Below are 141,227 nucleotides of genomic sequence, written 5' to 3'. Positions count from 1 at the left end.
CTCTGAGGGAAAACCGTCTTCTGACGTCTCAGCATTAACTGAAGCACCGCTGCTCCCTTGGTTCTACATAGATAGGTCAGAATAAGTGCTGTAATGTGGGCTATACTGGTGCAGAAAATCCTGATCTGCTTCTTGTGAATTTCTGACTTTCAAAGTTTGATTTTCTTTTACAATACCAGAGAATATCATAGTTTAGTACTAAAATGTTTTTTTTTTTTTTCCAATTTTGAACATCTTAAATTTTTCTCCCGTTTAACTCATTTCAACATCAGAGAAAATGCAAATATGTTCCAAAAAAATACTGAATATTATTCTCTGAATTTCTGAGCTTTTTCTGGGATATTTACTACGTTTATTTTTTTATTTTTTTATAAAAAGAAACCTTAGATTTATGGAAGGAACCAGTATCTGCCTCTTACTGACCGATGAGCAAAAAAGCTAATTTAGAGCTCCAGCTTTTGGCATAATTTGTTTCCATTTTCTCAGTTGAAACCAAGAGACAAAACAGTATTTTAGCGTTCTCAGAGATAGTTGTGATGTGATCTACTGAAGCATGCTGGGTCCCTCAGAGCCTTCGCCAGCTTTTCCTCCAGCCTCTGAAAGACTTCAGATTCAGTTTTTATTTGGTAGATAGTTGTTAGTTTTTAGGTTGTCACTTCTTTTGTTCCGCACTTGTTCAATGCAACAAAAACAAGCTGCTGCATACAAAGAAAAGTTGATGGAGATCCCTGTAAAAGGTTACAAGAAATGTGGCTCTTTGGAATCAAAGTCGAAAGAAACGAGGAGTGGTTTAAAACTTTTGCACAGCGCTGTGAGTGTCGGTGGATTTTTAAACTGATAAATGTTGCCGTTTTGGACTATCAAAGATGGTCGGTGCTGTTTTTCAAAGACATCATATTTTTAAGAGATTTTTCTGGAAAATATTTTAATATTTTAAACAGTCTTGTTTTACAAATGACAGAAGATAAAGGAGATTACAGTAATCTGCAGAGTTTTAACACCACTCCTGCTCTCTGAGTGCTTGAGGGGAATAAATCTAACCGGTTGACTCTTTGCTCGGCTCTCCTTCTGGTTTCACCATCTGATAAAGCAGCATGGCTCCTTTAGCTGAGGGACACATCTCCGACCACAGAGGGCTGCTTCTGTTCAGCTGCAACACCTCCTGCAACAGACGAGAAACCAGATAGAAACCGCTTCTGCAATCCGCTCCTTCTAATGCACCCCCCCCCCCCCCTTCGCGCTGAAGCGGGGGGCTTCAAACTGAACTGACCGTTCTGGAGAGGAAGACGACGTCCGTGGACTCGTTGGCCTCTGCTCCTCCTTTCCAGTACAACCTTCTGACTTCATCAGAGGACAGGGAGCAGCTGAGGACACAGAGATAGAAAGCGCCTTCATGTTACGGTTTCAGGCAGCAGCAGTTTTCTCACATCACAGAAAAAAAATGAAGTTTTATCTGGATTTATTTTAGCTGTAAAATTGACAAAACTTCCACATGCAGTGAGTAAGTTCTCCAGATCTTCTCAGTTTTAGGCGGTTATTGTGTTTTATTGTGTGTTTTTCACTTTTAAAAACAGTTTGAAAGTCCAAGCAAACTCAAATGCTGAATCCTGTCCATGCTAAACGGACGGTAATGAGAAAATTATGACCCTTTTAAACCAAGTGTCGCACGTTTAGTCGCAGCAACATAAGGATTCAGAAGATTCTTCCACTAAAGAGTAAGACCGGATACTCTTTCCCATGATGGGTGTTTAAAACAGGAGGCTATTTCTCTAATGGTAGCAACTATAACAAGCTTACACTATGTCAAGTACTTCAGATGAAAATCAAAAAAAAAAAAAAAAAGAATCCTGGTAGACTTATAAAATGCATAGGCTTTGTAAGAAAATACAGGTTGTTTATGGTAACATATTGCTGTAAGTTTCCAAGTAGCGTTTCATGGTTGATAAGGAAACCAGGGCTGCAGTTTGTCTCAAGAACAAAAAACTGTATCATTTTCTTATGTTACCTTCTCTCCTTTGTGATTATAGTTATATTCAACAAATTAGATTACTGAAAAGTTAATTAATTTCAGTAACTTTTCAATTCTTTATTTTTGTTAATTATGAAGATTTTCTGCTTACATTAAATGTAAACATGATATTGAGGATTAGAATATTACATCGGACAAATAAAGAAATACGTATTTTAACACAGGAATGTGGGTTTACTGTGTAAAACCTGCTTGAAGGTTTTAATCTAACAAACGAGCCTCATCGAAACGTATATTTTAATTTACTGAACATGTGTGTCCATAATTTACACTCAGTATAACCTGCGTTCTGATGGCGTTCTTCTAGTTTCTGCTCCCAGAGTCAACAGAACTAAGATAAAAGGCTTATTAAAAAAATATCCACTTATAAAAAGGACTTAAAATCATCCGTTTCGATGCGTTTTTCCATGTTCTTCAAGCTTCTAATGTTTGCTTATCTTTAATTGAGATTTTAATCTGAAGGAGACCTTATTACCAGGATAAAGGACAGTAGACATTACCTGATGTAGAACTCGGCGCTCGGCCGGCCAGCGCTGGTGTTGTTCAGAGCGACGCCCATCAGGACAGGCGCTCCAAGGCTGCTCAAAGGGACGTTTACCTGCAGGCAAATTCATAAGATTAATAAGATATTGTCTCAATTGTCTGATCGAACCCTGGATTAATAAACTACTGTTAAATCTAACTTAAAGACAATCGTTCACGCACAGAAGAGCAACAGACATGTTAATGGAGCTAAAGTTGAAGTGATGCGACTGAGAACAAACCCACACATTGTGACTCAAACATTTCACTCTGAATGAAGTCTTTCAAAAGGACAACCGACATTTATAACACCAATTCTGTCTATGGCTCTCCATGCATGAACTTTGGGCTCACTTCATGGATACGCTGCTACAACCCTTCCCCAGCCAGCACCTTAATAAACCAAAATAACCTTTCTGCAGTCCGTGGCACCTCCAAACCGGTGGAGGACCCGTCATATTGGACCGAACATTAGGGAGATTCAGCAGAAGACCCTACCGAGTCCATCCATGTTCCGTGTGAGTATCACAGGTCTCCTGAGCTGACTGGAAAAGGCTGCAATCTGACTGACAAGTTTTTCAGGTCTGGATAATTATAGAAAAGTGTACAGAATTCATTCTATCTTCCATCAATCCTTCTTTTTGCTCCTGTCCGTCTCTTTGGTTGTCTATCTTTCCATCCCCCTTCCTTTAGTCCATTCATTCCTCTGTTCCTTGGTCTAATCACCTTTCCCTTCATCCATCCACTTTGTGATTTTACCAGGCTCCATCGTTGAGGTCAGATCACTGACGGAATATCTGCCATAAAGCAATTGTGAATGTTTGTATTTCTATTTTAAAAAATCATTTGAAAAGACCCTGAAACCCCAAGAAGTCTGGAAATTTTACATAAATATGTGTAGGATGCCTGCTTCTGTCACACCACCATAAACTAATCATTAAAAAAAAAAGCTGATCCATATTAAAAAAACAAACAGGAAATGCAGTAATTTTGATTTATTCTTAAAACACACTTGAAACGTCAGTTGGTTATAAAAATGTGTAGCACAACTTCTGCTGTGAAAAAAGTATTTCCATTCAGGCTCCTATTTAAGAAAAAAAGATTCTGTTTTGTTTTCATAGTAGGAGCTGCATTCACACGCTCCCTCTGAGATCCACGCGACCGAATCCAACGCTGATGTTCAGATCACCTCCACTGACCTTTATGTGGCCTGGCTTTTAATCTGTGTTCATTTACTAAGTCAGCAGTGAGGGAAACCCACCTCGTCCCTGATCTCCGCGCAGATGGAGGAGAACAGCTCTGAGATGACGGCGTCCGGTCTCTGCTGCATTGTGACCACACCGATGTGCTCCTCGTCCGCCGCCTCGCCCAGACGCTCACACACCGCCTGCAGACGGCAGCACACACGTCAAGAAACAACCCCAGACCCCAACAACTCTACTCATCAAGCGTCACCTTTGGCTCTGGGTGCCCGCCGGGAATGTCCAGCATTCCCCCTGCCTCTGCCACCTTCTGGCTCCGCCTGATGAACACCACCTGACCGTCCCGTGTGCACAACACGCCGCCCACACCGAGCGGCTGAGCCAGCAGGGCCAGAGGGTCGCCGAACTCCTCCTGTCCACGCCGACGGAGCTCCGCCACCTGACGCGACCAGTTTGTTCCCAGGTAGTCCTTGTAGCAGGTGAGGCCCAGCCTCAGGGTGAGGAGGGAGTCGCCTGCGGTCTGAGCTGTACATCCGTTGATCGCGGGCACACAGTCCCGCTCACCCTGCCGGCCTGCACAGTCAGACCGAAAGCGGCGGGGACGTTCCGGAGAGGCCAGGTCGAAGGAATGTAGCCTGAATTTGGCCCCGTTGAAAAGCCACGGCTCCTTGGAAAGCCGTTCTGTCCAGACCTCGTTTATGTGCCGCTCAAGAAGAGGATCGGTCTGCCTGTTGAATCTGCAGGAGGAAGAAGTCAGACTGTAAGGTCATCTCTTAAAACTTTATTCAACAGTTCCTCAGGCTTCCTCTGAAGCTTTTTTTTGGTTTTCACAGGTCCAGCTAAAGAAAACGGAACGACTTGTGTCTGCAGTGACAAAGCTAAATTGAGTGAAAAAAAAGCAGCTGAAGTGCAAAGAAAAACTTCTGACCAGGACCCATTTGCTCAGAAGAACAAAGTAAAAAAAATAAAATAAAACGTGACTTTTTATAAATCAGAGGAGATCCGAGTACCTGTCAGAAAGCTCCACATGTACTCGGTCCTCCAGCAGCCCCCTCCACTGTGCACAGTGCAGCAGAATGGACACTTCAGGGTCCATCTTGTTTTACTGTGGCTGATCACTGGAGTCCTCACTCCGCTCCCTGATCCTGGCGTGGCCCTCTGAAAGCGGGTGAGTACCATATGACATAACGTTACGTAGCCAGGTGACAAGCAGACCTGAAAGAAACAAGTGTACGTCGTTTTAAGTAGGTCAGGGAGAATAGTTTCAGGGTTTTTCCACTCCTCATAAACAAACAGAGACACCAAGAACAAACACAAATCTGAAGCTGGAATAATTCTCATTATTGCTCTGAAACTCCTGTTCCTTTTAGATGAGCGCTACTTATTCGCTGTTCCTATAAATTCTTAACATTTGTCCATATGACACGCTCTCTTGACTCTCTGTATCCCCTTCATTTAACAATCTAATGCAATAAAAGAGGGAGAGATGTGTTCAAAATGCTTGTATTTTTGCATTAGCAATGGTTTCCCCATGTCTGTGCTTTAGATGTAATGGCATTCTTCCTGCAGCTGAAAGAGTTTCCAAGATCATCAAGAACCTCTGAGATGGGATATGCAGTGAAGACGGCTTCAGGGTGTCAGAAAGTATCCAGCAAACAACAGGACAAACGTACCACCAGTGCAGAGTTTGCTCAGTATTGGCAGCGTGAGAATTAGAGCGCATCTTTATCTTTATGCATGGGGAGGCAAAGACTTGCTGATAATGGCCTCATGACAAGAAAAACAAGAAAGACTCCTGAGAAAAGCATTAGGGGAGATTAAAGATTCTACTGGAGGTTGTAAGGCTGGGCTGCAGAAGACTGGCGCAGTTATTTACATCAATGAATCCTCCTTTTAGTTTTTCAAATATCTGAAAAACGATTTGTCGAGAGAGGAAAAAAAGGGAGTACAGTTTCATGAAGCCGTGTGTGGGGTTAATTCACACGCACAGGACCACTGCCATAAAATAAAACAGCTTGAACAACAACTTTTCCAATGATCCAGACACAATTCAGTGATGATCTGTATCATTTCCAGCAAGATCAGCACAAGGTAAAATTGTAAAACCCAAATAAATCCTTTAAAAATCATGATGTTGACATTCTGGAATCTTTAGGCAGGAAACTATACAGATCCTAACCCCATTGAGTCAGAAATAAGAAAAACCATCAAATTGATCAACTTTCTTTTGATAGAAAGTGCAGTATAAATTAAATGTATTATTATTATTATTATTATTATTATTATTAACTCCAGAAACTCACCAGACATGAATGCCTCACCATCCGTCAGGTTTTGGCCCAGGACTTTATTTCAAAAGCATCAACACTGTAAACTTCGACTTTTTGCATTAAAAGCATTTAACATTATTTCATTTTAACGTACTATAGACATAGGTCGTTGTAAGTCTAAATATATAGTAGATGTTTGACTACTAAAAGCTTTTGCTGATGGTCGTACAATCATAGATCACTTCTACAGAAACACGTCATGTTGCCCTTTAACCCGCAGAGCTATAAGGTGAGATTCAATGATGATTCCGCTCTTTTTAAAACCATTACACTTCCCGAAACAAAAGTCTTACAGTCTTATGCTGAGAGACTCCTTTTAGAGATGGTTTAAAGAAGTATTTTATAGTTTTCAGATCGTTTTCCTGTTTCCTGTACTGTTTGGGTTAAAGCAAGAGTTATCCTTAGCAGTACGAATAACATTCATAATGAAACGAAATATCATCAAGTATTGTTATTTAATAAATAAAGCCTGAAAAACATAAATCTGTTAAACGTAGAAGTTGTTTTAATAACAGCCTCTCACCTGCTTGGACCGTAACCTGCGCTCTTCATCCGGACTGAACTGCCTTTCAAAGCGCTGCTCTGGTCGTTTCTTCCTCCTTCCCCATATCTGAGTCAGATGTCAAATATATGTTCATTACTGCCACCAAGTGGATGAATTTTAGAACTGCAGTTCAAGTTTCCTTAATTAGTATGATTCGAAATGTATATTTTTTCTCCAAGTATGTTGCTTTTTTTTGTTGAATTAAATATATGTAATTGCTGGGATATAATTAAAATCATGTATATATATATATATATATATATATATATATATATATATATATATATATATATATATATATATATATATATATATATATATATATATATTTTTTTTTTTTTTTTTTTTTTTTTTTACAAAGTTACCCATCCCGGAAAAAATTGGGGGCATGTTCTTGCTTTGTTTTTAGTCAAGTTACCCACAATCAACACACGATTTCTTGTCATTTTGCAAATAAACACACATTTAACAAAAAGGGCATAAAAATCAAATTATCGCTCTAAAAATGCTAATAATGTAGTTTATTTGATATATGTTCTCTAATGTGAATAGTGGCATGTTGTTGTTGTTCTGTGGCATGTTTTGAAAGACACCAGCTGATCATAGTGCTGTACAAAATATGAAATTAAAAAAGCAAAATAACTATATTAGCAATAAATGAACTGCAGCAAAACAAGGTAGTCAAATAAATCTGAATTAAAACAATTAACTAAAAATCTCTTATTTAACGTTATGGACAAAAAGTCTTAGATGAAAAGGAGAGTTGTCACCTCACAGCAAATTAAAGACAATGTGAAACAATACGTTAATACCTAAGAACACAGTTATATATTTACAGCGTTGTACCTTCGATCCCACCACATCTAACATAAAATTATGACGTTGGGGGGACGTCAGAACTGTCCTCGGTTATTAGCAAAATATTAGTAAATTGTTTTGGACTTTGTAAAAGAAAATCGTCGTGGTAGTGACAGCAAAAGCTTGTAAGACATTTTCAAAACTATCTAAGGTTCATCAGTCTATGGTGTTGAGGATTAATCAGAAGTGTAAAACATTTAAAACACACTCTAATCTTCCCAGGAGTGGCACAACTGTGTAGAAAGGCTGAACTAGCATGTTTTGTTGGTCCCTGGGCCCCTCAGTTGAGAGGCAAATTATTAGTAAATTGTTTTGGACTTTGTAAACGAAAATCGTCGTGGTAGTGACAGCAAATATTTTTTTTGTTTGTTTTTGTTTTTATTTTATTTTATAATCTAATTGTATTATTCTATTGTGTAAACAGCCATGATAGCTAAACACGGGTCGGTCTTTATCGCAGGTAAACTGAGCTTTATTTTGAAAACGAGTCTCGTTTCCGGTTCCGCGTTATGCTAGCAACTTGACGTTTCGGAAAACTGCAGCGTTACGAAACTGAGCCCCTCTGGTATGTCACCTTTTTCTCCTTTACCTTCTGCTTATATATGTTTTTTAACTACATACATTTCGCATCTAACAGAGTAATGGTAACTAGGTTTGACTTTGTTTCTCGCTAACAGCAGCGTCGCTAGACTCTTAAAGCTAACCCGGTTAGCCATAGCAACAGAACTAAGTGTTCTTCCCGTGAACTCAGTTTATATTCGTATTGACGTCTGTCATAATTTCAAATAATGTCTGAGGTAAACGTAGCGGTGTCGTTGGCACTCCTGAAACAGTGGCTGGGCTGGCAGGTTGTGCCTTTCTCTGGCTGTTTTGTTCAACTGGTTGTGTTGTTGTCTGCAGTCAGCTGCTACCGATGTGTTACAGCTGCCCACCTCAACAGCTTCAATGGAAACACAGTGAAAGGTAAGCACAGGTCTCCCTCACTGGAAATCAGTTAAATGCACTGCCATTAAAGCCCATAGATACAGAGATAGTCATTGGAAAAAAGAAAGCACACCAGTTTTAACTGTACAAAAACACACAACAGACCCCATCCTGTCATTGTTTAGTAAAGAAAGTTAAATGCACATGATTAATCCATCATCACTTAGTTTGATCACCCCTATAAAGATGGAGTTTGGCTGTTTGCTGGTCAGGAGCCTATACGTGTGTATTAACACATCGGTGATGTTGAGGCCATTTAATCTGGAAAAAACTTGTAAGACATTTTCAAAACTATCTAAGGTTCATCAGTCTATGATGTTGAGGATTAATCAAAAGTGTAAAACATTTAAAACAGACTCTAATCTTCCCAGGAGTGACACAACTGTGTAGAAAGGCTGACCTAGCATGTTTTGTTGGCCCCTGGGCCCCTCAGTTAAGAGGTTTTCTGGGCCTTTCCCACTGGGAAAACCCACAACCTGTTGGAGGGACAATATATCCCATCTGGCCTGGGAACGCTTTGGGATCCCCCAGAATGAGCCGGTGGATGTGGCTTAGGGGGAGTGATGTGTTATAACATTACAAAAAAAAAAAGGAAACAAGATGAAACACAATTCTATAAACCTCAGCAGTATATGAACAACAGAATCAAAACATAGAATACAACTATTATCCATATACATACTGTATATACATGTACATTATACACATGTAAATATGTATTTACATGTGAATAAATCTGCATAAATGTGCATACATACGCACGTATACTTATACACTCTGCATACAAGTACATACATACATAAATAGATATATACATTTACATAGCAGGATAAGCTTTTATAATTTTACATTTTAAAGCTCTTTTAAACTTCACCAAAGAGGCACTTAGTTTAATTCGTTCCCTAATTTCACACCAATAACTGAAACACATCTAGATTTTATGTTACTTTTCTCTTTAGCATATTCAAAAGTTAGCGGACCTCTTAAATTATATTTACTCTCTCTTAACTTAAATCATTTGTGTATTCCAGAAGGAAGGCTTTTGTTCGTTGCTTTATACATTATTGCCATTATTTTTCTATGTACAGTATGTTTAAAATTTTAAAGAATTGGTTTCAAGGAAAATGTATTTGTTGGTTCACGATATGCAGCTTTAGTGATGAGCCTAATAGCTCGTTTTTGTAACCTAACCAATATATGAATATTTGTTTTATTTGCATTTCTCCATACTGTACTTCTGAACATACGGCATAACCAAAGAGGAGAATATAGCATGCAAGCCTTTTACAGTTAACACATTTTTTATTTTAAACAATATTCCTATAGATTTGTCCATTTTGTTTGCCATGTTTGGTTTGCAAAGTGATGTACAAAAGAGCGGCTGAACAAGAAGGGAATCAATGCGTTCCAATTGGCCACTCCCAAGTCCAGACCTCATCCTGATTGGAGGGCTGGCGTAGGACCTTAAAAGAGCTGTGCAGAAACAATTTTCTTCAAACCTCCAGGAATTGAAGCAATGCTGTGAACAAGTGGTCTCAAACTGTCCTGCAACTTGTGTCTCTGCTTCAAGATACCAGAGCAATACGAGCTCGTTAGCAGAGCTATGCAGAGCCTGACTGCATGCCAGTGAGGCTGTTTAGCAGTTTGATTCAGGTGGGCAGGGAACATGCCTAAAACTGGGCCATATGTGGGAAATTGAAAATTTTACAGAAAACAACCACTGAGAGTTGTTCCTGTTTAATTATGGGGTGTTCTCGTTCTGTCTGGACTTGACCTTTCCACATTAGTTATGTCTTTATGAAGTCAATAATTATCAAGTTGGTTTCTATTGTACATGTGTGATTTAAACAAGTATAGAATCTTTGTCCAGATAACATTTTTTAAATTTTACTTGATGCATCTCAATAAATCCAGAGTTTACTCCAACCTCCACCTTCTCGGATTTGCAAGCAAGTCCACTTGCTTCATCGAGATCTTCATCTGTGTTTATGATATAGGATGCTTTTTGGCCACAAACCTTTCAAATTAAACAAACAAGACTGTTAATTTTTTTTCTCTCCACTCTAACTTTGATTAAAAAAAAAAAAATTCTCCACACAGTGTAAACAAGTTGATGTGCTGCAAGGTTTTGGTGTTTCTTTCTTATTATTCTGTTTTCAAATATCTTTGAGCTTCTCATGTCAACCCTTAAATGTAAAAAAGGACAACATGTTACAAGATGGTCATTACACTGCATGTGATCAACAAACTGAAAATAAAGTAAAAGACAGTAGCAATAAAACATTAAGAACAGGAGCAGCCATGGAAGGGTGCGGTCGCCACTGTCATTAGAATATGTTTAAAACCCACCTGTTGGATCAAGCTGCACACAAGGTCCTGTTGAAGGAAGGAAGGAAGAAAGAGAAAGAAAGAAAGAAAGAAAGGCGTTTTCCCCAAGTTCTAGTCAGAACAGACTGAAGGAACGCTCATAAAAGCCTGCGAGTGGAGGCTGTAGTTGCTTTGTTTCCGATACATCTGGGAAGTTAGATACTCTGGTACGTAGTAAGCAAACCGCTGATTTAGAAATGAAAACATGCCAATGCAACAATCTGCATGTGGACAGTGAAAACCTGTAAACCAAGAGATTATAAAGCATGAGGTTTACACCCTGTGATAAATCTGTGCTCCTTGATAAACAGCATCCATCAAGAGAGAAAGCCGTTTATCTATACAAAAAAAAAAAAACAATATATAAGCAAGATATAAGAAGACTCAACTTAAATCCTTCTGTCTTTAGAGATTTCTGACTTGATTAATCCAGATATAAGTACATTTTATATATCAGATTTTTTTTTCGTCTGTCCTCACTACAGGTCAGAGTTGAACATTTTTCGTCATGCAGCTGGAAGCTAAGCTGCGACTATGCCAAAGTTGCATTTGGTGCTGCAGGAGTGGACTGCGGATGCTGTCCCACAGCCATGCACAGAGGTAGGTGCACGTATACTGTGTGTGTGTGCTCAGGTTGTATCCAGGACTAATTTATTTTATTGTCTTTATCATCGCAGAAAAGCCGTCAGCTACTATGACCTACTGGGAGTCAAATCGGACGCCTCCGTGGACGAAATAAAGAACGCTTTTTTTGATAAATCCAAAAAGGTACTTTGCTAACAAAACTCTGCTTTCAATCAGCCACCAGAGGGCGGCGTTTTCCAAGTTAAGCCGTGCTGTTGGCTTCCTGAGTGTAGGAGTCTCTTGAGCAATCAAGGGTAAACATTTGTTTTTATGATGCGCTTCTGTTGTAATTTAGAGGTTTAGGCATCTTCACTCTAGAAGTCAAACAAATTCCAGTCGGGATTTTAAATTGAGCATGCACGTGTGACGATCTAGCGCCACATCCCGCTGACTCTGGCTCGCTCGTCCTGCAGCTGCACCCGGACAGCGACCTGTCCAACCCGGCGCTGCACAGCCAGTTTGTGGAGCTGAACGAAGCCTACAGAGTGCTGAGCAAAGAGCTGAGCAGGAAGGAGTACGACCTCAGGCTCCAGCGTCCGTACCAAGGGGACCAGGCCTTCAGATCAACCTCAAGTTACACCGTGCACAGAAGGTGAGAACGCAGAAACTCTGCTGCATGACAGATCGGTGTAAATGTACTGTCCCATACATTTACCGGCTGGTGAAGATGTTTAAAAAGCCTAAAATCAAACCCCATCTGTTGTTGATTTTAAATGATATCAACAATCCCTCCAACATGGATGTATCATTTACATAATTTGGATCCAAACCTGTCTAAAGCAGATAAATATCTTCTTAAATTTTTAATTTACAGGGGCGATGGCTTACCACAGACCCCCCAAATATAAACCAGTGGCTTACCATAGTGAAAAGCATTCAGTCCATGGAGCGCTTGACCTTTTTACTAAGGCTTTATAAACAGAAGGGTGATGCCCTCTGGGAGAAATGGACCACCTACCCCATGTTAAGGGATGATATTTGATAAAAGGCAATTTTGTGGCGCTCGTCCCTGTTAATTCTTATTGCATATAGAGTTTTTACATTTTATTGTACATTTGATAACTCTTTTATACCCCAGTTTGTTCTCTGTTTTTGTTTTTCAATTGCCATCATTTGTATTATTGTCTGTTACTTATTCAGCTGTTAAAAGCTTTTGAACAACAAATCAAGTATAAAAAAAAAAAAATCCCTCCAACAAATCTAACAAAAGCATTTTAATTACTTCTACCTTGATTTCTTAATTTCAGCCGTTTTTAATTGGAGATTCTAATTAATAATTAGCCCCTCCCTAATAATCTCTAGGGAGGGGCTAATATCAATTTAGATCCTGGTATTTTTTTTGTGTGTGTTTTTTTGCAATTAGGATAAAAGTGATGGTATAAAGTATTTTAGAAAATCAGGAGCCAGAGCCCCTTTAGAGCAAAACATGGACTGATTATCAGAAAGGCTTCTGTTGAACACCGGTGGCACTAAGCAGCACAGCTGAACGGCTCACAATAATAATCCAATCATAATGCAGATATACTGACATTTATTGATGGTCTCGTTAAACATACTGTGGGAAAATAGTTCGAAGAGCAAAAGTAACTATTCAAATAATAAAAAAAAACGTGTTTATTTATTACTGATATCTATAGTTGATTAAATAAATTCCCATCTCTTGTCATTATGAGCCGTCGCAGCCTGTAGAGAGATTGTGTAAAGTTGAACAGTCAAAGATCCGTCTTTCTGTAAAGCTTTTATCGTAGCAGAATAAGTGCTTTCCTATTTAAAACAGTGGTTTAAAATAAATATATTTCCTCACATATTCAGCTTCTAAATTCCTTAAAAGATTCCTAGGGTGTAATTATGCTACTGCAACATAAGCTGAATTAATTTTAAGTCTCGTAACACATTGTTACCCAGTAAGTGTAGTTATTACTGTCTGCATCTCTCCAGATTAGGCGACTCGTCTGAGAGTTAGGTGGCTAAACAAAGGATGAAGCGAGACTCTGTGTAGTTGGTTCTTGTGGGTTCCCCTGAGCTTTGTGAGCAAATATAGAAGGTACGCCTGACCTAAAAAGCCACAACAGTGATCTAGCACAAACGTAGTGCTTCGTTTAAAGCCGACAGTGAAGCATCTGTTCTTCCCCCCCCCCGCTCCGACATTAAAAACAAAACCTGAACATAAACCTTATGCAGATGATGAAAGGATCGGATGTCGTCGTATTTGGGAGAAAACAGAAAGTTCATTTCAGCACCTCCGGGACTAATCACTCCCCTCCGATCGCCTCTGCTCAGCCTGCTTGCTTGCGCCACTGCCGATCGTCACCAAGTCACAATTTCTGTTTGTCCCCGCTCTTCCTCCCAGCGCTGCCGCTAATGATGATGTTCGTTACTGGGAGCAGTTTCAACACGCCCAGTCTCCAGAGGCGACAGCGGAGCAGAGGAAGGAGAAGAGGAAGAGGAACTACAAGCTGGTGATCTACTGTGTCATCACCATGATGCTCAGCGTTGGAGCGCACATGGTCTTCTTTAGGTACCTCCATACCATAGGCTCATCTACTCAGGGCTCTTAAAGAGGCCTTTTATTCAGAAACTATATGAAAACTTTTTGTTTTGCACTTGCAAGGGAAAGTGGGGTGTTTTCCTGCATGCCTGTGTGCCATGTGTTTCTAACACAACCTCCCGACTCATTTCCTCGTATTTGTCCCCACACAATGACTCCGTGCCCCTTGTGTTTGCTGGGATTCACTTCTTTGTGAATCTGAGCAGCTGTTATAACAGCTGAACAAACTCATAAACTCAGAGGGGGGTCCAAGCAAACATGCAGTAGTCAGCGGTTGTTTCTTTCGACTTTTTCAGGAAACTGGAAGAAGTTCACAGCAACTTCATGGACGAGAAAGACCGAGTCATCACGGAAATCTATAACGAAGCCAAAGAGAGAGCCAGGTGAGTACGGCACCTTCTTCCCTCAGATTCACGAGTGTATTTGAGCTGGAAGCTCGATCTGCCGTGTGGTCTTTTTCCAGGGTCAACGGTTTCAAGAAGCAGACAGAACTGCTGCGGCAGAAACACGCCGAGTTTCAGGAGAAATTAAAGCTGAATAAGGGCGGACAGGACAAGTAGCAGCGTCTCCTCCCGCGCTCTCCAGCAGCCCGAGGATGGGGAGGAATTTGCTTTTAGGACTGTAAGAGGTCATTCTTCCAGCTTTCTATGTCCGCCGTTGAACTGGGACGTGATCCTGGTTCAGCAGGATCGTGATCGGTACGGGGGGACGCGCTCCTTTGGTCACATGTGTTGCTGCTACGGCACGCTCAGGTATACAGTGCCTTGCAAATCCACTCATACGCCTTTAAACTTTTTCCCATTTTGTTGCATCACAACCGCAAACTTCAGTGCGTTTTGCTGTGATTTCCCTTTAAGTTTGGCCAACACAAAGTGGTCCGCTACTGTGAAGTGGAAGGAAAAGTGTAGAAATAAAAGGCGAAGAGGTTTTCTATTCAGCCCCAATGAGCTTTGCGCAGCAAGAGAGTAAAATTTTAGTGCTCATACTTCTTCTGCATTGATTTGACTTAGGTCTGGACTTTGACTAGGCCACACTAACACATGAATATGATCTAAACCATTCCAGCGTATCTCTCACTGTTTGTTTAGGTTTGGTTTCCTGCTAGAGGGTGAACCTCCGCCGCCTATAGCAAACTTTTAATAGGACTTCTTGTGGTTTTCTTTTAACCACTTTCTTGTTGCCAATCTTCCAGTAAGCCCAACATCGCAGAGTAAATTATAGTTGTTCTGTTGACAGACTCTCTCACCTTAGCTGTGGATCTCTGCAGCTCTTCCAGAATGACCAATGGCCTTTATGCTGCTTATCTGATTAACATTCTCCTCGTGAGTTTAGATGGATGGCCGTGTTTTGGTAGGTTTGCAGTCGAGCCAAACTCTTTCCATTTTGTCATGATGGATTTTACTTCATAATCTATCCTGCATTAAACGTTTCTACAACTCTCTCCCTGACCTTTCTGCTGCGTTCCTTGGTCTTCATGATGCTGTTTGTTCTCTGATCTTCTATAACAGCGTTCTGAAGCCATCAGAGAACAGCTGGATTTATACTGAGAGTAAATGACGCACATCTGGACTCTATTTACTGAAAGTTTGAACTCTGAAGGCTGTTTGTTGCACTGGATTTAATGTGTGAGTATAAATGAAGAGGGTTGAATACAGATGCATTACATACTTGTCAGATTATTATTATTATTATTCATTTTGTGAATATATTTTAAAACCAGTAATCCTTTTCCTTATGATAAAATGATGCTCTACTTGGTGTTTGTCTGTCACATAAAACCCCAATAAAATGCAGTGAAGTCTGTGGTTGTAATGAGACAAAATGCACAACGGTCAGTGGTGTATGACAGTTTTTTTAAGGCACCGTGCATCACTGGGCTTCCCTGCTGAACTATTTATGGTTTATGAATTATTTGAAGTGGTGTGAGCTGGTAGTTTGCTCACAGACCTCTTCACTGTTCGCACAATAAAATAGGATTTTTTTTTTAATTGTTTTCACCTTGAAATCTGTCGACGGATCAGATTTAAAGAGGATCTCATGCACACCAGGATGTTTCTAAAAGAAGCTGATTGGTTAAGGATGCTTCGGGTTGTTTCCCAGGTTTGCACAGTGCACAGCGAGGGGAACAGGTTCCAGGCTAATCCTAGTTTAGATTTGGACCCTCTGCAGAAAGTTCTGACTTTTTACCCCTTACTCATGTTTCTGTTTTAAACTTGTCTTGGGGGCGACAGTGGCGCTGGAGTTAGGGAGTTCGTCCTGCAGTCGGTGGGTTGCCGGTTTGATCTACTGCTCCGACCGTCTCAGTCGTTGTGTCCTTGGGCAAGACGCTTCTGCCGGTGGTCAGAGGGCCCCGTGGTGCCGATGTATGGCAGCCTCGCCTCTGTCAGTCTGCTCCAGGGCAGCTGTGGCTCCTAACAGCTCACCACCGTCAGGGTGTGAATGTGTGGGTGAATGGGTGAATGGGTGATTGTGGTGTAAAGCGCTTCGGGATGGTCGGACTAGTTGAAGCGCTATACAAGTACAACCGACCAAGATTATGTCTTTTTAGTTTTATTGAATTGTAATAATTGTGACAATGTAAAAGTGTCAATTTTATTGAGATTAGCAACAGAAAACTTAAATACGGATTGTAATACAAACATCCAGAGCCAATATTGACCATTCTGCCTCTCCGGTTTTTATTTTGGATTCATAGAGAGATTGTTTTGTGTTTATCTGTCTTTGGATGGATGCCTTATGTATTTCCCCCTACAGGGAAGCCAGTGGGGGGGGGGACGATTAAAAGATCAACTTATTTCTCACCAGTATTTTCTCTTGTCTGCTTTGTTGAAAAAGACGGCGCTTCGTTGAAATAAAAAAAAAAAAAAAAAACTATCATATTTTCCAGATTATCTTTTTTTACTGATATCCTCCACAGTGAAACTCATTTCCTCCGCCTGGCAGAGATAACAAGCGGCTTTAAACATTAGCCTCTTTATGAGCCACAGCCCGGTAGTTATTGGATAATTATTAATGCGCTCCGCCTCAGAAGTTGAAGGCAGGGCACATTATTGGAAAAACGACTTTAAACTACGTCAGCGGTAAGAAAATCAATTTCTAGACTGAAAAGAAAAATCACATGAAAAAACGATTTTATGTGACTTAATGAAGCAGAAGCAGGGTTTCCCTTTTAAACGGCTGATGAACCAGTCTTGAGCTCTATGGGAAGAAACGGACCCCCCCACCCCCACCCCCCGACCCTGCCCTCTCCTCACAGCGGCCCCCGCCCTCAGACATCAGCGGGAGATAACACAGTGCGTCCCCGCATCGCTCGCAGACACCCTCATGTGGCGTGTGAGTGCGCCGGCATAACCCAAACACACCATAATGACTGAGATTGTGGTGTCAGCTTGCCTGCACACACACACACACACACACACACACACACACACACTCAGATATAAGGCTGAAAGACAAGGCTCATGGGAAAGGAGCCGCTGCAGCTATGAATACACTTTTAATTGACTTTCATGTTTAGTTTAATGAGATGCAGAGGAAACTGCCAGTCAAACTCCAGAAGAATGGGCCCCAACGTGTTCGCTCTCTTGTTTGACAAACAATAGTAAGTAAAGTGGCAATTAAAAGAAAATCTGTTCCTTTTTCATTAGCAAAATGACCATCAGAGTTAACATGCTAGTTCCTTTAAAGTTAGAAGACAAAGGGATGTTCAATAAATAGGATTAGCTAAAGATTTATTTAAAACAAATTACGTTTTCTAACAGTTCCCCTAAAAATATCTAGTCGTAGTGAATATTTATTTTCCTCTTTTTCCTGGATCGGTTTTACCGTCTCTTTGGTGAGAAATTAATGGGACACAAAAGAGACCAATTTGAACTGAACGGTAAAGCCTTTATTGTCATTGCACAGCTGCTATCTAACACAATGATACTATTCAGCTCAATGCGTCAGAAATAGAAATCCACAAGTGACAACAAATAGCTGCAAGATATATATAAAAACTGATTGTCCCGTATTTAGTTCCATCCTTTCCATCAACTCTCACAAGCTTCTCTGTTCCTGTGGAAGAAAAGCAACCCCGCATCATGTTGCTGCCACCACCGTGTTTCACAGTGAGCTTGGTGTGTTCAGGGTGGTGTGCAGTTGTTGGGCCCCTACGCGGTTTATGGCTAACTGGAAACAGGACTACTTCTCGGTTTCTAATTAGATTTATCAAATTAAACAGTGGCGGCGGGGGACACCCTTTTAAAATTCCCTAGACCTCATCAGACCATCAACACGTCTCTGGAGCTGTGTGAGGTTCCCTTGTGGTTTGTATGATCCGCCTTCATCCTGGTCCAAAAGAAACACACCATCATGGGGTTAAATGATTACAGCCCTGGCCCTGACGCCTGTGGTCATGAAATCCTTTGAGCGACTGCTGTTGAAGCATCTGAAGGCGATCACTGGCCCCCTGCTGTTAGCTTACTGGGCAAACCGGTCGGCAGACGTCCACGGACCAACCTGGGAATACACCTCATCCTGCGGTACCTCGACCACCAGGGAACACACACCAGGATCCTTCAGCTCAGTGATGAACACAACATTCAGACTATCCAGATCAATACCATACTAATTAAGCCCAATCCTACCGTGTCTTCCTCTTATGTAAATAATACGTATTGACAAAACATATTTCTATTTCACTTTTTATATATTTTTACTCGTAATGTCTTCATTCGAGCAAATTGGAACTGAAAGGCATGTTCTGACAACCTAATCAACCTATTTTTGGTGTATAGGTACTAGAAAACAAATTACCTACTCTTGGGTTGTTTAAAAGAGAAAAAGGATAAAGATAATTACTATTAACTTTAAAGCTATACATTACAATTTCTCCCATGTTAACGGACCAAAACAAAATTGTTCTGTTAGGGGTTTGTTTATGGCGTGCTTCCCCAAAATTGTTAGTGGCCCACATCTGGCCACGCCCAGCAAAGATTCCCAGAGGCACCCTTGCTTTTTAAAGTCAAAGGTTGATCAATTTAAAAAATTTGTATAATGTGAAATAATAATAATAAAAAAAAAACCTGTTTGCTTGTCGGCAAAACTAATTGATATTAGCCAGTGGAACAAACCTCTTGTTTACTGCTTTAGTGACTAAAGTGAAACAATCTTTATATCTTGATTTGTTCAATTGGATTGTCAGCTTACCAGTAAATCATGAAACTAAAGGGGTTCGAAATGCTGTGCCCCCAACACACACACAAAAAAAAAAAAAATTCGTTTAGGGCCCCATATAATCTTGGACTGGCTCTGAAAGAAATATATTTTGCTTCGAGTTTTACATTTATATCACTCATAAAGTCAGTATTTTCGTTTTAAACGTACCCTATATATATATATATATATATATATATATATATATATATATATATAAACGTAGCCTATATAATGCCCTGATTATTCTATGACATATCAGACTATACATGAGTTCATTTTTCTTTCTGCGTTAATATATGATCCCCGTAAATCTGACCACATGACGCTCAACATGTGCTGGTTTTCAGCCCCTCGGGCAGTTTTAAACGAATACCCCAGAGGCATGACCTCCGTGTCCTCAGAGGGAAGCACGTCCACGCACCCCTTCTCGCACCGCGGGGCCCCCGGAGGCCCCTTCTGATCCCCCCACACTCCGGGACCAATAGAGACGCTGCACCTGTATCCAGTGCGCCTGTCCCGTTTGGAAGAAAGTTGGCAGCGCAATGGTTACGCTGCGTGCGTCTCAAGGGCAAAGGAAAGGAGGAAAGCGACCACAATAACAAACGTGGAGCGCGCTGCACCTTTACGCGGCTCTTTCTGTCTCAACCCCCTGCTGCCGCCGCCGCGCCGCGCCGCTTCAGCCGCAGATGCACTTCCACGTCAGAGGAGGATCAGGATTCTAAAGAGGGGGTTTATTTATAAGGAGGTAATTTAAAAAAAAAAGAAGGTGGGGGGGAAAAAACCAAGCGGAGTGATGAGTCTGGAGAGGAGACGTCACATTTTCATTTGGAGCGTCAGTGTGGTGAAACCGTGACCGAGTCAGAAAGGAGAGGAGAGGGATACGCAGCTCTGTCCCTCTGCACGGCCGATTCGCACCGGATAAAACCTCCTGTTTCCTGGATGCTGCGGGTATATTTATTGTGTGTGAGCGTGTGCTTCTGATAGACACGCCAGGATTTACTGATCGCTCCACGTTTCAGCGGGAATCTGTATAATCCTTCCGTCACGCCACGCCGGCTTGGACACCACCACCCCCTCCACATCATCACCGGCTTCAAGGGATCTGGAGCCAAACGACACTGATTAAAAAAGAAAGAAAGAAACAAAAAAAAAAAACGGGCTTGAATTTAAAGTTCATTCAATTTTGAAGACAAAGGCGCGGGTCTGCCGCTGTGCTTCCCAAGGTTAGACATTTAAAACACACAGAGAGGCGCACTCCGTCTGACCTTAACTTACTTTGGGCTTGCATTCGGACCGGAAACTGATCCTGGGGGCATGTTTCTGCTCTAATTGAAGCCCAAATGCAAGGAAGCAAAGTTGATATTCCGACCCCGATGATGCCACCCTGGGAGCGCTTTCAAGGAAGGGAGACTGGAGAATGAAAGGGGGGGACATCTGCCTCTACAGCCGGCGAAGAAAGACAACAACAAGCCGCCTTCTCGTTTTATTTCCCTTATTTTGGATTGAACCGCAAAAAAATACTTTCTAAAGTGCGCCTTGGGACTCCTTCACGATGGGGATTATGCTTCAAGTTATTCTAGGAATGTTTCAGCTCCTGCTGCTCACCAGAATACCGACCTTTCAAGCCAAGGTATGTTTGGATCATCTGACCCCTGGAGAGAGTATATATGTGTGAAGTGATAATTATACATGGAGCCTCATTTCAGCCTCATTTTGCATGGCTAGGGTCTTCTTCTTCTTTTTTTTTTTTTTAAAAAAAAGCTGCATTTGTGGAAGTTATCCCCTAGGTCAATGACACCTGTCACCTCAGGTCATGTGACTGAAAAACACAGCCCTTCAGGATGTGATAGGGCAGTTAATCAGCAGTCATTTCTGCGCCAGAGACAACAATAAGAGTCTCATCTGCTCTGTTATACCTCAGAGTCTTAACAAAGAGCTCAGAACCCTGGAGCTGCACCACATTTCGTCATCCCAACCATAACCTATCAACATATGGTTTGGGGGGGGGGATTTCATGAGACCAACAGGAAGTAGTGCACAACTCTGAAGTGGATGGAGAATGGCACATGCTTTGATTGACTTTGTTGCAATAAAAATTATTTGTTCTTGCTTTCATATTCTCAATTAACTGAGGTTGTTAACTTCAATGATGCACATGTAATTGGAGTAAATTTAGGTGTTTAGCATTACATATGAGCACAGTTAAGGCTGCACAGTGGTGCAGTTGGTAGTATTGTTGCCTTGCAGCAAGAAAGTCCTTGGTTCAAATCCCAGTCTTTCTGTGTAGAGCTTGTATGTTCCTGTGTGGTTTCTCTCCAGGTACTCTGGTTTCCTCCTACAATCTAAAAACATCACTGGTTTCTAAATTAAGTGTGAGTTTGTGCTGTAGTTTGCCCTGCTTCTTGCCCAATGACAGCTGGAAACGGATACCTGTCTGTCCTTATTTGGCATCACTTCAACCACTAGTTGGTGACTATGGTTTTTCAATGTAATTTTTAGTGTGTGTTTAATATGCATCACCAGGCATTAGTGGTATCAACGTACTTTGTGTTGTGGTATGAGGCGGAATTTCGACGATACTCCACACTGGGATAGAATCTTTTAGAAATAAAACTCTTAAAAGTATGGCTTGCGTTTATTGAAACACCTTCTGAAAACAATTACTCATCCACCAGCTCTTTTGGGGGTAAGTCTCAGCTTGGTGGGTAAAGATACTAAGATTTCCCCCATTATTCTTTGCAAAAGCTCCAGCTCATTCAGACTGAATGGAGCAGTGATGGCACAGATTACCTTCTCCCAGAGCACCTTCTTCTGCATCTTTGCTGTTTCTCCTTCATGGCATATGACAAAATAGAAGCAGAACCTCATATGGCTTTCTTCCTGACTCTCTTCAATAAAGACCAGTATTGTCGAGTGCCTGACTAATAGCTATTCCGCTGACAGATTTCTGCGCCTGGGCATTGGATCTCAGCAGCTCCCCCAGAGTTACCATGGTCCTCTTGGCTGTTTCTCTGATTTATGCTCCTTGCTCAACCTATCAGTTTACGTGCCCAGCCATGTCTTGGTAGGTCTGCCATACTCTAGGGCTAATCACTGTTATAAAAACTTGCCATAAAGTCAATATCAATTATGATAAATCAATCTTTCATCATGCTTCCAAAACTCCAACATAACACTTTAGGAACGTGGGCTCCATGTCAGGTGTGACTATCTACTGTATTGAGTTGCAGTCTGAATTTCTTATTGGCATGCACAGTTTACTTGTTCAATTTCATAGCATCCTTTGCGATATTGATATTGCTTACATGATGATGATGATGACAGTTTGTTTGTGACATACTGTGCAGCCCGACCATACTATATTCAGATGACAGGTGGAACAGAGCTCCATTAAATGTTCAAATCTTGGGATATTCTTCCATAACCTACCCCTTTTTAAACTTCTCCACAGCTTTATCACTGTATGGCTTTGTCTTCATAATGCTATTTGTTCACCAGCTATATATTTATCAGCGAGGTGACATCTGAATGCCATTGGTTGTAATGGATTCTATGTAGGGTCATGAGGGTAGAAAGAGTTGAATATGAAGCCATGCCCCAGTTTGCAAATTCTTACTTTATGTTAAATGCTTAATAATCACCTCTACGCTGCTCAGTGTTGGTCTATTATACAACCCCCCCCCCCCCCCCCCCCCAAAAAAAAAAAAATAATAATTTGATTTATTATTGTGGATTGAACAAAATGTGGTGTGAATACTTTTGCAAGGCACGGCATGCTGTTCCAAACACTTCAGCCCAGCAGTTCTTGCTGGATCAGGTACGAACCATTCATAAGGACAGTTAATGAGTTGCCAGGTTGTGGAAAATCCACCCTCTGGCATTTGCTTAGTTCTTTTTTGTTTATTGCTCTTTTTGAATGTTGAGGCAAAAACAAAAAAAAGCTGCACCGCCTATAATTCATTTCTAAATAATTTAAACCCAAAGTTATGAAAAACATAGTAAATGCGCGCTTTCGCCTTGGTGTTTTCGTTTGGGTATTCGATGAAAAGATTACACTATCTGTTTAGTGTTTCATGGGAACACAGTGAACAGCCAAGACTGCGTTTGGCTCTAAAAGTTACAGATCAGCTGTGCCAGTCTACCACCAAAGCCCCTTTTTTCAGCACTAGTCTGAAAAACTTTTTTCCGTCATTGTCTCCTATCCAAGTTAAAAGCCTAATGGAAAGGGTCTGGCAATGTCACCTTTCAGTAAACAATTTACTAAAGAACTTTTTTAAAGCAAAGTAAAGCTAATTGATTGATTGATTTATCTTATTTACCTGTTTAATACAGAAAATAACACTTGGCTGTTTAGCACCGACGTTAATATTTATTAGTATATGGCCACTCATTAAACATTGTAAAAGTGCTATCAGTGTCTTTTTTTTTTCCTTCTATGATTTGGACAGAGAGTTATTGGTCAAGATAAATGCTTATTGATTGCACCGACGTGGTCCTCCATGTGATTTATGTGCTTATCCTGCAGGACAGTGCTGCACATTCTGCGTTTTGTATTTATGTCAGGAGGCCGGTATCAGGAACAGGCAGTGCTCCGGAGCAGCGGCTCCTTGTTGCTATAATACCGGGAGTTTGAAGTCATTCATCATCCCAGACACTACATGAAACACCAGAGAGCCTCTTCACCTTCACACCCGAGACTCGCTGCTTTTGTGCCGTCTGCCTCCCCCGACGGCGTATTTGTAAAAGCGGGTCATCCTTCTTCTGTCGTTGCAGTGAGCCTCGCTGGTGTCGCTTCATTCAACACATACACACACACGCATGCACGGACACAAGCACACCCAGAGCCCATCTGTACAGTGTGCTCTGGGAGTGGCTGGGAGTTAGATGGGTTAGACTGTTGACAGATAGCGCTGCCAGTGCAGATGGCTCTGGGCTGGCACCCACATATAGTGTGTGTGTGTGTGTTTGTGTGTGTTTGAGGCAGATATGGCTGCCAAAAGGGGTTAATCTTAAGTCTTGTCTCAAAGACTGATACTAAGAGAAGACACATAGTTTAGCTCAATCCAGCCACAAAATGGCTTCAGTCGCAGCTTGACACACTGCCGTTGAATCAATAAGAGCCAAACCTGTGTGTGTGCGTGTGTGTGTGTGTGTGTGTGTGTGTGTGTGTGTGTGTGTGTGAGAGAGAGAGAGTTAACAGGGGGTGGAGCACCCTGAGGGAGGGGGCAACTGGACAAAGTCTACATTCCCTTACAAGTGGCCTTGGTCTTCATGCACACATAGACTCTAACTCTGAGCTGTAAAAATCTATTTTCTCCCTCTGAGTGCTTTCACAGAAAGAAATGCATTTGGGTTGTTTGCATGCGTATGTAAACACCACCGATACCGCAGAGCTTTACCGCTGCTTTGAGCTTGAATCAGATTATGCATTTATTTGCAAATCGTTTCAAACGTGTGAGGTGTTGCAACCTGCTGTGATATTACAATGTGATAGCGAAAATGAACCAGTCACAGTTTTCTACACTCATTCCAGGGACGATGATGATCTCCGATCCCCCGATACTAATTTTAGTCATCATTTGATCTCCTTGTCAAGATGTTCGATTGGACTAAACATTCCTGTTAAATCGCTGAATAATTAGAAAGAAATAGTTACACGTTAACATACGCTAAGACTATTATGACCCTAAACAATCTGGGAAAGTCTGGAAAATAGTGTCACAGCTTTGTAATCTTCTGCTAAGCTAATTCACAAGACCCGATTCAAATAGAGGCACGCCTGTGGATGTATTTTTAGTCGACATCACAAACACACTGTTTCTTTATTTGAAATCACCGAAAATCTAACAAACTCAGCCATGATATCAAGAATAGTGGACTTCCAGAAGTCTGTTTCATCCTTGGGTACAATTTCCAGATGCCAGAAGATCTCATTCTCACTCGTTTAAACACTCACATGAGAGTAAAAGTGGCATAGAAATGTCCAGCAATCATGTCACTGAAGAAGCAAACAGGTTCTCTGTCTTTGAGATGAGTGTTTTTGGTGCAAAACTTCATGATCAACACCAGAACAAAAACAAAAGACCTTGTGAAGATGCTGGATGGAGCTGGTAAGAGAGTGTCCAAAAAAAACAAACATGGAAAGCCAGATAACAGCACTCAGACCTTCATTTTTAATTACATGCTCTGTAATCTGATGAAACAAAATTTTTTAGCATTTGGACAAAACTATTCTAAGTCCGAAGTACGGAGGTGGCAGCATCATGTTAGGGGGTGTTTTACCTGCAGGAAGGAACTGGTGCTCTTCACACAACAGATGGCATCATTAGGAAAGAACATTGGGTGGAAATATTGAATCAACTTCTCACAAGATCAGCCAGAAAGCTTACATACAAATGGATCTTCCAAATGGACAATAATGATAATAATACATCTTATATATAAACGGCTTTCAAACAAAGCAATAAATTAGCAGAATAAAAATGACTCAATAAAACATGATGATGTGATTACTCTTGAACAGATTTTGATGACGTTTTGAGTCTGGATCTGAACAAGGGGAAAGAGTCAATATTTCGAATGTCTGGTGGTACTGCAGGTAAGAACTTGGAAGTCGCATGATGAGATGAAAAGCTGTTTATTAACAAACAAACAATAAAACTTACAGAGTGGCAGGAGGAACAGGGTCCAGGAGGATCCACAACAGAGGATGCGTAACGGAGGACCTGACACTGAGTGTCGCTAAACATGCTGACTAAATAGAGAAGAAACAGAGGGGACAGCAGGTGGAGCAAATAGGCACAGGTGGAAAGTGTGGAGGTAGTTAGGCAATGATCTGACAGAGACAGGAGCGGAGCAGAATCTAACGGGAATAGATGAGGGATGACCAAATAAGATGCAATAACAGGAAGGCAGGAAAGTAGGAATCTACCAAAAATAAACTACTTATATCATAATCAGCAGAAAAACTAACTAATGACAGAAACAGGAATCTATAGATCATAAGCGATCCCAAAGAAGTGCAAAACACAAACAGAATGCACTAATGCAGGATCCCCAGGAACCTTAAAAACTAAGTAATCACAACCCTGGGGATCCTGACACTGGAAGCCAGCGTAAGCTCTGTGAAAACCGGGGTGAAGCGTTGGAAGAGAAGAGGATTTAGCGATGACACGCATGTGGCTGATTTCTTGACCATTCGGAGCTTGTGGAGGGAGACAAAGGAGGACAAAGTTACAACAGTCAGTGAAAAGGCTTTAGGCAAGGCTAGTAGCAGAAGGATGGTTGAGATAGGGATGGAGATGATTAATATTACATAAATAGAAATAATCAGAGCGGGTGATAATGAAATGATAATGTGTCTAGACACTAGACTTTTGATATGAGGTTAGGGGAAAACCTGGGAAGGAAAACGTTTCGGACGTCTCTCTCAGATGTTAAGGAGGTCTTCTTTGAACCAAACCCAGCTGCAGTGAACATGGCGAGCTGTGGGATAAAACATGCACCTTAGCTGTGTTTGCCCTACCTGGCATCATCAGGTTTATGCTGAACACCACAATGGGCTGTACAACCAAAGATGGTCCCATACACCCACCTTCCCATTTTCTCCCGGGGAGACCCACATGAGGATGTCCTTCTGGATGGCTATGACAGGCCGGAAGAGTAAACCCTTAGCATTGGCTGAACAGCTCCCTCTGCTATTGTTACAGGACCACACTCTCATTTACACTTTGTTCTTTATACTTCACACCTCTGTGCTCTCAACACGGGGAACCCGACCCATTTGGTTTATTCTGGACCATTAAACAAAATGTTGTCTTGAACTCAATAAACATAAATAAAATTACAATTTCTTCCACTGAAAACAAACCGTCAATCTGCAGGACCAAACTATCAACATTAGATAATGAGGGTTTAGTTCAAAGAAGAAGGGTTTCTGTGTCATCACTATTACGTTTTAGAAAGTTTGAGATAGGCAGGTAATAAGGGAGAAACCTAGGGAAGAATAATTTGATTATTTTTTTTTAGAAAGAGAAAGCCAGGTGTCATCAGCAGAGCATCTTAAGGACAAGAAAGTACCCGCCGCAAATAGAAATGTTCAAAATAAAATGGAAGGATTTGATATGACCAAATCCAATCAATGGTCAGAAACAGGACAGTATGATCGTTGATAATAATAGTAATAGTAATATTGTTTTTATTGTCATTGAAACATACATTACAACGACACCTAAAAGTCATATCAAGGTATTAGACAGAGATATTTCTACAACTAAACTCAGTTGATAAAGAGTTACCGTATATCTCTTTTTATAAGACAAATTATTGCTTTCTAACATTTTAGCAATTTTTGTTTCCACAACCAAATGCACAAAAGTACATATCAGACAAAATGTATAGATTTCTTTCACAATAACTCTGTATAAAATAAACTGCAGTTGTGTCCCAGGGACTATTTGTAAGAAAAAGGATTTACTGTTAGACGTGTATGATTTTTCATAAATTATTCAGTCATTTTCTGTACAGTGTAATTTAAGCAGCCTTCCTGCTGTGAACTGGCATTAATTATTCACATAAGGAGCTGAGGATTTATTTCTGAGTGTTTGAGGAGCTGCTTTGATGCAGCTTTGCAGTAAGATCGGATTTTAGCGTCTTAGCAAATAACGCGATTGGCACAGTGAAACTGGTTAGCGTTCATGACCAAACTTTAATTTAGAAGACAAAACAAATAAGACAAAACAATTCTAAGTGTATTGTATATAATAATAGGATATTATACAATAAATGAGACATTAGTTTCCCCTTCATAAATGTGTTTTGGACTCACTGTTGTCCTCAGCTGAAGCAGCTATGAGGACTATTGGGGCGCTTTTGGGGGAGTGGTGGCCTATTAGTTAGAGCATTGTGCTTGTGTCCTGGAGGTTATGGGTTCAACTCCCACAGACTGCCACTCTGGCTCCCTGAGCAAGACCCTTAACCCCAGATTGCTCCCTGGGTGCTGCACAGTGGTAGTCCACTGCTCCCCAAGGGGATGGGTTAAATGCAGAGAACAAATTTCATTGGAATGTATGTTGCAATGATAAAAAAAATATTGTTATTATTCACACAACATCCATAAAAATACGCAATTAAAGCAAACTCAAATAGTACAACCATAATCTTAAATATGATGTCAGCAACATATTTATAATAAGCTGAGAGCTAAAAACTGAAAATGTGCTTGGATGTGTCCTAGAAACAAGGCCTGAACTGGGAGAACATCTCACAACTAATTACCTTAATTGGTAACAAGTCTGTCACATCATGTTACAAAAGGTCACCAATCAGTGAAGCCCAGTATGGACAAACTGTTCGCTCACCATTCATACGGTTTGGGGCGAGCAGAATTTCATTAACAATGCAGAGCATAATCGGAGAAAATTAACAGAAATCGCTCTGTGCCGGGACTTAGATAAACATCTGAAAACATATTTATTAATGCATGCATAAATGCAAGTTAGGAGAAAAGAAATTCTCCTTATTGTCTTTTCTTCAGCTTTGGCATCATATGCACAAAATAGGACATGTGAATTTCAAGAAAAGTAAAAATAAAAAAATAAAAATAGGAAAGAACTGAAAAATATTGAAAATAATCGTATTGAAGACTTGTACAGAAATAATACTTTATTTAATAAGACAATTCTTGAAAAAAAATAAGTAAAAGTATAAACCCTGATCTCATGTTAACAATCTGGACTTTATATTTCTTAAAAATCTGTGAAGAATTAAAAAAAAGGGGTATCCTCCTTTTAGAGGTTTGAAAAGTCAAGTAAAGGAGTCGAGTAACGTATTTTAGGAAATTTAACCAGATGTTATAGCTGCCACACTTCTTGGTCATTTCATTCTTGTAATGAATCTCACTAAGTAACAATAACAGCAAAAACTACAATTTAAAAAAAACCAGGCAGTGACTCTGACAGCACAAGGGTGCATTAGTAGCTTATGAACCATGTAAGGGTTTGGATCAATGTTTTCTGACATTCTGATGTCATATTTTTCAGTGAAGACCACATTTATTTTGACAAGAGGATTTTTAACCACCCTATTTGTAATATACAACAGCGTGCGTCTGTATCAGAAGGACTCGGGTCCAAAACTGTTCTGTCAAGAAAATTCAATTATCTATGTAGCTACATCCAGGAAATCTAATATGCATGTAACCTTAATCCTGTGTAGAAAGTTGAACACACTTGTAAATGGATTTATAAAAGAGGAATCCTGCTGAGTAATTCAGTAAGAACCCATATAATACATAGTCACAGGTTGCTATGGCAGTTCCCGCCTTTTTCAGCATGCGAGGGCCACGCACCAGTTTTTTTTTTTTTTTTTTTTTTTTTTTTTTTTTGCTTGGCAGGCAAACAGAAACACTATTAAAGACCAAAACCTCAGAAACTGTTTGAAAAATAAAAGTCACATAAAATATAACCTTAAACTCTGAAGGGCAAATCATTTGGATGGACACATGTATACTTTCTATATCTTACCGTGCAAGGATCCCCAGCAGGACTTTGATTATTCTGTGTTGGGTTCCCAGGGATCCTGCAGTTTTGGTTTATGTTTCCCCACCTTATCTTTAAGTCTGTTAATTTCAGTTTCTGCCACAGTCAGTTTCTGTTCTTCATCGTTTAGGGTTAGACTCCCGAGGATCCCACAGTTCTGTTAGGTTTGGACCTTTTTGTACTGTTACCTGTAAAGTCTTGTTTCTGTCATTAGCTTAGTTTTCTGTTCAGTATTTATGTTTATTGTTGTATCTATTAGTTTTGGTTCCTGTGTTAGTCAGCTTCTATTCGTTATGATTTTAGTAGTTCTGTTAGATCTTTATTTTTTCCCTGCCCATCCTTAGTTTAGGTCAGGTTATTCCATCATTTCTGGCCATTTTTCATGTTTTCTTTAGATACAGTTCTCCCGCTGCCCCTGCCAGTTCACTGCCCTTCCTCTCCTTCTTGCCTTATAGCGCATTTCATTTGTCCTCGGTAGTTGGACTTCTCGGAAGTCAAACATTTCTAAATATGTTTTACTTTCTACTAAAATTAGAGTGCATGACATGGCTAAAACCAAATGAGGTATTGAAATACCAATTCAGATTGGTTAAGTCCAACTTTGCTGTGATTTGTTCAACACTCTTTATGCCTCAATTTTATCATAACCAATAGTTATGACCATTAATCATAACCAAATTTTATTGGTGTAATTGTGTATTATGGGTTCTTCCAGTGCTGCTGAGTTGCAAGCCACAGTTTTGCTTCTATACTATTTCATTTTAATGTGTAACAATAGAATTGTCCAAGTGTTGTGTAAGACCAACAATAAAGTAGTTACGCAGAAAAGATATTTGCATTTTCATGTATAAAGTTTGTAAAAAGTTATTTAGAGATCTGTAGGAAAGTAGAACAGTGTCTGATACTGCAAAATAATACACAATATACACAGCGGACCAATCCCTTGCACTGAAAGACACCCCCGCAGTGAGCCTCTGTAGGTTTTATAAAACCTGTCTGCAGGCTTGAGGGCAAAGGTAGCAGGTGCAACAGGTTCAAACATCGAGCAGCCTCCTCTTCTACATCATCTTGGAGTAGTAATTTGATCATGTACTCTACCATTTTCACTTCAAATGGACCTAGAGACCTCATCTGCGCAGGAAATGTGTCGCATAATGTGCTGCCAAAAATGTGCCTTGATGTTTAAATTAGCTGTTGCACCTGCTCTTACCCTCGGTATCAAAGTTCAGAGGTTTCCAGGTGGGATTTTTTTTATTTTATTTGTTCCTCTTATCTATCAACCAGGCTTTATTGATCTTGTCGGGTTCTGATCCCAGGTGTGAAATATTGTGGTGTTCATTAACAAGAGATACTTTGATCTTTGTATCTGCTCCAGAGAGGTTTCGTAACAGTGTCAAAGCAGAGCTTGCAGACAACAAAACAAGGGGGGAAGGGGTAAAGCAATGTAATGCTTTATTTCAGAAACAAATATGGTTTAGAGGTCAATAACAGCAAATTACATGTCCTGTTTTTAAATCAGATAAAGATGGAAAAACATTGGAGGTAAAATTTACTAGTTGCAGAATTACCTTAACTTCTATTAGATAGATAGATAGATAGATAGATAGATAGATAGATAGATAGATAGATAGACAGACAGACAGACAGACAGACAGACAGACAGACAGACAGACAGACAGACAGACAGACAGACAGACAGACAGACAGACAGACAGATAGATAGATAGATAGATAGATAGATAGATAGATAGATAGATAGATAGATAGATAGATAGATAGATAGATAGATAGATAGATAGATAGATAGAGTATTCACACACATGTGTAAATAACCTATATATGATTTTTTCAAAGGTAAAGTATATGTCGTTTTCAGGTATATAAGTCACATTTTTTTAAATGCATTTAATATTTTTAGATATATGTGTTTCTAAGATCAAAAATACAGATTTCGCATCTTTAAAATTTACATATTGTGTGGTGTTTTCGCATGTTTGCCAGAACTTTTTTAAAGTATTTCCAGGAATCATAACACTTTCATAGAATTTCACATAACATTTCCATTTGTACCCTAACCCTAACCCCTGACAGAAGTTACTAGGAAATGGCATCTACTACACAGTATGCAGATACATTTTTCATATTTAATTTAAAAGAGGTATTCAGGTAATTATACTCTTATAGACTTAATTAAAACAAGCTGTTGACGTTAGTGTTTATCATTTTTTTTATCCCTCCAGCTTGCTCACTGGCGGCCGGCAGACTCGCCCAGATCCAGGGAAGGTCGGGAAGGTATGCCCAAAATAGCTGTCAAAGACTCTCCAAACACTGGGTTGAAAGTGTGAGACAATAACCGGCAACATGTCCGTGTGTCTGTACACCAGTGCGACGGTGGCTTGAGGTGTACTCCCGCAGCGGCTGCGAGCCTCGCGACACTCTGGTGGAGGTTTGGCGGGAGTTGCCGGGGGAGATCCATCATCTCTTCGTCCCGTCCTGCGTTTCCGTGAAGCGATGTGGCGGCTGCTGTGCGGATGAGGCCTTGGAGTGTGTGCCATCGCTTACACACACCCTCACCATGGAGGTACACGCACGCAAACGTGCATCTGTGTGTTCTGGTAACAGATAAGTGTGAAATAATTTTTCTTCTCGGCTCTGCGTGCAGCTGATGAGAACGTCCTTCATGAAACACGAGCTCATTGAGCTGCCCTTCGTAGAGCACAGCCAGTGCGAGTGCAGGTAATAAAAACAGTCATCTCTGTGGAGATTCATGGCATACATGCTGTTCATTGACTCCATTGCAATGTTCTCTTTTTTTTACCTGCACACAGATTGAAAGAACAGTTCCAGCCAACACCCACTGCCAGGTAAGCTTACCCTGGTTTAATTTTTGTCTATCCTTCCTTAAAATTGTATAAGTTTTGATATAATTTAATCTCATAAATACATAACCTTACTAATAAAACCAGATTTTCATGATGAAACCATCACATCTCTGAAAAAGCAAGATATCTGGGTGGATATCTTTGTGTTACCTATTTTGACCATAACTCACCATTGCAGTAATACTAATTCACATATTAGTCAAGTTAGTCCATAAAAATTGGTAAATTTTCAAAACAAAAGCAGAAAAATAGCTGTGATCAGTGCTGATAAGTAGATGCTTGAAAGGGCTAAAATGCTAATTGTATTATATCAAAACTCCATTAAGTTGAGTCCATTTAAAGCATATCTATTTCAGTTATTAAAATCAAATTCAATCCACATCTGTTCCTGGCAAGCCAAGTTTCTTTAGCACATTTTGGTACATGGACAATGCACATGATTAAAAATAAGAAAATAAAAAGAGAATGAAAGCAAGTAAAAAACTGTTGGAATAAAATATAGGAAAATTCAAACAAAATAAAACATAAGAAAATGGAAACTAAAAGGAAATATGAATGATTTTAAAAATAGTTGGACTACAAACTGTAACAAACTGAACCAGAGGACCTAGAATTCAGACAGACAGGACGGGTAGCGTTTAAAGACAGTTTATTTAAGGTTAAACTGCTGCAGGTTGCGGGTGAATCGTCAGCGTCAGGGACAGGAACCACTTCTCACGATCCAGGAACAGGCAGGGAAGGTGAGTGCAGGCTCCGGTTGATGGGAAACGATGCTGGTGATCTCTCAAAGCGATCAGGAGTCCGGTCGGAAAAGCTCTTAGGTAGTCTCTCCTGAGACCTCCTGGCTAGAGCTCAGTTGTCAACAGGCAGGCAATGGGTCAGAACCCTGATGACAAAGGCAGGCAGGATGATCGATGGGATAAACCAGAGTTCGTAGTCCGAGAACCGGTCAAGAGTCAGAGCCAGGTGATCAGAAATCCAATCCAGAGTCAGGGCACAGATACAGGTCAGAAATCCAGACAGTACAATAATCAGGTCCGACGGGCTTGGCAGGCTCAGAAGGTCAGTAGGCAGAAACGGGTCAGGAAACAGGCTAGCAGGCAGACAGGATTCAGGACGCTGGATTAAACTCACGGGTGGCTTGTAATAATCTGGCACTAGTGACTGGTCTGAGGGCTGATTATATAGTCAGTGGTGCAGGTGGATCAGTTGAAGACTGAGAAACGGGGCGGAGCTGTACAGGTGTGTCAGATGGAGAATCAGACCAGCACTAGTGCCAAGATTGTGACACAAACTTAAACTAAGGATGTTTTAGTAAAACAGTTTAACAAGAACAGTCAAAGGCAAACCCAAACACGTGTTTTTAATCTTGATTTAAAAGAACTCAGGCTTTCCGCACTTTTACAGTTTTCTGGAAGTTTGTTCTAGATAAGTGGAGCAAATGAATTTAATGCTGCTTCTCCATGTTTGGTTCTGGTTCTAGGTATATAGTGTAGGCTGGAGTCAGAAGACCTTAGTGGTCTGGAGGGTTGATACACTGATAACAAGTCTGTGATGTATTTAGGTGCTAAGCCATTCAGAGATTTATAGACTAACAGAAGTAAAGTTCATTCTCTGAGATACAGGGAGCCAGTGTAAGGACTTTAGAACTGGGGTGATGTGCTCTACTTTCTTAGTCTTAGTGAGGACGCGGGCAGCAACGTTCTGGATCAGCTGCAGCTATTTGATCCACTTTTTTGGCAGACCTGTAAGGACACCGTTGCAGTAATCAATTTTGCAAAAATAAATGCATGGATGAGATCAAGATCCTGTATTAAAAGACGTTAGTCCTGCATTAAAGGACGTTAGTCCTTTAATCCTGGAAATAGTCTTCAGGTGATAGAAGGCAGACTCCCTTTATGTCCCTCTGAAGGTTTAGGTCTGAGTTCATCATGACACAGAGGTTTTGGCTCTGATGTGCGTTTTCAAGCTGTAGAAACCATAGATCAGTAATCCAGTCAGAATAAGTAAAGCAACTTTTGAAAGCCAGAGGTTTTCCACCTAGAAAAGCTGACATATTATCACAGTAAATGAAAATACTGTAGCATCACTAAAGATCATCAGCTATGTAAGACACTGGTACTGGTTTCTTGTCAAGGTATTGAACGTCTTTATGATTGGCAGACACTCATGGGGTGCGGTGGCTTTTAATGCAGCCACAGGAACAATTAAGCACACCCCATGATTCATTCGCTTGAATAACCACTTTTAGCAGTGATAACATGAATTATGCGTTTCCTGTTTCTCTTTATCAGTCTGCAAAATTGTTTAGGGGGAATTTTGTTCCACCCCTCTTTTTACCGTTGCTTCAGTTCGATGAAGTTTGCACACATTTGTTTATGTAAAGCTTTCTTAAGGTTCCACCCCCCCCTGGACATTGACTGGCCCATTGCAACACCTTGGTTGTTTTCTGTTTAAGCTGTTCTGTTGAAGATTTGCTGCCGTGTTTTGGATCATTGACCCAGTTTGGCTCAAGACTTCTGGACGGAAAACATCACATTTGACTCCGAAATACTTTGGCATGCAGAAGAGTTCATGATTATCTCAACGAATACAAGTTGAACATGTTCCGAGACTGGGCAGCAATTATCACCGTCCACCACCCTGCTTGAAAATTGGCATGATGTGTTTGTGCTGGTGTGCTGTGTTTGCTTCTCTGAACATGGCGGTGTGCATAATGGCTGAACATTTCTACTTTGGTCGGAAATCGAGCGAAAGGAATTCGCTCCAAAAGTGGTGTGGTTCATCTAGCTTTGTAAATCTAAGTTACTTAACGAGAGTTTGCATGGAAAGCCTTTTAAGCGAGCTATACTCATGGACTTTATAGCATGCTAACTGGAGCCTGTGGAGCTTAAATTGTTGCTTTTTGGTTTGTTTGTTTTACTGCAATTTCCCAGATTTTTGCATGGTCTGACCTCTGGGCTGGTTTTCATAGGATGTGCCCATCTGGATAAATTACAGGTACAGGCCTGTGGACCAGCAAATGGTGTATCAAATCATCTGTGTGCGCACTGACCTCTAATAAATCTGCAACGCCACCAGAGGTGGAAATATACCCCAGGGACCATTTTGGCAGCCAGCTGTAAAGTGAATTTAATACACCGACAGAACCTGCTGTTGTAAAGGTGGAATCAGTGCACGGGTTCTTTAGTTACATATTAAGGCTCTGAGAGCACTGGCTCACTATGATGCCTTATGATTATGTAACTTTCTGTTTATTGATAACTCATCTGAGGGTTTGCAGCGTTTATGAGCTGCGGATTCGATGTCAAATGTTTTTATCACTCATTAAACTCTTCTTACTGTAAATCAGCTTGTAGATGGTAAACCTTCCCCATGGAAACCTTGCTCCTCATCTGGATACTGTGAAAGGACAACTTTAATTGGGTCTGTTTGTTTGTGCGCCTCACAGTGCCACGTCCAGCCCGATAATTACATAATTGCATCCTTAATGTCTATGTCCCCCTGCTTCCTGTTTGGACATAGACATAAATATGGGATTCCAACATAGTGTGTGAATTCATCCTGACCACATTCAAAGTGTTTAGTTAAAGACAGAGACCATATGTAGTGTCTGAACTTTGAAATACTTTGTATTTACTGTATACAAACAGGCATTTAAGAGATGTTTTTGAGTTACTGCGTGTGCCACATGACGTTAGCATCTGTGTGACTCTCTCCCCGTGTCCCCTGGGATGGACCGCATCCTGTTGTCACCATAGTGATGATTTTATCTCCCCTCCCAAGTGCTCTCTTCCAGACAGACGGAGCAAAGTCACGCATCCATAATAGTAAATTAGAGCTCCAAGAACAACAACAGCGGCGGGAGGAGCTGTTTATAATGTCAGGCCAAAGCTGGTTAACGCTGTCCTTATATCTGGATAAAGGTTAACAAGGGACATAAACTTGTGAGAACCTGGAAGACAGAAACACAGGCCAAAACAAGAGTTAAGGCCCAGAGGTTGTACTGACAAGCCAGAATTTAGGGAAGGTGACCGAAAAGTTGCCAGAGCCAGCAAAGAGTCTTTGAAGGATTGCCTGGAGGTCACCGAATCCAATGAAGGATCTGTAGAGGCCAACTCCCAGTGCGCAGAGCCAGGGAACAGTCTCTGGATGCTGAGCCAAGTCCAACCCGTAATGAGTGACCAGGAGGTCATCAAATCCATGCAGTATGAGTAGGGCACCCCGTAGATTGCCAGGTTCAGGGAAGCTCTGGATGTCGTGGAGGCAGACAAAGGAAGAAGGCCCAAGGTACACTGGATCAAGCAGGAATCTTGTAAGGCTGAACTGGAGGCCTCAGAGTCTGGTGAGGAGACTCTGGAGGATGGCTTGGAACTCCAGGAGGACTGACAATGGGTCTGAGCATGCTTACTCAGTAGATCACAGAGCACAAGGTATAGTAGGACCGGATCAACCTCGACCCACATGATCCCCTCTGAGAACAACCACTGGGGGATGCCAGTTATCCTTGACAACTTCAAGTATAACTCACTCCGATGTAAACGTATAAACCTGCTCATGTACAAATTCCACTAAAGTGTGTGTGTGTGTGGGGGGGGGGGGTAAGCAGGAAATGGGGGGTGCAGAGGGAGCGGGGCTGTGTTTAGGATGGGGGAAAGCAGCGGCTAGCTTCTTGGTTTGCCATAGTGAATCATGGAGAGTGAGCGGAGTTATGCTGGTAGCTATGCCATGATTCAGTCTTTTGAGGTCGAGGATTTTTCACCCCCTTCTCGTCACTGGAGGTGAGGGAGACTTTGTGGAGCCCAGCGGGCCAGAGCCTTATCAGTTTCAGCCGCTGGCTTAAGGTGCTGACTCAGCAATGCCTGAAGCCGGTGCTGCCGAGGCAGTGGAGGACAGGATCGGCCCAATTATATATTATCATATTTATTTCCCGCTTTGTAATCCAGAGCAGGATCACTGATAGATTTGCACATGCAATATTCATTTGCAGTGTGGAAACAGAGTGTGGTTGATCTTCTCGCTTTGCTCTGACTGCAGACGGGTTTCAGGACGAGGCAGCAGCTGTCTGCCTGTGAGACAGCGCCATGGGAAGCATGAAGGGCTCATGGCAGCTTCGCTGCTGCCTCAGGACAGTAACTGCAGAACAATTGGTGCTTTTAAGTGATTTTGCCAGTAACCTATAAACCCATAGATTTGTTGCTAGTCGCTTTTTAGAAGAAAAATGTCGCTAGAGGGTCTGAAAAGTGCAACAGTGCTTGCTACAGAGGTACCAGACAGAGCTGCATTGTTGTTGTTTTTTTAAGACGAAACTGCTTTTATAGAGCTACTGACGTCAGTTTCTTGAAATTATGTCACAAAAACTTTTGAACCAATAATAATGCAGATTCAACCCGAGGAGGGCACCACACTGACAATTTTAGAAATAAAAGCAGGATTTCAACAAATATGCACTAATTTGTCAAATAATGACCATGATATGTGGACAATACTATACGACAACCATGTTAGTAGTTTATTGGCAAAAATTATTTGATTTGGGGGTGACTTATCCTTTCAGGAAACAGTCACTGTACCCTAACAAGGACTGGTCCACAAAAACAGTCTCTTAAATTAAAATTACGTTTACAGAAACTATTATTATAGATCACTTTGATCACAGAATACATAAACACTAGAAGTGCACATGCACAGCCAGCAAGCAGAAACTAACAAGGAACTAGGTTTTCTACAAGGTTACCATGTAAGAATACTGCTGAAAAACAAAATTTTTATCATGAAGTAAAATAATAAATCATGGTGATGTTAGAAATCTTTTTTTTATGAAAACATAAGGCATGAGGCTGTTACAAAATGAAAGTGGTGGGAATTCTCATATTATTCAAAAATAAAGTTGCCTAAAGCATCCAACCTTGAAACCGTTTAGCCGTTTTAGATGCATAATGATCACATAAGTAATAAATAAGTCTGTTTCACTAGACATGAAGTCTTTAAAAAGTGAATTTTGTCTGTTCTCAGGCCCCATTTGAAGCCAGCAGGGAAAGAGAAGAAAAAAGAGGGGAGGAAATCCAGACAGAGGAAAACCGGATCCATCAGACCTGTGTATGTTCAACCTTCTTTGCACACTTTATACCTTTTAGCTCAGTTAGATGCTTCACCCTGTTTTTTTTCCCCAACTTAAAACAGGTTGGGTTTTCTGGATACTCTCAGGCTTAGTGAGTGTTTTGATTAGAGAAAACTGGGTTATCTTGGCTATGCTTTTACTGAAGGACAATTTGTTTTACAGCCACAGCAACAGTCAAGGTCTTACTCACACACACACTGCTGTAATCCAGATAAACTCCTTAGTCACGGTTATCAACTCGGTGTTTAGCCAGTAGTTGGCCGATATCTGTTGTCTTAGACTGTGAGACACTCTGTTATATAATTCCCAATACAGTTTGGAAACATAATCACCATTAGCTCTTGAAGGATAACAAGTTTAGCGCTCTTTTCCTCTCCGGTGTTTTTCATCTGCTTCCCCTTCACTTTATTGTCAGTCATTTCCGGACCCTTGGGGCCAGAGGTGGCTCCGTTTGGGTGTGTTGTCCCCCAGCACCCATCCATCACTCAGAAAAGGCTTTATTCACACTTTGGCAGGGGTGAAATCTGTGTAATCTGCTCCCAAATGCCACCTCTTCTGTCCATGCCAGCGGCAGGCGTGGTCACCGGGATGCGAACAAAGATGGGTCCTCTCTGCCTCATTAAGTAACTTCATTAAAGTCGCCGGCCTCCCGGGGCCACGGCTGAGGCAGAACTAGCTCCAGTAAACGGATCGACTGACGTGGGCAACTTTCTCAGACTCAGACCTCGGAGAGGGAAAGATCAGGGCATCTAGAGGTGGAACCTGAAGGACTGAAAGGCAACAAGGCAAGCATAGCCATGGTAACAGACAGAGAGACAGACGGACAGACAGAGGAGCTAGTTTGTCAGCCTCTAAAGAAACATTATCTCACATTAGTCACACATCTCCCACTCACTATAATGTGGGGGGGTTTGTCTCAGACGGGCAGAGTGCATGTTCAAACAAGCCCCGCATTTCATTTTTAGCAATGCGTCGCTATTATCCGGACTAAAATATCCCAGTAATGGCTGGACAGATTGTCACACATTTTTGCTTTCCTGGCTTGCAAAACAGCGAGCTCTCCGGTCGGCGCTCATTGATTGTCTTTTAAATGGAGTCTACATATTCTTGTCATGGATATCGACTGCGATCGGCGTGCACCTGTGGTGACACAATAAAACAATAGCAGTCCTGACAGCTTGTCCATATCGACTATCGGCTCAAAGTACACGTTTTGTCCATATGTCGGCAAAGACAACGGGAACGAAAAGACAAAACTGGGTCTTCTATGTTAATTTCTTTTACTTTTTAAAAGTCAGGTATTGTGACATGGTAGTCCAAAACGGATAAAAGCGGCGGTTGAGCCAAAGTGGGGAAGAGTTGTCGTTTTTACACCTGGGAGGAAGTTTGAGTTCACCATCTTTGGTGTTTAACATTTGTGCAAAGAAACGATGATATATATTGTGTCAAAGCATATTACATTGCATTATAGTCGACCATCATATCATACTGTGTATAAAATAATATAGTAATCATATGTAACATGTCATATTGTGTACTGTATGACAGTGTATCAAGTTTTGTCCTGTCACATCCTGCTGTGTCTCATCATATTCAGTTTTATGTATTGTATTAAACTGTACTGTATTGTATGGTATTATATCACTCATGTCATATTGATGCCATCAGACAGAGACCTTGTATCTTTAAAAATAACCTGAAAAGCTATCTTGCTTCTAGATCTAAATGTGTACCGTTTGGTCAAAGTTATATGCTCTTTTTGATACTTTTCATGGGAAATGTGTGAATAAACCTGCAAACAGATGTTAGAGGAGATCAACAGAGGTCATTTTTACAAGAAAATCAAAAATACAAAAAAATGAGATGAGAGGTTTTTCCCCAACAGTGACAATGTCATAAAACATTGTGTCAACTTTGATTTATTTCATATTATATCACATTTTCCACTATTATATATATTATGTCAGTAATAATAATGGAATAATGTTCAATCATATATCATCTCATTTTACCCTATACCAGAACATATCATACCCTATTCTGATATGTATGTATATTGTAACCATGTGTGATACATATTGTGTACAAATGAATATAATATGCATACAGGATGTGTATTATGCCCAATACAGATATTGAATCATACATCATAGCATATTGCTCCACATACTAGTTATTATTTAAGATCATTTTCAGATTCCTCTTTACTTTTCAGTGAGTAACTCTGAAGCTAATTACTTTTTTTCACCCCTTTTTCATCCAGAACACATGCTCCTCTGATTCCTCCTTCCACGTCCTCTCCTCCTCCATCACCTCCTCCCACCACTCTACCTCCCCCTTCCTCTCCTTTCCTGAAGTCTCGGTGCCGCATGTACAATTCTCAGATGAAGGAGCTCTCCACGAGGTGGACATTCATTATTTTTTAATTAAAATCCAAAAGTTATCTCAGGAACATTGTTTTTACAAGTAATTAAAGTCAAGTCAGTCTAGTCCGTTCGTCAGCCTGATCAACCATCAGGTCAAATTTATCCTTGCAATTTTGTGACCAGCAATGCGTACAACATTTTTATTAGGCTTAACAGTAGAGGTATACATGCTAGAAACAGTTGTTCATAAAATGAGTATCCTGTTTATGCTTTGGCAAATTTTGTGACATATAGGTCCAAACGAAATTGTATGGTATAACCAAATATATTGTTCTGTATCATATTGTACCAATTTGTCTCATATTTTGTGGCAACATACCATGTTGCATCAAAAATTGTCATGTTGTTTGATATGTATTCTTCTACATCCTGTTATAATGCAACAAGAGTTCACGTGGTCTCAGTTTGCACATCTTGTGCACATGCGTACAGTGTGAGACAAAAATATTGTTATACTGTATATTATGACATAACATAAGTTTTCTTCATATTATACTTCATATTATATTGAGTGGTATCTTTTCACATCTCATCATATCTTAGAGTATGGTAATATATTGTATTATATTATCTTATCCTATCATATGTGGTACCAAGCATTACGCTGGTGAAGATTCTCAGTCATCCAGGTCATGGTCATTCCAAAAAAAAGTAAAAAACAAAGCAACTGGACTTGTAATCCGTAGTTCAAGGCGTTTCGCTTCCTCTCCAGGAAGCTTTCTCAATTCAAAAAGTCTGGAGTAATGATGAGTACCAAGCTTTATACTATTGGCCAAACAAAGGTCTTGTAATGGCTTAGATAACATGCAAATTCAAGGCCTGGCTTGCAGGCCTTGAAAACATTGTTCCTGGCTTGCAGGAACAATGTTTTGTTCCTGCAAGCCTGCATGTCATTCGGGTGATCAAAACATTGTTCCTGCAAGCCAGGCCAATAACGACCCTAACGACTCCCCGTTACAGAGGAGTGGACCAGTTTTGGTTCAATCTGCTGGCTTGATGGCTTTAACAACCGCCCATTACTAAGGGGTGGACCTGTTTCTGTTGAATTTGCATGTTATCTAAGCCATTACAAGGCCTTTGTTTGGCCAGTGGTATATAGCTTGGTACTCATCATTACTCATTCCAAAAAAAGGTAAAAAACAAAGCAACTGGACTTGTATTCCGTAGTTGAAGACGTTTCGCTTCCTCTCCCGGAAGCTTTCTCAATTCAAAAAGTCTGGAGTAATGATGAGTAACAAGCTTTATACCATTACCAAACAAAGGCCTGTAATGGCTTAGATAACATGCAAATTCAACAGAAACAGGTCCACCCCTTAGTAATGGGCAGTTGGTAAAGCCATTAAGCCAGCAGAATGGACCGAAACTGGTCCACTCCTCTGTAACGAGGAGTCGTTAGAGTTGTTATTGGCTTGGCTTAAAGGAACAATGTTTTAATCACCTGAATGAGGGTGAGAGTTAAGTTGACGATTGGCTGGAATTAATCCTATAGCTGTGTTGTAAGTTTTTGAGAGTTGGAACCTAAGGCCTCCTCCTCTGTTTAAGGTTGGTCTTTCTCTCTTGACGTAGATGGCTTCCTTCACACCCCTTTCAAACCATCTGTCTTCTTTGTCCAAAATGTGAACATTTTGGTCCTCAAAAGAGTGTCCTTTGTCCTTTAGGTGTAGGTGGACAGCAGAGTCTTGACCTGAGGAGGTAGCTCTCCTGTGTTGAGCCATGCGTCTGTGGAGAGGTTGTTTGGTTTCTCCTATATAAAGATCCGAACATTCCTCACTGCACTGAACTGCATACACCACTCCGCTCATCTTAGGTTTGGGGGTTTTGTCCTTGGGATGCACCAGCCTCTAATCATATCATCATTACTCCAGACTTTTTGAATTGAGAAAGCTTCCTGGAGAGGAAGCGAATCGTCTTCAACTACAGAAAACAAGTCCAGTTGCTTTGTTTTTTACTTTTTTTTGGAATACCAAGCATTACTTCTCTCCAGGAGGTTTCAATATCAATTTAACTTTATTTTCTCTTTTACAATCAGCGAGTAACTCTGAAGCTAATCACGCTGTGTTTGAACCTCTATTTCATCTAGAACCCATGCTCCTGTGACTGTTCCAGCCACGCCTCCACCTCCTCCGTCACTTCTTCCCGTCACCCCAAGTCCCTCTCTGCCTCCTTCCCCGACAACTCGATGCCGCCCCTGCAGAGGAAGAAAATGGGCCCTGGATGAGACGTCGTGTCAGTGCAGGTGCACCCTAAAAGCGAGGAGCTGCAGCCGAAAAAGCCAGACCGTCAACCCTCGTCGTTGCAAGTCAGTCCACATGAAGGGCACCTTGAACTAGTATATATTCAAAGTAAACAGATGCAGGGACATATATGATGAGAGCCATGCTAATAGACTGATTTAGTCTTGTAAATTGATAATATCAGTAAGGGATATGAATCAATTCATTTAGCTTAAACGTTGTTGCATTTTGTTACATTCACCAACATTAGTATATATTGTGATTTTATATAATAGACAAAGTGAAAGTAGTGAATTTTTTTTTTATAATTAAAGGAAAATTATACATAGTTTTCAAATGATTTACAAAAACAACAACAACAAAAAAGAGCTTGAAAAATGTGTGGATTTATATTCGGCCCATTTTTGAGTTTCACAGCAACTACAGCTACAAGTCTTTGGCATCTACAAACATATTTTTACCACGCTTTCCTGGCAAAATAGCTCAAGTTCAGTCAAATTAGATGTGGTGTCTATGAACAGCAATTGTCAGGTCTTGCCACAGATTTTCACTTAGATCTGGACTTTGATTGGGCCATTCTAACACATTATTATGCTTTAAACTATTCCATTGTAGCTCTGGCTTCCGGACATTGTCCCACCTTTCAGTTTTGCTGGGCTGCCATATTCTTTCTATTTTTTGATCAGTTGCTTAGATAGTGAAACTTACATACATTAAAAAAAAGTTTGAAAACTCTTTATCGATTTCCTTCACAAATATGAGCTATTTTACTTTTTTTGCTCTATTCCATAAAATCTCCATAAAATGTATTAAAGTTTCAGGGTGTGAATTAAAAAAATACAATTAATATAAAAAGGTTCAAGTGGTTTGAATAGATTTACAGCGCACTGTAAATATAATCATCTTGAGCTTCAGATTATGTTCACCAGCTCTCCTTTATGGCAGCTAATCCCAAATGAAAATATTTGAAGTTTCTTTAAGATTTCTCACAGAGGCTTTAATCCCCTCTCAGAAACTGTGAACCAGTCAAAACACCTTCAGCGCTAACATCTTCCTCTCTGCTGTTCATCGTTTCAGGTGTGAGGCGACGAGGACTTGATCCGCCCGTTCGCTTGCTTCTTACCCCACCAAGTATCTCTAGATCCATCACCCACTATCAGCATCTGTGCCACGGACATCCCAGATGCTCGGGCATCCAGTATCTCAACCTGAAGGATGTGTTATTAGAAGCACACACTAGATCCCGTACTCGTGCGTCATTACATCCTAAATGTGCTGTAGATCTGTATGTGTGCAAGCATCTTTTCCACCTCGTTGCTTCTGTGGCAGAGCTTCGTGTACGTGCGCGTGTGTGTATGTGTGTGTACGCACATTTCGCTGTCAGATGAAGCCGTTCGGACCATCTCTGCCGAGTTGTTCCTTTGGAGACTGCAACTTAACTGCACAAGAGACCAGTGGAAACAACAGTGGGACCAGCATGGACAAGTGTCCTTCGTGTTGACGTTTCAGTGGAAGGAAAGCTGCACACACTGAGACGGATTCCAGGTTTGAATCCAGACAGGAGGACTGGAGAAGCAGCAGCATTGTGTTAGCGGTGGACATGTGTACTTCGAGACGCACCAGAAGGTAACGGGACATGCGCATGAGACGGCACCCTGGTGTCTCCGGACCTAACAGAGGAGAAGAATGCTGGGACGGCTGGTATTTGTGTGGTCTGCTCGCTGAAAGACGCAGATGGGTTATCCCCGCACCCGTTTCACTCTCATTCAAAGCGTATGACCACGGGCTGGCTCTCCAAGCCGCTTTCCGGCATTTGTTTAATTTTGAGCCTTTTGTGTTCGTCTCCTCTCAGCTCCTCAATTGAAAGGAGCCGCTTTGCCTCTCTTTGCCTCTCTTTTCGGCAGTGAGGAGAATGACAATAATGAGGCCTGGCGGCTCTCCACCGCTTCACACACACACAAACATTCCCACTTATAATACCAGGAACACAGACGACACGCTAAACGCAGACCTTCCCTCTGCTGCAGCACACATGCATCCGTATCTGCACACATACATGCAGTGTGACATGAATGCAAGTAGCCATAAGCCATTTATTTGCGCAAATATATGTCAATTGCGTCTCTGCGGTTTAATGCAAAGACAGCACATATAGAGAGTATTTTATAACATGCCACTCTTTTATATTTTATTATAATTCTGCCAGGTTGATTGCAGAGGTAATGGAGAGTATATTTTGCAGGATGTGTCTTTGTTTTGCTTGTGTTCATCTTTAATCCGCCTGCATAAGGACTCACGCTGGGTGGCCCGCTGATCCGATACCCAAATGTATTGAATTTAAACAGAGAGGGCTCACACGAGCCACAAATGGGAGACTCTATAGATTTACAATGTGTAATTCAAACAATCAGTGGGGTGGTGTTGTGTGCAAGCGCACAGAAACCAAGCAAATAGCTGTCCCCGGTGCAGTGAAAGGAAAACATAGCTATTGTTGTTGCATGTTAGAGCCCGGATGTGGAGAGTATTATTCACCAGGAGCATAACTTGTTTATATTCAGGCCGAATCTCACGGTTTCACTCAGTGTTACTTTATGACCGCTCGGCTGCAGCGTCGGGAAACAATGATTTACTTCTCGAGCAGCTTGTCAGTCAGTCAGCGTGTGGAGCCGAATAAGAGGCAGGTCAGTGAGTTTAAAGCCCTTTTTTTTTTTTTTTACTCCCATTCAGAGCCTGTCTGCTGTGCCAAATTTGACTGCGAACATTTTAGCCGTGACATATCAGGGGTTAGGGTTAGAAAACTGCTCAACAATAGCTTGGAGACTCCACCATTCACATCTCAGTGTTCATACAGTCCCGCTGATTGAAGAATGGTCACCCAGAAACAAGCTGCCATCCACAGTGTGAATTATTTATGTGTCACCCCCCCAAGCAGCAGAACTTCGTTTCGGTGGCTGCTGTGATAAGCTTTGTATTTATACTCTCCTAAAATGAGATTATGTTTTTATTTCCATGCTCATTGTTCAGTGTTTAATGCTGTCAATCAATGCTTCAATCACTACCTCTCTATTATATATATATATATATATATATATATATATATATATATATATATATATATATATATATATATATATATATATATATATATATATATATATATATATATATATATATATATACATAAAGTATTAGAACATTATTGTTACTTCCTGTGTGTTGAATAAAATGATGATGCATTTGGCAATAAGTAGGGTCTCAGGTGTAGAGACTGGTTATTGCTGGCTTAAGGGAAGAATCTGAACTGTTCCTTAGAGAACAGGCCAGGTGTGTGGTAATACAGAGGAGGTTTCCCCAAAGCTTTTTTATAACCTCGATATTAAACTTGTCCGATTTTGCCGTTGCCTGTGTATCCCAATAAGTTAGAGCGTATTTTGAGCGTAAATTTATTTCAGTAATCCAGCTCAACACTGAAACCTCCATATCATATAGATTCATTACACACAGAGTTATATGGTTCAAATGCTTGTTCTTGTTAAGGTTGATTAATATGGCTTACAAATCACGTCTTAAAGGAGGATTTTTAACACAAAGTATGCCACAAAATGTCATTGCTCAAAAAGCTGGCTGTTTAGAGTCTATCTGTGAAGTCAGCAATCCCTAACATGGCCACAACATGTAATATTTAATTTGATAAAGTATTTTAGTAAATTTAACCACTTAAAACATTTGGAAAGTGGAGTGGAAGAAAAAAACTGATGAAAAAAGGTTAGGAAGCAAAAGGGCTTAACAAAGCCTCATATAACTTTTGATGCAGATTCTTCTGCCAGCTAAGTAGTATGTTCATGGTGTGTACAGGATGTAGACTCAGTACTTTATTAGGGCTACTTTTGCGTGAATTATTGTATCCATGTATTATAGCATGAGGGATTAAAGAAGCTAAAGATGCTTTATTAACCTTTATATCAGCATCCCATAGATTCTTTAAAGGGTTCAGATCTGGTGAGTTTGCTGCCCAAACAAGCGCAGTGACATCATGGTCATTAAACCTCTAGCTCTTGGTACATTTGGCATCAGGTGCCAAATACAGCTGCAAAAGGAAATCAGCATCTCTTTAAAACTTGTCAGCAGAAGGAAACATTGTGTGCTCTTAAGTTTCCAAGTAGAGGCTGGTCTGACTTTGGACTTGATAAAACATAGTGAACCAACACCATCATATTGGCACCCCAAATCATGACTGACAACTTAAAGCTCGAGCCCAAGCTAACTGAGCACCTTTTTCTACCAAACTTTGTTCATCCACTCAACTTTTCATTATTATTATTATTATTATTATTATTATTATTATTATTATTATTATTATTATTATTATTATTATTATTATTATTATTATTATTATTATTATTATTATTTTGTTTAAAGAATTCTGACAAGATGCAATGACATTTGGTGACTTACATCTGGTTTATGCTTATCATTGCTTTCCCTGCAAACAGCGTCTAGTGAGAGAAACAGTCTTTGAGACGTAGGGGGCCCGTTTTGTCATTTCAAAAGCTTAATTACATCCCTATCATTTTAACTTTCCACCTGCATTACAAGTGGCACTTGACAAAGAGCAACAGGAATGGGGCGGAAAAGACTTTTGTGCAAACATACACATGGTTAAACATAAGCATAGAAGAAACACCTTTTCCTTTCACTAAACTTTCCATTATTGCTATGTTTGGGTATTGTTCCGCAGCATATATTGCAATTAGCTTTTGTAACTTATCCTACTTTTGTAGGGGGTCACAGGATCTATCTCTCTATTCAGCAATCCATAACATTGCCACAATATAACATCTCTAAATAAATATGTTTTTTATTGCCCTTATTCAATATTCAAATTTTCTGTTAAACATAATTTTAGCTCTTCATAAACTTTCAGCCATAATCGTCAAAATTAACAAAAACAAACACTTAAACCCAGTCTGTAGGGAATCTATAAGATATCTGCATTTAGCTTTTAGTTTTTTTTTTATTGAATTACAGAAATAAATTAACTTCTAAATGATGTTTTACATCACTGAGACGCTGTTGTATTTAGGATTATTTTGGGGGGGAACAATCCCCAAAAATGATCCTAATGATGGGTAAATTAATCTTGACCTTTCATTTGGTCATCTTAGAATAAAACTGGAAAACATGAGAGAATAGCTACCATCAGAGGTCTTAAAATATGTGCAGAGACTCTTCACTTTTTAGATACATGATCACATAAAAGACTCTTTAAACCTTTGAGCTCATTCGTTTTAAATTTTCACCTGAAAAGTTCCGAAATAATTGTCAGTATGGAGAAATGGGGCATAGTGATTAACCCCAGGGTCTATGGCAAAGAGACACTTGAAACAATTCAGAAAATCCCCCGTTGTTCCCATCACCAGGCCAGAGTGGGATTTTATTTCACTTCTGCTTCATCAGCGTAAATAATTGCCTCATAATGATGAGTCAGCAAAAGCTTAAAAGCTTAAATCGCTTTTGAAGCTCTTGCTACAAAAGAAATTCTGCATATATTTTCCTCTTATTGGCTGCATCCTCATCAACCTCACTTTTTTTTCCTTTTTTTTTTTTTTTTCTTTTAATTTGTGTTTTTAGGTAACAGATGGTCCGGGTACTCGGACCTCCAAGGTGGAAGAGGTTAAAGGTCTAAATCAGGCAGATTAAGTTACTTTTGGGGTGAGCCGGGCTAGTTTAGCCCTGTTTCTTTTTCTTCATACTAAACCCAACCACCCAGTTCATGAACCAAACCACATATATACAGAATATACATGGATTAAGGTTGTCGATCCTCTTGTTTAACCCTTGGGAATGGAGAATTTCTGTGATATAACTTGCAGTCTTTCCTGTTTGGACATGAGTGATTTGACCATTTAACACTTTGTGTTATGAGGTTTTTAGATATGCCAGCAAATATTTTGTGAGGAAACCCAAAAGTCATTGGAGCCCAGTACAGATCGCACTTGTGTTTGAGATTGCAGAGCACATATTGTTAGATGAGTTCATGGTAAAATAAAATAAAATCTATGTTGAGGAGTAACAGAAACGAAATCCAGTCAGGCAGACACATGTGACAGGTAGCGCCTTGCAAAAGCATTCATACTTGAACTTTTTCACAATTTGTCACACAACTATCACATAAGCTTCAATGTGTTTCATTTGCATATGCCATTCTGGTGTTTTTATGTGACAGACTAAGACTAAGTATTGTAGTTAGTAACATAGTTGTAACATGGAAGGAAATGTATACAACAGCAGTTACAGCTGCCAGCCTTTTCTGTTATGCCTCTAGCGGCTTTGCACATTTGCAGACTGAAATGTGTGACCGTTATTCTCTAAAACAAAACTCAAGCTTAGTCAGAATGACCGAAGAGCATCTGTTAGAATCTGTTTTGCAATCTTGCCACTGAGTTTCAATGTCTGGACTTTGACTGAGCCATTCTAACCCATGAAAATGCGTTGATCTAAACCATCCCATTGGGTCTCTCTGATTGCATGCTCTGATCTTTAATTTTGCTGGAAGGTGAACCTCTGCCATAGTCTCAATTGTTTTGTAGCTGCTAACAGCTTTTCTTTCAGAATAATCCTGTATTTAACTCCATCAATCCGCTGGCCTCTCCTTTATGGGGGACCGTATCCCCTCAGCATGATACTGCCACCACTATGTTTAAGGGTGGGGATGAGGTGCTTAGTGTGTGTTTTTTCCACCCCACATTAAGTTTTCAGTGTAGGATTAAATGTTCAGTTTTCAACAGAACACCTTTTTTCACATGTTTGCTGTTGCCCTCTAAATGGTTTAGAGGTGAAGTGGACCTCTGAAGGCTTAAAATACCACAGCCTTATCGCTCTTCCACAAGGACCGGATTTTTGCTTTGCAGAACTGACATTTAATCTATCCACAGAGTCTCCCACCTGAGCAGTGGATCTCTGCAGCTCCCCCAGTTACCATAGAGCTATTGCTTGATTCACTGATTAATGTTCTCCCTGTGTGTTTAGATAGACACGTCTTGCTTAAAGCACTGTTTCAAAGCCTAACCCTGTTTTAAACTGCCCCATAAACTGGTTCTCTAACGCTCTCCACCAAACCTCTGAGGCCTTTACTGCCTCTCTACTGTAATTTAGTTACAATAAACTGGGCTCTATTTACAAATTGGTTTTGTGTCTGTACAAATGTTGCATTTTGTCAGATTTTTTATTTATTTTTTATATCATTTTCCTTCCTCTTCACAATTGTGCAACACTTTGCGTCGGTCTGTCACGCAGAATCCCAGTGCAACACGTTGAAGTGTGTGGCTGCAATGACACAAAATGTGAAAGAGTTCCCTCAAAGCTGAATACTTTTTGCAGAGCACTCGATGTCTTCTGTGTTACGCACATTTTCACCAAGCGTTCCGTTTCAATGCATGAAATGCGATCAGTTTAAGCAGGGACATTTAACGCTGCGGTTATCTGTCCCGCTCTTTGCTGCAGACATAAAGCGTGGCCATGTTAGGATCTCTTAGATGTCCTTCTCCTGTGTGAACTTCAAACATCAGTGTGCTGTGTACTGTTAAGGTAGCTCTCCCCAGCTTCCAGTGTCTGAATAAACCCTAGTCCCCGCTTACTGAACTCTGTAACATCTTATAACCTGTCATGTCCATACTGTGTATGACATAGTGCATACTTTTAGAGATGTATTTGTAACTTCATTTTAGCTGTTCCTTACATTAAATCTCTACTCTGCAAATACACTGTACTACTGTAGCCTATGTAGAGACAAGAAAGCAACACTCTTTTTTTTTTCCTGCTGCTACACCATTTGTGCCCTTTTATGATGTCTTTGTAGAAAACGATGCAGGTTTATGTCGTGTTAACTTGTACGTTAATTGATTCGGTGTCCTCATTAAAAGTGTACTCTGCATCCTCGAATATATACAGAATTATACCGGAATACAACCATGATGTTACAGATGTTATTAAAGGAAATGTCTTATTTTTCATATGATCTCTGGTTCTCTTCCTGCCCATCCGACAGACCCTCTGCTCCCACCTCCTTTGTTCCTTTGTTTCTTTTGTTTTTTAATCTCTCGTTGGACGGTAATGAAAGGTAAACAGCCGCTTTTCATTACGCTGCCACCCTGGGAGTTGGGCACCGAGAGAAAGTGCGTATGTGCTGTGACGCGCTGTTGTGAGACATAATATTGTTCCTGCACCTCCTCTCATCTGTGCCGCTGAGTCAGAAGTACAAACGTGTGCAACCCCTCACTATTTATTTACTCAAATTCATGTGGGGCCTTTGCTTTTACTCAGATTCAGGTTTTATTATCGTTAATATGCGTATAACAGTCAGATTACCTGTGCCACTGTGGGAACAGCGTCCAGTGTTTGTGAAGCCCTGATAAATCTCTTTTTTCAGTGTTTTTGGTATAAACTGGATCTGCATACACTGTAAAAAAAAAGAAAAAGAAAAAGAAAATTAAAAATCTTTGTTTTTACTGAAAAACTTTTGCAGCAGTGGTCACCAGTATTTTTCTGTAAAACTACAGTAAAAATGTAAGCAAGGTAACCGACCCACCTGTATATTTTACAGTAAAAATTTAAACAAGTTTACATAATAATTTAATTGTGTTTTTTTACTGAAAATTTCTAGTAACCACAGCTGCCTAAGTTTTTAATTGAAAACAACTGTTTTTTTTTTTACAGTGTAGAAGAACCAGTCAGCATTTGTTGCCCTACTGCGTGCTGAGGTGTGATTCTTGCCCTCGTTGGCATTTAATTATAAATCAATGACGCGTTAAAATAAGGTATGTGCAGCAGAGTGCAAAGATTTCACAGCAGATGTAGTGTATTTAAACTCTGGTAGATTCAAATCTAAATTATTATTCTAAGTTTACTAACATGTTTCTTCTGCCTGAAAGTAATGCTATTTATTTAGGTTGGGACGGCCTAAGCTGAGTCCCAACTTGACTGTGATATAAAATATGTTGATAGAGCTTAAAATAAATTAGGGTGATGGAAAGGAGGCCTTCCAGCCTCAAAGCATTGCAGTTCATCACAGATGAGAAATGGTCAAAACACCAGAACATGCAAAACAGTGCTCAGCAGTGATAAAAAAAAAAAGGTTTGACTGGTGTAATACACATCAACTGGAGACATATTTAATAAGAAGGTAAATAAATAGAACATTTTTCAAAAGTTATTTTCCTTTTACATTTTTTTTTTTTTTACCTTTTGCAAGATCTCAAATCAGAAAGTTCTGAGTTTTAAGCTAAATCTGACAGAATGATTTGAGGCTTTATCATATACTTTTCTTCTTAGGAGTCAGCTCTTCTTGTAACCTTTTGCAATAATCTTACAAAATAATAATATAAAAATAATATCTTTTCGGGCTTTTTGAAGCTCTTTCAAAGTATCGTTTTTTTTAGATTTTTGCAGCTTCTTCACTTCTATCTTGTCCATTTACCCGACCATGACTATGATTGTGAATTTCAGGATTTGGCCTTCTGTGATTGGAGCCAAGCAGCATCCCAAAATTTTGACTTGGTAATTTTTGCCCAAGTAAACCCAGGGCATAATGCTCTCACCACCATGCTACGCCGTGGGCATGGTTTCCTTTTGGCAAAGCTCAGCCTTGTTTTTGTGCCAAACTTGCCACTTGGGGGGAAAAATACAAACAAGAAAAGCACTGCTCACAAAAATAGTCCGGAGTTGTTATAAAAACGGGTAAACAAACAATCCAGGGTCACAGAAAAACCAATAGACCTTCTGAAAACCAGGCTGCTTACTTAAAGGATATAGTAATATAAAGACATTGGTGGCTCAAGACATTTGCACAGTACTGCAATTACTGGTTGCTAATTTATGGACATGTAATAAATGTTAATGATGGAAAGGAAAGGAAAATGAGAAAGAGGGAAGAAGAGAGGAAGCTGAGAGGAGCTAAGTGCATCTGCCAACCTCTCTGCCGAAAGGGCATCTTGCCAGCTCTAAATATAGCAGCCAGATTGGGGAGACAGAGAACAAGAAAAGGACAGAGTGAGTCATGTATCTAGACAGAGAAAGGATGCCTGCTCACTGGGATTTGCTCAGTTCAGCTCTTTGCAACTTTAATACCTCTCAAATTTGACGAAGTATTACCAAAACGAGAAGGACTCTATAGCTGTCTTTGACTCCTTACAGATTTTGCACACATCTTTCTTTCCTCCTGGCCTCGCCTCCATTCCTCCCCCTACAACCCTCACTTTGTCTGCTTTGTCTGCTTGTACCAGGACTTCCTGTATTTTTCCACGTTGCTGTTCTCTGGCTGTTTTTCTAATAAATACAGCCATGGTTTCCTCCCTGCTTCTGTAGCAGCAGCTGTGTTGAAGCAGGTACTGGACGCTATCGGGTCTGTGTGTTGTCAGATGGTATCAGCTCCACTGTGTGAGTCTGTGTGACAGAAAGGCAGATAACGCAGACCAAAGGGAGGGAGAAAAAGGGAGATTTAGCTCAACGTTAGAGAGCTAGAGAACATCCAAACGTGTTTTCAGGAAGGGGAGTGTTTTTAAGGCGAATACAAAGAACCTTTTCTTTTTTTTCATTTTACACAAAAACGGTGTTATCTTCAACAGAAACATGGACCAGACCTTGTCTGTCTCACTCAACTGAAGGACATCGGTCTTGATAAAAGATCTACGCCTCTTTGTCACTACATGGGAAAGTGTGTATGCAAAGACAACAGGCTGAGAAAAAAATCTTCAGATGACAGAGATGATGTGGAAATTCCTCTTAGTTACGACAAAATAACTCGATGTTCAACTGCTTAACTACAGCAGGGAAAACGGGAGCCGTACCCTTTTCTTCGTAAATATATTTCTGATGAGGCTTCTGGCATGACATTCACACCACAAGTCGGCAACAACCCAAGTAATCGACACATAAGAAATCAGCATAGTGTAGTTCATAAATTGTTTTTTTCTCAATAAAGTGGAACAACTTAAAGCCATAAGACATCCCCTGTATTTAGAAAGTAGTCTAACGTGTTGCTCAGGAGGGATTTTTAATCCAGTTTTTTATACAATTTGTCTGTAGGTCTTGAATGTTGTGGAGGCCCCCTTCCCTGCCCTCTTTCACTTCTTTGCAAAGATTTTCAATTGGCCCGGCTCATTCCAGTGGCTTTAGTTTCTTTCTCTGAATCCAAACAGAGACTTTCCTTGGATGTGTGTTTGTTTTGCTGAAGAAACCCAGCCTCATCTCGTCCTCATAAGTCTGCCAGCACCATGTGCTGGGGGAAAAAAGACCCAACATAACGTTCCCTAGTCCAACTTTCACTACTGGGATGTTTTTGTTTTTTTTATTTTGCTTTTGTTTGTTTTTTTGGAGTGATGTCTGTTATCACATGACTGCAATATATTGTTCCAGTATTTTAATAGCAAGTTCAAACTTTACGTAAAAGTCCACAAGCTTTTTCTTCAACAGTGGAGTCCTGCGCAGTGAGGGTGCTTAGAGGTCAATGCGATTGAGTTTGCTGTCTTTAGCATTTAGGATCTGGTTTGTTGATATTTTATGTTAAATTTATGGTGTTTCCACTGCAGGATAATGACCCCAGTGTTGGCCACTGGAACATTCAGAAGTTTTGAAATATTATTGTAACCAATACAATCAGCATTCTTTGCAACAATAAGTATACAAAGGTCTTAAGAGAGCTTTCATGTGTTCAGTACTTATTGTTGCCATTCCAATTCAGGTACACAAAACGTAATTTACAATCTTCATTGCATTTGTTTATTTCTTTGTATGTCTGGATTGCATTGGGTTGTTTCCAACATTTGGTGTGAATTTCATGTCGACAGGCCTATTATAAATATATAAAGAGAGAAATAAATGTACATGCTCAATATTTGATTTCCCCGGTAATTGGCTATGGCTTACAATAGGAAAAGGCTAACTTGCTGTGCCCTATACCACTAAAAATAATTAATAACCACAGCAGTTTATTTATATTTAGAAGTATCAAAGTCAACAGTGTTTATCTGTCGAACTCCATGAGCATATCTATGAGATTTTTTGTTGTTTCATAAAGATTAAAGGCATATTTCTTCATAATTTATCAACTTCCAAACCAGGTTTTATGCAATAACTTTGAAAAGCATAATATAAAAAGATCCTGTGTCAAAGAAAAAGGAGAAATGGTATGACATGGGTAGATGTCAAATCACAAGCATGAGAGGAAAGAGAGATGCCCTAATGGACCAATGTGAGCTACAAAAACCAACATTTTAGCTGAATTAGATGAGGGGTAGTGACAGGCTCAGGCAGGATGGTGGAGGGCTGTGCGAGGTTCTGGGGTTGGGGGTCCAGCAGGTAAATGTTCGAGGACATAGTTGTGGTTTAGGCAGGCTTGATCCTGTCAGGAGAAGGATGCAGGTACCAGCATGAGTGAGGGGACATCAGAGACGCTTGCTGGATCTTATCTTCATTTTTCCATACCATAGACCTGCAGGTCGACTCACCTGAGGCAGCAGCCAATCCAGTTTCTTTGTGTCTCCAGTCATCCCTACTTGCCCTAGCGTAAAAGTCAATTTATTACTTAATGACAAAACGTCAACAGTGGCACAAAGATCTGCAGCGCATTGCAAAAATATGCACATCTTTTTACTTATTTTCTTCATATTTTCTCATATTACAATCACAAGCTTAAATGTATTTTATTTTGAGATACTGAATTTGGGGTTTTCATTAGTTATCAGTTATAATCATCAAAAGTTTAAAAAATAAACACTTGAAATATATCAGTCTGTGTGTAATGAATGAATATATTATATAATTTTCACTTTTTGAATGGAATTACTGAAGAAAAAAAAACACTTTTTTGTGATATTCTAATTATATGACCAGTGCCTGTATGTGGTAAGCCAGCACTAAATGACACATCATTGTAAATAGATTGAAAAATTAAAAAATATTTCTAAGTATTTCTGCAAATAAAAATAAGAAAACCTGTGACAAGACTGGTGTCTGTGCAACTTGAAAGCCCTAAATCCAGGTCAACCAGTTCCGATCAGAATTCATCTAGTCACTAGACTTAAAATTGGGTCCGCGCATCAACTTCTAGTTGGACAACAACCCAAAAATCCAGCCATAGCTACCATTGGGCAATTTAGATCAAAGCATGTTCATGTGTTAGAATGGCCCAGTCAAAGTACAGACGTAAAGCCAATTGAGAATATATCTGAAGACTTGAAACTGATGATGACAGACACCCATCCAAATTTAGAATATCTTTCAAACAAGAATGAACATAAATGTCACATTATTATTTTTGGGCTTTGACTGTCTTATTTGAACCAATCCTTTTCCAGCCGTGACTGATTACATAACAACTTCAGGGAGTAAACTAACACAACAATTTGCTGCACAAATTTTAAATTTATTGCTGCTTTTTAGAATATTGGTAGGAATATAACATGCAAGCTCAGATGTATACATACACCCCTATGAATATTGACTGACAGTCCTTTTCACGCTGTATGTGGATGACACACTTGTTGTAGCAGGCTGGGAGTTTGACCAGTCTTCTTGGGAGAGTTGTTGGAGATATTTTAAATTAGTCGGTGTCCTAGCATGAATCTGGCTTTTCAGCATAGTCCATGTACTGTTCAAAAGTGTTAGTTGGGGCTTTGGATGAGTGTTTTGGACGGCCGTGCAAATTCTCAGTTATCCGGGTCAACGCAACAGCAAACAGGCTTAAATCGGGGGGAAACCGGACTTTCGTCCAGTTCATTCTGAAAACGTTACGACACCTATCCTGGAGTCTTTGTCAATTCTGGTGGCTCACAGTTTAGCAACCTGCTGTGGGGGCAATGCTGTTTTTAAGGACATGGAGACCCATCCTCCTAGGTGCACTCTGCAAGTCAGATGCAAATCAGTGACCCACCCGTCACTGTCCTGGATCGTTAGAAGGTATTGCGCGGTGTGAGTGGAGTACTTGGTCACATGCCTGCCAGTGTTTTGGATGATTGCCCTAGTTAAACTTCCAGTGGGGATTCAAGGTGAAGTGGAAGAATGTGGAAGTCATCTTCCATCTTAATTGTTCAAAACTATAATGTATATATTAAGCAGATAACAGTATATATCAATAAGGAAACCCATCCGAATGCTCTACCCAGTCACGTGTCATCAAGAGGGCCTCTTACTATGCATATAGATAACCCACAGATTTATATTGTCATATAACGTATCCATTTGCAGATATACATCAGAATCAGAACCAGCTTTTTTGGCCAGGTTTGTATGCACTAACAACGTCTCTGACTTCAAGTTCATCGCGTTCAGACATCAAATATAAAGATATAAACTATATATAAATAAGATAAAAGAGAAAAAGGAACATTCACATGTGTACACCTAATTTTTTTTTTCGTTCATAAGAAATGTTGGATTTTCTTTGAAGATACTCTAACTGAACACAATAACTTTAGACCTTGTGATTTGTAACACTATGTTCGTTATTTATGTTAAAAAATAAAAAAGTCAGTGCTGTCTTTGGCACTTTCATTGTTAGCAAGTCTGCAAAAAATGTTGCCCCCTGGTGGTTAAACACTGAATACGCAGTTATTTCCTCCCACGAAGTCATCAACGTCTTTAGACTTTAATCACTTTATTCATTATTTAAATTTATGCTAAAATACGTTTGATAGAGCTTTTTTTCTCTCTGTTTTGTCCATAGGTTATCATAATTAGATTTCTGACTCATAGGAAGATAAATGCTGCCCTCTGGTGGCGACGTCCGACAACGCCAGGGATTTTCCGTCTCTAGCTAAAGTAGACGTGGCAGTGACGTCAATTCCGGAAATGACCCGGATCAGAACTTTAACTGTAGGGCTGGTTACTTCTCATTAGAAACATCGAGAAGCCTCGTTAAAAATGGTGTGATATCGACTCAAGTAAGTTAAAACGAAGGCGAAATGTATTTTTTTTTAGATAAGAAAAGACTAAAGTGTGTCAGTTTAGGCTTTATTATATCCCGGCGATGGTGGAGGACTCGGACTAAAAACCTGTTAGCATTCCTGAGCTAACGGTAGGCCGTGATCAGCTGTGCGTCGTGACGGGCGGCCTTTTCTCAGACTTCAGATTAATCATCCTTACCTAATGAAATGTATATTTAGCTCTCCGTGGGCTTATGTGTCAGTTAAGACCGACGTTTCTCCGTTTCCGTCCAGTTTCACTGGTTTAAAGCTGCGTTGTTGTGCCGCTGTTGACATCAGCGGTGCCGGCCGGTTGAGTGTTGTTTTTGTATTCCTGATGAAGGAGGCTGAACTTCAGAGAGGCTGACATATGTTTTTTTTTTTTATTCTCTGTCACAGACATGCGTTTGTTCATGAAGGAGAGTCCACCTCGGATGTAGGTTTGTCGGCACATCTGGTGGCCTTGCTGTTTATTATTCCCCAGACCGGCTTCAGCGTCCAGCGGTCCACAGCGCGGTTCTGACCGTTCAGCCGGCGGCGCGATGACGTGCCGCGACCGAACCCTGGAGTTCCAGTCCGCCTGTAAATCTCTGCAGGGCAGACAGGTATGGTAGAGTAAAGCCCCCACCCCATCAGGGCTCTATAATAACACCAACACAGTCAAAACCAGCGAGATATTCCCAGATTTTATATATATTTCCTTCCTTCTTGTCTTTTCAGTTTTTTTTTTTTTTTGTTTGTTTTTGTGTTCGTATTTTAGTTCCACTTTTGGTTTCTTTATATGCGTCAGATCTAGAGAGAGCGCCAACTCCAATTTAAATCCACTCTTGATTCGGGATTTTTTTTATTTCTATGATGCTGTTTCCTACCACTTCCGATATTTTCGGGGTCTGATTTTTTTCAAGTTTCTGTTGAAACCTTTTTGTATTCACATAGTTACCAAAACATTGTGTGTTATATGGATCTAAAGACTAATGCAAAGTCAGATCCTGTTGAAGTGAATTTAAGTGTTCAGCTCTCCCTACAAACTTGCAGATGTCTGAAGCTCCTGAAACCCACTTACTCTATGTTTAGGAAATTTAAATTGAAACGTTATTATTCTCTACTAGCTTTTTAATCTTCTTTATACTTGGTATATACAGGAGACGCTGAAGTTTGTTGACCTACGTGTAAACACTTGACTTTTATATAACCGCTTAGGTCAGGGGTGTGAAAACTTTTTGCCACGGGGGACAATGATGACCCATAGAAAGTACTCAGGGGCCACAGAATTAAAACCTTTTTTTAAAAATGGCAAAAACCTTTATTTATTTTTTATTTTACCTGCTCAACATTAACTAAACACACACTGTAATGAAACAAGCAAATGAGTCTGATTTCTGTAGAAAATGCATCTGTAAATCATTTTAGATTTGAATCATAAAAACACAGTTTCGCCCAGCTAACAACGTCCTAAACTATTTGGGTTGATCCTCTTTTTCTGTTGGTTTCTTTTGTGTCTTTTCAGCAACAAGAACAGGATTAATTTGGGCTCGCGCTTGCTTTATTTTACAGATAAATACATTTGTAAATTTATTTTAAATAAATGGCCGCACCCAAGCCTGCCTTTTGGTAAAACGTTTGCGGTCTTATTTACAATTAGCTTAAATTAAAAGCAAAATATGGCTGATGATTGAGGGCCGCCCAAAATCTTTCAGAGGGCATTGTTTCTGGGGCAAATTAACCACAGTCCAGCAAAACTGAGTAAATATTAGGTTGACAGTCTATTTTTAGATTCATGATATCTTTGATAAAATATTTGTTTGCTGTTCCTCGTGTGAACGACGTGGAGACAGGAACGGTGTGCAGAGGAATGACCGTGGAAAACAGGAAGTAGAGAGGCCTTTCTTTTGGGTGGTCGTATCAGAAAACTAAACTTGGGTGATTCCTTGCAGTGAAAAACGTTGCAGTAGAAGTCAGATAAATATGGCTGAGAGTCCAGATTGTCCCTCGCCTAACATGTTTCTGGGCTTCTGGTATCTAAAGATTCAAAGTTCCAGGTCACTGACAAAGCTACCTGTGTCCCCCGTGAAGCAGCTCATAACCCGCTCAACCATTTTGTGATCCTATTTTATTTATTTATTATTTTAAATATCTACAAGAATACAACATAAATTTAAATGGGTTGAAGCACATTTAGTTGCTGTTTCGTTTTTCATTAATTAATAAGTAATTTTATTTGCTCTTTATGCATGTATTAAGCTCAAATATTTAGTTTTTCTTCGCCAAGAAATAAAAGATCTCACTAAGCTCAGCCTAAACATGTCGCCTATTTACGTAGCAGCTGGTTCTTTGTAGGAAAGCCTCAGTCTTCATGTTCCTGATCTGTAAAATAAATCCATCTTTAGAAAGTCCAGTTCCTTCCAGAAAACTGATGCGCGTACTGTATTTTAATCATGGTTTTAGGATAACGGCGAAATAAAGAAATGGGTAAATATATTGTTTTGTGGGAATTTGATTTAGTAGGAGTCGCGCAGCTCGAGATTCTGGTCACCTTCCAGACAAGTGATGAATTATTATTGAAATAAGAAGACAAACAATACTTTTTAATCCTTTTTTTTTTTTTTTTTTTTTTTTTTTATACTTTCAAATGCAATTGTGTTACTTGCTTTTTTATAATGCTGTTAGGAACAAATGCAAAGTGAAAAGTTTACAGCAGTAACAGAAGTACAGCCAACTCTGCGTTTTTGGGTTGGAGATAAAATGGAACCATAAGGAAGAACGCTTGTTATATTTCTCCGTCACGTTGTTCTGATGTTCTGCTCTTTTCTGTTGCACTTCCTCTAGCAAAATGGAGTGCAGCCCAGTAAACCAGCTCACAACGCCCTCAGGCAACACAGTGACTTCACACTCATGGCCAAGTAAGATCCTCATACTCTGCCCTCATGTGTTTTTACAGCTCATAGATATTTGCACCCTCTGAATGTTCATGCACCCATGTGTTAAGGGTTTTACTTTAGCTTTAAATTAGAAAATTGATTAGAAATGTCTTAAGCGTCTTAAGCCAGACTGTCAGAATGCATTAGGAAAGAAACAAACTTTTATTATAGGGACACATTTCTGTTTGTGACTTTGCAGGAGAATCGGAAAAGACTTGAGCAACACGTTTGCCAAGCTAGAAAAGCTCACCATATGTAAGTATTTAAAACATTCGCTCTGCAGCAGTAGAACAGTTTGCGTGCAGCTTTGTCCAAACACGCTGACTCTGTTTGCTGTCGCCGCAACGTTTCAGTGGCCAAAAGAAAATCTCTGTTTGACGACAAGGCGGTGGAGATCGAGGAGCTCACCTACATCATCAAGCAGGTGAGTGGACGCGGCGGCCCCGGCTCTGGGTTTAAGCTCGGTGTGGCGTTCTCCATCCCGGCTCATCCCGCCGTTGCCTTGGTGCCCGCAGGACATCAACAGTCTGAACAAGCAGATCGCGCAGCTGCAGGACCTGGTGAGGTCCAGGAGCGCTCCGGGCGGCCGACACATCCAGACCCACTCCAACACCATCGTGGTCTCCTTACAGGTACCCAGCAGTCCCAAACTCCCCGTTCAGACCCGAAGTCATGATGAACTTTTAAGATCTTTTAAACTTTGTTTTTTTTTTTGTGCAAAGATAAGCCATTTATGCATGTAAAATCCAAAAAGCATCAACGTTCTTGTGTTTTTAAAGTGAGAGAGCAGAAAGAATAATAAATATACTGCTGTTTTAGTGTTTATTTCTGTTTGCGTGTTTCTAGACTATATTAGGATTGGTCTGAAAAAGGTAATACAGGGTTCCTGCGGATCCTTAGAAAGTCTTAAAAGGCATTGAATTCTGTATTATAAAACTAAGGCCTTAATTGGCATTAAAATGTCTAAAATTAGTCTTTCTTAGGTCTTAAAATTGTTACCAGGTCATAAATTGGATTTTATTTTTGTAATCCTTACCAAACGGTAAAATAATTGACACATTTATAATTTTTTTAATTTACCAAACGGCTCAATGTAACCATTACTGGTTCTGTCCCGATAGCAGAACCAATAAAAACTGTTGCAGCCGGACCATAGCTGCGAAAAAGAGTTGGCACTGGTTATGTTGTGGTTTTTAAAACTGATTTATAGTTTATCTTAGTAGGGAACAAAACAAAGTTTATGAATTCAGTTCAGTAGTTGTTAAAAATATATCTGTAATTTGTGTGTGTTTTTTTTTTTTAGCTTTCTTCCTATATGGAATGTTTTTTAAATTTTTAAACATGTCTACCGGGCCAGAAAATAATGATTTATGTTAAAATAAACATTTAGGTGAAATTGTCGCAACCAGGTTTATCTTGTTTATCGTGAAGTTGGTCTTAACTTTTTATTTGAAGTGGTCTTAAAAAGTCTTGAATTGAACTTGCCTTATGCTGTAGGAACACTGTAATAAATCACTTTTTTTTTTCCATTTACAGTCAAAACTGGCATCCATGTCTAATGACTTCAAATCAGTCCTGGAAGTCCGAACTGAGGTGAGAAGCTTTTCTCCCTGTAGTGCTGTGTTTTAAAAACATTTACCGGTTTGGTTTGCGATCATCTTATCGTGTCAATGTTCCTGCAGAACCTGAAGCAGCAGCGCAGCAGGAGAGAGCAGTTCTCCCAGCCTCCTGTGGCCACTTCTCCTATGATGGCCAACAACTTCAGTAAGTCTGTCTGCTTCCCTGCTTCATGCATGCTCAGTCCTTTCTTTTTTGTTTTTCTTTAACGTGGGTGGCATTAAAGTGACGGCATACGGCTTCGTTGTGGCGCGCTTCACTTTGCCCAGATAAAGCCAAACTGTTTCGCCGACGCTGCGTTTGTGGCTGAAGCAAAGGCTTCCATCAACCCGTGTGGTTTTAGGAGATAAGCAGCAACGGTCAACGCAAATCAAAAGCTAAAAGGTTATCTCTCCAGCACAGAGGACAATAAGACGCGACTGTGAGGTTTGTCTTAGAGATGGACGCTCACATCTACATCAGTTTAAGGAAGCAGCACAGCCCTAAAACCAAATTAACGCCCACATTAGCTGTGTTAGTTGAGCTTTAAGGCGTGTCCCACAGCTCCGCCTCCTGCTCTGTTAAACGTGCTGCTAACAAGCGTAAATGATTCTTAGATGGCTAAATGATTCCCGTGCATGTTTTCACACTGCCAATAAAAATGTTCGCCACTAACCGGAAACTCTGCTTTTTTTTTTTTCTGCTGAAACGGACGCCAAAACTAATTTAAACATCAAGACACTGAGCGGTTTCTGTCTGATTATTATGTTTCATATTGCTTGAAATAACCCAGAGGAATGGATTATGTGTCTATATAGGTTTGACAGAAATGTGAAGATTCGTTCATTAACCGCATGAAAACTAACAAGTTCCGACCCTTTTCAGTCTATAAACACATAAATGGCACGTTGTGCTTTGATGGCACTTTATTAACTATAATACTAAAAAGAAAAATGTCAGTAAGGATTGGAATATACAAGTCAGACCTCACCGAAAACAGAAAGACTGATTGGTGTGAAGAGATTTTAAATAGTCAGTTCGTACTGACTGCAGTAGTGCAGGTGCGTCTCGATGCTTTAGAAAATCATCTAAGGGTCACGTTTATTTCTTTAATTCAAACAAAGTGAAAGTCAGAGATCATTACACGCCGAGTGTTGGTTCATTTTTAAGATTACGGCTGAAACGAGTGAAAACAAAATTCAGTTTCTGGGAGAGTTTGAGCTTTACGTGAAACACCTAAAAGATCATTAATGCAGAAAATTTGGCCTGATGGAAAAGTCTGCGTTTGCAAAAAGTAAGAAATGAAGTCGGTCCTGTGGACGGGTTCGTCTTTGTGGAAACGTTTTCTGAGAGGCTTGTTCAGTCTGCAGAGAGGACCATCAGGCTCCCAACCGATCGCTTATTGTTTCCAGGGGGAGTCATGTAAGCGTTGTCAGAGGGGGACAATTGGACCCTGTTTAACAACAGGCACAAGCTTAACAAGCTTCCTTTCCTCTTTTTCAAACCAACGTTCCTCTCTATCCAGGATGAGAACATCTTCACCCCTGAAAGAGTGACCGCTGGCCTGCAGATGAGTGTAAAGCGCTCAATCTTGTTCTGTTGATGTTGCTCTTCCGCCCAGCAGCTGCTATGATCCATCTTCTGTTCAGCACACGCTGTCAATCCTTGGTCACGGCTCCTTTTTTTTCATGCGTTACTGCATCAGTGCGGCGTGGCATGGAGGCGACGGGCCTGTGGTTCTGCTTTGATGGCAGCCTTCAGCTCACCTGCACTGCTGCCTCTGGCGTCTCATCTTCCTCGCCGCTCTTTAGATTCTCTGCAGGGTTTAGTCGAGCACAGCGGTACAGTGAACATTGAAACAAGTATTCATACTTTTAGTTGTGTGTCATGTAACAAGTCCAGCTGAAATTTGAGGATCTCCGTAACGTTTGTCGTCAGCGGGAACCACAAAGTGCTCTAACTTTGAACACACTTCTTAATCTAAACTTCTGCCGTCTAATACATCGAGCTACCAGGATTCTCTGCATCTCCAACCGTCCTCCAGGCCTCCAGACAATTCTGTCCAAAAGATATTTGATATTTCCTTTCATCTGAAACCATTGCTTTGGACCACTAAGCTCCTGTCCAGTCCATTTTCACTTTTGGCTACGTAATAAAACTTATTTTTTTGGTCCGGAGTAGCTTACACAAGCAGTGCGACCCATGTTGTGGAGTTTCGGATACATCTCCCCCACCTCTGAGGGGGCTTTGCTTTGCTTCACGGTCCTTTTAATTCTGAGCTGTCCAATCTGCTTGTGCACATTTCCCTGCTGCATCTTCTTTTTGTTTTGTTTTTTTCCTTCTACTGAACTTTCCATCAATAAGCCCTGCTTGTGGAGGGGGTCAGCGGCAAGCCCAAATATCAAGTCAGCAATCTCCCCCGTGATTGTAAAGGTCGGGATATTTCTGAATAACAATCTTTTCATGTAAATGTTTTAAGTTCTCTAAAAGAAACTGAATTTTGGGTCGCCAATAACATCATAACACGAGTAATGAATCAGAGTTTCACTTGTTGAGTTGAATTACTGCGAATAATTAGTCGTCGGACATCTTCACATGAATACATCTACCCCGATAACTAGATCTTGATCACCTGCTGTGGATTCTAATTAATTCTTCACATTTCCAGATCAGCAGAGCCGGTTGTGTTTTTTTGCTTGTCAACACTGAGCATGCTGCTTCGGGCTTACTAGGAATAGCACAGGTTGTGGTGCCAGTGTACAGCTGTCGCAGGAGTAAACTGCTCAAAGTCTTTGTGAATGATTCTTACTGTATTTGGTCCTCTGTAACGCAAAGATTAAAAAATATTTTAGGGAGCCGCAAAAAAGGGGCCCAGGAGCCGCATGCAGCTCGCGAGCCGCGCAATGACTACCAGGGCTATGCCGCCTCAAATTTAAAAGGTACTGCCCCTGGAACGCTTGCCTCACACAGCGGGTATGAGCAGCTCCTGTATGTGCCCGCTGTTCACTCAGCTTTCCCGCTGTAACATTCGACGTCTCTGCTGTGGCGTTCATCACGCTGGTGTCGTTCCTTTTTTCAGAGAGCTCGGTCCTGATGCAGGACGAGTCCCGGAGCATGGGGGACGTGGCCATCGACATGGACTCGCAGAGCAACCCGCTGCAGCTCCAGCTTATTGATGAGCAGGTATCCGGCTGCTGCGTGTCACACTCATACAGGTGGAGGGGTTTGGTTTTTTTACTCTGCCGGTCTGCAACATAGACAGCCCAATCAGGTGGCGTTGTCCCGGCATCCATCCGGGCCAGGAATCCCCGGCCTTAAAGGATGTTCATTCAGTTGTTTAATTCTGTAGAAAATAAACAGATCACAGACATGACACAGAAGTTGGAGCCAGATTGATGAATGTGTGATGTGTTGGAGGGTTATTTTGTTTTTCATGAGTCCATAATTTTTACCTCAGAATTGAGTGATTCCATATTTTTTTCCCTCTACTCGGTCTAAAAAAGTAACCGTTACAGACTACCGCTTTTTTTTTTTTCTTGATTTCTTTTAGTGTTTCTTAAAGCCAGACAGTTGCCATTTGAAATGACTTCAGTTTTGTGTCATTTCTGTGATCTGTTTTTTTTTTTGTTTTTTTTTTTTTACAAAATTAAACAACTGAACGAACATCCTCCGGGGCGGGTGATTACATTTTTTTATCTATCTATCTCTATCTCTCTCTATCTCTATCTCGCTATATCTATCTATATAATCTTTTTAGATTATTTAGTTTTTTTGGGGCCCAAAATTCCTGCCGGCACTCCTCCATACAGAGTCCCTTTTTGTTTGATGCCTCTTTAAAACCAAAGCCAAGTATATATTTTTGAAAACTCAGTCCTTGTACAGACGTAGAAATGCCAAACTGCAATTTATTATTTCTTCTTTACAAGGTCTAGGTTAAAACTGTGTTTGTGTCCAAATTAGCCATAACCTCCCAAATGCTGCAGTTTCCTTCTTACTTTAGAGAACCTAATATTTAGTTCCAAAAAAAGTATCGGCACGACAGTTTCGAAATGCATAAAGAGGAACCCCTCAGCTGTCTGGCAACCAGATGAAGAGTATAGACCAGAAATCTGCGTCCTGATAACGTTATCAGGCGAGGCGGGTTCCTGAAGTGCTAGGCTAACGCTAGCATGTCTGTCAACACGTAAAAAATTTGAAACTTGTTTTCAGGGAACTGCATGCAAACCAAACGTCCAGTAGAACCTGTCCTCTGCCTTCACAAACTGAGCCTTAAACTGAACGCCATGAATTTAAGCTGCTCTCGTTTCACCCGCACAGCTCGGCTCCCGACGGCCGTAGCAATGGAGCACGGCGTGCCGAGCTGGTCACACTGCAAAAACCGATCTAAAAATAAGCAAAATGTTCTTAATATTTGTGTTTTTGTCCTTGATCTGAGCAGGTAAATATGATCATTGCCAATGGAATGAGTATTTTGACCCCTAAATTAAGATAATTAGACATCCTGCACTTGAAATAAGATGATGGAGATGAATTGTTCCTATTTTAAGTGCACAAATCTTATTCTATTGGCAGATCATCTTATTTACCTGCTCAAATCAAGGACAGATACACTAATTTTAAAGAACATTTTACTTTTTTTTTTTTTTAGTTCCGTTTTTGCAGTGCACATGATGCAGGCAGACAGGAAGCTGCAGCAGACAATGCAGTCTCTCTCTCACTGTGAACGGCATGTGAAGGATGGAAAACAGTTGGCTTGTTTGGGGAAACCCACACATGTTTGGATCAGCAAAATCCTCGGCCTTTTTTTCAGTTTGTGGACAAAAATAGTTGGCTATGGTTTTAGAAAAATACAGCCATAAATTTAAATTAACCTCTTTTAAAAATGCCTTAATGGGAACCCGGAGACTTAACTGGACAGACACCGCAGACACATCGAGTAAGAATACCTCCTTTTAAACTCTTGCTGGTTGTGCGTTTCCAGGACTCGTACATCCAGAGCCGCGCCGACACCATGCAGAACATCGAGAGCACCATCGTGGAGCTGGGCTCTATATTCCAGCAACTGGCTCACATGGTGAAGGAGCAGGAAGAGACCATCCAGAGGTGAGAGAGACAGTCGCACCATAATATCCTCACACCTGATATACAGATGATCGACGCCTAGAAGGCTCTATCCTTCACTCAGCATCGCAAACGCACAAACGCTGATGTTTGACCTGGTGGTTAAGCTTTTTAAAGATGGCTGACTTGACGGAGGGGGCTGTAGTATCTGTATTTCTGACTGTGTGTGCCCCCCCCTGCAGGATCGACGCCAACGTGGAGGACACGCAGCTGAACGTGGAGGCCGCTCACACAGAAATCCTCAAATACTTCCAGTCGGTCTCCTCCAATCGTTGGCTGATGATCAAGATCTTCCTTGTCCTCATAGTGTTCTTCATCATCTTCGTCGTCTTTTTTGCGTAAAAGAGAAAACGGGGGGGCGGGCGGGGGGGGGTACGGCTGAAAGCGAGGGGAAAGCACATCGGGTGAAGCTAAAGCTGGACCCCCGGAGATGCGCACGTAAACACGCCGAGCGGACTTCTTTCTAACGGTTTGACGGAGGCTCAGGACTGATTTAAACAAACATGGACTCGACTAATTCTTTCCAAGCGGCGGACTCGTCGTTCAACGCGTCAGGAGAAACGAAGAGATGGAGCTTTGTTCAAAGACGACAAAGAAACGATGTGAAATCTCCACGGTTTGTAGCGAGGGGAAAACCGCTCTGCATCCTACTTTGACCAACTATTTGTAAACATTTAATCAAAAATGGCTGTAATTTAATAGTTTGATTCTGCAAACTGTCTTATAGTTTAGTTTTTTTTTTCTTCTTTACCCCTGTTACTTTATCATCTTTTTCTTTTCTTTTTTTTTTTAATTTCCGAGCCAAACAGTAGAACCGGAATCTATCCTCATATTACTTTGCTTCGTTTTACTGGGAGAGATGATCTCTTATCTAATCATTATTCCTAAAGTCACCCTTCATTTATGCTGTGAAACATGTCTTACCCAGTTACATTTTGTTCTTGCTTTCCAAGGTTGTTTTGCCAAAAGCGTACTCCCCTTTAACTCCGTCGCCCGCTACCAAGATGCCCGAGAAGTCAGGGGACATGCCGGCAGAACTCAAGGCGGCAGAATAATTCCCACGCAAAGTAAAGAATTAAATAAAACCCAGTTTTCACTGGAAATGTCTACGGGCCGACGAGGCACTTTGAATTATTAAAGGGATTAAGACTGGCTCACGCTGCGCCCCAGAGAGGATCAGTGCTGATGAAGGGGTTTCTCTGCTAATGAAGTGACTAAAGCTGCCAGATTCCCTGGAAGTATCTGGTTGGTAGCCTCCCCTCTTTATCTAATGTACAGGATGTTATTTAAATGATAGACTCTTTTTAAGAAGAAGGAAGACATGGCTCCTAATCCCCTCCCAGTTTCATTTTTTTTTTTTTTTTTTTTTTTTTTTTTTTGCCAAACGCCTTGACTTTATTGTACAATGTGCAAATAGTTCTAATGATGTATCGATGGGAGAGTGCCCGAAAATAAAACAAAATGGGATCCTGGCACTGATGTTTTGGTGTGTGTGTGTGTGTGTTTGGGTGGGTGGAGGAGAGGATTAATATATTTAGTGCTGCTGGCTCAGAGCAGAGTAATGATGCAGTTTAACTATGGTTTCTCTAAGCAACGATTATGCCTAAATTATATAATGTTAAGGTGAAATGGTTTAGTGAGCTGACGATGTCTAGCTTTCAAATTGCACAGAATATTTAAGCGTCTCTCATTTGAGTTTTTGCTGGCACATTAGTTATGCTCGCTGTCTGCATTTCTGGATTTAAGTAATTTTTTTATTTTTTTTTATCAAGGCTGTTCCAGAAACAAAATTATTGTCCGCGTCATACCTTCAGTTTGACGTATTTAGAGTCGGCGTGCCGTTGGCGTCGACGGGCTTTAAATGGCCAGAGGGGTTTTCAAAAGGCTCGGCCCACTGAAGGCTCTGTCGCCAACCAGGCCTCCTGTGGTGGTGCCGTTGATTCAACCACGCTGCCAATTTATGCACCGTGGACTCCAGCTTGGAGAGGATGTCACCTGAGCAATAAGTCCAGCCGTGAAGTTTATTTTTTCTTTCTTTTAATGTCCTAAATTACATTTCTCCAATGCAGAGATTCGTGCACGTATCTTTGTTAGTTATAATAAATGCAGGATTTAATTCCCTCCACACAGTCCACTGTAAGGTTAAACTCAATCATTCACTACAACCTTATTGATTTCTTCCATCCTTCCCTTTCTCCTCACTCTGCCTCCATACTTGTTCAGTCTTGTCACCTCCCTCCCGTATTGACTATTGCTCCATTTTGTTTGGTCTCCCACAAAAAAAAAAAGAAAAAAACGCCCCATAAGGTCCCAAACTGAGCTGCTCGGATCGTTAGAGGTCCTGTTTTACAGCAAATTCTTCTGTTTACATTCAGGGTCATCCACAACCTCGCTCCTCCTCCTTACTCATCTGATCTCCTTCATGTCACCTCCTGCTCCTCCTCCCGCTCCCTCATCTTCCTCCTCACTCCTTCTCTCTGTATCTTTTGTAAATCTTGAATTCTCTCCCATCAGACATATGAAGTATTGACACTTTACACCGGTTTAAATCCAGACTCAAAACATACCTCAAGACTGTTTATTCTCTTTGATTTTAACTTTTATTGTTTTATTATCTTCATTTCAGAAGTGACCTTGAGTGTGCTTCTAAATTTTATATCTATATATATATATATATATATATATATATATATATATATATATATATATTTCTGCTTTATGTTCATTTTATTTCTCAGAGTTTTATATCTTCATGTGCATTTTATTCTAGAGCGCTGAGTCCAACTGACAATTTTTGCGTTCAGATGTTTGTTTGTTTTTCAACCTGCAGACTGAAACTGCCTCGAAATTTGGAGTCACATTTAGTGAAAACCGTATTTAAAGCAAAGCAGGAACAAGATACAGAAAACACTGTTTTAATCACAGAAAATATCAGAACATTTCATGTTTATTTCTCCAAATACATGCGTGTGCATTCACAATAATAATGATAAAAAAAAAAGAAACATCCAGCAAGATTCTGGTTGATTTCCACTTGCAGCGGTTTTGTTGATGGCAGAGCATGGCTAACTGATGGCATGTGCTGAGTTAGCAGAAAAGCAGCCTGAGCCGAATGTCCTCCTGCAGCTCAGGAGGACAGCCACCCTCCCTGTTGCATAACGTGCTTTAAGGGGACAGTTCATGAGATATCTTTAAATATTTCTGCAGCACGTCGTTGAACTTGCATCCAAGCTGCGCAAAGGTCACACCAGCAGATTTTACAGTTGTCAACCGATTATGTTGTCTTACTGGGATAATTGCACAATTAATGAGGCTAGGATAACAACGCCTGCTAGAGATGATGTGTTATAGCCCTGTTGATCCGTCACAATGGCTTCATTGGTCCGTGTGCAAAATTGTGACATCGTTTAGTCTTTAAATTGCCTAAAACAAAGTCTGCAATGGTTGATATATAATTTTTAAAGAGTAACTTTGCAATAATAATAAAAAAAATCTGATAAATATCACAGTTTAAACGAGACTGCGGGAGCGTAGCCTTGGGTCACTCTGCCTCAAAGATCTGCTGCGTGGTTAATGACTGGTTGGCGCTTAACCGTCGGTGCAACATAACGACTTCCTAAAACCAGAACAGTAATGCTTCTGAGATGCCTAAAGTTCACTGGAATGAAACGGTTAAACTGAAAGTGATAAAATCTTCAAAAGCTCCTCCTTTCATCACCACCACCACCATCTTTTCTGTCTAAAAACCACATATTGAGGAATTTGAGTGGTTTTTTTTTTTGTCTCATTGCCTTGATGGAAACCTTTACCTGTTTTCTTTCCTCTCTATTTGTCTCCCATCCCTTCTGAGTCCCTCTCACTTCTCCTTCCCCACTTCCTCTAAGTGACGTCTCCTCTTCGCCACCACAAGTCTTCCTCCTCTCCATCACCCCAGGCCCCCTCTTCTCACCCCTGGGCGCTCTGCTCCAGCGGGGTGATCTCCGGCATGCTCTTGCTCCTCCCCTTCCTCGCTCTGAGCCTGATGGCCTCCTCCTCGCCTTCGCCGTCCTCCTCCTCGTCGGACCAATCCACTTGCTGCTGCAGGTCCCCCCTGGAGCCCCTCAAGCCGCTCCCCTTGAACATCTGGCTGGTGCGAAACTTGGTGCGGAACGTCACGAAGGAGAGGCTCTTGCTGCGCCGGTGCTTCTCGTACATCGTGCTCGGGCCTTGGGCCTCTTCGTCGCCGTTGACCTCGTCCACGCAGTCGCGTAGCACCGTGCGAAACAGCCGGGGGACCTCGTGCACCTCGGGCTCCATCTGCGACACCAGCCTCCTGAACCTGCAAGGAGAGGAGAAGAGCGGAGTGGACGTCAGTTTAAAGGCGGCGAAGCAGGCGGAGGAGTCTGAGAGGAAACGGGGGCAGGTTGATGTCACCCATCGGGATGGAGGTGACATCTTTTTTTTTTCTTTTTTTTTTCTCCTTTTTTTTCCAGACAAAAAACAGTGCTACAAAATAAATAATTAAATTAATAAATACAACTGGTATTTTGTAGTATACTGCAGTGTAAAAATCAGCTGTTGAACAGTTGTAATGTTTAACTCTCAGGCACCGTTTTTTAATTAAATGGAACGTCACGAAGGAGAGGCTCTGTTTAATTTTAAAAAAAAGGAAAAAAAGGGGGGGGAAAAAAGAAAAAACAAAGGAACAAAAAAAAAGGAGGTGACATCTTTGAACAGGGCGTCGGTCGCTCTCTACGCCCCTGGAAAATTCGGAAAAGACACGTCACCTTGCACAAATCTTAAACACTGTCGCTTTGCTGTTTGTGACAGGGCAGCTCCAAGTAACATTTAGTTACAGAGTGGGAGGGAAATCATAAATGATTCAGTTATTTGTCCAAATTAAATTGTGAAAAGCGTGGCATACATTTCTATCCCTGTTCTTCTTTGCATCAGTCAAACTGGATGACCAGTTTCTTTGCACATCCACATTCAAATCTTTCTCAGTTGGATTTAGTTTTTTTTCACTTCCTGCTAAAGAAAAGCTTTCCCCACAGCATCACACTGCCATCGCCATGCTTTTATGATCTGGATAGTAAATTCAGGGTGTTAAGTTTCACACACAGCCTTTTGCATGTAGGCCAAAGAGGAATCCTATCTGACCAGAGCATCTTTGTCTCCCCGTGTGGCAAACAGACCTTCTTTTAGCTTTCGTTCAGCACTGACTTTTTTCCTGCCAGTACTTGATAAAGGCCAGATGTGTGTACAGCTCACAATGTGCCCAATGTGAGCTGTAGTTACATCTGCGGTTCCTCCAGAGTTAAAATTTACCATTTGGCTGCTTCAGTTTAGGTGGGTCTCCCTGTTTTCATGGGTCACCAGTCGTTCCATTTTTTTTTTCCATTTTCAAATCTGTTTAAAGTTTCAGTTATTGTTTTAAAACCCAGCCCTGGTTGGTTAAAACTTCCCCACAGCTTTATCCCTGATCCGTCTGCCGTCCTCCTTGTTCTTCATGATGCTGCTTGTTCACTAATATCTACCAAACCACTGAGACCTTCATAGCACATCTGGGTTTATACTGAATTCAAATTACACACACTGGTTAAATCTGAGCAATCAGCGGCACTGGATTGTGTTTAGGCGTATCGAGGTAAAAGGGGGATGAATACAAATGCACATCACACCACAGATTTCTGTTCGTAAGGCATTTGGAAAGCGATGTGTATGCTATGTTGTGTTGCTTTACTGCACAAAACCTCAGTAAAGTACAAGCTTGTGGTCAGAAATAAATGAAGAACATTCAGTAGCGTGAATACACTTGGAAAGCTTTAGATGGACACTTTAATTTAACTGCTTTCCAAACATAAAAGTCCAATTTTATGGAGAGCTCATTATTTTCTGAGCATTCAAGATGCTAAATTAATGTTAGTGATAAAACAAACAAGCTAGACTTAAAAACCGGTTTAATTGTTCTGTGTTGTACCCTTTAATCAGATCTGGCTGCTAAATTCAATCAAATATTAAAAAATGTATGTTTGTAGCCAGAAAGAGTAAGTTAGATCTCACTGTTTGCACGTATTTAAGAGGCAGGACTGAGGATCTGAGAGTATCAGCACGCTGTTGCTTAGGGTGTTAAAGGGATTACCAGACTGCAAATCTGCAACTCTCTTGTCTTGTTTCTTCATGTTACATATTGCAACGTTGTCTCTTTAGAGCCACAAGTTGTGATAAACGCACTTTAATAACTCTGAATATTGATGAAAAGCAGTAAAACATGAAGGTAACTTGAATATTAAATAAGCTAAAAGGGCAGATTGAGGAGTTAGAGGTATATCACCTGCATCTTTGTGCTTTGGGGGAGACCTCTGCTTAAGATCTGTCAGCTTTGTGCCTTTTCATTTAATTTGCTGTCTATATTCCTCTTGATAGGCTCTTTCATCTCTTTCAGTAACTCCTCTAACATCTTTTTATTTATTTTTTTTCCTCCCGGTGATTCTTACCTGACGATAACGGGGCCGCACTGCGCAGGCGGGATCTTGGCACAGAGGTCCTGCAGCTCCAGCAGGTCGTTGGGGGTGAGCTCGTAGGGATGGGGGGTCGGGTTGTGCGCCAGCCAGCTGTAGTCTGCCGTGGAGGAGGAGCTGCGGCGCCGGCGCCGGCCCTCGGTGGCCCTCTCCAAACGGATGCGCTCGGTGCGCTTCACCATGGCCCCCAGCTCCAGCATCAGAGTGTTGGTCACCAGCTCCTCGGTGGAGCGCTGACCCGGCACTTTGGGCTCAAGGGAGAACACAGCCGACCAAGGGAACATCTGGGAAGAATTATGAATAAAGAGAAACAATATGATAGGGGGAAAAACACATTTTTTTGTTTACTAAAGTGTCACCTAAATAAAACTCAAAGCAATCATCTAAATAATGGCACACAGGTCAGTCACAGTCTTACCTTTATTTCGGTGGATGTGCAAAGCTGAGGTGTGTTTCTCTCTGGCAAAAATCCCTCGGTTGTCTGGTCGAGACTCTGTCAGCAGGCAGAGGAAGAGCAGACCTCCATGGGCAGAGCGGCTGAATGAGACTCCAGCTGGTGGCGCGCAGCTGCCTGACTGTCTGGCTACCTGTGCAGGTCCCCGGCAGGCAGTGCGCGTAATGCTCAGAGGCGTGCGTGGAGCGTGCGTGGAGCGTGTGTGTGTGTGTGTGAGTTCTGGATTGAGAATGAATGTCGTCCCGTATTAATAAAGATAGAGTGACGAGATGAGCTTATAGGGACATGAGTGGACGCCTGCAGGGAGAGCTGGTTGCGTCAGGGTGACTGATGGAAATCATTTTACATAACGGCACGGGGCTGATGTCAAACTGTTTTTATTTTTTGGCCAGATTCCTGGTCTCCGGTGCACCTTTATTTGCAATCAAAGAGGAAACTGCTGTCGGCCCTGTGAACTTTTAGACACAACTTCTGCTGCTTCTTACGCGCGCCGTTCAAAACTAAACACCAAACTGAGACTGTGTCCCATGGGGGGCAGACAGTAATCCTTCAGTTTACCACACTGTTATTACACATCCTCACGGTGGTGTGACATAACTATCACCTGTAAATGCTCAGCAGCCTGTCCCAGCGTATATAAGGAACATCGAGACAGTTTCTGGGTTTCCACACTACTCAGCAGTGAGCCACCAAATCCCAGATTACATTCAAATCCACAGCCTACCTGGAAGAATGACTGCTTGTTGTGGCTGCCATAATCTAATTACTACTCTACCCTGGTATTGATGCATAGAAAAAATGAATCTCTTAACATTGCCGAGGGCAAATCTATTGACTTTATTTCATTATTTAAGTTATGTGTAGGGCAGTGTTTACTTGACTTGTCTTTAGGCCTATTGTAGGAACATTTCATTAAGAAACTGGCTGTAAAGAAGTAATAACACTGCACAAGGTATCATTACAGCAGCTTCAAAAGCCAAGAAATGTCTTTTGATCTATTCTTATAGCAATTATGGTGAAAATATGGTTTCTGTTTTCTGCAGTTTATCTAAGTACCTTCCACGTTATGTTTAATGACACAAAGCAGGAATCTGACCCCCAATTTTGACAAGAAACAGCATCTGTTCTGGCTATAGGGAGTGCAGACTTTATCTAGAGTAGACACCTTAAAAAAAGTTATTTGTGCCCATTGATTGTTTTCATGTTGTCATTTGTCACAACCCCAAACTTCTTCGTATTTTATTGTAATTTTATGTGATAGACCAACACAAACTACTGCATAACTTGGAAGAAGAAGGAAAAGGATACGTTGTTGGTAATTTTAAAAAAATGTATACATGACAATCAGAAAAGTCTGTCACCACCTTCTTCTGCAGTTACAGCAGCAAGTCTTTTTTTGTGATGGGGGGGGGGTCTCTACCAGCTTTGCACATACTGACATCTTTACAATCAACTCTGAACTTATTTACTCGCTGAAGAAAAGATCATCAGTATGAAACACATCACACTGAGGGGGAGTTTAGTAAAAAAAAAAAAAAAAAAAAAAGGGATGCCACATCATTTGATGAAAATAATCAACCCTCAGAGTAGTCACAGAGAAAGCGAAACTGAAAAAGTGACTTGGCCAATTTGCCGAGATTTCATTGCAGCTACTCAGAATAGTCCTTGGTAGTTAGCATGGCCCCCACAGTATGGCATGCGTGTCTGACAATGTTGAGGCGTGCTCTTTATGAGACGACGGATGCTGTCCTGGGGTATTTCCTCCCAGATCCTGACCAGGGCATCACTGAGCTCCTGGACAGTCTGAACTGTCACCCAGTGGCTTCGGATTGACCTAAACATGATGTTCCAGAGATGTTCTGTTGGATTTAGGTCAGGGGGAGCATGAAGGCCAGTCAAAGGGATCACTTCCTTCATCCTCCAGGAACCACCACCTGCATACTCTTGCCACGTGAGGCCGGACATTATCATGCAGCAGGAGGAACCCAGGACCCACAGCACCAGCAAAGGGTCTAACAATGAGTCTAAGGATTTCATCCCAATGCCTAATGCTGGTCAGGGTGCCATTGTTTATCAGGTCTGTGCGGTATTGATAGCTATGCCCGTCCAGACCAACGCTTACCCACCACCTACATGATCTTCCTGAACAACGTTGCATAACGTTCACCACAGCTTCTCCACATGACCTCAGTGTTGACCTGCTCTTATCTGTGAAATAAACAGCCAGGCTTCGCTGAACCTGCCCATTCTGGTGTTCTTTGACGAATACCAGTCAAACTCCACGGTGCCGGGCAGTGAGCACAGGAGCTAGTAGAGGACATCAAGCCCTCAGACCACCCTCAAAAAATATGTTTCTAATGGTTTGGTTAGAGACATTCGTGCCAGTAGGTCTCTTTGTCTGGCAGTGCTCATCCTTTTTCTCCTTGCATAAAGGAGCAGATACCGGTCCTGCTCATCGGTTAAAGACCTCCGACGGCCTCCTAGAGTAACTGCCTGTCTCCTGGAATCTCCTCCATGCTTGCAGACACAGCAAACCTTCTGGCAATGGCATGCATTGATTTACCGTCCTGGTGGAGCAGGACTGCCAGTGAAACCCCTGTATGGTCCAGGTATCGCCTCACGCTACCAGTAGTGGCACTGACCTTAGTTAAAGGCAAAACTACAGAAAAGCAAGTCAAAACACGAGGAGCGAAAGAAATGTCTGTGACCTCCACCTGTAAAACCAGTCAGATTTTTGGGGTTTTCACATTGTGGAACCTGTTGTAAATTTTTAAACTGCCAAAACAGCCAACACTGATTATTAAATCATTAAATTATTAAAACTTTTTGAATTGAGAAAGCTTCATGGAGAGGAAGCGAAACGTCTTCAACTATGGAAAACAAGTTCAGTTGCTTTGTTTTTTTTACTTTTTTTGGAATGACCATGACCTGGATGACTGAGAATCTTCACCAGCATACTGATTATTAACCTTCTACTGTATATATTTTTAAATATTAGAAATATGTTTATCAAAAAACACTGACAGGTTCGTTACTTGTGATCCTTATTTGTAAACTATCACTATTGCTACAACATAAATAAATAATTGAGCTGAGGCTTACTTTAAGCCTTTCCATGTAATAATCCGTGCTTAGGCTGTAACAGTAGCAGGTTGCTGAGATACAAAAACTACAAACTCAAATGGTAATTCTTTAATACTTCAGTGGCTTTTGCTCTTAAAGCAATTTCTTCAAGAGAGAGAAGTGTCAGCAAAAGTTTATTTTTGGATGTAACTGATTATGAATTCAGACACAAAATGCTTAAGCCTTAAGGTATGATATTTGCCAATAAGGTCTGTTTTGAAACAACTAAATATATTTAATCAAGCTTATTGCCTGTGCACATTTTGCAGCAGTTTTGTTTGTTTCACCAGACATCAAATACAAGCACTGAACTTTATGTCTCTCAGTATTTTTGTAGCAGATGCCAAGTTTTATTTATTTTTTATTTTTTGGAAACAAATTTCCAGGGAGTAGTACATTTTTTTTATCTCTATACGAAAACGTTTTAAAAAATTACATTAGAACAGGAAAAGTAATAAAGTTTAAGTATTGAACGGTGCAGAAAACTGGGAATTTAAACCTTTCCTTTGGCCCTTGTAGTTATTTCTGCAGCTATGGTTTGTTTAATTAATAAAACGGTGCCTGAGAGTTAAACTTTACAACTGTTCAACAGCTGATTTTTACACTGCAGTATACTACAAAATACCAGTTGTATTTAGTCATTTAATTATTTATTTTGTAGCACTGGATTTTTTCCTTTTTTGTTACTTTCTTGGACAACCTTACCCTTTATGCCAACCAATTTCTGTTTTCTCTGTCCAGATTTATGCATTTATTCAATTGTTTAATCATTTTAATGAAGGATACTGTTCAAATTAGCGACAAATTCTGGCCTGTTTTGCATGTATTTTTATTTTATAGTGTGTCTTTTTTTTTTTTTTTTTGTATTTTTTGGTATTCTTTTTGATCCATTGTATATATGAAGATTCACTGTATATAACTAAATGCACCTTCCCTACTCTGCACCTCCTTGTATGAGCCGATGTGACGAGTGAATTTCTCCATTGTGAGATCAATCAAAGACTATTGACTATTATCTTATCTTATCTTATCTTATCTTATCTTATCTAATTCATAAGTTATTTGTCTCACAACGGGAAGATTACTGTTATAATTACAACAAAGTAATCGGCAACAGTACGTGTGTTCAAAAGACAATAATTTAATAAATATATTTTAGTAATAATAAAGTTTGATATTTAAAACGAATAGATGGATATTCAGTACATTGGAGGACAGAATAATGTCTGCTAATAGAGTTTTGACATTTTGAGTAAGTGACATCGTTTCGTCGCTAGGGGGCCTCAGCGAGTCACCTCGCCACGAGGACTTTTCCCAAAACATTCCCCTGCTACGTCACCAGCCCCCCTCCTGCCTCGTGCCGCCCCGGGTTCTGTCGGTTATCAGTTGGCCAGATCCCGCGGCATCTTCTCGCTCATATGAAATCAGCCGAAGCTTCCGCGGAGTTTTCTCCTGTTTAAAGTTTTTTTTTAACTCCCTGGACCCTGGAGCTCAGTTTCGTGGCCGCTGTCACGGCTGTGCCCGAGTCTCCCCGGCTCATCGCGCTCTTTGTGCCGCTCTGAAGTGAATGGTGAGTAGCTCTTTATTGCGGGGGGTTAGCTTGTAGCACCAGCGCGGGGTTACTGTCAGCCGCTGACCGCTGATGGTTTGATAGAGAAGTGACTCTTGTCCTGCCTGAGCCAGCCTCGCGGCTCTTTCGCTGACCCTGTCTACAGTTGACGTTACGCTGACGCATTTCGTTGCGCTCCTTTTTTGTTAGTTGTTTGTAGTTTTATTCAAACATCGTGACTAGGTGCCGCGGCTGCTCTCGGACCGCCGTGGGGGATCTGGATGCTTGTCTCCTGCATCCACGTCTCGTTAGAGATGCGCTTTAACAACTTTAACCTTTGCCGTCTGAGCAATATCAAACCCATTCATTAGTTACGTCACTGGTCACGTGTTTCAAACAAACTTGTTGAGGACATCTGCAGGTTATTTGTACTATCTTGTTCTTGGTTGTCTAATTTATTCCCCAGTGCAGTTCTGAGACGAGTTGTTCTTCAGTGTTGCAGATTTTCACTCTTGTGACTGATTGTTTGCACTTGTTGAACTTTTTTCACAAAGTTTTTAACCCCTTACACTGTTATTCACCATCTATGAACGTTGTTGCGTCAATTTTTAATGATGTGGAATGAGCACCCTTTGTTGTCTTTGAACCATATACGGTTACATTAGGAAGAGACTTCTTTCAAAAGTGCGCAGTACTCATTAACTTTGCAGTCGGTGCAGGTTGTTTCACCCCCTAACTTAGGCAAAATATGCATAACATTTCCAGAAAGAAATAAACTAATGGTGTATAAGATATTTTACTATAGCTAAATGAAGTATCTTTTTCTCAATAGGTTGCAAACGACTTGCTTTTTCATAATTTTGATGCCATTTGCTATAAAAATCAAATGTCCAATTGAAGAAAATGCATTTAACCTAAATATAAAAATACTGTTGGTTTAAATAATAAAAACTGTTGATCTTTAATAAAAAAAAATAATAATAAAAAAAACAAATTTCCTATAGTATACTATAAAAACAAGTTCTTGTTTCAAAGGGATGTGTAACTTTTGTGGCTCTAAACAAAATTTGTTTAGCTGGACCGAGGGCAAAAATGGCTCTGCGGGTTGTAAAGGTTGCCGACCCCTGACTTAGACCATCCAGGGACATGATTAATTACATTTTCTATAATCTACCCATAGTTTTACAGTAAATGGGGTCACATGACTTGGATAATTATCATCTACCAGAAAGAAGTCGTTGTTATTTTGTAGGGGTTCACGATATATCAGCATTAACATTAGTATCAGCCGATGTTGGTCTTTTTTCTTTTCTTTTAACATATCAGTATCTGTCCTGTAAGTAAAGCTGGGACGACATTAGCAACCATCTTGTTGCTATTTGTGTATGTGTGTTGAGAGAGGGAGGAAAAGGGGGATTGGCAGTGCCGGGTTTGTTTGGGCATGTGAACTGAAGCCGAACCGAAACAACGTCAGCCATGTGGTGGTTTCTTCATGGTGTTAAATGGGTAGTGAAATATAAACAATATCGTTATCGGCCATGACAGCAAAGTTAATATCGGTCATTGGTCTTGGCTGAAAATGTTCGTATCGGTGCATCCCTCGTTATTTGGGGCTGATCAGAGGTTCCAGTCCCAAACAGGGAGCAGAATCACAAACAGTGGAGAAAGGATGTTATCAGAGCATACCAGGATTAAACCTGACATTTGAGCATTTAAATTACTAATTATCTTGAATTTGTAGCAAACACATTCCTATTTCATAACTCTTAACAAGCTTTTTTAAATATAGTTAAGTATTTGTATGAATTAGAATTTCTCAGATCTCATGTATATTTCAATCTAATTGAGTATTTTGGAGACGAAAGACTATTATGGCCCATTTTTATTTAATCCTGGTATGGGCGAAATGGCTGATTTGATCCCCTTATCAAACCAAGTATCTGCAAACCTCCCCCCAGTGTTGGATGTCATTTAGTAGTAATGTAATAACAAGGACTTCAAATTGTAGCTTGTCAAAGCTAACTGCTACTCATATGCTGAAACACCCATCTTTCACCTCTAATCACAGCTGTGTAATCTTTGTCAACAATAACACGTAACGGACCTATCCCATGTTTTGTTTATTATGCATCGCTTGTCTAATCTCAGTCGCTGACCTGATGAGTGTCTGAGGGACAACAGGTGCAACAATGGACTTAAGTCCAGGACTTCTGTTTCGGAGCTAACGCAATTAGCTGATGAAAGAAAAGTAATTGGCAATGGGAGCTGAAGCAAAAAGGATAATCCACACTGAGGTCCAGGGCTCAAATGCTAGTGGGTTGAAGGTTCAGTCTCATCTACTGCTTCTGTGCTTTACTTTATGTCTGGGCTATAAATTGAGGGTCATTGTCAAAATGGAATAGCTTTATAAGTGTGTTAGCTAATTATTTAAGCGCCCTGCATTCAGGCTCTCGGTGCTCCTAATGCAGTGGTGTCCAAACGTTTCGGGCATTGGGTAAATATTGTTAAATCGAAAGCGCTCGAGGGCCAAAAAAAATAAAATAAAAATAAATAACATAACCAAAAATACTAAATACCCTGCCCAACAAAATAGGATAATTTTAAGAAAATATATTAAACTGTGTTTAGCCTATTTTATTAAATGAATTCTAATCAGATTTTAATGCACCAAAGTTTGCATTTCAGTAAAAGACGCCCTATTTAAGCAAATATAAAAAGTTTGCTTATTAAAAGACAAATGTTTTGTGTTGTACCGAACATTCAATTAAACATTCAATTGTAATGTTTTAACTTGTCTATAATAATTTTACCCTACTTAAAAGAAAAAGTTGCCACATCATTTGTAAAAAAAAAAAAAAAAAAAAAAAAAAAAGTTGTAAAAATCTGCAAAAAGCCACCAATGTTGATTGGCCAAATTGTTCTTGAAATCCAGCACAGGGGCCACAAATGGCCCCCAGGCCACACTTTGGACAACCCTGTCCTAATGCGTTAGTCGACATTGGTTGTTTGATGCGACATAAAAAGTGGTGGTACGGTTGATGAGAAGAAAAGTTGTTGGATTACCTTTTGGTAATCACAAGTCGGACAGGAGGCTACCTCAAACACGAGGCTATCCTCGTGTTTGAGATGGAAGTGATGACTGTTTTCTTGTAGCTGAAGAGGCTCATCATCTGTGGTCAGGTCGCTGTGATCCCAAAGCAAAAACACAACATTTACATATTTTTTTCTGTATTTATCGCAAGCCATGTCATTGTCGCAACATTTACTAATATTATCGCATATCACAACTTTTCCTAATGTGGTGTAGCGCTCTCCTTCTGCACGCTCGGCTTCTGAGACGGGGCCCCTGCGACCCTGCACGGATCAACGGGTGTAGACAACGGTAGGGCTGGGCGATATCGATTAAAAAATAAATCTCCAATTTTATCATACCAAATCCGATTAATCGATTTTTTTCCTCCTTTTTGTTTCATAAAAAGAAATTAAAGAAATTATTTTAAAACCTTGCTTTTTATGTCAAGTATTTCGTCAGGGAGTTGACCTGAATTCAAAGTGCAACAAAAAACAAGCTGTGAAACATGCAAAATAAGATGGTAGCCGTGCCATTATGAACAATGAAAATATAACAAAACATTTGCTGCTAGTGGTATTACACATTGACCTAAGAACAGGCTTCACTGCACTTGTGAACTTCAAACTAAGTTAAAAAAAAAAAAGTAAATAAGTAAATGAAGTACCTCGTATTATGGTTAAAAAAAGTTTCCACTTAACAATATTTTGACAATACATTTGCCTAAACATATATTCAGCATCACATGCTGTTCTCTTCATGGAAACCCAATGAGTGTATTGGCAAAATAAAATCCAGATTTTCCAAAAATTAAATCTTAAAGAATTGTAAATTCGAATTAATCGATTAATTCGATTTATCGCCCAGCCCTAGACAACGGTTGGATGGATAACAAGCTCTGTGTCTGATTGCGTGTTTTCCAGTCAGACGATTAAAAGTGCGCTCTTTGGGGCCTTTTTCTGGACGCCTGCTGTCAGTTTACCAGTGCAGCAGAACGGTAACAGCAGCGCTGAGCGATGACACAAACCGCCTTGCCGGTGAAAAGCCTTGAGGCGGTAATACATGTCAAAACTGAGCTTTGCTTCAGCTGCTGTTTCCAGTCAGGCTTTACTTCATTCCAGGACTCTCGCTTCTAACTGTCCTTGTTCACGTGTGCGTGAGCTGCTCACCTGCACGCACCTGCAAAACAGGGCTGAACTATTTTGGAAAATAATCTTAATTGCGATTTTATTTTTTCTTAATATTGCGATTTAATGTGATTTTTTTTTTCCAGTTTAATTTATCATGTCTTTTTAAACATATACAAACAACACATCATTTTGTTTTCTCGCCATGCGGATTAGTTGCTAAAAGACCCACAGCATCTAAACTCAGAGCAGAAATGATCGCGTTCTGCCTACAATATATTTCAACCAGAATTGCAATTTTGACTTTTCTCTACGTTAACCACAAGCAACAAAAATGGCGTCTAAATAAAGATGTTTGTAAACAAGGACTATTTAAAACAAGAACTTTTAATGTTTTTATTAATCAGAATATTATTCATGAGAACAGCCTTTAGTAGATTTGGACATCAATCCTTGTTGAACATAAAGTGCAACTAACAAGCAAGTCTATGTATTAAACTGATTGACCTGTACTTAATGCTATGTATGATTATATAAACTCTAAAACAAGTAATAAAGTTAGATTATCTCACTGCTGCAACTGTCTTCCCTTCCATGTGGAGGCAAACCCACTTTAAACATTTTACCAACACCCAATGGACGTGTCTAATTCACTAATTGTTATATAGCCAAAAATTGCAGACTCTGCGATTTGGAAATTGCGTTTTTTTTAAATCGGGATTATATTGCAAATGCGATTAATTGTTCAGCCCTACTGCAAAACACAGACCGGCGGACGCTCGTGAAACCCGCCGGACTCAAAGCGCGCACTTTATGCGAAATTGCCACGGTTCGTGCCAAAGTACGGGGAAAGTAGGGATTTGTTTTCATCGGTTGGAGCTGCAGGAAGAGTTTGCGTTGGGAATCGCTGAGTCACAGTTGCCCGGCTGTGACAACCAGCGTCTCCCTCAGGCGGCTTAAGCCTTAGCAACAAAAGCAAAAAAAGACAAAGCCAGCTCCCACAAAGGTTTCGTGGATGTATTCTGTTTCACTGAAGCCTTACAAGAAAGAACAAAAATGCACCAGCCCGCTCTTCCTCATTGCTTTCATATTTACGCCTCGTTGTCTCAGTCAGAATGATGGCTCAGACGGCTCTGGGACAGTGAGCTCCAAACTTTTAGCCGCGTGGGTCAAAGAACTCGCAGGCTACAGTTGTTCTCTTTCAATTATACTAGTATAATTTGTGCTTTTTTTCTTCTTCTTCTTTTTAAACATGTAATGTTTCATTGAAACAAGCAACCGAGTCCCATTTTTTGTAGAAAACGAATGCTTAAGTCGTTTTAGACCCCTGAAACATAACGTTTTTCAAAAAGAAAAAGGAATGCATTGTCCAAATTATTTTGTCTCTTCTCGTCAACTAAAATGGACGAGGAAGTTTCTCTCTTTCTTTCAAATAGTTTCTGTGTTTTGCTAACTTTGATGAAATGATGTGCCCAGGGCTTTATTTTAGCAAAAGGTCGCTGGATGTCTGTTGTCCCATAACCATACCGTTATCTTTAAATGAAAGAGAAATGTAAAAAGAAACACGCTTAGTGAAGGACAAAAACGTTGTGTTGTAGCTAAAATTTTCCATTTTAAGTCATTGTGTTGTTATTTTTTTTAGGAGAGTTGACCTTTTACATTGTGTCCAAATTTGTACTATTCTGGAATTGAGGTTGGGGGCCGTGGAAAATCATTCCAAGGCCCTACAAATGACCCCAGACACCCGGCTCTACAACTTTTATTCTCATTATTGCGAGGAGGTGCCAAAACGCAGCCTTCTCAGGGTTTATTGGAGCATTTTCTGCACCGGATGATGTTTTATTGTTAATAACAGAAATGTCATCATTTAATTGCTCCCATCCGGTCAGGCCCAGGCGGACAGAGATGAGCTGGGCTGAGGAGGACTGGACGGTGGGCCTCTCTGGGAGGGTCCTGCAGAAGGTGAAGGAGCTGCAGGTCCTTAAGGAGCGACTGTCCAGAGAGAACAAGCAGAAGCAGCTGCAGCTGGACAACACTCAAACCAGCCTTGAAAAGCAAACAGCGAAGGTAAACACAGCCGTGCTCATCTACAGCCTGCGTTTCCCCTACGACAGAATCTGCGTTATGATTAGTCAAGTCATACACGCTGCTGTTGGCTTGTTTATTTTTAATAACGTGTCCCGTTACACTGCTCGCTTTAGATTCAGATTAAGTTCAATAAAAAAAAGGTTTTGATCTCAGAATCTCGATTCAAGTTTATGAAAACGCTTTTGCTTCGCTGACCTCCTTCTCCTCCTCTTTTCCTTCCAAGTATGAGGAGGTCCGTGGGGAGCTGCAGTTTGTGCAGAGAGAGCTGCAGAGCGTCCGGGAAGATGCCGGGGCGGCCGCGACCAGCAGGGAGCGCCTGACCCAGGACCTTCACACCAAGCAGGCCCAAGTCTGCTCTCTGGAGGGGCAGCTGGATGCTGCCCGTAAGCACAACAACCACCTCAGCCAAGAAATCAAAAGGTAACGGTGCGGGGGGGGAAGCTATATCTAGCTTTTTTGTTTTTATTTTAGCATTAACCATAGCAGAATTGTACATATTAAGTGAACTTTAATTTATAGAATTGAGTGTCTAAACGTTTTATGTCTCCAAAGCATTTGGAGCGTCTCGCAGAATGTATTCATGCGTCTTGAACCTTGAAATCTGTATTAGGGCTGAACAATTAATCGCATTTTCAATATAATCGCGATTTAAAAAAACGGAATTTCCAAATCGCAGAGTCTGCAATTTTTGGCTATGTAACAATTAGGGAATTAGACACGTCCATTAGGTGTTGGTAAAATGTTTAAAGTGGGTTTGCCTCCACATGGAAGGGAAGACAGTTGCAGCAGTGAGATAATCTAATTTTATTACTTGTTTGTATAATCATACATAGCATTAAGTACAGGTCAATCAGTTTAATACATAGACTTGCTTGTTGGTTGGACTTTATGTTCAACAAGGATTGATGTCCAAATCTACTAAAAGCTGTTCTCTTGAATAATATTCTGATTAATAGAAACATTAAAAGTCCTTGTTTACAAATGTCTTTATTTAGAGGTCATTTTTGTTGCTTGTGGTTAACGCAGAGAAAAGTCAAAATTGCAATTTTGGTTGAAATACATTGTAGTCAGAACGCAATCATTTCTGCTCTGAGTTTAGATGCTGTGGGTCTTTTAGCAACTAATCTGCACAGTGAGGAAACAAAATGATTTGTTGTTTGTATATGTTTAAAAAGGCATGATAAATTAAACTGGAAAAAAAATCGCAATATTAAGAAAAAAAATCGCAATTAGATTATTTTCCAAAATCGTTCAGCCTTAATCTGTATTTAACCCTCACAGTCAATGCGCTGTAGAAATAACTTTCTGCTGCAATTACAGCAGCATGTTCAGCGTTTTTTTTTTTTTTGTCCCGCTCCAGTTAGCGTTTTGCATGAAGGCCAATTAGTTAGGTTGGTCTGCCCTGATAATCTGTTTCCACGTGTTCGCTGTGGCACTCTGCAGCTCCTCCAGAGTTACCGCGAGCCTTTAAGCTGCTTCTCTCATGCTTTCCTTTCCAGGCGTGTCAGTTTAGGGGGACGGCCGTGTCTTGATGGATATTAGATCGCAGTCGTCGTTGCCAAAATGTGCAAGACCCTAGTTGCTAAAAACTGCTTGGATTCAATACTTGGTTGGTTATTATATTTCAAGTGCCATGGATGCAAATTTGGCATGCCAGTAATATTTTTGGCATGTTGGATAGACTTTCCCAGCCCTACACCTAATGTGTAGTTTTAGTGGCTGAGATGATGATACTCTCAAATCATGGTGGGAACATTGGCACACTTTATAAAATGTGGGTTAATGCTTATCAATTTCAGTATAAAAATTTGGGTTATAAAAAATAGTCGATATCACAATATAATAGACTAAAATAATTAAGTTAAGCTGCTCATCTCAACAGTGATCTGCTGCCGGAGGTTTCACGTTGAGCGCAGCCAGAAAGCAAATGAGACAAAAACACAAAAGCGTTGTTTGGACGAACTTTCCTTGTAAGGCAAATGGACAAAAAAAAAAAAAAAAGCTGAACGGTACCACGTGCTACGCTAACGCTACAAGCTAACGCAGCGACACTGAAGTTTGAGTAATAAACCTCCTGGACGGCATGAGCGTTTCCCAGGTACGAATTTCTGCAACGCGCCGTTCAGCTGGAGTACGGCCATCCCACCCACCTCCATGCCCTCTCTGTTTAGTTTGCATCGGAAAAGGCCTCCGAGGCTAATGTGGCTAATAACAACACTGGCTACGGCGGAGCCATTTTTTCTGCCCCCTGTCTCATCGTTTTTCCCCTCGCCACTGCAGGTTGGAAGCTGAGCTGGAAAAACTGCAGAACAGCAGCCGGCTGGCGGACACCACGCTGTTTTCCACACCCTGCTGGAGCGCATCCTCACCATGGGAACACAATGGTACAGTGTTAGAGATTTATGACTCCTTTGTTTGTTCACGTCACTGCATCCTGTCCTGTCTCTCTTTTTTCTTTTTCTTTTTTACTAATGCTCTGTATAATTTAGCAAATTAAATAGAAAAACCACAGAGATCCCAAGATGAGCAGAGATCATAAATAATGGGCCTCAGCTCTGAAGCTTTCCCAGCCCATCACTCCCTGAGGGCCGCTGTGTTTATCTTTCCACTGTTTGCTTATTTCGCAGCTGTCGTTCCTGTTCAACTTTAACCAATATGTTGTAGGCTCCAACTCTCAGTCGCTATGTTATGTTTTTGCCCAGTAGGGAGCAGACAGGAAGAGAGAACCGGCCAGCGGGACGAGGGGCAGAGCCGGGGACATCATCTTCGAGTAAGAAGCAGCTTGTTCCTCCACTGATTCTTCAAATCCAGAACTCCTGCGGAGTTCAGCTCGTCTTACTGGGAGGATTTGGGTCCATTCATAGCAGAAACACAGAGCGCCCATCCCTCTTTGTTTATCTTGTCTTCCACTCTATCCTCAAATTACAGACTTAGTGAGCTAATCAGCTCTATTCCACCCATGCGGTCCAGATGGGTTTGCCTGTTATTACAGTTTGACCCGCTGAGGCCGTTTTAACACAGTAGTAAAACTTTTATCTCTCTTCTTAAAGGCAGACGAAGAGACTTGCCTGTAATTTTGTTAATGAAATAAATAATTATCTGCTTACCGAGTCTTATCGGTGAATAATGCTGTAATGAATAAGCTAAAGCTCCTTTTAGGAAGACAGGACATTTTCCTATTGTGGTTCAAAATTCCTTTGACCTCTGACAAAAATAGTTTACATGAAGGATATTAATTTGAATCAAAAGCCTTTTTAGCTTTTTTCTTATTGGTACCTTGTGTAAAAGCAAAATGTACCTCCTTTTGTTTGGGTTATTTAAAAAAAATATATTGAAAAGACCAAATCTGACTGTAATTTAAAGGACTGATTTTAAAAAGCATAGTAAAAAGTATAGTAAAGTATATATAAAAAGTATATTGGAAATCTACGAACTTCACACTAGAAAGGAAGTTGATACTTTCCGAAGATTGTTTGTTTTACTCCAGAGTTTTGAATGATTTTCCTTGTAAACAATAGAAAACTGTCCATTTTCAAGACAAATGTCACACATGCTGCATTTATGCGCTCCTCTTACATCAACAGGACAGTCACACAGTCTGATCCCTCTTTTTATTGTTTTTTTTTAGCTTTGACCCACTGATACAGATTTGAGCTAATTCCAGTTTCTTTGAGGAGCTATAATATGACAACAGCATTCAGACTTCCTGCTTCGATCAGTCATTATTTATATTAGCAACAAAAGCAAAGTCATACTCTGTGTATCAAAGAGGATTCTCTAAAACGGGGTTTACTATTTATAAAACAAAGAATTACAGCGTTTAAGGTTTTCTTTATCAGCGTTTTTTTTTATGTTGCTCAGCATTTTCTGTCTATAATCTAGAGAAAGTGGATCTTACCTTAACTGAGATTTTCAGAAGGCTGTCAACATGTTCAAATCCAGCACGTCCCGTGACAGACCAAGGTTAGAAGTTCAAGATAAAAGGACAAAACATAACAACTCTGCTGTACTTTGTTCAGCCTTCCTGTTGTCTAAGTCCAGCTCTCAAATGTTTCCTTTTGAATAGACAATGAGTAGCTAATCTCTGTGCTTCCTCTGACTTAACATTTAAATTCCTCACCAATACTAATCACACCGAGGAGCAACTTTCACCTGTCAGCATGTAGCTACGGGGAATTCACTGGTCAGAAAAATCATCCGATTTTTGAGCTGAAATTCATCGGGTTCCAGTCACCAGCCTTTTCTTGGTGGATCTCCCTTTACAAGCATTTGGGCAAAATATATAAAGCAGATTGCTGAAAGCATTTGCCTGCCTGGCTGGGTTTAGAACCGTGTTTCTGGGTGTTTTTGGCCATCCTTTCAGAATTACATTTTCAAGATCAGGCACTGATGTTGGATGAGAAGGCCGGACTGAGTGCCGCCCAGTCGAGCTCCTCCACACCAACTTTGCTCCTTTATGTCTTTATAGACCTTAATGTGGAACAGAGACAGGCCATCTCAAAACGCACATCTGATTACAATTTGACAAATGTGGCGTATCACGCTTTGATTTTTCTTGTTGGTGTCTTTTCGTTTGCTTGTTCCTGCTGAGGAAAAGAAAGACTGTCATTTTTTTATGGCTCCTGCACACAATCCCATACAGGGAAGTCTTTTTATAGTCGTAGACTTTGGCTGTGTGCCCTGCATAACAAATCAGAAACAAAATGTTTAAAAGCCATTTATGGTTTTGGTCAAATTCATTCTGATATTTTTATTTTTTTATTTTTTTATTATTCAACCTTTCTCTGCAGCAGCGGCTCCAGTTTTCAGACACGCCCACGCCTCCGGTGCCTCGACAGCAGCACAAGAGCACACCGCCCCGCCACCCATCTGACCAGTCAGACATCTTCTCCACACCCTCGGCCGCGTTTCCATGGGAACGAGAGGACGCCAGACCCGCATCCAGGAGACGACCCGCGTCTTCTCCTCAGGTGCCGACCCTCGAGGTCCTCAACCAAGGTCCGTTGGAGCGGAGTCCTGAAGCGAAGGTCCTCAAGGCGGAAACAAACGGTAAGCAAAGCGTGTCCACCTGCTGTTGTCCATCGCCCTTCGTTCTGATACGTCCCGCTCACATTACGGTCTTTATCCTAAGGAAAGATTAAAAAGCAACCTGGATTACCATAAAGATTAGACTCAGCATGATCAGGCTGGTTGTCCACTTATCCGTTTACATTTTTTAATCCTAGACTTTCAAAGGGGAATTAGATTTTAGAGTTTTATGTTAACACATCCCAAACAGGGTTTTAGGTTTTACCTTAAATTAGCCAACATGTCTAATAGCTGCGCCTCATAACCCCACCAAACGTGGTTACGTAAGAGTTTGTGTAGAAATCTCTCCCTCTGCCAGACATTCCTCACCCTGCTCCAAAGGCAGCTTCATCAAATGGTGATGTAATTCTCCCTTCATCAGGGGAGGAGCTGTGTTTTTCCCCTTGTTTTGGTTTTGCTTCCTTCTTTTTACACTGTTTATTATAGAAAATACAACTTTGAATATCGTAGCAGAAGTTTGCTATTTTAGGTTTCTGGCGATAGATTATGAATATTCTGAGTGATACACAAGCATATTTTTTATCCTGTTTTTTTTTCAATAACTCCAGCTGTGTGTTTGTCTGTCATTGAACCAGTCTGTATGGATTGACCCCGTACGAGAAGAGCCCGCTGTGTTCTGCTGCTTTGCTTTTTAGTTGCTGGTTCCATAGATCCAGGATAAATCCAGATGTTTCTGCTCAAGAAAATGGAAATCACTAATTGTGTTTTAATTTTGTCGTTGTTTTGTTTATTCTCCCCCTTCCTTTGAAGGCTGAAAACATAACATTTGTGAGCAGATCTATCTTCACTGACATGTTGTCTCTATTTTTTTGGTAACTTGTGGTTAATGGTCTAAAACAGGGGTGTCAAACTCATTTTGGTTGAGGGGCCGCATTCAGCTTAATCTGATCTCAAGAGGGCCACACGAGTTAACTCATTGCAAGATTAAATAGAACTAATAAATGTGGACTTGTTGATTTTTATATTAAGTCAATTTCACTTTTACACAATATATTATGAATAACCTCAGCGTTTTTACGAAAAGTATGTGCAATTCCAAAGATACTTTTACTCAGTTAAACATTTACTTGTGCATTATGCATAAGAACTGATCACAGTGATTGTACAATGTTGAAAAACATTTATTCACATTTTTTGGAACTTAAAAACACTGTCCTGCAAGACAAAATACATCAAACAGATGTATTAAGAAATGATTTAAATTTTTCCACACCTGAAGCTTAATCTGCTAATTAAACCACAGCGCCCCTCGTGGACAATATAGGAACTGCATATTTTCAATTAAACCAAGTACATGTTTTTTTCAATAATTGTTTTATCATTCTCTTCCTTTTATCTTGTCCACTTGTGAAAGTCAAATCTGATGAGCTCTTTGTGGCATCTTATTGCCACATTGCCAGACAGGACACTGGGAAAAAAAAAATATAATGATAATGCATTTAGCCACAGGGCCGGACTAAATTGTTCGGCGGGCCGGATCCGGCCCGCGGGCCGTATGTTTGACACCCCTGGTCTAAAACCTGCCCAATCAGAATCATCTGTATTTGCCAACGATTAAAGTAATTACAGATGAAGGAATTGGACTTACAGCGGTCACAGCGTACAGATATTTGGTGTACGTACATAAACAGTATACTGTGTTTAGTTTTTTTGTTATGTAGAGAAAAGAATAAGGGAGCTTGTGAGTTGTGAGATTGCAGTTTATGTATTTTGTCTCTGCGACAGCTGGTTTTTGTAAACGGCGCTCTGCAACGCCGATCCGAGGCTCAAAGTCTAAACGGCTTGTGTGCAGGATGTGTGGGGTCTGCAGAGATGTTGGCTGCCTTGTTTCTGACCCTAGATCAGTACAAGTCCTGGATGGAGGGAAGATGAGCCACGATTCTCTTCTCCAAGGGACCTAATGGTTTGTTTCAGTCTGGACCTGTCCTGTTTTGTGTGACAGTTTTGTCAGGAAGTCCGGTCCTCGCTGGGCCTTCTTCTGAACAGCGTCCATGTATGAACACCATCTCAGGTCCTGATAGACGGTACTGGCAGTGATCCTCAGTAGGCGGTGTTGTTGAGGATGTTGAGGGGAAGGCAGTTTGGGAGCGAGTAATCTATATTCTGACTCGTCATTGTACTGGATGAGACCAATACCCGGTGTCACCTGCAGGCCCCCGTAGTTTGGCAGACGGGTCCAATGTGGAGCAGTCACAGGTGCTAATACAAGGCTTTAATGCTGCAAAAGATCGATTAATCTGTGATTAATCTGTCTAATGTCATGGGCTGGATGGAGACGGTTCCTGCTGATGTTGGTGCTGAAATCGTAAACCAGTTGGACCTTTGCTGGGGCCAAAAATCCTTGATCTGAATGTCCTTATTTGTTGGACTATGGCCCAATGTGTAGGATGCATGCTGTGAGATTATTAAGGCACAAATTTGCAGTCCCTGTGCTGCATAGAAAATTCCTAGTTTATTTCTCATCCATCCATCCATCCTTCTTTACATCCACTTTTCAGTCCATGCAGTTCTATGTCTATGTTTAAACTATTGTACCTGAAGCCTCGTCTTATTTCCAATGAATTCATTATAAACTTTTGTTTGTATAGTTTGAAAACAGGCCAAAATGTCTGTGAGTCTAATGCGCCAGCAGGATGCGATAATCTTTCATAAAAACTTTGTATGCAACCAGAGTGAGCTACTGACGTATAAATGAAATAAAGTAAAATAACGTGGCTATGCACCTTTAAGAGGTAGAAGATTTAGCCATGAAAATGTGCAGAGGAACCGTATGGGTTTAGCGTGTTTGTCCACATTATTTCTACTAATTCAAACTGTTGTATTCCTCTCTTTGCAATTGCTTAAAACTATGTTTTATGGGTCCTTCAGCTATAGAGGTTTAAAAACAATAACCAGTTGTTTTTACATCCAAGACGACCTTATTAAAAGCAGGCTGTGTTTTGTGGATCCCGCAGCATCATCATCAGAACTGCAGAGTCGTATCTCGGCTCTGGAGGAGCAGCTGTCTGAGAAGGCTGGGCAGCTGAAGTCCATCCAGAACGAAATGGGCCTGATGAAGAAGGAGCTCGCTGCTAAAGAACTGGTCCTGCAGAAAACCCGGGACGAGGTCACTGTGGCGCACACGAGGATGGCCCAGGACAAAGAACGGGTAAAAATGGCCGCTCCGCTCCTACGGCTGCGTACGTCTTATTAACGCAGCCTGGCAGAGCTACGCTTCGTGTTTTAAATCCTTTTTAAAGGCAGGTCTTTACAGCAGGCTGTTTGGTGGCTTCACAGGAAGTTTTACTGTTATACTAAAGACTTTTTTGTTAGTTTAGATTTTATTTAATTGTATTTTGTTTATGTAGAAGTTTTAGTACTTGCCTCTAATGTTTTTAGCCTAATGCTGTTTTTGCTTTTTTTGTCTTCTTCATCTTTGATGAATTTCTTGTCTCTGTTCTGGATGGTTCATTATTTATTTATTACAGTATTTAATTATTTGATACACTTCTTTTCTCTCTGCCCTGTTTGTGGAGGGCAAAAAATGTATGTTTTTTTGATAGTTTGATTTCTCCACATTGCAATTTAGAGAGATAAAAAGATTAAACATGACAATAACAATTTCATAAATGTGTGGCAATCAGTCTGAGCAATTACCTTTTTATCTTTTTCATAGTGTCCTGTCTGGCAGTGTGGCAACAAGGATTTTTGTCTTAATGCCAGAAAGAGCCCAACTGATTTTACTTATCAAGCGGAGCCGTATCGCTGTCGCCATATTGCCCCGCTTGATTTATACATGTAAATAACTTTATTATAATTTATGCAGGGAATATTTCATGTTATATGGACACTAAAACAAGAAGGTAGAAGAGAAAAAAAGAGAAAAGCTGAAAGAGAAAGAGCCTTTAGCTCTTTAGCTTTAACAGTCTTGTTTTATTCGTCTAAATAGCTGGAATCTTTCGAATATTCAAAACCCACTGGGTAAAATAAGGGCTTGGTTTGGGATTAGGTTAAATTTAGGGCTTGATTTGGGATTAGGTTAAATTTAGGGCTTGATTTGGGATTAGGTTAAATTTAGGGTTTGATTTGGGATTAGGTTAAATTAAGGGCTTGATTTGGGATTAGGTTAAATTAAATTTAGGTCTTGATTTGGGATTAGGTTAAATTAAGTTTAGGGCTTGATTTGGGATTAGGTTAAATTTAGGGCTTGATTTGGGATTAGGTTAAATTTAGGGCTTGATTTGGGATTAAGTTAAATTAAGGGCTTGGTTTGGGATTAGGTTAAATTAAGGTCTTGATTTGGGATTAGGTTAAATTTATTTTAGGGCTTGATTTGGGATTAGGTTAAATTAGGGGCTTGATTTGGGATTTGGTTAAGTTAAGGGCTTGACTTGGGGTTTTGTTAAGTTAAGGGCTTGACTTGGGGTTTTGTTAAGTTAAGGGCTTGTCATAACAAAGACATTTTAAACAATGTCAACTTTGCTTTACTAGTGTCATAATTTACCGAATGACAATGAATGACAACAGTCCTAAACATTCATAAGGAGTCATTAATGTTCATTACAGGTGTTATGTCATGTTTATGACAGTGTAATGTCAGTCTTATGTACACCCCTTCAAATAAAGTGTTACCGAGTTTTTACACCGAATGCCCTCCAGAAAAAGAGGCCGACTTACCCCGCTGCTCCACTGAGAGGATGGTTTGACTATATGAACCTTTGAAATAAGTGAGCAATGAAATAATAAAAAATGTTTGTATAATTCCAGGCGTCGGAAACGGAGCACAAACTGAAACAACTGCAAGAGGAGCTTAAGTGCCAGAGGCAGAACGCAGAGAGCAGCCGGCTTCAGCACCAGCAGCGCACCAAGGAGCTGGAGAAAGCGCACCAGAGGGTCAGACAAGACGCCTACGGGAGAAAGAGAAAGCGCTCAGGTCTCTCTCTCTCTGTCCCACGGCGCAGTTTCACACCTGGCTGTGTGTTTTTTGGCTTCAGGATTTAGCCGAGCTTCAGAAGGAGAGGCAGCGTGTGGAGAAGCAGCACCAGCAGGAGGTGAACAAGCTCAACCAGGAGCTGCAGCAGGCCAGGGCGCTCCACAACGCTCTGCAGGCCCAGGCTGACAAGGTGAAGACAAACATACACACCTGCAGCATGATGCACATCAACAACATGAGCCGCTCCTCTGAAATAAAAGATCTGTTACGCTAAGGTCCGGATCAACAGTGGAGACTCTGTTCATCCGTCGTTTCAGCTATTTCCTTTCAGCCTTTCCACCCGTTGCCCTTTCTTCACCAAATCTTCTTTCCTTCTTCTTGAACTTGTGCAGTTGTTTGTTTATTTGTACTGAAGATCAAGAATATATAACTTTTTTCTTCTCCCAAACTTTCTTCTTGGCTTGTTTTCCTGCCTTTCTCTCTTTCACTCTCTTGCTTTGTGTATTTTTGTTCCCCCTCGTCCTGCCCCCCCCCCACTCCGCTTCGTCCTCCTTTCCTCTCCTCTCCTCTCGGTTTGCCCCCAGTGGAAAAGCTTAATCGGCAAAGGTAACATCTGTGCGACTGTGACTGAATGTGCTTCGGTTTTCAAATTGTTATTTAAACCCATAACCTTTAGTAGCTTTGTGTGAAATGGACTGGATGAAACGTTATAGGTTTAAAGTTTTGGGTTTTTTCCTTGTTCTTAACACAAGATTTGTTGGTCAGGTTTATAAAAGAAAAAAAAAAACAGGCTCTTTAGTGACTGTTTTACCAAAGTCAGCTGCAGTCAAGTGTGATTAATAGTGTTATAGCGAGTAGATTTTAACGTTTTGTTTGCACACGTGTTGGAGTTCGACTTTGGACAAAACCCAACAGAGAGAGCCTGCTTGGATAATTTTATAGTATCTGATTTTATTAGGGATTAAACTTTGATTTTATGCAGCAATCTGGCTAGCAACGCTCCTTTTTATGCAGCAGCTATGCTCAGAGCTTTGCAAATGCTTTGCATTAAAATGAGAAAAGTCAAATGTCTGGGATTCCTCTGATATCTGATTCCCTCGTTTCAATGGCTCTGTTAAAGTAGAGTTGGTCCAGAAAGCCTCAGAAAAAAAAGTCTCCACTGCTGTCTGTTGAATTTACAAACTTCTAAATGTAATTTCACAGCTTATTAGATACTAATACTGTATAACGGACAGCTGTGAAATGAATCTTTGAGCAGTAACATTGTTTTCTCTTGTGCTTTTCTGCCTTTTCCTGTTTAGTTAGTTCTTTACTGCACTAATTGAAATGTTCAGCATGACAACAGCAGAGCATGATATGAGAATAACACATAAACTAGAGCAAAACTAACAATATTAAGATTATTTACGGCAGTCTGATTGCTGATAGTGGATTAGTTCGATACGGAAGGTCATATAGTGCAAAAGTCTTGAGCTGTCCTTCATTTATTTCTATTTTTCTTCCCAGGAGCCAGATTAATTTGTTATTCTTTCAATAACTTGCCAAATCGTCTTGGTCAGTTGTTATCCATTTCTTTACAAATATATTCTTTTTATTAATATTCAGTCCTAACACTTTAAAAAAAAATCTGCATATCTTTGCATGATCTGACGTTTCTCCCTTTAAGAAATGGTTTTGAAACTGAATAAGTGAAGAACAAAAAAAAACAGTTATAAATCAGAAAGCTATTTAAAGCAAGAGGAAGATTGTCACGAAGGGAAGTAGGAAAAAATGCATCATCCTTCATAGTCTAATCCCTCTGCTCATCACTCTTTAGATCAATTGCTTATTGTTATTTGAAATACTTTCCATAGATTCAGCTAAAGACTTGGAAACAAACTGGTACTTTTTGACAGGTTTTAAGTAACTTGATGCATGAAGATCCAATTTAATTAACTTTTTCGATACGTGTTATTTGTTGACATTAAACAGGTTCATACTTTGACTTTAAGAGCCTTTTTAGGCCTGAATGCTGAAAATGAGTGGAAAGGTTTCCAAAGAACAAAATAAAACCTGCTGAAAGCTAGAAGAGCTGACGATTAAAGCTACAATAAAGTGAGCAGAAGTTCTGGCTCAAGGCTTTTGCACAGCTAGTACTAGAAAAGTGTTTCTGCATATAAATGCAAGCCACTGTGTAAAATCTTATGTTAGAACTGCTGAAGTCTCTTCCAGAGGTATTGTTTCCCCTTGAACTTTCCCCAGATGTTTTCACGTTAAATCCATAAACTTCAATGTGTTTTATTGGGATTTTATGTGACAGAGCAGCATAAAGTTGCGTATAATCATGAAGTGCAAGAAAAAGGATTCATGGGCTTCAGCATTGTTCAAAATAAAAGCCTGATTTGCATTTGCATTAAGCCGCCGCTGAGTTAGCGCTTCGTAGAAGCTTGTTTTGTTGCAGATAAAGCTCTTCAAGTCTTTCGAAGTAGGTCTCGCTCATATTTGTAGATCTGCCGGCATTTTTTCCCTTTTTTGCCAGGAAAACAGTTCACTTTGAGTCAGATTGAATAAAGAGCATCTTTGAACATCAATTTTCTTTTCATAGACTCTCAGTTGGATTTAGGTCTGGACTTTGACTAGGCCACTTGAACTCATGGGTATCCTTTAATAAGATAGATAGATAGATAGATAGATAGATAGATAGATAGATAGATAGATAGATAGATAGATAGATAGATAGATAGATAGATAGATAGATAGATAGATAGATAGATAGATATCTTTATTGTCATTTTGTATACACAAAGTACGTACAGAATGAAATTTAATTTGCTTACAGCTCGAAAAGAATCACTCCAAAGTAGCCCTGGCTGAATATCTCCAGCGGTCGTGCTGCTGGAAGGTGATCCTCCGCTCTAGTCTCAAGCCTTTTATTCCAGGGTTGGTCTGAATGTAGCTCCATCCATCTTCCCATGAACTCTGAGCTGCTTTCCTGTCCCTGCTGAAGAAAAAAACATCCCCATCATCCCCTCTATAGGTCCTTTTAAGAGACCAGATTTTTATACTCAAAAACAATTTGAAAATCATTTATTCTCTTCTAATCATTTCAGAGTTCTGCACTAGTTTGTTCTGGTCCATCACATAAAATCCAAATAAAATACAATGAAGTTGTTATCTGCTCAAAGGGAATGAATCCTTGCACGGTTTATTATGCTTGGTATCACGGCTCGCTGTTTCCTGCTCTCATCCTGATGAACACACCTAAAATAAGAGCCTTTTCTTAGTTTCAGTTGATCTCTTATCTTTTTTTTTCTTTCACAAATCAGTCTTTGAAGTGCAGTCGGTGTATCCTCCAGCTAACGGCTCCTTTCTTATCGCCACCAGCTGTCCCTGCAGAAGCAGGCGCTGGACAAAGAGCTGGAGGCTCTGAAAGAGAAGCTGAAGTGGACCGAGGGGCAGCTGAAGGAGAGCCAGAAGAAAGAGGCGCAGACCCAAGCCAAACTAACGGTAACGCAGGGAGGAACAAAGCTGTGGTCCAAAGTCTTGTCTGCCTGCATCTGCGCCGGTTAATTATTCATTAGCTAAGCGATGCATTTACTGTGGTCTTTTAAACATGTCAGCCTGGTCGCTGGACTGGAGGTGAAGCAAGAATGAATTATAGGAGAACCCCGGCCTCTTCTCTCATCGTGCTCAGAAATGTTTTAGCATTTGAAAAGATTTATTAGAATCCAACAAATCGTTTATTATTTAACATATAAGTAAAATAAAAAAGACAGATTTTCAAATTATAGCAGCAAAACTAGTGATTTTGTGTGGTAAGCTGCTGAAGGTGCCCACACAGTGCAAACAAAGTGTAGCTTCTGACTGTGTACCAGCGTGACACATTTACTACCTGTGCTACCTCCTGTAACTTGTTTGTTCAGGTTTTTTTTGTTCTTGTGAAACTGTGCTTGGTGTAGCTCCCAGTGTTTTTGGCTCTTACGCTGCATTTTCTTATCTGCGAAGCGTCCATGAACACGTAGAACTGTGTAGTTATCGTTAGTTTTAACATCAATCTCTAGAGACACGACGTCTTGTTTTAGAGGAGCTAATTTATTCATTAAGAAGAGAAATTTACTCAAATTCTTTACTTAAACACCTGTTAGATTTTAAGGGTTCATATAGTCAAATCTCCTCTTTGAATATTTCATGCCCTCTCTATAGAGTCTGCAGGTTGATTAGTTTGCCTGGAGCTAATCTGCCTCCTTTGTCTTTTTTTTTTGTTTTGTTTCCAACCCACGGTTTAGGAAGCGGTGCGTGAGGCGGAGGGTGTGGCAGTAAATCTGGAGCAAAGCAGGAAGAGAGAGCGAGCTCTGGAGGAGGAGGGGAGGAGACTGCAGGAGGAGCAAGCTGACACCCTGCGTCTCCTCAAAGAACTGCAGGGTGAGGAGTGTAAAGTTCACAGCGTGGCCGTTCATACGCTGACTTTGTGTTTAGGAGGTCAGGAGCAGGTCTGATTGATGCGGTGACTTACAAAAGTATTCCTAGCCACAAACGTCTGGGTTTTTTATTCAGGTTTTTATCATAGATCAACTTAAAATGGTTCAAATCTGTGTGGCGTAAGGAAAATAATAGGTGGCTTGCAGTCTTGTTACAAAGAAAAGTAGAAAATTGTCTCACATTTGTATTCAGCTGTCTTTATTTCAATACTCAGTTGCAGCAAATTACCCTTGGAAGTCATTGTTTTGTGTACAAGAACCAGGTTTGTTTGATTTAATCCCTGCTTAAATCCAGCTGTTCTGTAGAGGCCTCTTAGGTTTGTTAGCAAGCTTTAGTGAGCAGACAGCATCATGATTAGATTAGATTAGATTAGATTCAACTTTATTGTCATTACACAGGTACAAGGCAATGAAATGCATATTAGGTCTAACCAGAAGTGCAATAGCAGCAAGTGCAGGATAAACAATGGTTCCATATGTACAGGACATGGGTTTTAACTGAATAAATATAGAGATGTATACTATTATAGACAGAATTTTACTGATCGATTTGTTCTATGAATATAATATATAGATAACTAGTATTGTGAACTAATGAAGACCAAGGAGCACAGCAGATGGGTCAGGGCGAAAGTTATCACGACCTTTAAAGCCGGGTTAGGATGTAAAGAATATCTCAAGGTTTGAACGCTTCCTAAAAGCCCCGCTTAGTTCATCAACTGGGAATAGAAAGAGTACGGCAGATCTGCCGAGACACGGTTTTTAGTAGGGATAGGGAAACTGCAGAGTGGACGGTAAGACCGAAAGAGAAGCGGTAAGATGCTGCAAAAGACTTAAGATCAGGGCTGAGGTTCACCTCTCATCTTACCTGATGGTATGGCTGGTGGAGACAAACCCCAAAAGTCTTCCTGCCGCTGCAGCCAAAGGTGTGACTCAAGGAGAATAAAATTAACACGCACACCCCGCTTTTGTGATACTCTTTGTAAAAAAAAAAAAAACTTGTTTGTGTGTACCAGTGGTCCTCAGTTCTGGTCCTCGAGTGTCCTGCAACTTATTTGTTACTCTGCTTCAACACCTGAGTGAAATATTCAGGTCATTAGCAGGACTCTGGGACGTAATTCAGCCGCTTGATTCAGGCGCGTTGGACCAGGGACACCTAAAATCTGCAGGACCTCCGAGGACCAGAACTGAGGACCACCGGTCTATACCGTAAAATCCCAATAAATCACGTTGATGTTTGTGGTTTTAATTTGTCAGATGGAGTCAAATTAAAACCTCTTCCAATACTACTGGGAGGTTCAGTGTTTTATTGTATTCCTGTTGTTAGTCAATAAATCACAGAATGGCTTAGAACCTAAATACATTACAGACTTGTTATCAGTGTATCAACCCTCCAGACCACTCAGGTCTTCTGGCTGCAGCTTACTCTATATACCTAGAACCAGAACTAAACAAGGAGAAGCAGCATTCAGTTCCTATGCTCCACTTATCTGAAACAAACTTCCAGAAAACTGTAAAAGTGCGGAAAGCCTGAGTTCCTTTAAATCAAGATTAAAAACACATTTGTTTAAGATTGCCTTTGACTGTTCCAGTTAAACTGTTTTAATGTTTTTAATGTTCTTCTTTGTTTCTACATTCTATCTCTACTTGCCTTTATTCTATTTTCTATCTACATTTTATTCCTACTTGCTTTTATTTTGCTATATTTTAATCATGTAAAGCACTTTGCATTGTCTTTGCATTGAATTGTACTATATAACTAAATTTGCCTTGCCTTAATCCCCTAAACATTTCTGAGACCACAAACAATTTAGCGATAAATAATGTTCACCAGCCGTGACTCCAGCACTAAAGTGGCGATCCCAGCATAAACTACTTCATTTGACGCCTGGTTTACGTTCCCAAAATAAAGAAAAACTTTCTTTTTTCGTTTCGTTACCTCAGAACAAAAAGCAGCATCTGCTCCTCAGCCCGCCACGTTCGGACCCGTCGGACCGGGTCTCGCCTCTCAGTCTCCCTTTGCTCAGACTCCTCGAGCAGCCGCCCACAGCAGGAGGCCCGCAGCCTCCCAGGCGGAGCAGAACAGGGACGGGAGCAGGGCGGAGATCGCAGCAGCGTATCCTTCTGGCAGGGAGCCTGGAGAGGGAATCGACGCCGAGCAGATCACGCTCAACATCGCCAACGCCGAGCGTTCACAGAAAGCGGGGCGAGGAGGAAGCGATAAGGAGCGAGAGGACAGGAGAAACGCCCCCTTCAGCACATCGACAGATGTTGAAAACGCACCTGTGGGGAGTCCGAAGATTTCTCAGGAAAACGCACAGCTTCCTAAGACCGATCAACCCGCTTCATCTGAGGAGCTCAAGAGGGAGAACGACCTCCTGCGCTCGGAGCTCCGCGATGTCCGCGAAGAACTCCAGAGACGGCTGGAGGACCTGGAGGCGCAGCGACGGGCCGAGACGGAAGCGAGGACGCGTCTCAAGCAGCTCAGCCGCAAGCACTCCACCCAGGCAGCGGAGAGGGAGGAGAGGGAAAAAGACCTGAAGGCCAAGCTGGAAAACGAGAAGGCCGAGAGCGAGAGGCTGAGGAGGACCGTCGCCGCTCTGGAGGCAGAGATGAAGAGCAGCAGAGAGGAGACGCAGGAGGAGGAGAACAGTACCGCACGAAACGACAGAGAGGTTGAGCTGGTTGAGCTGAACATCCAGCTGAAACATCAGCTGGCGACGGTGAAAGCTCAGCTGGCCTTAGAGCGAGAGGAGCGGGAGAGGGAGGAGGAGGAGGAGGAGAGGAAGCGAACGACAAACACAGATGCAGACGTAAACACGGAGCTGAGCCTGAAACTCGCAGAGATCATGGCAGACGCTGAGGAGCTGAAGCACGGAGGAGGAGGAGAAGAAGACTCGGCAGGAGACGAGGAACTCTCCACGGTCAGCAGCCTCCTGTCTTCACCAGAGGAGCACGCACTCTTCTGCGAGTCCGCCAACCAGCGCAACGCTCTCCTGTCCGCAGAAACGCCGCGCATCCTCCCTCCCAGCGGTCCAACACCCGGACAAACCTCAGAGCAGACGGGGCCTCCTTCCCCAGACCTCCAGCGGGATCAGCTCGCCTCCTCTGAGCTCAGAGCAACACTGGAGGTCCTGCAGAAAAAGTGCACCAAGGAGTCAGAGCGGGCTAAAAAGTACAAAGAGAAATTTGAGGCCCTGCAGATCCAGGTAAATAACCATGGTCTTGAATAAAATACAGAAAGAAAGTCTTATTTTGTATTAATAATCTTATCAGGGTTGTTTTTTCAGATCTCGGTTTTTATTCCCCTCCTTCTTTATGTTGCTGGGTTCAGAAAGGAGTGGCATCACATTCGTTCATTGGGGCGTTATTAGAGAAATCAGGAGCCCTCCACAATTTAAATAAAGAACTTTATTTTCTAGATCTGTGTAAATTTAGTAAAAAGAAACAAAGTATGGATAAATATCCTGACTTCTCCATCCATTCATCCAACCTTTGTCCAGCCGTCCACCCAGGCGACCAATTCATGTCGCAGTTAAGTTCAAAGGTGAAAAGAATCGTACAGTAAAATAAAAATAGCTTGACATTTTATCAGGGAAATTGTGAAATAAAATATAATAATAAGGGTTTAAAACCCTGTAGTTAACGGAGCACAAACTCCTGATTATCTTCTAGTTTTTATCTGTTTTTGTCAACAATTAAGAACTAAAACAATTATTTTGGTGGAAGTTAATTAATTAAACTCTGTACAAATGCCATAGAGTCCAGAGTGTTTGATCAGATTATTCACATTTACTCCAGTTATCTTCGTAGACTACCTTACTTTTAAGGTGAAGGTTTTGTTTAGGGCTTAATGATTTTGGAAAATAATCTAATTGCGATTTTTTTTTTTTCTTAATATTGCGATTTAGTGCAATTTTTTTCCCCAGTTTAATTTATCATGTCTTTTTAAACATATACAAACAACAAATCAATTTGTTTCCTCGCCATGCGGATTACTTGCTAAAAAACCCACAGCATCTAAACTCGAAGCAGTAATGATTGCGTTCTGCCTACGAAATATTTCAACCAAAATTACAATTTTGACTTTTCTATGCATTAACCACAAGCAACAAAAATGGCCTCTAAATAAAGATGTTTGTAAACAAGGACCATTTAAAACAAGAACTTTTAATATTTCTATTGATCAGAATATTATTCAAGAGAACAGCTTTTAATTTATTTGGACATCAATCCTTGTTGAACATAAAGTGCAACCAAGAAACAAGTCTATGTATTAAAGGCATACTATGGAACATTTTTCAGTTAATTAATGTGTTCCATACCGTTTTGGATGATTAAATGAGTCATTTCAGGTCGAACAAAGGTTTTCTCGGCCGCCCTGGTGGTCTGTGGGGGAAATACCGCACTTGCAATTGCAAGAGCTCTCGGCCCGCACCCACAGAAGTCTCGCTTTACGGCGAGAACTCCATGTGTTTTTGCCCTGCCATTCACCGCCGCGGCCGCCTCGCCAAGATAGCGCTGCGGGAAGCTTGATGTTCATACCTTCACTGTGTTAGCCATTGTTTGTACTGCCGTTTTTTCCACTTTTTGTTGCGTTCGCCTGTCTGCTAAGCTCAAAACAACCGCGCCTGGCTTGACGGAGAAACCAGGAGAACAGCTGAGCATCTTTACGACAGTGCACTTTTACTTTCGCCCTCTGGGGGAGCCTCGCTAGAAAATCAACCCCGGTTGCATAGTATACCTTTAAACTGATTGACCAGTACTTAATGCTTTGTATGATTATATAAACTTTAAACCAAGTAATAAAATTAGATTATCTTACTGCTGCAACTGTCATTCCTTCCATGTGGAGGCAAACCCACTTTAAACATTTTACCGACACCTAAAGGATGCGTCTAACTCCCTAATTGTTACATAGCCAAAAATTTCAGACCTCTGCGATTTCCAAATCGCGATTATATTGAAAATGCGATTAATTGTTCAGCCGTAGTTTAGTTTATATATCATGTAGCCAAATAAACCGCCTCTCTGAGAAGACTATCCAGTAAATGTGTTTTTTAAACATAACATGCATCTCTGAATGGTTCAGAGAACAAAGTATGATGTGTTTAAGCTCTGCTGTTTTTTCCTGCCTTCACAGGTAACTCGTCAGACCAAGGAACTGACCACAGCCTTCGAGAAGCAGAGTCAACACATCTTAGGGCTTCTCGCTGAGCTGCAGGAGAAGGAGAGCGCCCTCTTGAGCCAGGGAGAGGAATTGATCCGATGCAAGCGAGAGTTGGATGTTCTGAAGGGAGAAAACGAGGGAGCGAAACAGACGTCGCCGACGACTGACGAGGAGACTGAAAAGAGAGAAAAGTTTGAGAAAGCAGAACTTCAGATTGAACGAGAGAACGAGGATATTGCTCCTCCTCCTCCCGCTTCAGACTCAACTGTTAAAAAAGGTACAGTTCATCCCCACGTTGAGGATTGTGGGGCTGAAATGCCTCGGCTGGTTGATCGCGAAGGTGCTGCAGTAACTTCTGCAGGAAAGCATCAAATCTCTGCAGAGAGTCCACGCGACTCCGTTTGTGAGGTGGAAGAGGATCCGTCCAGCCGACATGGAGAAGGAGTAGACACGTTTACAGAACTGCTTGCTCTGAGACAGGAAAACCAGCTGCTGAGGCAGAGGATGGAGGAGTCGGCCAACATGGACACCAGAGACCAAACGTCGCAGACCGACGGCGGGGATGAAGACACGGCTTCTGCCACGTGCGTTGGCGATCTACTGACGGTACGAAAGGACGCAGCGACAGACGAGCCGCTGCGAACTAACGGGACGACCAGGAGGGATGGTGAAGGTCAGGATTTGGAGAGAGAAAAAATCAGCAGCAGGACTGAGGAGGGAAGTGCTGAAGAAACGGCTGAGATTAAGATAAACCACCTGCAGCAGCAGGTACGAGCGTGAATTCAACACTTTTTACTCAACCTTTACTGTTTCCTCTTTTAATGGCCCGCAGTCCTGGGAGGCCGTGGTTGTTTTAATCTGAACATAAAAGCTGTAAAATAGTGTAACATAAACAATCCTCATCCCCAAAATACCATTTTGGCTGGAGGATTTTCTCCCTCTGCCTCCAAAAATGGCCCAAAGCAGAAGTCTGTCAGCTAAAAATCTTTTACAGGTAAGGTTGCCAGAAAGTCTTGAGCTGTAGAGGAGACTAAAATACAGATCAATCCTTTCCTAAAAGCTCCCCCCTGAAGCTTCGGGATTGTTTTAAATAAGTCTGACCTCCTTACCAGGGTCTGTTTTTACCTGGGCAGATGTTCATTAAGGTGTTAATACTGGTCCAGACAATAACATCATGGTTCCTGGTAAGAGTTCCCACAGTCAAAATGTTCCTAAACGTTACAAAACGAACAGTTTAAATTAGTAAAATATAGTTTTTGCTGGAGGGATTTCTCCCTCTGCCTCAACAGGTGGAAAAGTTAAAGTTACCAGTAAATGCACTGCAAGAACGGATCTAAAAATAAGTCAAATGGTCTTAAAGTTAGTGTATTTGTCCTTGATTTGAACAGGTAAATAAGATGATCTGCCAATGTAATGAGTATTTTCACCCCTAAAATAAGATAATTAGATACCCTGCACTTAACATAAAGTGATAGAGATGAATTGTTCCTATTTTAAGTGCAAAAATCTTATTCCATTGGCAAATCATCTTATTTATGTGCTCAAATCAAGGACAAATACACTAATTTTAAAGAACATTTTACTTATTTTTAGTTCCGTTTTGCAGTGTATGAGCTGAGGAGGAGCATTTATTGCCTTACAAAGCTGTTTTCTGTGGGAAATCTCTACCTTGTCATATGAGTTTTACACTGGTAGATCCAGTGGAAACACAATATGTTAATATTATTCCCTGAAATAGTTTCTGAGGTGGAGGTATGCCTCAAAATAAATGCTTTTGATGGTCCAAATGAGAGGAAATTAAACCTGGTGAGGATTTCATGTGATTTTTTGTTAAAGTGCTAATCATAACTTTATGCGACGTATCCACGTTGTCCAGCTGGAGGCGCTGCAGGGAAGAGTCAGGACTCTCACTGAGGAGACCCGGGTCCAGGCCCAGGAGCTCACGTTATGGAGACTGGCGTCCCAGCCGGCCTCTGCGGTTCAGCAGCTGCTCAGCGACGCAGACGGTGAGAGCGAGACGCTGCCGAGTCCGTCCCCGTCGACCCGGCAGCCGACGGAGGAGCCGGCCCAGAGCCGCGCTCAGACCGTCTGCAGCGCGGTTCAGAAGAGCCAGGATGTCGTTACGATCATCAGGGAGGACGAGTTCTCGCTCTGCTGCTCCTCCTCCAACAAACTGCAGGGTCGCATGCTGTTCTCCAGGTAGACCAACCGGCTCCTGCGCCCCCTGCAGACATCTTATACGGTTTGTAAAATTCACTTTTTTTTTTCTCTCTCACCTCCAGACTCCAGAACAGCAGCCTTGCTGAACCAAGGGGCCTCCGGTCGTCTAAAAAGGCTAACCAGGAACACACCCAGAACGCTGCCAGGTTTGACCAGGTGATTGTTCTAGTCATCTGTCGCTCACTGTGCCTCCTAAGATTATACGTACCTCTTGAACTTTAGTCACATCTTGTAATTTTGCAACCACAAACTTTAATGAGACTGACCAAAACACAGTAGCAGAACTGAAAGGATCCATGGTTCTCAACCTTTTTTCCAAATATAAGTCTAAAAAGCGTGCCTTGCCTCCTGAGTCAGCGCCTTGTAGAGCCAGCTACCTTTGCCAACACGGCCAGAAGTCTTCCTACCAGCTTTGCATGTGTAAAGGCCGACATTTCTGCCCGTTCTGCTTTGCAAAATAGCTGAAACCCAATCAGATTCTTAGTTTTACTCAGGCCTGGACTTTAACTAGGCCAGTTGAGCACATAAAAAGGCTTTGATCTAAACCAGGTGTGTCAAACTCATTTTTATATTGGGCCAGTTTGGCATCATGAAGTCATTAAAAGGGTCGGTTGCACCTGTGTAGACGACACGTTTGATTTCACAATTTCATTTCAGTTCACATAAACTTATGAATAACTTCACAATAACATAACACTAGCACCCTTAGGCCCAGTTTATAGAGTTTATCTGCAATAAAAAAGTTGATATTGGTGTGAGTTACACTTTAAACTCTCATCATTCTGCATCACTTTTTCTCTTTTTGGACATTTCTGAGTTGTTTTAATATGTTGTATGAAAACTGACCTCTAGTGGCAGGATGCTGTTACTGCACAGTAAAAAAAAAATCAACATTCGCTACAGGAGGCAAACCTTTGGCCACTTTATACACTTTAAAAGGATATATGCCTTTACGTTATGACATGATATGCCTTTTTTTTGGCTCTTGAGGACCAGATAAATTGCCTTGACGGGCCAGATTTGGCCCACCGGCCTTGAGTTTGATACGTGATCTAAACTATTTTATTGTAGCTGTATGCTTGGGGTCATCAAGCAGCTAGAAAGTAAATCTCTGCCCAATTATTAAGGTTTTCTTGCATGATTGCCTTGTGTTTAGCTCCATCCATCGTCCATTTCCATGATGAGGGGAAAGCATCAGCAGAGCACGATGCTGCCACCACCGCTTTCTCTGAGGTTTTGCCATATTTTGCATTAAAATATGCAGTTTTGAACTCTTGCAAATGTTTGCTTTCCCCAGATGTTACCGCAGTTGGTTGCACAGGATTTTTATTTGGGGGTATCAAAGAGCACAGGGGGTCAAGCGCATACTTAGCTGCACATTTCTAATCATTTGTGAAAAAGAAATGTTGAAATACAGTGAATCCCTTATCCCTGCACAGTTATGCTCTGCTTTGTGTTGTAATGTGACAAAATGTGAAAAACTGTAAAAGGTATGTATACTTTGTGCCAGGTTTGCATACCAGACTACTGGTTTTGCTAAGCAGGCTGCTTTAGGGACCCATTAAGTAGTGAAATTAAAGTTTTTCCTCTTAATTTGAAGATAATTTCCCAGCAGCTGTGTCATTTGGATCAAATTGTTAAACTAACAAATTAAACATTTAGAGATAAATGTAAGTGGAGTCCTAATTTAATCCTCAGCAGGTTATTAAGCATACAAATACCTCCTAATAGGAGAACACTTTTTTTTATATATGTATATTTTTCCAGGAAACGTTGAGCACATTTCCTATAAAGCATTTATATGTCGTCACTTCTTTTTCTTTTCTTTTTTTGTGTGTAATTGTGTGAAACAGGAATCTGAGAAAGAAAACCAGCCGCGGTCAGAAGGTTGTCCAGAACCAAACAAATTAAAGAGCGATGCTAAACCCATCCAAGTGTCGTCGCAGAAGATCGCTCAACACCCTGCAGCTAAAGACCACCTCCACTTCTCAGGGTCGAGTCCGACCAAAGTGGAAAACTGTTCTGCAGGAGCACGCGAGGCCAAATTGGACTCCTCCAGAGGAACCGGTGAATCCGGCGCACCCATGAACTCCACCGGCAGTAACATCAGGGTAGACGCTGTGAGTGTCGGGAGTCAAACTGAGGGCAGTTTGCTCCTCTGTGGAGCTTCTAGAGCGTCTGCCGCCACACAGACTGAGGCTGATGTAGACGACGAGGACGAATCGGTGGAATCTCCTCCGGTTTCTTCAGCCGAGAAGGCGGAAGCAGGCGACAAAATGTTGCTCTCAGGTTCGTTCCCCATCCCTGCTGATCCGGCTCGTCTCGCTGAAAGAATCCGCCGCAACCGGACGCAGCTGTCGGCCGCCTTCGACGATACGGAGTACGAGCCGTACGGCCTGCCCGAAGTTGTCATGAAAGGTGGGGTTCTTGAATATTCAGGTTGTTTTTCTCCTGACCACCACAGCAGCTTACCTGTAGACCAATCGCCTTGACTAGAAGAGCGGTAGCCCCACCCACTGGCTGTAATGGGCTCAGCTGACAGATAAAATAAATTCATAATGTCCTGCCATATGCACTAGGTCATATAATCATAATACTATAGATAAATTTTGAGATTTTTTCATGATTTAATATTCATTATTTCATGATCCCATTTATATATATTTATTGAAGGACTTATTTATTTATTTATTTATTTATTTATTTATTTATTGAACTGTGTCCACTTCTAGTTTTCCATGCAACTTGGATAAATTAAATAAAATAATTTCCCTCTGGGATTATTAAAGTATTTCTGATTCTGATTCTGATTTGACCTCAATGCTCTTTACTGCCCCCACGTGGCCAATGTCTTTATATGCATGGGTCGAGGAGGATTGAAGGTTTTTGGGTCCCAGAGCACTTTCAGCTACAAAATTTTTAAAAAAAAATGTCTTTCTTTTACTTAAATAGGACAAATTCTGCTCTGTTTAGAGATTTTCTTGCTATGTTACTGTTTTATCATAAACAGCAACTTCACGTCTGCCATTTTAATTTCTGCTCTGTCTTGTATTATGATTAACCTGCTTTTCTTATTTACTTTGTTTATGCTTTCTTCTTCTGCTGCTTCCTCTCGTCCTTCCTTCAGGTTTTGCTGACATCCCCACCGGCCCTTCATGCCCGTACATTGTGAGAAGAGGTTTGCTAGGAACAGTCCAACCTCTGTCTAAGAAAGAACAGCGAGAAGATGAGGAGACGGACTAAAGCGAAAACATCAGGTAGCGTGACGTAAATCTCTGACATTTTCTGTATTATTTTAGAGCTAAGCCTAAAACAAGCATCAATCCTGTTGATAGTTTTGATAATGCTCCACTTACTGGCACCCCAAATGATATACATAAAATTAAGTGTTGTTATTTAGTCTTTATTTTTTAAATTGATCAGAAAGTCAACCATCTTTTAGTTTTCCTGCCTCCTTCCAGTATTAATTTGATGCAACATTTAGGCCCATTTCTCCTCAACCACTCTTCAAAATGGGAAAGACAAGACAGTTGCTCGCCCATATCTACAGCTGCAGAAAAGATTTAAAAATGTAAGACAACTGAGGCAAACAATGGCTTAAAGCTGGAAATGAGTCATTAACATTTATCCAGAACAACATAAACATAATTCCCGCTGAAGCAAAATCCACCTACTTCCATTGCTATGACTCAACTCAAACTTTATTTATAAAGCACATTTAAAACAACCGGGGTTGACCAAAGTGCTGTACAGAAATCACAGTTGCAGAGCCTAAGATAAAAACTAAAAGCTAAAATACATAAACACAATGCAAACAAAAACAAAAAAACACACACACTTTATACATGACAGCTGTATAAAGATTTTTATTGGATTTCTGCAGATAATTAAAAAAAAACAGGAATATTAATGGTCCCAGGAATATCGTCTTTGTTGCTCAATGGGTTGTTTTTTTTCTGGCTGCAAACAGAAAAAAAAAATTTATTATTTCTTTATTTTCTGTAAATATGGGACCTTATTTTAAAGAATATACACATTCTTTTTCTTTAAACATGTGATGTTTTTGGTTTGTTTTAAAACCTAAGCAAATCTAACAAGATTTAAATATTTACAACAAAATAAAATTGTACTTAAAAGTAAATGTTTTAATGTAATGTGTTAATTTAAATTTTTATTCAAAAAGCTACTACTTTAGTTCTTTTATGAGGGCCGTGTCGGTTTGTGGCTCGAGACAAAATGTATATGATGCGGGTTGAGGGCAGAAATGGCTCTCTGGGTTGAAAAGGCCACTGGTGCCTGACCTAGACCTGAATCCTTTAGAAAACATGGGGGGGGGGGCAGAGGAGAGGACCCGGGACTGAAGACGGTCCATAGATCCTCCCTCGTTTCTTCATTCTCCATCCTGGTGAGATGTTCTAGGAGAACAACAGGTGCTGTCCTCTTGGCTGAAGAGGGTCAGACCAAGTATGAGCAGCAAGAAGGGCAACAAATGTGGCTCTGGTGATTTTCTTAAAACAATTATTTGTTAATGAAAGACGCCGCCAACACCACGCCCTGACCACACGCTCTCAGTCCAACCTTTTTGGAGAAAATGAAGCAGCTGTGGCTGCAGAAACAGGCGAAGGACTAAATATTGATCCGCTCTCATAGTTTTACTTCCTTCTTTCGGTTCATATAGACGTGCGTTTAGGCATCTGCTCAGGTACATATGCTCCAATGATGCTTGTTTGGGGTATTTATTAATCATCAGAACAAAACTAGACATATATATATATATATATATATATATATATATATATATATATATATATATATATATATATATATATATATATATATATATATATATATATATATATATACATATTTATATTTATATTTATATTTAAATACAGCATTTTATACACAAACTTCTGGTTCTGGATGAAATGAGAGTGTTTTGTCTTTTGGGCAGATCTAGCAGGAGGAAGCGGCCACTTTGGGAGGATTCCCTGTGAACCTGAATGATGGACGGTGGCCGTCGGCAGGGAGACGGTGAAACACCCACAGGAGCAGTTTTTAAAGCTGCAATAAGTTCTCCACCTCTGTGCGTCAGCTTGCTGGTAGCCGGGCCGGCGCTGACGAGCTGGACACCTCCGCCGTGGTTCTGAAGGGCTTTAATTGTTCCAGGTTTACCTTGAGGCTGCGCTGTTAATCCACACCCACCCGTATAATCAGACAGTGAGTTTGGGATTTAGTGATTTAGTTTGTTTCTGCTGCTTGAACCACTTTTCCAAAGACATGGTTTTGTTTTGTCCCGTCTCCGACCCGACTTGTGCGTCAGCGGGTCTCAGTTTACCTTCATTTAAACAGTCGGTGTGTTTCTGAACCGCCGCCTGTCGAGATAAGCTCCACTTGTTTTCCAGGAGACGGCCAACTGTGAAAACAGATTTCAAATGAACACATTTTAACTTCTTGGGTTGTTTTATTTTTAATTTATGGACACTTTATTGTTGGGGGGGGGGGGGCGTTTACAGAAGTGTGTGTGAAATAGCATTAGCTGTGAATATGAACATGTGTGTCCTCATCTGTTTGTATATGAGTGTGTGTGTTGGGTGAGCACACGCCTATGAGTCAGAGTAACCTGCGCTGGTTTCCGCTCCATGTATGGAGATGCACACCGAGCTCCTTCTCCCTTCCCTGTCCTGCTGCGCCTCCCTGTCCCACCCTGACAGACGCTCCAACACTCGTTGGTTTTAAGGCATCTTTAACAGAAACGACTCGTTAAAAGCTTCATTCGCAGGAAACCTGCAGAGTCCTGGAAAAACACACATTCTGGTTAATAGAGAGTGAAACCAGGTTATGGAAATTTATAAGACAAGTTTAACCTTTTTTTATTTATTTATTCCTGTTTTAATGGGCTGAGCTTTTAAAAAAAAAAAAAAAAAGACTTAAAAGGATTTCCTTTTTGAACAAGCATTTTCCACTGGTCTAAGTTTTTAGTTTATTGTATTTGACTCTGTGCTGTTTTTATTATCCTGTAGCACTTTGGGATCTTTTTTTAAATGAAAAGTGCTTTACAAATCAGATTACTTATTTTAATTATTATGAACGAGGGAAACCTGAGTGAACTTGAGGAAATTTTATCACGTTACAACCACAAACGTGGGGGTTTTATGCGATAGAGCAAAACGAAGAGGTTAAATCTGAGGCCTTTTTGCAAATAACTAGCTTTCTCCTCACGTTGGCTGTGTCTCCTGCTTGGCTTGTGGCTGACTTCAAACCAGACTCCGCTTTCAGATGATCTGTTATAAATGCCTTAGATCGTGTTTTGTACGTTTAAAATGGCTTTAGACTTTTCACAACTTCATCCCTGTATGTTCTTTGGTCTTTATGAGACGGTTTGTTCGCATAAACCTCAGATCTTCACAGACCTGCTGCCTTGTTAAAAATGTACATTTCAAACCCAATCTGTAACACTGGGTTTTTTTTTTTAAAGGTGTCAGAGTAAAGGGGTAAAGAGTTTTTGTTTTGTTAAACCACGTGTTGTTTTTGGCTGCAGCCGGGAGGTTCAGATCCCAGCCTGGGGGAGTGTGCAGGTTCTCCCTGTGCATGCGTGGGTTCTCTCTGGGTACTCCAGCTTCCTCCCACCGTCCAGAAACACGACCGCTGGGTTAACTGCTCTCTCTAAATTGCCTCTAGGTGTGAGTGCGTGCATGTTTATTTGTTCTTGGTGTCTCTGTGTTGCCCTGTGAGGGACAGGGCAGCAGTGTTGTAGTACTCGAGTCCGAGTCATTAGCTAAATTTAGAGACTCGTGACTTGACTTGGACTTGAGCACTGATGACTCGAACTTGGACTCGGACTCCTACATTCAGATCATTCTGACTCGGAAATTGAGAAAAAGACTTGACTTTTTTTTATATCATTAGGCTATAATTTTAATATGTCATTAGAATATTATTTGGTGTATGATTTTAATATCTAAATTATTAGTGCAATGGAATGTTACAATGGAACATGGACTCGACTTGATCAATAAGGACTCGACTCGGATCAATAGTGACTCGACTCGGACTCGACTCAGATTTTTTTTTAATGACTTGGACTTGACTCGGACTTGAACACTGGAGACTCGAACCTGGACTCGGACTCGAGGCATAGTGACTTGACTACAACACTGCAGGGCAGTGATCAGCAGGTATAGAAGATGGATGGATGGATGGATCGTTTTGCCTCCACTTAACAATTAGGTCCTTCTTATGTCTAAGTCATAAAATCCCAGTGAATTGCATAGATGTTTGTGGTTGCCGCATGGGAAAACGAGAAGAGAAATATTTTAGTGCACTGTTTCCTGTTACCACTTTTCTCATGACATTTGAAGGACAGACAGAAAAAGAATGACCGTCACACAATCGTTTTCTGTAAATTAGCTGTAAGCGTTTGGACTAAAGCAAGTCTCCAAAAGAAAAGAAAAAAAAATCTGTATTTTTATAAACGGAGAAAATGATGTCCCAACCTCGGCGTTTTGTCTCTGTTATGATCTAGTTTGGCTTTAAGTTTAATACGCTGCCAATCCAGAGTCTCAGTCTGACCGGTATGTTTCAGCGGAGACTTGTACGTCGTTGTTCAGATAAAAGCAACGTTGACGCCTCAGGAGGTCCTGCTGCCGTTAACCAAGCCGTTGTGCTCGTTGGTCTTTAAGCTGTTTTTTTCTCTGTAGGGTCAAATAGTGCCTTCAGCTTAGTGTTGGTATTTTAAAGGTTATGTTGAACTTAGCTACCAGCGCCACATCTATTATTTTTGTGATAAAACACACAAACTGAACTGTTATTGTTTCCAATTAATCATTTTTGTGCATTCCTGACCTGAGATGGGAAAGAAATTACTTTTAAACTGACTTGAGCTTCACAGCTTATCTTGATCTATAATGAGACCTGGCTTCAGTTAGTTGAACCCAATTATGATTTTAGAGTTACACGTTACGTTTTCTTTACAAAACCAATTTTAATCTAAGCGGCAAATAACAGAATCCGTTTTTCAGGACCTAAAAAATAAACCTTGTCTGATAAGCAGAAACCTATTCAGTTTTTTTTTTTAAATAAGATTTATTTGTTTCCTGATGTCCAGCTTCAGGCCTTCCGGTTGTTTTATGAGGTGCTCTGATAAAGTAATAAATGAAGGCGAAGCCGCAATACTATTACTGTTTGTATAGAAAGGGTCACCTGGTGTCCAGAGACCAATAAACAGCTTCATAGTTGCACTCAGGTGATGATGCACTGGCGGCTGCAGGCCTCTCGGTCCTGAAGCTGCATCATCCTCTCCTCTCTTAGCTGCAGGTTTCCAGATTAAACCTCTTTGATTTGCCCGTCTTAGTCTGATTCTCATCAACCTGAATCTCCTTCTACTCTGTTTTCTTCCATATATTGTTGTCTAGAGTATTTTTAAATGATCTTGAATGTTTCTAATTGTACATACGAGTGGTTTAGTTTTGTTTTGAGGTGGAACTAGTGAAGCTGCGTTTGAAATGGTTTTTTTTATTTCACGTTTTGTGTATTTTTATTTCATGTAAAAGTTGCCGTGCTCTCCTGTGGACCCCGGATATCTCTGGGATCTGTAGTCCTCTGGCTCTGCGGTGGGACGGTCTGAATCTGTTGCCTTCCTGTGGACACTTTAATGTGGATCCATCTTTGTTGTGTTTGCTGAAATAATAAAACATTTGCTCCTCTTGCTAACTTGTTTTTCTTTAAGCACTTTCCGGTCCGATCGCTCACTCTGTGCCCTTTTTTTCTAAAACGTAAAATCTTTGCTGTTGTCGGTTTGGTTTCACATGAAAAGCTTTCTCCCTTTTTTTTTTCTTTTTTTTTTTCAATTAAGCCTAAACGAGCGCTGTGGTCCAATGAAGAGAGCCTCAAAGTGTTTTTTAAGTGGAATATCTTGGTTAAATCTCATAAGTGTTTCCGCAATTACCAAAAAGTCCCTCTCCCTTTGCCTCCTGGTCATGAAGACGTTGTCAGAAGGTGCTGAAAGAGTCTGGAGGAGAAGAAAGCTTTCCAGCTTTCTGAGGCTGCTTTGTTTCACGATGCTCATTTTTCCTCACGCGCTTTAAAAAAACTGTGGACCATAATTCTAGCTTTGAAGAAACAAGCGTCTCTTTATGCTTCCCAAAACGACAGAAGCAGGGCAGGCGATGGATTTAGAGAGAGCCGGGACTCCCAACCCCCCCACCCCACCCACTTCTTCCACGCTCAGCTCAGGAAACTCCAGGCCCTCTGCTCTTCCTCTGCTGTGACGCCACTCCATCAAATCAAACGTTCACACAGAGCGCCGTACTGGGCTTCGCATGCACTCCGCCTCATCCTCTCCCTCGTCTGCTCCACCTCCTCATATGATCCGCTCCCCTCTGCCCGAGTGATGCAGCGGGGGTCACGAGAACGGGTGGGGGGGAACACCATCCAAGGAGAAAAACACACACACATGCAGTCACGCATCTGCACAACACACACGCTGCATGGTGGCAGAAGATTTTGTGCCGCGTTGAAGCAAAGTTGGGACAGCGACCTTTAGCCAAACTCGAGGTAAGTCTCGTCATTCTGTCTGTCTGAGTTGTAGTTGGTTTTATTTCTGTCTTGGTGAGGAGAAATGTTTGCCTGCTGCTCCGAAGGCCTGACTTCTCCCGGCTCGGACAGCAAAGTAACTTAGAAGCAGCCGGACCGAGGCGTATTCTTTACAGATTTCTGCACGTTTACAGGATCTTTATCTCCGTTTCTTCTGCATCCCCCTTAAAAAAAAAAAAAAAAAACAGTTCTGCCGCCCCTTTCTAGACTCCTTCTGTTCCCAGAGCATGAAACCAGACATGCAGAGCTGTAACCTGTGATCTCCTCCTGACATCAGCGTTTGGCTCTCTGCTAAATACTTTCAGGCCAAATGATGACTGAAGGGCCTTTTTTATTTTTGACCTTTGGGGTAAATTCTTGCATAAGAGACAATGTTTTCTCTCACAGTCGGTCGCGTCGGTCTCTTGATGGATCGTCAGGAGTTTCCACAACAGCCGTGTCACTAAATCCTTCCAGGGAAGTAAATTTTTAGTTTTGGTTTCTTCCCTGCTTGGAGCTTTAGAGACTTCGCTTGTGTTTTGCATTTATGTAACACTGTAAATGCAGTTTGTTTTTTTTGTTTTTGTTCAAAATGTTTTTCTTGCAGAGGTCTCAACTCCCCCTGAAGCCAGAAATCTCACGAGATGTTATTAAACTGCAGTAAAATCCCTAATATGGTTACTGGTGGGGATTTATAGAGCTTTGTCTGAATGTTTGTTTTAGTTGCCTAATGGGAAGTTCAAAGTGGCTACAGTAAAAATACAACATTTTAAGAAAAATGACATTTGTGTTATTAAAAGTTGATACTTTATTCTAGAAAAAAACTTTGAAATTAAAGTTTGCTGTTTGTAGATTTGTATTTTCCTCCTTAAATTCTATCAAAATAAGAGCATGGCCACATGATCTTCCTTGTGTGAAGCCTTTTAAAAAGTATTCATGGCCACCGCCTTTTACGCATATTGTCTCATTAAAAACACAAACTTCAGTTCACTCTGTTGGGATTTCCGTGTGACAGACCAACACAAAGTAGCGCATAGCTGTGAAGTGAAAAGTTATTTTTATTTCTTATACATAAGAATCTCAAACGTGTGGATTAGCTTCAGCCTCACTGACGCTGATACTCTTATAAAACCCGATAAAACCAGTATATATATAAGCTAAAGATGAGGAGTTTGGTCCAACTGCAAACCCAATCAATCACAAAAGCAACAACAAAAAGGTCCATGGTAACTCTGGAGGAGCTACAGACATCCACAGCTATAGCAGATATCCATTATAGTTTTTGCTTAAAGCCACATAGGGGAGATGGTAAACATGTAGAAGAAGACCCAAGTGCTTTGGTCAGATTAAGTTAAAAACTCAGATTTTTGTGCCTACCCTATGTTTGGAGGGAGACCAAGGCTGCAAATTACTGCAGAACACCATGCTGTGAGGAGGCTTTTGTTCGGCTGTAATTGAGAAGCTGATCAGAGATGATGGGAAGATGGATGGAGCTAAACAAAAACGGGCAATCCTGCAAGAAAGCCTGTTGGAGGGAGGAAAAGACTTGAGACTGTGGAGGAGGTTCAGCTTCCAGCAGGTTAGCAGCCCTCAAGCTGCAGCCAGAGCCAGGGTGGAAGGCTTTACATCAATGCATATTTGTGTGATAAAGTGGCCTAGTCAAAGGCCAGAACTAAAGCAAGTTGAAAATCTGTTGCAATACTTGAAAACTGATGTTGACAGATATACATGTAGTCTAGCTGAGCTTCAGCTACCGTGTCAAGATAAATGAGGGAAACCATGCATCCCTTCACAGGTTTGCAAAATCCAAACACAATAGACTGAAGTTTGTGGGTGTTATGTAGCAACATGTAGACAGGCTGTAGGTGTAGAAATGTGCTGTGAAGGATGAAGGCACTCTATGATATCCAGTGCAGTGAAACGTAATGCTCCTTTTGGAGTGCCGGAGAGTTTAAATGGGACGTCTCTGGGACTTTAACAAACTTGAGCGTATCAGTTTTCCTGCAGTCCCCCCTCAGTTTGGTAGGAGTTGTCCCGTCGTAAATGTAAACCTTGGAATACCTTCGTTTACGACTGGACCGGCCTCCACGCTTCTCTCCAAACAGCTTCGCTCCTGATTTATTACCTGCGCTTAACGCTTAACCTTCAGATTAGGTCTCAGTCTGTGGACGCCCCCCTCTGTCCAGGTCCCCCCTCGCCTTTAGCGCAATACCAAGATGTGCCAGCGCAGGTTTAGACAGTGATATAACCAGAAACATCTGTGAGTGCTGAAGCCGGGGGCCAGGGAGCCGGACTCCCCACACAACACAAGGGCAGCAGTCCATTAGAGCAGAATGCTAACATTTGGCCTGGCTCTGGGAAATCTCAGAACACTGTCAGAGTCCACGTGGCGGCGGCCGGGCCCGCCCGACCCGGAGCGACCAGCTCCTACGTCCCAGGAGGTAAACACTGCTCAAAGAAAAGCACGGGAAGATAAGAGATAAACCTGGTTTGGATTAATGCTGTGTGATGTTTTTTTTTTTGTTTTTTTTTAAGGCTTGGCAGGGTCTAATCATCTGAGAGGCCGCTGGCAGGGTGGCCTGCCTTCTGTCTCTTTTGTGCCAGTTACTGTGATAACTTGCCTCCAATAAAAACACGCATTTAATCAAAGAGCTTTAAGAGAAGCTGGGAAGTGTCGGTGGATCCAGTCTAACGTCTTCCTTTGTGTGTCCACAAGTGTTCAGATGGCTTGAATGGACCATGGTCCTCTCCTCCTGACTGCAAAAGATACCTTCAGGGAAGAGGAAGAGGGAAGGATACTTCTTCTCCAGAGGATCCCTGAAGGTTTAACATGGGATGAGCTTGCCTTCAGGGAGTTAAGGTACAGTCTCAGTTTTCTGCTTGTATTGTCGAGACATGTCATTATGGCGCAGACCACTTATTACTTATGTACAAAACTAAAAAAAAAAAAAAAAAAAAGTAGTTTCCCTTTCACAGATTTCTTACCTTTCCCCTTGTTTTTGCACCTAAATGTTTCAGATAATCAAATATATTAAGTTAACCAGAGTAAATAAAAGATGTCGTTTTCATCTGATGGTCTGAGTTGCTGAAGAAAAACGTTTTCCAAACCAACCTGAACCTGTATGAAAAAGTAATGACTCCACAGACCTAGCAACTGGTTGTGCCATCCTTGGGAGCAATATTTGACCTCAAGCTATTGCGATTAGTGGATCTCTGACTTTTACATCACTGTGGAGACATTTTTGTCCACTTTTTTTCTACAAAATTGTTCCAATTAAGCCACCAGGAAGGGTTTTTCCAATATGAATGGCCTGTTCAAAGGAATGCAACACTAGCTTGATTGGATCTAAGTCCAGGCTTTAACTAAATCCAGTCAAAACCTTAATTCAGGTTATTTGGAGCCAATCAGGGTTGGCTTTGCTGCGGTGCTTTGGATCGTTGTCCTGATGCAGGTCCATTGGACATTTTCCTTCTCGATTTTCTGCTGAAGAATATAAAGATCCTTCAATAATGCAAATAGTCCTGAAACAGCCAATCAGCCTGTTTGAATGTCAGAATGATGTTCTCTGCAGTGGTGTAAGCACATCGTCCACATTTCATCAGTCCACAGAATATTTTCCTAAATGTCTCTGAGATCATTTAATTTTAATTTGGGTTTTGGTCTTCAAACTCTCCCATGAATGTGGTTTTTTCCTCTGGTCTCCTCCTTATCGTTGAATCTTCAACACTGAGCTCAACTAGAGTGAGATCTGCAGAGCTTTAGGCGTTCCTGGTTCTTTTCTGACCTCCTAGATTAGTTGTCCATGAGCTCTTGGAGACATTTTGGTCGGCCGACCCCTCCCAGGAAGGTTCACCACTGTTCCATGATTTCTTCTAAAATAGGTCTGAATGTTGTCTTTCACTTTGGTTCCATGGAGTCCAAAAGCAATAGAAATGGCACCGTAACCCTTTCCAGACAGATAGATTAGTTTTTTCATCTGCTCTTGAATTTTGTTAGATCAGGTCATAATGTTTTGGCTTGTAAGGTCTGCAGCCTTCTTCGTGTGGTCAAAAATGTTCTATATAAATGATTTCTTTAGTATACAGGTCAGGCCTTGGTGTGGTTGAGCCAAGAGAAATTGGTTTGTTTCAAACCCAACACTACAAGGTCATGACTATATATATATATATATATATATATATATATATATATATATATATATATATATATATATATATATATATATATATATATATATATATATATATATATATATATATGTATATGTATGTGTATATATATATGTATGTATATATATATATATATATATATATATATATATATATATATATATATATATATGTGTATGTATATATGTAATAAAAAGATAGGATAAGAATGCTAGCAGCAAAGGAGCAACTGATTGAGACCGTATCATAAGGGTTACCAAGAAAACCTGCCTCCTTGGGGGTAAAATGTAGTTAAATTAGAAACTGCTTTGTACTTGTAACAAGAAACGAGAAATAAGGGAAACACTAGAATAATCTATTTACACCATGGTAGATCATCTCTCTTCAAAAATTAGCCTAAGTGCATAAAAATATTAAATAAAATCTCACATGTCCTCAGCAATTAAACACTGGAGCCATGGTGTCCAGCAGCGTTTGTGTAATACTAACTTTAAAGGAAACTTATTGTCCTCTTTAGAGCGTTATTTGTGCTCCCCAAACAGGAAGAAATTGTTCGCCATCAGTATCTTTCCTCCCAAATCTACTGCAGGCCTTAAGAAGTAGACTGAAAACCCACAATCCTCCTTTCTCACAACATTAATAACAAAGCTAGACCTTTAGTCTCCCACTGGACTTCGCTGGCTCAGTAGATCAAAGGACTGTTTTATTTTTAAAAAAAATCTTTAAAACTGAATTAAACACATCATGAAAGAAATGTTTTTCCTGCTCATATTAATAAATAATGTATTTTTTAAATTAAATTCTTATTCAATACACATTTTATAATATTATATTATTCATTAATAAATATAAATTGCAGATAAACATTAAATGAATTGTCCCTTGTGGCTGTCTCTGCTTTTAGTTTGACACTCGGATGTACGAAGAGCCTTTGTTTCTTCCCAGAACACTTGTATATTTTGTTTGCATTTAACTGCGCTCACGCATGCAGCACTTATCTAAAGGAACTTCCTGTTTATGGCCAGCTGCATCCTGGTGCATCCTGACTGAGACCCCGGACCAGACCCCGAACCCCGGAGGGCAGGGGTGTCGACCAGGAGAAAAATGCGATGCACCACCCTCACCACCTTGCTGACGGGGGTCATGCTGTACCTGGGCATGGGAGCGCTCGTTTTTGTCACCCTGGAGACCCCAAAGGAGAGCGAGGCGCATGTAAATCTGCTCAAAGCCAAACAGGAGTTCCTGATTAATAACTCCTGCGTCACTGAGGTTGATTTCAACGAGCTTGTAAAGGTATATTTAGACACACCTCTCCAGCTCAATCTGAGTCTGGAGATGTTTCTCATCACTGCACTAAAATATCAATAACTCTTATAAAATGTCCTCATTTATTTCATGTTACAATCTAAGAACACATTTTTTTTTTGTATTTTATTGAGATTCTATATCGTATATTTTTGTGAAGTAGAATGAAAATGATTGTCTCTCCGGGTCAAAGTTTTGTAGAACCACATTTCTGCTCATTCTTTGCAAAACAGCCCCGGCTCAGTCAAATTGGATGGAGAGAATCTGTGAACATCACTTTTTCCAGTCTTGCTACAGATTCTCAATTTGGTTCATTCTAAGACATGAATATATTTTGCTCAAAATTGATAAATTGTAGCTGTTTACGTCTTTAGAGTTGTTCTCCTGCTGGAAGGTGACCCTCCGCCTCAGTCTCAGGCCTTTTGCAACCGCTAACACATTTATTTCTATCTATCTATTGATCGATCGATCAGTCTGTCTTTCTGTCTGTCTGTATTAGGGCTGGGTGATATAGAAAAATAAGCATATTTTTCAAAAAAAAAAAAATAAGCATATTTTTCTATATCAATATGCAAAAGCATATTGATAAAATTGATCTCATATTGATCGATATCAACAATTATCAAACTTTTCTAAACATATATTTAAATGCAGCCTTGACCATGTTATGCTGTTGCTTAATTACCTATTTTTAGATTTAAAAAAACAACAAAACACTGAATTCAAACTCAACTCTTCATTCTACCAACTTCTTTATTTTACCAAAACTGCAACATGCTCTCTGAGCTCTTTGAGGGGAACTGAGCTTGGTGACAAAGCGTTCCTGGGTCTGTGTTTGTGATTGGTTGGGAGGATGTAACGACTGTAGTATTAGCCTACATGATAGGCTACAATGCAAAAGGAAGGAAAACTGTTCTATTGAAGTTTTTATTGACCCGTTTTTTCTATAGCACCACATATCTATTGATTGCTATATAGTATCGTTACTGAATTATAACGGTGAGAGAGAGGGAGAATTATAACTGTGTGTGTGTGTGTGTGTGTATATATATATATATATATATATATATATATATATATATATATATATATATATATATATATATATATATATATATATACAGTATATATAGTATACCAGGTGGTTTGCTACTTACTTCACTGTTGCAGTTACAAGAGCTTTACCGACCTTTTATTGCTGACCGCGCTTCGAAGAAGTGCAACCCTTTGGGCAGACGTTAGTGGTTCAATTTATATAGATTTTGTCGCAAATAAGTGTCTTTGAACAATTTTATTTCAGTATTGATTATATAGACATATTATTTTGACAGTCTGATTACACATGCATATGCCCTTTTTGAATGCTGGCCAGGGCAACCACCCATAGGGACTGATCTGTCTCAACAACCACCGCTGTTTTACAACAAATCTTATGTGACAAAGGTCTAAACGAAGCACCTGAGTTTATTCTGAGATTACGTTACACAAGTAGGTACTCTCTAATTATTTGATGTTTGGAAGCAATTGTTGAATTCAAATATATTTAGTGGTATCAGAATGAGGGGGGCGTAATACAAAGGTCTTACATCATTTACTTTCCCCTTACGCCATGCGTTGCTTTGTGTTGGTCAATCACACACAATCCCAATTATTCATTGGAATACAGTGAAGTTTGTTTGTAACTTGGTCTTTAAGGCACTGGATCACTGTTACTATATTCTTTGTACACAGCTATTAATTGTGCTTTAGTAATAATAATAATAATAGTAATATCATCTTTATTGTCATTGAAACATACATTACAACGAAATTTGTTTTCTGCTTTTAACCCATCACCCTTGGGGAGCAGTGGGCTGCCATGTGCGGCACCCAGGGAACAATCTGGGGTTAAGGGTCTTGCTCAGGGACCCAGAGTGCAGGCACTGGGGGATCGAACCGGGAACTTGCATCCTTCTCTGAGTGCAAGCGCGCTACCACCTCTGACCACCATTTCCCCAAATGGGTTCAGTAGGAGCAGGCCCAGATCGATAATGTGCAGAATGGAGAGTGCTACACATTAGGGCTGGACGATATTTCAATAACAATGTATACTGATCGATAGACGTGTGGTTCAATAGAAAAAAAAGGGGTCAATAAAAAGTTCAATAGAAGAACAGCAATAACTCAATGGGGGAACGCTGGAAATTGAAACTTCTTAGAGATGTGAACATTCATTTTGTAAAAACTATTTGAGCTTTCTTACCAGGGGAAAAAAAAACGCTGTTGGTTTATGACGCCTGTCATAAAATACGACTCTATTAATGACTTTTATGTCATGGCTTGCTGTATATTCTCAGTACGGCACCCTGTGATCCCTTTTGTCACGTTTCTATTTTCAAGCATCACTGCCCCTATAATGTGGATAAACAGCAGCAATAATGGGGGCTTACTTTTCTCCTTACCAAGGATTTCTGTCAAGGTGGATGAAACTAAACAGTTCCTAATGCCAGTGAGTTTTGTCCCAGAGCTTTCAGGGGTCCGCTGGATTTGAATTATCGCTGTGAGTCAATGCAAACCAGCCCAATGGAATAAAATGATGTTTTTGAAGTGCCTGAACAGAGTCAGGCATTAATCTGGGGTCACCTGAAGAAAGCAGTGGACAAGAGATGTTCTCACAACCCCACAGATTTGGAGAACAAGGCAGAAAGGGCAAATGTTGCCAAGTCAATATGTGGCGTGTTGATCGACTCCTGCTGAAGGAAGTTAGGGGGTCCAAACTAATGCAACCTGGTTGCTGCAGGTTGTTTTATTTTGGTATAGTTTTCCTTGTATTAGATTTTTATTTTATAATTTAATTGTAGAACACATTGGGTGTGTTGAAAACATCATTAAATTTCAGCACTTTGAATCGTCTTGTTACTGAAAGTACTTTATAAATAAACTTGCGTCGCCCTTTTAAAGGATTTATCATGTATTCTTCATTTTAACATCACCTGCAGCTCATCTAAGATTATATTTGCCCAATTCGGAGGTCAAGTGAAGAATTTATATCTTTCAAAATGCTTTGCCTTATGGCATAACACTATAAAAATAAAGAAGGGTGTACTTACATATCACCATAAACTTTGTTTGAAACCCACACAACAATATAATCTTTTGAACCATAGTACAACTGCACAAAACAAATGGATTGCTTTTTTTGCACATATATTTTATACATCTGTGGTTAAAAGAATGCATAAATATTTACAGTTTTATGGAAGCTGTCACATTAGCTGATGCACCTGCTGTTTTTGGATCACCAGTATGCAATAGTAATGAAAATTCACTTTTTCTTTTACAAGCAGAGTGACAAAGTTTCCCCGCCTCCTGCTAAATATTTCCCATTTCGTTCATTAAATTTGGCTGTTGCAAAAAACAAAAACAAAAAATACCAATAATGCTGCGATGAGAATATTTTGCATTAACCAATAATTTACATGCAAATTACATGTGACGCTTGCAGAAGCTGGGCTCTGCTATTGAAGCAGGTCTGGATATAAGCAGCCTGCCTGCCAACCTGACCAGCCGCTGGGACATGGGCTCCGCTTTCTTCTTCTGTGGTACCATCATCACCACAATAGGTAGGTGGTAACAGAAAACATCTACCTGATGATCTTAGCTGGTAATCTTGTCTATGGTATTTGCAGTATCTGTTCACAGTATGATTAAAAACATTTCTAGCATTTTACCTAAAGAAGTTTGTCCACATGAGATGTGAAGTTATAATCCGCCTTTTCTTGTTGTTTGTCACCAGGCTTTGGGAATCTGTCACCTCGGACGTGGTTCGGACAGTTGTTCTGCGTGTGCTACGCTCTGGTGGGGATCCCCATGTTTGGTATCCTGCTCGCTGGAGTGGGTGATCACATGGGCACGGTGCTGCGGAGAGCTGTGGCCAAGATTGAGAAGCTCTTTTTGGTGAGAAGGCTCTTTCCGTTACACAAACTAAACCTCATTTTAGATTTAAGAAGGCGCAATGTGTCTTTCTAACACAGAGTAACACCCTAGAACTGTTTTCCTGAAGCTGAACCACTGTCTCCTGAAGCCTTCCTGGGCATTAGAGCAAATCCTGGTCAGAGCAAATCTGAAAAGCCTAATTGTTCTCAGGACACATCAAATAGGGTTTTCCTCACTGCGTTCACACTCATCCCCTCACAGTAATGGGTATCCCTTCAAGAGGTTTTTATAACCTTTGGCATCTATATATAAACCCATGGGAGGTTTCTGCGCCTCCACCATCAGCTTTAGTCTCACGTTTGAGGAGAAAACATCAGGACTTTAATCGGCTAATTATAAGATGCAGGGAATGGCTGCCACAAAACGCTGCACAGTGACAAGCTCGCCATTCTGTGCAGCCGGTTTATTGTGGAGTAGCATACGTTGGCGCAGTGCAGTCAGAAGAATTATGTCCAGAAACTCAAACTTCTGTGTTATTTAATGACTGCTGAGAGCTTATTTTTGGGAGTCATGTTGCAAATGTTGTATATTTGTAAGTCCTATTAGCCTCTGCAGGTGCTTTTTCCATCCTTCTTCCTCATCGTTCCTTTCTCTCACCTTATTGCTAAATAGGATGCTAGGATTTCTCTTTTCTAAGTTGATATGAACATTTTGCATTGGAAGCTTTCCAGTGAATATCAGCGTCTATGGAAAAGGAACCTGATCATGGCAAAGGTTTTATTATCAGATAAATTGTTAATCTAAGCTGCTTGGTGAGCTCCTTATAGTAGCTAACAGAAAATAAAACAATGTGGAAATAAGCTCTGTCGCCAGGAGCATTTCAGTTCTGCCTCTGTGGATTGATGTGATGATGTCTTAGCTTTGGCATGAAAGCGCCGTTCATGACAAACGGCCATAGTCACATAATGCATAAGCAGCCTCTGCTGCTACAGCCAGATTCCCCCATGGAGCCCCCAGGGTCTCGATATCCACCGCCATATTGAACCGTCAGGATCTCACTGTAAAAGTTGTGTTCAAGCTCCAAAACGTTGGGTAACTCTTGGTTTTCATCATGTGAAATGATAAATCCACTGCAGAAAACTATCCTGCAGAGGCATCTCCTGTTTTTGGTTTGGAATCAGTCCGGTGTGAAAGGGGCCTAATTAAAAAATGGCACCTTTACCAGCAATTATTGTCTCATTTTGTTTGGCTGCAAACAGTTTAGCAAAAACTAGAGAAGAAGTGAGCAATTATTGCACAACTAATCAAACTAATAAAATGATTAGTTTGATTAGTTGTGCAATAATCCCCCCTGTCAGATTTCCTGTTTCACATTGAGTGTAGCATGGATAAACAATTATATAATATATATCAACTACAAGCAACAATTTGATTGTTACTGACCAACCTGGGTTATTTACGTACATGAACTATGGTGAGACTTTGCCTAAAAGCAGCAGATGGACAACAAAAGAAGCAAATGTGACTCTCAATTTGAAATTTATATGGTTTCCTGTCAGTTTTCTGGCATTTGAATACTATGCTTGAAGGGTTATTGTTATTGACGGTGTGCACGTGGTGATTTACAGACTTCTTTTCATTTTATTTCATGAGCTGTTTAAATTCAGAGGCCAAGTAGCTTAGTCCACCCCCTGAATACCAGCTGCTGTAAAAACGGTGCTTGAATTTACTATAGAAAGTGTTTTTTCTGGATTGTGATATAATAAGCTAAGATTTGCATCTTGTTAAGACCTCGGAACATTTGTTAAAAAGAGGTAAAAACATCATAAGTCTCCTTAAATGCCAGTGATGACGTTTACCCTTAAGCCTAAACTGTTCATGCCCGACGACTGAATGTCATTATTCAGCGTTTGTCGCCGTCTCTCTTCCAGAAACGTAAGATCAGACCCACAACTGTGCGCGTGATGTCAGCAGTTCTCTCCATCCTCATTGGCTGCTTGATCTTCCTCGCCGTCCCAACGGTCGTGTTTCAGAAAGTGGAGAAGTGGTCGTTTCTGGAGTCGCTGTATTTCGTGGTCATCACCCTTACCACCGTTGGATTTGGAGACTACGTACCAGGTGCTAACATGTGTCCTCGTGTTTTAGAACAGCGACGGGAACTGCTGGCTTGTGTTTGTGTTTTTTTTTCTTTTTCTCAGGGTCCCCACTCAACAAATTACAGAATCAAGTTGGGAAAAAAACTAATTTGTATTTTTTTTTTTTTTATTAATGTTAAGAAATGCCACAACAGTTACTGTCCACAAATTGATGAACAGATTATTTAATCGCCGATTGTTTCTAGGCTTTCCATGTGAAAACATGTTTGTTGTTACACTTACAGGACTGTCTCAGAAAATTAGAATATTGTGATAAAGTTCTTTATTTTCTGTAATGCAAATAAAAAACATGAAATGTCATACATTCTGGATTCATTACAAATCAACTGAAATATCGCAAGCCTTTTATTGTTTTAATATCGCTGATTATGGCGTACAGTTGAAGAAAACTCAAAAATCCTATCCCCAAATATTAGAATATTTCCTCAGACCAAGTAAAAAAAATAAAATTATAACAGCAAAACAAAATCAAACATTTGAAAATGTCCATTAATGCACTCATTACTTGGTTGGGAATCCTTTTGCACAGATTACTGCATCAATGCGGCGTGGCATGGAGGCAATCAGCCTGTGGCATTGCTGAGGTGTTATGGATGCCCAGGATGCTTCAATAGCGGCCTTTAGCTCATTTGCATTGTTGGCTCTGGTGTCTTTCAGCTTCTTCTTCACAATACCCCACAAATTCTCTATGGGGTTCAGGTCAGGGGAATTGGCAGGCCAATCAAGGACAGTAATGCCATGGTCAGTACACCAGTTACTGTGAGAATCTTATGTCGTCTCTTAACCACTACCATACTTGTGATTTAGTTTACTGAACCAAGCTGAGTGTTTTTCAAGGCTCAGGAAACCCTGCAGTGTTTCGAGTTAATTAGACGAGTCAAGTGATTAGTTGAATAGCCTACTAGTATACTTTTTCACGATATTCTAATATTTTGAGATAGGATATTTGGGTTTCTTACGCTGTACGCCATAATCAGCGATATTAAAACAATTAAAGGCTTGCGATATTGCAGTTGATTTGTAATGAATCCAGAATGTATGACATTTCATGTTTTTTTAAATTGCATTACAGAAAATAAATAACTTTATCACAATGTTCTAATTTTCTGAGACAGTCCTGTATACGTGTATGTCACTCTGATCTCCTTGCTTTTTATTGACTTCAATAACTAAGCAGGGATAGGAGTGTATTTTTTTTTGTTTACTTGACATTAAAACCTTCCTAAGCCCAGTATCTTTGTTCAGCTGGAGGTTATGAAGGCGGGACGATCTTCAAGCCTCTGGTGTTGTTGTGGATAGTGTTCGGTCTGGCCTACTTTGCCTCCATCCTCACCATGATAGGCAACTGGCTGAGGGTGCTGTCCAAGAGGACGCGCGCTGAGGTGAGAGATTTCAAGGTCAGGAAGCTTCATCAAGAGACACGTGAAGCATGCTTTCTCTCTTCCCTTACATTTTTTCCCCCCCTCTGCTGCTTTCAGATGGAGGAGCTGAGGGCCCACGCAACAGACTGGACCCAGAACATGGACTTCCGCATCCCAAACCCGCTGGAATTCAACGACCCGTTCCTTCTGCAGCGCCGGCGTTGGAAACGCAGCGAGCGCCGCCGCATCCGCCGCGGCGCGCACGGCACCTTGGGATACTGGGCCCGAGGCGGCTCTGAGAACGGACACCTGCCAAACCGCTGGGCCGGCCTCTCCAGCTCCCTGTGTCAGCTGGAAGGCCAGTCGTCTTTGGAGAGGGCTGCGGTTTCCAGGCCCAGGCCACGAGGGAGCGCAGCTGGAGAGGCGGCGGCCCCAAAAGCAGCGGCGCCGGGGAGCAGGACAGCTGCCGCAGCTGGTGTTCAGGGACAGGGAAGGGCTTTTCACCAGGTTCTGGGCCGATCGTTCTCCCTCCCCGTGGCCCGGTCCACCTTAGAGCTGGACTCCGCAGACGCAGCCATGCAGGACGGCTCCCTCTCTGGGTCTGAGTCCGCGTTCGACTCCAGGACAGACGGCTCATCCGTGTCTTTGTCGTTCTCACTTTTCCACGGTTTCCATCTCTCCCGTCCCTTCAGCGGCACGGAGGAGGGGGACGCGAGAGGCACACAAACGATCCCAGAACGTGACAGAGACCAGACAGTTTCACAGAAATCAGAATCTGAACGAAGCAGTGGTTGCGATCAGACCCCAGCTGAACGTTTCCCCTGTCGCTCCCCCCCTCACACGCCTGAAATACATCCTCCCTCCCCTCAGGACACCGCTGCCTCCTCGCCCGACTGCCAGCTGCTGGATTTCTTCGGAGAGAACCTGGCCTACATCGACGAGTCCTCGGACACGTTGAGCGACCTCGCCGAGCCGACGGCAGCCAAGGAGAAAAAGAGACGTCCACGCAAGCCCAAGCGTCGGAGCGTGAAGAAAGGATTGTCACACAGGTGGAGCCCCATGCAGCCGAGGAGGCCCAGCCTGCAGCCACCGTCTAACCCCCCGACACCGCCTCCAGACTGTTCTCCATCAGAGATCCAGACAGACTCGGCTCCTGGCCTATGATGACCCCAGCGCCCGCAGCATCACTGCCAAAGTACGCGTGACGAAACGTGACGCCTTGCCACGCTGTGTCTTAAATCTTGATTTTTCTAGTAGTTCATGAATGAAGTCAGCTCCCAAGTTCTGCTTTACGTCTTTGCCAAACACCGGACGGACTGACTCTGCTGTTCCCGGCTGGCACGTTTTAATTTATGGGTTGATTCATGTTTATGTCTGATGCCAAATGTCACATCTAGGACTAAATTAAAAGCAGACCAAACTCCTTGTCAACAGAGGCTCATATTTCAAGTTGCACCTTCATCCATATACCATCAGATCCAGTGGTTGTGAAATTCTAGCTCTGTAAACACGAAGGTTTCCACTTTACTGAAAAATACATGAAATAATAATAATAATCATATTAATAATAATAATGATAATAATACAGCATTTTTTTTACATTTCCAGGTTATTTTTTTCATCCGTTGTTTGTTTGTTTGTACAAAGTATGAGGTTTAATTTTTCACTCTGATGTTAACCTTTGCAAAGCAGGGGAAAAACACACAGGGAGGTCCACGACACACATCTGAAAAATCCAACATGGCTGCCACACTTGTCGAAATGACAGCTGCAGTAATAAACTGTTTATTTGCACTTGACAGTTTGTATCCCATTAAATCTTAAACACTCACCTATGAAGATTTGTGCAAACTGTGGTAGGGGAACACGTTCCTGTAGTGTTTGGATGAACAGAACAATGACGCAGCTTTTAGCGCGTCACGCTGGCTTTCTGACTTGTGGTTGACTGTGAACCCGGGTTTTGGTGTTAGTCTTAGTCAGCTCGCTGGTTCAGGCATCTTCTTAAACTAGGAGTTCTCAAAACGTTCTTCATTGCACTTCTCCTTAGGGCAGTTCCTGTTTAAACAAGTCATTTTCTTGCAGTTTTTTATCTGTGGTTTATTATCTCTTCAAAGTTTATTAGCTAAGTACCTTTTGAATCTCCAATCCAGCCATCTTTTAGCCGGTCTGTTTCCCTCTTGCAGCTTTTCTATGGTAAACTAGGGTGACCATATTTTCATTTGGGAAAACCAGGACACCTCGTAGGGGGGGGGGGGGGGGGGGGGGGGGTTGTAAGGCAAACGCGGCCGAGCGGGGGGGGGTGAAGAGACAAGCGCGGCCCACAAGCGCGAGGGAGGACTCTATCTTCACACGCAGCGTGACGTACCACTGAAGGTAATTAAAAAAACAGGACATTTCATCACTTTATAAAAAAAAACCCGGGACGCCCGGGACAGGACGCGAAATACGGACATGTCCCGGGAAATACGGACGTTTGGTCACCCTACGGTAAACAGTTTTGCCTCATCCTGCATTAATATCTCTGCTCCTCGTAGCTTGAATCTTCCACCTGTTTCCCGCCCAGTTACTCAAATGTATTATGTCTTGCTTCTGTTGACATTCATCCCTCTTTTATCCAGAGATTTCCGTTCCACCTGCTCTCTTCTCTAAATACAGATCACAAAGTCATCTGCAAACATCCTAGCACACAGGTGACTCCGGCTTGGCCTTATCCACCAACCTGTCTGCTGCGTCTACCAACAAAACGAGAACTGATCCCTGATCTTGTTCCATCTCCCTTTGAATTCATCCGTTAATCTTACCACGAACCTCACCACTATCTCACTGCACAACCCTCGCATTGTCCTCTGGCTCCTCTGCCTTCCTGGTATGGTACTGCAGCTCCGTTCCATCGTAGTTCTTGCTGGACGTTCAGGGTCGCTGGATGTTGGACCTCTGGCCAACATCCAGCTTCTAACACCGTTTCTTCCAGAATTTCCCTTCTCTTTAGAAGGGAAATGATGCTGCCAACAATATTATTCACAATGGGCTCAGTATGCTTATGGTAAGGTAAGGTGTTAATTGTCTCAAAACCATGTATTAATTCTCTTCTACATCTACATCACAATTAAGTGTTACCTAGTATCGTTCAGCACGTAAAATCACAATAGATGTAAGTCATGGTTGCAATATGACAAAGTTAAGTATTACTGCTTTGGTAAGGAGCTGAATATCTACAGTGTTATTGTTGCTTCGGTTATAGTGTATTACGTAATCGGATGGCAACATAATGGGTCAGAGTTTGTGCTGGACACCACCCAGTTAAAACAGGATGACTAGAACCACAACACGAAAACCCAAAAGAGTGCAAGATATTTAAAACACGGCCAGATCATCACTTATGTTGAAATCCGTCTGAGTGATTCATGCGTCTTCAAATAGGCTTTTAGATAATGAAAAAAAAAAAAAAAACAATAATGTCTGAGGTTTTTATGTCATGGAAGGGGTTTTAATTTCCTGAATCAGGAAACCACCAACAAAAACTGTAAACTCTGCCCACAAGTTGTGACTGTTCTCCAAAAAAAAAAAAAAAAAAATCTCTCAACTCCCACCTCCAAAAAGTTTTTCCTCTTGAAAAAAAAAACACAGGAAAAATTGATAAAGGATGAATGGATATCCTTCTAAAAAAGGAAACCTCAAGTTTTTTTGTAGCTCTGATGTGTACCAACCCGGCGGTACTGTGAGATGTCATGAAGTCATCTTTCTTTTTAAGGACTTTAACTTTTTTTCTACTGTATCAACAGCAGTTATTTATATTATGTTATTTATGCGTTTGGCATGAGTCTTAGCGGCATGTCCTCACACATTAAGACCTATAACATCATCCTGAGGCCAACCCTGAAGAAGCACATGTCTAAAATATGCAATTGCGGCAGAGTCTAGATTCTTGGTTTGTTTTCACAAAGGATGATGCTTGTGTAAGACCTTTTTTCTTTGTTTGTTTGCTTCTATTGTGCTTTTTCTTCACCTAAATGCTAAGCAAGACAATGAAAGTGTGAGTCCTGAACTCAAAATCCTGCGCTAAAATAAAACAGTGATCCAGCAGTGGGGGGAAAAAAAAAATGCAAGAACATTTTGAACCCTCAAAAAATGTGAAATATGTGCAGCAAACCATATAAAACCAGCAGAGAATTGCTGATCCTCTGTGAAGCGGGAGATGCGTAATGAGCTGAACCTCCAGAGACCTGAGTGAGCTCATTTCTCGGTAAATGAGGGGTAAACAGTTCCTGCGTACTCAGAATCAGGATGTAGTTCACAAAGATATCGTGGCATTATGCCCTCCTCCGGGGCCAAAATAAGTAACGCACTGAGCCCGTGCTCGGATCCAGGCTCCCACATATTTTATCACTTGTTGACAGAAGGCCGAGAAGGAGAGGAAGGTGGTGCGCCGAGTGCGACACATCAGCAGTTCAGCCGCTATGACTGTTTTCACAGCGTCTGGGTTTGGGATCTCAAACTGGCTTAATTTTTAGACTTGCTTTGCAGACAACGCAATAAATAACACTGTTTGTAAATTGTAAAGTGCTTACATTTACTGCTGAGCAAACAGGAGTATTTTACTAAATCTGACTAAGCCTGAGGCTGTGGTTCGCAGTTAGAAACGGAGGGCAGATTTTCCCAATAGGGGGGGTGAGAGTCCACATCAGGTGGAGGAATCCAAGCGTCTTGGTCTGTTGTTTAGACGCGATGCAGGCTCAATCTGTCTTCCTAAAGATAAAGGTCTATCCAAGTTCAAAGAGGTTCAGTTCAGGACCTGAAGAATGAAATCCTAAAGTCAAGCAGCTGAAATGAGCTTCAGAGACGAGATGGAAAGATCCACAGCTTCTTCATATTGCAAGAAGTCCATGTTGTTGGTTCAGACATCCAACAGGATTTCTAGATGTCTCCATTTCAAGATTTCTTGGGTACGTCACCGCGCAGGGGTTGGTCCAGACGCAGAATGAGCTGCCAGGTGTTTCTGGGAGAGGAATATATGGGTTTGTTTCTGAACCTCCCACTGAGACCTGACTTTGGATGAGCAGGAAACAAAGGATCAGTGGATGAATTACTAAATGGAGACAGATTTTTATCTTCTTGCACCTATTTTCTTTTTCATTTAAATCAAAATTAGAGCTGAATCCAAATCTATATACCAATAATCTTACTGTAAATAATCTGAACTCATAAATTACCTGAAAATCCAAGTGTAAGTGTACATTTTTTTCAATTAAATTCAGGCTCAATTTGGAACTCTCTTTTTATTTTGGTTAAATCTGTTTTAAGAAATCTTAACTGGAGAAAAAAAAATCCTTTATTTCTATGACTTTGAGATTTATTTGTAATCTTCCACAAACAGCCTGTTGCTGCTTTACCCTCTGCTAATGCTGCTTTTTTTGTTTGTTTTTTGGTGTTTCTGCCCTTTGTTTCAGATTCAGAAATTAAAATTCTGCGTAATCTGGCAGAGAGCCAGTAAATTAAGTTGCCAATGCAAGGTTTTGCCACCTCTGAAAACTATAGTTAATTTGTTGGTTTCGCTTTATAGTTCAATTCAGTTCAATTTTATTTATATAGCGCCAATTCATGAAACATGTCATCTTATAATAAGAATAAAAATGATAAACCTGCTTAACCCTCACGTGAAATCACCTGCAAACCTGAACCTGATCTTAAAAACCGATTGGCTGAAAAAACAAACCATGTTGCATCTGATTGGTCAGACGTCATGATCCAGATTTTTCCTTTGTTCATGGTGCTGAGGTACCCGACGAGATCTTAACAGAAATAAGAAATCAGGCAGTAAATGTTAAAATCTGTTAAATCCCCCCCACCCAACAGAAAAAAAGGCTGTGACATTTCAGCCAGTTAATAAACTGAATTGTTTGCTGTTATTAATTAATGCATTCTTATTTCTTGAAACAGTGGTAACTCAAGCAAATATCTAATTCCAAGAGTCAGGATTTTTATAATTTTGGTGTGCAATTTAATTACAAACCCTTTCCCAAAGACATTCAGACATATGTTTTACAAAAACGTACACTTATACATACATTTCACTTATTTGAGTTCTATTAAGATATTTTAAGAAGCTGTATTGGAGGACAGTTCATTTAAAGAGTGTTAAAAGTTTGTTTTGAACATATATTAAGTTAGATTTATTGCCATTATTTTAGCACTATTTCCTTCCTGGAGGTCTCTGCTCGGATTCGGTTCAGATCCAATTCATTCTAGTTTTAAGCAGCTCAGAGTGTGGGTTATCCTTTTAAGAAATTTCATAAATGATGTGTCTGCTTAAGGAAACCAGCGGATGGTTTTGAATAATTCTTTATAACCTTTGTTCTAAGGGTTCCAAAGCAGGAAGGAAGACACGTCTATTAAAACAAAGCTCAGGAAGGAGTGTTAGACCAGCTGGAAGGTGAGAGGACAGGAAAGGTTGATAAACAGAAAAAAAACATGTTTCTGCAGCACAACAGGATAGGAGAAGAAGAAGGATTAACATGCTTTGAGATTTTTTTCCCCATGTTTTTAAAACATTACAATCACAATCCTTTATGTATTTTATTGGGGTTTTATGCAACAAATCAATGCAGAGTTGTGCAACATTTGGGAAGTGGACGGTTTTGAAACTTTTATACAAATAAAAATCTACAAAGTGTAGTATACGTTAGGGCTCAGTCCATGATTTGCAGAACCACCTGTTGCTGTAACTACAGCTGCAAGTCTTTGGCGGTATGTCTCTGACAGATTTGCACATCTAGGGACTGAAACTTTGCGAGTTCTCCTTTGCAAAGCAGCTAAAGCTAAGCCGAGGGCGTTTTGCCAGAGATTCTCAATCAAATTTAGATCTGGACTTTGACTGAGCCATTGTAACACATGCTGTCCATCCATCTTTGCATCAACTCCTACCAGCTTTCCCAGACTGATATGCAGCGGTAGTTTTGCTCCTACGTGGTCATTGAAGCTGGTGCACTGGATTTTATTTAGGGGTATCCGAATAAGGAGTGTTGAATACAAATGCGGCCACACTTTTCATAATTTCATTTAGAAAACAAAATTTTTTTTAATTGTTTATCCTTGTCATTATGCACCATAATTGATAAATAAAACTGATAAAAATAGATTTAAGTGGTTTGGTTCTGATTTGACGAATTGGGAATAATTGCAATGGTTATGAATACTTTTTTATGAAAAAACAAAAGTGGAAAAAGTTTGCAGATGAAAGCTTAAGTCTGTATTAATGTAAGGGACCGATCTGAGCGGCAGACACCTGCGTGAGTCTGGCTATAAGGTACTGAATAATCAGTGTATGTCTAAAAAAAAAAAATATATATATATATATATATATATATATATATATATATATATATATATATATATATATATTATTCTCCATCAAATTACCGGTGGGTAATTTAATATACAACACCCCTTGACTTAAGCTGAATCAGCCTTTCATTGACGTGTGGAGCTAAATTACAGAAATGACGCCCTCCTCTGTGCAACGAGGGTACAGCGAGGCTCCTGTTGCGTCCTAACAGGGCCTCCTCTTCACCTTAAGAGCAGCTGCCTAAAAGGCTTTAATAATCCTGAGGCTGCAGATCCGTATCTGGTGTGTGCGCCTCTGCGTCTCGCTCCAGCTCTGCTGCTTGCGTAACCTCGTTTGTTTTTTTCTTTTTAACGGCGTGGCCTGTATTGAATTTAGCTGCCTGAAAAATAAAAAATGACTTCAGCCGGGGACTCTGATCCAAACCTGTAATGTGAACTCTACTACCCATTACGTCCGTGTAAGGAAGAATTGCCTTCTGTTCATCTTTCTGGGTGTTTTACAGCTTCTGTCAAAGGCTTCTTTGCCTTCTCGCTCAGTTTGGGTTGAACGTGTGACGAACCAGACCCATGAATCATGCCATCTGTGTGTTTGCATGTAAGGGCGTGCTCTCTATGCCCCGGGGGTCTGCGCACACATTCAAACATGACTTTTTTTATTTTTTTTTATTTGTTTTGAAGAAAGAAGAGTGTGCGTGAGAAAGAAAGGGTCAACAACAAGGGTGTGTGTGTGCCTCTCAAAGGCACAAGGGCCTAGTGTGAGAGCGAGCGAACAGCAAAGAGCTCTATCGTGGGATAAGTACAGGTTGGACATAACAAGGGGTAGTTAAGTGGAAAGGACTAACAGATGCTGGGGCTAGTTTACTCAGGGGGGGGGAAGAAGGAGCTGCACCAGAGCGGGAGCACTGACACCCCAACGCATGAGACACATTTATACTCAGAGAAAATGAAGCTCTGCTGCGGCTCAGACAAAACAACTTTACTGCAGCGGCTGCAAAACAGCTTGTACCTCTTTAAACTATTTTAACTTCAGAGTCGTTTCAGCTTTGACTGTGTCCTTCTGTCAAAACTGAACAACGGTCGCATTCACAATATGACGGAGTTGCGTTACTGAAACTAATTGAGATTAAATAACATAAACTAAACGCGTCGGTCCTGTGGCACCTGCAAAAGTATTCCTGCTGACTGAACCTTTTCCAGAGATTTCCATGTCACAAGCACAAACGTCCACGTGTTTTATTGGGATTTTAAATGACTGTACAGCAAACAAAATTCTTAAAAGTGCAGCGCGCGTTCACATTCAACACTTACATAAAGCCTTACAATGAGCGAATAGGGCTTAGCTATACATTTACCTCAGGATAAATACAGCTGTTTGGTAAAATCTGACTCAGCAAGAAGAAAAACAATCAGAGAAGCAGCCAAGAAGCCGATGGAGGAGCTGCAGAGACCGTAACCATCAGTCATTCACTCCACAAACCTGGCCGTTGAATTTTTTTGGGGAGAGAAACTAATAAGTAGTCCAGTTTGCTACAAACCACGTAGAAGACAAAGCAAACCGATAAAAGAAGGTGATCTGTTCAGACTAGACCAAGCGGCCGACATGCAATTGCATCACTCTCATCATACTATTCCTGTGGTGAAACATGGCGGTGGCAGTATCATGGTGTGGGGACGCGTCTCTTCTGCAAGGACGCGAGAGTTGACGGGAAGATGGATGGAGCTACATGTATGGCAATCCAGGAGGAAAACCTGTGGGAGGCTGCAAAAGACTTGAGACTGATGGGAGGTTCACCTTCCATCAGGACAGCGACCCAAAACGTGCAGACAGAAGTTAGATCAAAGCATATTCACTGCAAAAAGGGAACTAAAAGTATGTAAAATTTTCTTGAAATTAGTGTGTTTTTCCTTGATTTGAGCAGCTAAATAAGACTATTTGCCAATGGAATAAGAGTTTTGCACCTAAAATAAGAATATTTCATCGCCATGATCTTATTTCAAGTGCATGATATCTAATTATCTTATTTTAGGGATAAAAATACTCATTCCACTGGCAAAAAGTCTTATTTAGCTGCTCAAATCAAGGGAAAATATACAAATTTTAAGAAAATTTAGCTTACTTTTAGTTCCCTTTTTGCAGTGTTTAAAGCATATTTATGTTTTAGGATGACCCAGTCCAGGTCCAGACCTGAACTGGATGATGTCTGTTATCTGAGACATCATCCAGAGAAGACGGCTCACCCGCTACTACCATCTAATGTAGAACAGATTACTGGATCAATGTGTGCTTCTGTGCTTTTTTGTTTCTCTTGTTGTGTCTCTGTTCTGTCTTCTCTAACCCCAGTCGGTCGAGGCAGATGACCGTTCATACTGAGCCCGGTTCTGCTGGAGGTTTTTCCTTCCCGTTAATGGGGAGTTTTTCTTTCCACTGTCGCTTCATGCTTGCTCAGTATGAGGGATTGCTGCAAAGTCATGGACAATGCAGACAACTCTCCTTGTGGCTCTACGCTTCTCCAGGAGTGAATGCTGCTTGTCGGGACTTTGATGCAATCAACTGGGTTCCCTTATATAGGACATTTTTTACCAATCTGTATAATCTGATTGAATTTGACTTTGTAAAGTGCCTCGAGATGACATGCTTCATGAATTGGCGCTATATAAATAAAATTGAATTGAATTGAATTGAATCCAACTGAGAATCTGCGGTAAAGCTTGAAAATTTATTTTCACAGACCCGATTCGTCCAGTCTGACCGAGCTGAAGCTGATTTACAAAGAACAGGCAAAAAAGATTCAGTCTCTAAATGTGCAAAGCAGGTAGAGACACACCCGCTAAGGTTTGCAGCTGTGAAATAAGGTTCAACTAAGTGTTGACTCAGGAAGGCTAAATGGAAAAGCAGGCCCCACTTACAGATTTTTTTTTTTAAAGAAAAAAGAAAAACACGTATAACTGCAGGGCTCGTGGCCCAAAGAGTCCTTGTTTTTCTGCTCCTCAGAATTTCGTCATTCTTGGTTTCTCTGTTCATACATTTCCAACATTTTTCTGTTTCAGAGTTTGAAAGCCCAGGGCATGTTAGTCTCGGGGCTACTTGTGTTTGTTGAGTTTTGTTGCCATGGTCTTAGATTTCCAGAGTCCCATCATCGCTGTGTACCAGGATTTTGTGGTCCCAGTGATCCGTGGTCCTTAGAAGTCTTCTTGTGACCCAATATTAGCAAGCTGAACATGTCTAGGAGCTCAAAATAAAAAGGAAGTAAACGTTACGACACTGGTAATTACAGCCCAGTTTGGAGCAGCGTTGATTCCTGAACCAATAACGGCGGTGAAGTAATTCCACCTGTTTTGAGCATGTATCTAAAACCTAAAACTTTAGGTTTTAGATACAATATGAGAATATCTTCTATTTACTTTTTGATAACAAACCTTAATTAATTCCTAAATACAGGGTTTGGAAAACTAATACCATGTTTTTCAAGTTCCTTTCATTTGTTCTGGATCTGTGAATTACTGGACCAGTTCAGGAGGTCGTAAGCCAATGTTTGCTGACAAACCCCAACTTTTAATGTTTTGAATTCACAACTTACTCCTTGTGAACTGTTAACTATTACCAGGATTTTGTTAAAATATTATCAGGATTAATTATTGATACAAAAT

At 40.8% G+C, this 141,227-nt stretch overlaps 9 protein-coding genes across 14 annotated transcripts; 7 read left to right on the top strand and 2 right to left on the bottom strand.

Moving 5' to 3' along the window:
• Positions 1-329: 329 nt before the first annotated feature.
• nudt22 (nudix (nucleoside diphosphate linked moiety X)-type motif 22) lies at positions 330-4,983 on the bottom strand. Its single transcript, XM_012856044.3, has 6 exons — positions 4,764-4,983; positions 4,007-4,490; positions 3,813-3,938; positions 2,530-2,627; positions 1,271-1,364; positions 330-1,162 (listed from the first exon to the last, which is right to left on the bottom strand). Exons 1-6 carry the CDS (start codon positions 4,847-4,849, stop codon positions 1,037-1,039), a joined length of 1,014 nt encoding a protein of 337 aa, XP_012711498.2. The 5' UTR covers positions 4,850-4,983; the 3' UTR covers positions 330-1,036.
• A 2,989-nt stretch (positions 4,984-7,972) lies between these two features.
• Positions 7,973-15,991, top strand: dnajc4 (DnaJ (Hsp40) homolog, subfamily C, member 4). Its single transcript, XM_036132457.1, has 8 exons — positions 7,973-8,050; positions 8,386-8,448; positions 11,322-11,436; positions 11,514-11,604; positions 11,874-12,052; positions 13,811-13,978; positions 14,305-14,391; positions 14,472-15,991. The coding sequence occupies exons 3-8, from the start codon at positions 11,345-11,347 to the stop codon at positions 14,566-14,568; spliced, it is 714 nt and encodes a 237-aa protein (XP_035988350.1). The 5' UTR covers positions 7,973-8,050; positions 8,386-8,448; positions 11,322-11,344; the 3' UTR covers positions 14,569-15,991.
• A 3,581-nt stretch (positions 15,992-19,572) lies between these two features.
• On the top strand, positions 19,573-46,468 carry vegfba (vascular endothelial growth factor Ba). 2 transcript variants are annotated; one of them, XM_036132462.1, is made up of 9 exons: positions 19,573-20,837; positions 31,986-32,037; positions 32,130-32,326; positions 32,408-32,481; positions 32,574-32,609; positions 38,643-38,726; positions 41,012-41,152; positions 43,255-43,473; positions 44,486-46,468. In XM_036132462.1, the coding sequence occupies exons 1-9, from the start codon at positions 20,760-20,762 to the stop codon at positions 44,505-44,507; spliced, it is 903 nt and encodes a 300-aa protein (XP_035988355.1). In that variant the 5' UTR covers positions 19,573-20,759; the 3' UTR covers positions 44,508-46,468. The 2 variants fall into 2 exon arrangements, with proteins under 2 accessions (XP_035988355.1, XP_035988356.1); XM_036132463.1 differs by lacking the exon at positions 41,012-41,152 and having other exon boundaries at positions 19,575-20,837.
• Positions 46,469-58,219: 11,751 nt separating this feature from the next.
• On the top strand, positions 58,220-69,475 carry stx5a (syntaxin 5A). Of its 2 annotated transcripts, XM_036132444.1 has the most exons (12): positions 58,220-58,344; positions 58,765-58,970; positions 61,192-61,265; positions 61,483-61,538; positions 61,637-61,707; positions 61,799-61,915; positions 62,820-62,876; positions 62,966-63,047; positions 65,732-65,818; positions 65,959-66,062; positions 67,861-67,982; positions 68,183-69,475. In XM_036132444.1, the coding sequence occupies exons 2-12, from the start codon at positions 58,908-58,910 to the stop codon at positions 68,340-68,342; spliced, it is 993 nt and encodes a 330-aa protein (XP_035988337.1). In that variant the 5' UTR covers positions 58,220-58,344; positions 58,765-58,907; the 3' UTR covers positions 68,343-69,475. The 2 variants fall into 2 exon arrangements, with proteins under 2 accessions (XP_035988337.1, XP_035988338.1); XM_036132445.1 differs by lacking the exon at positions 65,732-65,818 and having other exon boundaries at positions 68,183-68,342.
• A 1,424-nt stretch (positions 69,476-70,899) lies between these two features.
• Positions 70,900-75,155, bottom strand: zgc:162144 (RD3 domain-containing protein). The gene is made up of 3 exons (XM_012856039.3): positions 74,919-75,155; positions 74,477-74,784; positions 70,900-72,318 (listed from the first exon to the last, which is right to left on the bottom strand). Exons 2-3 carry the CDS (start codon positions 74,782-74,784, stop codon positions 71,946-71,948), a joined length of 681 nt encoding a protein of 226 aa, XP_012711493.1. The 5' UTR covers positions 74,919-75,155; the 3' UTR covers positions 70,900-71,945.
• A 4,272-nt stretch (positions 75,156-79,427) lies between these two features.
• Positions 79,428-91,067, top strand: si:dkeyp-115e12.6 (centromere protein F). 2 transcript variants are annotated; one of them, XM_036132466.1, is made up of 6 exons: positions 79,428-79,647; positions 85,713-85,890; positions 86,135-86,331; positions 88,192-88,295; positions 88,617-88,681; positions 90,702-91,067. In XM_036132466.1, the coding sequence occupies exons 2-6, from the start codon at positions 85,729-85,731 to the stop codon at positions 91,050-91,052; spliced, it is 879 nt and encodes a 292-aa protein (XP_035988359.1). In that variant the 5' UTR covers positions 79,428-79,647; positions 85,713-85,728; the 3' UTR covers positions 91,053-91,067. The 2 variants fall into 2 exon arrangements, with proteins under 2 accessions (XP_035988359.1, XP_035988358.1); XM_036132465.1 differs by having other exon boundaries at positions 88,614-88,681.
• Positions 91,068-93,935: 2,868 nt separating this feature from the next.
• Positions 93,936-109,829, top strand: LOC118556121 (centromere protein F-like). The gene is made up of 11 exons (XM_036132442.1): positions 93,936-94,147; positions 95,746-95,871; positions 95,973-96,101; positions 99,275-99,397; positions 100,177-100,312; positions 102,313-103,577; positions 105,512-106,306; positions 107,415-107,737; positions 107,821-107,914; positions 109,612-109,637; positions 109,751-109,829. Exons 1-11 carry the CDS (start codon positions 94,043-94,045, stop codon positions 109,827-109,829), a joined length of 3,201 nt encoding a protein of 1,066 aa, XP_035988335.1. The 5' UTR covers positions 93,936-94,042.
• On the top strand, positions 109,629-113,667 carry LOC118560897 (centromere protein F-like). Its single transcript, XM_036132447.1, has 3 exons — positions 109,629-110,176; positions 110,886-111,015; positions 112,713-113,667. The coding sequence occupies exons 1-2, from the start codon at positions 109,843-109,845 to the stop codon at positions 110,999-111,001; spliced, it is 450 nt and encodes a 149-aa protein (XP_035988340.1). The 5' UTR covers positions 109,629-109,842; the 3' UTR covers positions 111,002-111,015; positions 112,713-113,667.
• Positions 113,668-117,125: 3,458 nt separating this feature from the next.
• On the top strand, positions 117,126-132,066 carry kcnk4a (potassium channel, subfamily K, member 4a). Of its 3 annotated transcripts, none has more exons than XM_021312599.2 (8): positions 117,126-117,313; positions 120,048-120,191; positions 122,527-122,794; positions 126,291-126,408; positions 126,582-126,742; positions 128,653-128,839; positions 130,123-130,274; positions 130,356-132,066. In XM_021312599.2, exons 3-8 carry the CDS (start codon positions 122,606-122,608, stop codon positions 131,400-131,402), a joined length of 1,854 nt encoding a protein of 617 aa, XP_021168274.2. In that variant the 5' UTR covers positions 117,126-117,313; positions 120,048-120,191; positions 122,527-122,605; the 3' UTR covers positions 131,403-132,066. The 3 variants fall into 3 exon arrangements, with proteins under 3 accessions (XP_021168274.2, XP_012711486.2, XP_021168275.2); XM_012856032.3 differs by having other exon boundaries at positions 117,129-117,313; positions 130,123-130,259; XM_021312600.2 differs by lacking the exon at positions 117,126-117,313 and having other exon boundaries at positions 118,617-120,191.
• Positions 132,067-141,227: the final 9,161 nt, after the last annotated feature.

The sequence above is a fragment of the Fundulus heteroclitus genome, unplaced genomic scaffold, assembly GCF_011125445.2.
Source record: "Fundulus heteroclitus isolate FHET01 unplaced genomic scaffold, MU-UCD_Fhet_4.1 scaffold_51, whole genome shotgun sequence".
NCBI lineage: Eukaryota > Metazoa > Chordata > Actinopteri > Cyprinodontiformes > Fundulidae > Fundulus > Fundulus heteroclitus.
This window is presented reverse-complemented; position numbering and strand designations above follow the sequence as displayed.

Bases quoted from the DNA above. Each gene is read 5' to 3' on its own strand.
- LOC118560897 (XM_036132447.1), top strand. From the start codon at position 109,843: ATGAACTCCACCGGCAGTAACATCAGGGTAGACGCTGTGAGTGTCGGG. The intron at 110,177-110,885 runs GTGGGGTTCTTG...TCCTTCCTTCAG, and splicing joins GCCCGAAGTTGTCATGAAAG to GTTTTGCTGACATCCCCACC.
- zgc:162144 (XM_012856039.3), bottom strand. From the start codon at position 74,784: ATGTTCCCTTGGTCGGCTGTGTTCTCCCTTGAGCCCAAAGTGCCGGGT. The intron at 72,319-74,476 runs GTAAGAATCACC...CTCTCCTTGCAG, and splicing joins TGCGGCCCCGTTATCGTCAG to GTTCAGGAGGCTGGTGTCGC.
- LOC118556121 (XM_036132442.1), top strand. From the start codon at position 94,043: ATGGGCCTGATGAAGAAGGAGCTCGCTGCTAAAGAACTGGTCCTGCAG. The intron at 95,872-95,972 runs GTCAGACAAGAC...TTTTGGCTTCAG, and splicing joins TGGAGAAAGCGCACCAGAGG to GATTTAGCCGAGCTTCAGAA. The intron at 106,307-107,414 runs GTACGAGCGTGA...CACGTTGTCCAG, and splicing joins TAAACCACCTGCAGCAGCAG to CTGGAGGCGCTGCAGGGAAG.
- kcnk4a (XM_021312599.2), top strand. From the start codon at position 122,606: ATGCGATGCACCACCCTCACCACCTTGCTGACGGGGGTCATGCTGTAC. The intron at 126,743-128,652 runs GTGAGAAGGCTC...TCTCTCTTCCAG, and splicing joins AGATTGAGAAGCTCTTTTTG to AAACGTAAGATCAGACCCAC. The intron at 128,840-130,122 runs GTGCTAACATGT...ATCTTTGTTCAG, and splicing joins ATTTGGAGACTACGTACCAG to CTGGAGGTTATGAAGGCGGG.
- dnajc4 (XM_036132457.1), top strand. From the start codon at position 11,345: ATGCAGCTGGAAGCTAAGCTGCGACTATGCCAAAGTTGCATTTGGTGC. The intron at 12,053-13,810 runs GTGAGAACGCAG...TCTTCCTCCCAG, and splicing joins AGTTACACCGTGCACAGAAG to CGCTGCCGCTAATGATGATG. The intron at 13,979-14,304 runs GTACCTCCATAC...CGACTTTTTCAG, and splicing joins GCGCACATGGTCTTCTTTAG to GAAACTGGAAGAAGTTCACA.
- vegfba (XM_036132462.1), top strand. From the start codon at position 20,760: ATGGGGATTATGCTTCAAGTTATTCTAGGAATGTTTCAGCTCCTGCTG. The intron at 32,038-32,129 runs GTATGCCCAAAA...TCTGTACACCAG, and splicing joins ATCCAGGGAAGGTCGGGAAG to TGCGACGGTGGCTTGAGGTG. The intron at 32,610-38,642 runs GTAAGCTTACCC...GTCTGTTCTCAG, and splicing joins CAGCCAACACCCACTGCCAG to GCCCCATTTGAAGCCAGCAG.
- si:dkeyp-115e12.6 (XM_036132465.1), top strand. From the start codon at position 85,729: ATGAGCTGGGCTGAGGAGGACTGGACGGTGGGCCTCTCTGGGAGGGTC. The intron at 88,296-88,613 runs GTACAGTGTTAG...GTTTTTGCCCAG, and splicing joins CTCACCATGGGAACACAATG to TAGGGAGCAGACAGGAAGAG. The intron at 88,682-90,701 runs GTAAGAAGCAGC...CTTTCTCTGCAG, and splicing joins GCCGGGGACATCATCTTCGA to CAGCGGCTCCAGTTTTCAGA.
- stx5a (XM_036132444.1), top strand. From the start codon at position 58,908: ATGACGTGCCGCGACCGAACCCTGGAGTTCCAGTCCGCCTGTAAATCT. The intron at 58,971-61,191 runs GTATGGTAGAGT...CACTTCCTCTAG, and splicing joins AATCTCTGCAGGGCAGACAG to CAAAATGGAGTGCAGCCCAG. The intron at 67,983-68,182 runs GTGAGAGAGACA...CCCCCCCTGCAG, and splicing joins CAGGAAGAGACCATCCAGAG to GATCGACGCCAACGTGGAGG.
- nudt22 (XM_012856044.3), bottom strand. From the start codon at position 4,849: ATGGACCCTGAAGTGTCCATTCTGCTGCACTGTGCACAGTGGAGGGGG. The intron at 2,628-3,812 runs GTGGGTTTCCCT...ATTTGCCTGCAG, and splicing joins GCGCGGAGATCAGGGACGAG to GTAAACGTCCCTTTGAGCAG. The intron at 1,163-1,270 runs GTCAGTTCAGTT...CGTCTGTTGCAG, and splicing joins TCGTCTTCCTCTCCAGAACG to GAGGTGTTGCAGCTGAACAG.